Source organism: Crotalus tigris, unplaced genomic scaffold, assembly GCF_016545835.1.
Source record: "Crotalus tigris isolate CLP2741 ecotype Arizona unplaced genomic scaffold, ASM1654583v1 scf7180000017887.1893490, whole genome shotgun sequence".
Taxonomy (NCBI): Eukaryota; Metazoa; Chordata; class Lepidosauria; order Squamata; family Viperidae; genus Crotalus; species Crotalus tigris.
Window position 1 is genome coordinate 579,114 of NW_024096704.1, and position 144,179 is coordinate 723,292.

At 35.1% G+C, this 144,179-nt stretch overlaps 3 protein-coding genes across 7 annotated transcripts; 1 reads left to right on the plus strand and 2 right to left on the minus strand.

Moving 5' to 3' along the window:
• Window positions 1-1,149: 1,149 nt before the first annotated feature.
• On the minus strand, window positions 1,150-84,222 carry TBCK (TBC1 domain containing kinase). 3 transcript variants are annotated; one of them, XM_039344003.1, is made up of 26 exons: window positions 84,175-84,222; window positions 80,858-81,076; window positions 77,035-77,107; window positions 63,666-63,780; window positions 62,221-62,294; window positions 60,927-61,068; window positions 60,388-60,448; window positions 58,433-58,494; window positions 57,548-57,609; window positions 54,995-55,143; window positions 53,575-53,713; window positions 52,335-52,434; window positions 52,042-52,091; window positions 51,560-51,689; window positions 50,814-50,912; window positions 49,599-49,661; window positions 47,645-47,771; window positions 46,400-46,450; window positions 44,635-44,718; window positions 44,110-44,195; window positions 41,742-41,778; window positions 38,243-38,404; window positions 28,331-28,506; window positions 19,634-19,809; window positions 14,438-14,597; window positions 1,150-2,411 (listed from the first exon to the last, which is right to left on the minus strand). In XM_039344003.1, the coding sequence occupies exons 2-26, from the start codon at window positions 81,048-81,050 to the stop codon at window positions 2,301-2,303; spliced, it is 2,682 nt and encodes an 893-aa protein (XP_039199937.1). In that variant the 5' UTR covers window positions 81,051-81,076; window positions 84,175-84,222; the 3' UTR covers window positions 1,150-2,300. The 3 variants fall into 3 exon arrangements, with proteins under 3 accessions (XP_039199937.1, XP_039199939.1, XP_039199938.1); XM_039344005.1 differs by lacking the exon at window positions 84,175-84,222 and adding an exon at window positions 84,119-84,163; XM_039344004.1 differs by lacking the exon at window positions 84,175-84,222 and adding an exon at window positions 83,633-84,108.
• Window positions 84,223-84,247: 25 nt separating this feature from the next.
• On the plus strand, window positions 84,248-108,473 carry AIMP1 (aminoacyl tRNA synthetase complex interacting multifunctional protein 1). Of its 3 annotated transcripts, none has more exons than XM_039344006.1 (8): window positions 84,278-84,338; window positions 85,868-85,974; window positions 95,395-95,528; window positions 98,787-98,900; window positions 100,154-100,312; window positions 100,800-101,005; window positions 102,669-102,837; window positions 108,228-108,473. In XM_039344006.1, coding segments are annotated over exons 2-8 (951 nt in total). In that variant the 5' UTR covers window positions 84,278-84,338; window positions 85,868-85,972; the 3' UTR covers window positions 108,395-108,473. The 3 variants fall into 3 exon arrangements, with proteins under 3 accessions (XP_039199942.1, XP_039199940.1, XP_039199941.1); XM_039344007.1 differs by lacking the exon at window positions 84,278-84,338 and adding an exon at window positions 84,748-85,404; XM_039344008.1 differs by lacking the exon at window positions 85,868-85,974 and having other exon boundaries at window positions 84,248-84,338.
• A 106-nt stretch (window positions 108,474-108,579) lies between these two features.
• Window positions 108,580-115,526, minus strand: GIMD1 (GIMAP family P-loop NTPase domain containing 1). The gene is made up of 3 exons (XM_039344009.1): window positions 115,466-115,526; window positions 112,428-112,841; window positions 108,580-111,726 (listed from the first exon to the last, which is right to left on the minus strand). Exons 2-3 carry the CDS (start codon window positions 112,818-112,820, stop codon window positions 111,466-111,468), a joined length of 654 nt encoding a protein of 217 aa, XP_039199943.1. The 5' UTR covers window positions 112,821-112,841; window positions 115,466-115,526; the 3' UTR covers window positions 108,580-111,465.
• Window positions 115,527-144,179: the final 28,653 nt, after the last annotated feature.

Consider the following 144,179-nt stretch of genomic DNA (forward strand, 5'->3'; position numbering starts at 1 on the left):
TCAATAGCAGGCAGTAATAAAACATGCTGAAACTTTCCTCAAATAGCTTTGCATTTTCTAAGCATGTTTCTAAACCATTCCAAAGCTTTTTTTAAAAAATGAACTATTGAATGGGTATGAAATAGTTTTTCCTTGTCTTCATCCTATTATAGCTTCCACTGGGATGGGATGTTGGTTGATGAAAGGACTGGACGAATGAAATCTGGATAATTTTCTCCATTTTTCATACATAACTGACATAATGAAACATTCTGAAGTTCCTTGTAAAGCTTGTTTGCTATTTAATTTTTATGAACCAAGATGGCAGTTGAGGCAGTTTTATTTATTCATTTGTATGCCACCATTATTATACTGACAAATAACTCAATATAGTGAATATATCTAACACATCTTCCCCTCCCATTTTCCAGAAAACAACCCTGTGAGGTAGATTGAATTGACAGAGAGTGACTGGCCCAAAGTCTTTCATGGCTAAGGCAGGACTTGAACTCATGGTCTCCCTCTTTCTAGACTGGTATCTTAACCTTTAAACTAAACTGGCTCAAACCCCCAACACTCTGGAAGTGGAGACATCTGAGTCAAATCTATTTATGATGCAATAAGACAATTTATTACTTACGTGTCTTTTATATCAGGGGTCCCCAATCCCTGGGCTGTGGCTTGTTTGGAACTGGGCTGTACAAGTGGTGGGTTCTTGTGCATGAAGATCCACTTATGTGAACAGAGAGGACTTGCGATTGTGTGCAGAGCTCCATTTACGCTGGTGGAGGGTGCGTATACCTGCCACTCACACAGAACCATATATATATATATATGACGAATGGGACTTCGTCGAAACGTCGCCAAGACACTTCCAATTTTACGTGGGAGAAAACCCGAACAACCAAAGACCTACATACAAATACCCGCGAAAACCTCAGAAAACACACACACACATATATATATATATATATATATATATATATATATATATATATATATATATATATATATATAATATCTTCATCTCAAAATGTAGATTCAGAGCATGTTAATGCTGTGTGCAAAGTTAAAGAATGGATGATCTGAAAACTTCCACCATTCAACTTCTCTTTTGAAAGAGAATATTGATTATCAAAGTCTCTATGAAAAAAGTAAAATCAGACTCAATTTAGGGTAAATATTTGCCATTTTATTTTAATCTTATTTTTTGATGGTATTTAAACATAAGTAATTTGTTTGTGGGAAATAATGTTCACCATATCTAATGGTACTCTTACATAAGTGTCCCAAATTAATAAAATAAAAAATTACACCTGAAAAAAAACTCTTAATGATCTTGTGGGAGAAATGACCTTGCACAAACTCTATTTTTTACACTGCCATTTAGATTTTTCAAATCATACATTGTTCTGGATTGTAAAAGCATTCCAGTCTCTTAATGAGAAAATTATCCGGTCAATTTCAATTTTTTGCACTGATGAGGATTTAGGGAACACAAACAGAGAGATACAGTTCTTAATTAGCAAAGCTAATATTTACAGAAACAATATTTCAAATGTAAAAGTTTATTCTTTTACAAATAATTTTCAAAGCAGAATATATTTAAATTTAACAGACAATTAAGGCTATTTCATGACAACTGCTGCACTATCACAGCTTAACAAACAAGTGAGTGAAAAATGTTTGGACATATTTCTATAAAAACATTCTGTAAAAGATTTAACAAGCAGGTTATGAAAGCAATTTCTAGTTTTTTTCCCCTTACTTGATTTTAAATATTCCATGGTCCTGATAAACTATTAAGTCAAACAAATTAATTCTTGGACTGAAATAATTATATCTTAAATATATCAGTCACTCAAATGATATTATTCATTCATGTAATTTCAAACTCATAATTTGAGTTAATAAGGGCAGATTTTATATATATACAACTATGTTTTTCTCTCTTGGTGGATAGACAAAGCTCAAATAATTGAAGATTTCTTAGAATTACATCATTTTAATGCTTTATAGCAGGAGTGTCAAACTGGCGGCCCGCGGGCCAGAGGCGTCACACACAGGCCATGCCCATCCCCGCTCCACAAAGGCGAAAAACATCACGATACATCACATGATGTGATCGAGTTTGAGACCCGTGCTTTATAGCTTCTTCCAGCTAAGTTCTGTAAAAATGATAAATTAAAAAAAAACCCACTCAACTGAAAAACCACTGTAAACAGACACAATATTTGGGGCATGAGCAGAATTAAAATGTTGTTGTACTCTTAAGAGGTTTTTTTCCCCATAGAGCTAGGAGACACTTGAGGCTTTTCTGGTCATATTTGTGGAGAAGGAACTGTTAGAAGACCTGTTGGCTTGATTTTGTTTATACCACCATCCAAAATGCAAATTCTTGGATATTTTATTTTCACCAGATGAGCTGCGAACTGAAGTAGAAATATTTTACATTAGAATGATGTGTATATATATATATATATACATATAGATAGATAGATAGAGAGAGCGCTTCAATACAGGCTGTCCTCAACTTATGACAATTGAGCCCAACATTTTTGTTGCTAAGTGAAACAGTTAAGTGAATTTTGCCCCATTTTATAACCTTTTTTGCCATAGCTGTTAAGTGAATCATTGCAGTTATGAAGTTAGTAACACAGTTGTTAAGTGAATCTGGCTTCCCCATTGGCTTTGCTTGTTAAAGAAGATTGCAAAAGGTGATCACATGACCCCAGGACACTGCAACCATCATAAATACAAGTCAGTTGCCAAGTGTCTGAATTTTGATCATGTGACCGTGTGGATTCTGCAATGGTCATATGTAAGAAAAATGGTCATACGTCATTTTTTTCAGTGTTGTTGTAACTTCAAACAGTCATTAAATGAATGATTGTAAGTTGAGGACTACTTAGGTGTAGTTATGTAAGAAAGACTAGGGAGAAATCTACTAAAGCTTTTGCATTCTCCTATTATCAAAGAGCAATCTTTACTTACTATATCATTTTCAAGTAATTTTTATGTTTGTTTTTTTACAGGAAATACTACAGAAGCTTTACATACTTTTTCCAAGCTGAAGTGGTTCAGTTTTAGTGGTAATCCTCCTCCACCATTCTACTATTGCCCCCTTTATCCATACATAGCACTTGTAGAACAACAGTGTGTTGACTCACTTCTCACTTGAAAATTATCCTGAATGTTTAACGTTTGCATGCTTAGGTCTGAAGAACTGAATTTGAAGATCCATATTCATTTCTTTATTTGACTGATTTCTAGTTATTATATTAGAATATACTAATGCTTTAGTATATTTCTTTAATATTTATGTATGGATTTCATTTATTTATATCCCACCTTTATTTTATTTTTTTTAATAACTCAAGACAGTGAACATACTGTACTGTACATTCCTCCTATTTTCCTCACAACAGCTCTGTGAGGTGTTGTACTGAAAGAGATTGATCGAGCCAAAGTCATTCAGCTGCCTTCATGTCTAAGGTGGGACCTCTACACTCAGTTAAAAGCAGACCAACATATTTGTTTTCAGTGATGAATGTGTAAATGGAAAAACAACACAAATGTTTGCCAGAGCAATGGGAAATGTTTCTGACTTTCAGATTTCACTATGGGTCTTATAATTGCATTAAATATATGCTCACTTGGTAGACAAAATGTGTTATAGCTATTATGGTTTTTTAATATATAATTTTCATTATGTTTAGAAAGTTAAAAGATAAATACTAAGCAGTACAAAAAGAAAGAAATTAAAAAAAGTATTGAAAGCAATAGAAAGAAAAACAAGACAAAACAAAAAAAGTTAAGAGACTTCCAATATTCTTTAAAGCAGTTATAGACATACTTGATAGTTTTCCCTTTTCTAAATTACATAACATAGTTCTTTTTTTGCCATATTAACCCCTTACCTATTATAGTTTTTTAAAAAAATAGTCTTAATTTTTGCCTGAAAATAGTAATTAGGAAAATTCTTCATTTGCTTAATAAATGGATGCCACAGAATGTTACCCAAATTCATTATAATGCTATAATAGGCTCGTGCAAGAATAGGTATCCTTTAATATCTATTTAATTAAAACATTACACAATAAATGCTTTATACTTCCTCTGTAATTCAACTATATGAACAATCTTTTTAGAATTTGGTCAGATAATTCAGCTCTGATGTCAATTCATGTTAACTCATATTCTATAATATTTGTACTGCATATAATAAACAAAATCCCTATGCGGAGCAGACAAAAGTAATACATGCCTATTTAAACTAACAACAAAAATATTTTGATCTCAACAAAATTAACAAAAATATTTTGATAATTAAAGAGGAAAAATAGTACAAAACCTACTGTAAATCGACGGTTTCTTGATTTGAAAACTAGGGATTAGTTTGCTTTAAACAATAAATGGATAATTTCGTTATGTTTCATAACAAATATTTTTGTGTTGAACAAATACAAGATAATATCTATTGGTATGTGATGAAAGCTAAAAGAAACATCTTTTCAAAGGTTTTCATGTAGGTCTTTGGAGACTGGAGATAGAATACACGATCTATATCTAGCTGTTACTTGTATAGGCAAGTAATATAGCTGATAACAGTCAGAGTTAATTGTTCTTAAAAGCTTTAGTGAAGAAAAAAGCCAAGGAATCTTGGCGTCCCTCTTCCTATTCAAGTGGGGCCAAATCAGTACAGGATAAACATAGCAGGACTTTGTGGCCAATAGCAAGGACAGCTTCAGAAGTTCACATTTATAGAGTAGGGATACAATACTGACAGGACAAACTTAGAGATCTCTTTTCTTGTTCATTTGGTGAGAAGATCATTCCTGACGCCAAAACTATCAATGAAAGGTCTATTTGTGTACATTGGACATCAATATTTCAGGTCTATTTCATAGAAAATTAAAATAATGATATAGATGTTTAATTATGCAGTTTAGCAAGTCACATTAAGCAATAATTTGGTTTTGCAGAGGTAAGCAAGAAAGGCACCCAGTCATAACAAGGAATGAGGGATAAATCATAGTACATATTTAACTCAATAAATTTCTTATTGCTATAGGCAATACTGTTTGTTAATGGCTGAACCATATTCTAGCCCAGTGGTTCTCAACCTTTTTAATGCCGTGACCCCCAACCGGTCGTAAGTCGAGGACTACTCAACTGGTCGTAAGTCGAGGACTACTCAACTGGTGCAGCACCGTTTGCAGAATGGGACTTTTGGCGGGCTCAGCAGGGCAGAGACAGCCTGGACAATTCCTATTGGCTTTGGAAAGCCAATAGAATTAGACTCTATTCAAGAGAGTCTATTCTATTGGCTTTCAAAAGCCAATAGAATAAAAGGGAGTAGCACAGCTAAGGAAAAGGGGGAAAAAATGGCGGACTGCGTTGTTTGGCGACCCCCGTGAAATGGTCGTTCGACCCCAAATGGGGTCCTGACCCACAGGTTGAGAACCACTGTTCTAGCCTTTTGCTCTTTTTGCAAGTCATTCAGAGTTAGAATTTAGCTACAATCCCTTGTTTTGCATGTGTAATGCTGAAGTGAAACTGAATTTGGGACTGTTTTTCTTTTTCTTGGATGCTCATGAAAAAAAAGGAAAGGGAAGGCACTTAGATCGACATTTCCCTGATTTTTCCTATACCTCATGGTTTAGCACAGCATGACCAATCCAAGATCTATAGGCTCCATGAGGCCCTGAACAGCTAGTAAAGTGGCCCCACAAGTTCATAAACTGTCAAAAAATTGTCATTTTTTTACTGGTACACTGGTACACATTAAAAATGAGGTTCTGTTGCCTGTTCTCAAAAGTATACACATACATAACACAAACATAAATATGCTGTATACATACATATGTATATACCTACACCCTAACATATAAATACATATAAATATTAATCACTGTCCATCCTGAATACATAGCAGAACGAGGAAGCTTGAGAGTTCACAAGGTTAGCTTGAGAGTTCACAAGGTTAAACTTTTAACGTAATGTCATTTTTAGTGATAGTTACTTTTATATATGTTATATGCAGCCCAGTACAATTCCTCTTCACTCAGTGAGGCCCAGGCAAGCCAAAAGGTTTGGTATGCTTGGTTTAGCATATCCCACATATCCCCTAAGTTCTATTTATCCAAGAGGCAACAGCAATTGCTGAAGTCTCATAAAAGCTAATGAATCTTGTGCTGTGTTGTTGTTCTTTTGCAATGCCTAAGTAATTGACGGAGCTTTGACAAATGACTTCTTTAGAACTCCTGAAGAGATGATGAGCTATGACTGCCATCATGCTGGGAGACATAGCAATGAAACTGATGAGAATCTGTGACAACTGGTCAAATATGGTATTTGCTAGCTGGGTGGTCTGGAGCAGGGAGAAGAAATACTTAAAGGGTTGATTTTAAAGAAGGCACATAACTGAACATTTTGACAAAAGAGGACAGATCTTACAAATACAAATATGAACTTGGATGAATGCACATGAAAGAAACAGTTTGTATGCATGCAGCTTTTCATATATAAGTAGACATGGGAAAAAACTAGCGCTTGTATACATTAACAGAAATACTATTTCATAAAGTAGTAGACTTAATAAATCAGATCTATGCTTGATCTAAAATACTACCCAAAAAAGGAAAAAGGGAGGAATTGATTTTTTTGTGCCTATACAACGTTCCCTATTCCGATTTTGAGGATTGGGTGTTGGGTAGGAAATCACTTGCATTTTTATGTCACCTAGTTTGCACATGGATGAAGGAATATATACCTGAACATGTAAAACTATCATCACAGGATACATTTTTCACATTAGGGTATTTTTGAATTGGTATTTGCTATTATTGCTAATTTACAGTATTTTAATAGTCTTCATTCCAATGTATAATGATTTATAGAATACTGAGTTAAGCAATTTAGAACCTAAAATCTGACATAAGGAAAACAGCAGCAGTAAACAGGGTAAATATGTCTTTATTTCGATTCTATATTGAAAGGTAAATTAAAAACCAAAAAGTTAAATGAAAACTAGGGCCAAAGGTGAATGTTCTCTAATTATTGTTGCTAAAATAGTCTGTATATCTGACTGGCAGCCAAATTTTTGACAATTAAAGATCAACAGAACATGTGAATAATCAAAGAGACTAAAATCAGAATAGTGATAGGTCATTTTCCAGTACTGTTTGGTTTCTTATATCCAAAGTCAGAACACAATCCTTACAGTGATTCTTTAACAAAACAAAAAGTTAAAGGGTTATTTTTGGCATGTATTATCTCTGGCTGAAGGGGAAAAGAAAGAGAGAATCATTCCAAATATTTACATGGATTTCACTTTAAGTTTCATATATACCTCCTTTAGAGGGGAGGATCTTAGTTTTCCATTGCAAAATTATAGTAATAAAATAGGAGAACTTTCCATCATAGGTGTGTTTCAGAGCAGAGGAATTTGAGTTTTGCATAAATTTGAACCCATATTTAAATCATACCATCTTTGTAGACACAAAAAGATATAAAAAGTATATATTTCTCTAGATAAGCTAAACTACAGATAGAGAAGGGAGGGAGAATTTTACCACCAAGTGTTCTAACTTCTTACAGTTATTTTTTTTAATGAGCCCCTCCAATCATGTAGCTTTGGGGGAGAAATGTTGAAATAATATATTGCTTGCTAGGTTTTTTTTTCTTTAGGAGGGAGAAAATGTAAGTATCTTATGGCAGCCTTTGAGACTACAGGATGTAGTAAATGTATCTATTAACTCTGCATTCTTGATACCAGCAGAATTCAAATGCTTTAATGAATAGTAATTCATTAAATCCAGCACTTATTCCTTGTCTAGAGATTTATTTCCTAAGCCACCATGACATTCAAGCCTACCACCCTAAGTTATGCTGAACACAGAAAAATGAGTTGGTAGCTGCTGGGAAGGGAGGCAAGTATAGCTACAACTATAGCTTCCTAGTGCCAGAGATAGAATCAGAAAAAACATCAGGTGCCCTTTCTTACAATTCTGTCAAAAAGAAGGTGCTCCTTTTGACTTTTCTAAACTTCTGAATTATCTTTGGCACTGAATGTTACTAGCCTTTCAAGTGAGTTCTCTGAGCATAAGGGAACAGCACCAAAATGTGGCTTTTCTTTCTTTTATTTCATAGATAAAGTAGTAGCTTATTTATTTTAACGTTGCAGAGTTTACTAGCTTTTGTAAGCCATATTGAGCAGTACTCAATGAAGATGAATTCAATACTTTATTTGGCCAAGAGTGATTAGACACACATGGAATTTGTCTCCAGTGCAGAAGCTTCAGTGTACAAGCAAAGCAACAGAAAAATTCTCTATCATAGTAATACCAATAAGAGGGTGGAGTAAAGAAGATAATAGAGCCATATTATATGTGTAAAGTCACATAGACCAGGGATCCGCAACCTTGGCAACTTTAAGACTTGTGGACTTCAACTCCTCCTTCTTTTGGCTGAGAGAGAGTGATTAGCCCAAACTCACCCAGCTAGTTTTTGTGCCTAATGTGGGACTATGATTCAAGTTTCCTGATTTCTAGCCTGGAGCCTTAAACCCTACATCAAAGTCGCTCTTCCATCCAACAGGATTTATACTTTGACCCAAGTAGAAAAGCTCAGCAGAACAAGGCAATAAGAACAACATAATAGATGGACACTCTAATTGGACTAGAGCTATAAACTATAGCTGTGTTGCATTGATAATGTAAATGCCATTCAATCTTTCTTAGCCCTGTCCTGTCTTTTTTTTTTTTTTAAAGTGGCCATCATTATACTTACACAACAGTTTAGCTTTCCTACACCATACAGATGACTGGAAAACTGGTTTCACTGCTTTTCCCCATCTGGAGGTGGGGGTGGAGATAATGCAAGTTTTAAGGCTGAACACAAGACAACTATACGACTTCCAAATGCTTCCACAAGTTTTCAACTTTTGTTTTTGCAAGTGAACTTAGAGGGGGAAAAGAAGCAACAAAGGAAGTATTAATAGAGTTGACTATATGTTACGTATTTATTTTTTACATATTTTACATAGTCAACTTAGGATGCTTCCAAACTAGGCTTTCATTCTGCAATTATGCTGCCTCTGTCATGGATATTTTATAGAAGAGTCTCTTCTATTTTAACCCTTCTTATGTCTTCTAACACTTCTGCCTAATTCCACTCTCCCTCCTGCTCCCTCCCCCAAAAGGTAGGGTCAGGAAAACACATTTTGAATAGAAGCAACTGTAGCCCTCTGTTTAGAAACATCATACAACCCAATTAATAACTTCTGCAATTACAACTTTCCTCTACTTAAAATCCAATTAATTTAAACTTAAAATTCTGAAGTATGAAATTAATCTAAGCAAATCAGGAAAGCTTGCAAGAACACTGCTATATAAATTTATGATAAATTTCTCTTTCCTGAATATGCCAATATGTTTTTTCATATATAACTCAGTTCAAAATACTTATATAGGTGGTCTTACAACAGTTCATTTAGTGACTGTTTGAAATTACAATGGCACTGAAAAAAGTGACATGACTATATTTCACACTGTTGCAGCATCCTCATGGTCATGTGATCAAAATTCAGACACTTGACAACTAACTCACATTTATGATGGTTGCAGTGTCCCAGGGTCATGTGATCACTTTTTACGACCTTCTGACAAGCAAAGTCAATGGAGAAGCTAGATTCATTTAACAACTGCATTGCTAAATTAACAATTAAAGCGATTCACTTAACAACTGTGGCAAGAAAGTTGTAAAATGGGGCAAAGCTCATTTAACAACTGTCTCATTTAGCAACAGAAATTTTGGGCTCAATTGTGGTCATAAGTCGAGGACTACCTGTACATAGTCATGTATCAAAAGCTAATTGTTTTACGGCTTTTAATTTTGTATGGTAGTAGATGACTTTAGGAAAGAATAATTGAAGATTTAGAACAGGGTGATAGGAAAAGACCTGCATTTTTATACATCAATAAAGTTTATGTATTGTCTTGGCCTTGAGGCTTTCTGGGATCATGCTTTCAAAGCAGGTTATTCTTTATCTTTTTATAATAAATTCAAAATTAGATAAAATATTACAAATCAACAAGAATGCACTAAAGAAAGGGATAAATCCTGAATTATTTGATTTTACATTTACATTTTATAGAATATTAATACAGATAAGCATTTGAATTACTTCTTTATCTAAATGTTTCCACTCATCAAAATATATTCAAAAGCCAAAGTTTTGGAACCAATAGTAAACCAAATATTTTGATGAATCTTCTCCCAGCAGTATCATTAATATTTAAATCTGGAATCACTTGATTTGATATCTGGAATCACTTGATTTGGCAACATAACAATTCTACAACCCTGACCAATAACGATCTTTTGAACAATGAAGCAGAAAGCATTAAGAAAGTTTCTTAGATGTGGCTTGGAATTTAAAACAAGTGAAAGCAAACCAAAAGAGTACAACTCTACAAACATCAAGGTAATGAGTGAGATAAGTAGTAGGAACAAACTATGACAAAAATGCATTATTTGTTCACTCAAGATAAAAGGAACATTCCCTAAATTCTCAACTGGTAAGGAATGTACCCCTTCCACTCCATAATTTCAAGTAGAAATGGCAGGTATAAGAGTTCAGCTTATAAGCAGTTTAAAGTTCCTATTAATCTAGGTAGATGAAAAATATGATAAGAAATAAACCTACCATACAGTACAGTCAAATATATTATTTTAAATTTGAGATCTAATTTATGGATTTATCTCCTTTCTTTAAAAATAGACACATTTTCAAAATAATCACTCCACTCTTGCAAAGCACAAAAATCTTATTGAAGATAGTAGTAAGTGAATTTTGTAACATTCATTACATCATATGCTATTTAATTAAATAGAATGAAAAAGTCTATGAGTCTTAATAGGCTAAAAATATATCATCATTATTATCAGAAGACAGGGTCATCAAATACTATATCTCCTTGTTATCATTCAGCATTTCACTTACAATATACTTTTATGATGCTTGTATGACTGTAATTGCAATACATGTTAAATGATAGAAAAAATGAAGCACCTGCTGTTTATATACTGTTTCTCATCTTAGCCTTCCATGATTGATTTTAACTCATATAAACAATGAGACAAATATAATTTTCAAAAATCTCCAAACCTTTTTAAATCTTTCACCAGGTTTTTCCCAGTTTCTTATCTGAATAATAATGTTTGTTAACTGCATTAACTAACTGATCTGGCCAACTGACAAGATTCGTGACTTCATCTTGTCTATTTATGCTTCAACAGATAACCTATGTCTGAAACTTTACAAAGCTGTTCATCCCCTTGGGGACTTTTATAATTATATAAAAATTAATGTTCCCAAACAACTAAGTTATGGATAACTGAAAATAAGAAAACACAACACATTTGTAGAAGAACTGTGGCTTCAAAAAATCTGTAATTGTACAAAATTTGAAATATTTTAATTTCTTGTAGCATGTTCTTTTCCACTCTTTGGTGGATTTCACTTACTGGTAAAAAAACAACAAAAATAATTGTTTTGGTTTTCCCATGCTCAGCTATGAGACAATGTTGTTCTATTTTCTGATGCTAACTCTGGGTTATCTCCACAATAACTCCATGAGACTGGGTTGGTTCCAGAGTTGGATTAGCTGATTTGGCACACACTAATGAATGCTGCTATGTGTATCTACTGTGTACTATTGTTATTTTGGGCCACTGAGTCAATAATTTTCCACTGAAAATGCACCCTAAAGTTAATTTCCCAGTACTTGTGATGCTATGAAACAAATAATTTTCTTTAGTTATCAGCCAAGAAACAGTTCCCACATGGAAAGGTCACCAAACATATTTAAAAATCAATCAGTTTCATAGAAGCAAAGAGATATATGCTGAGGCCAGGAATGTGTCATCCTGCCTTATTTCATTGTCAGAATTAAAAAAGAACACATACAGTTTGGGGGAAATGAAATCCCATCAATTGTAATTCTAAAAATATAATACACTAACAAGCATTCTAATGCTATAGTAAAATAATATAACCAAACTATTTAAAAATGGTTCCAGCTAATGACTTAGAAACTTAAAGAAAAATAACATAATTTTTACAGGGCAAAATAAATGAATGGTGATAAAAAGTTCACACTCCCTAATCACTAAGAGTTATAAAAACAGGGAAAAGGTAAAGTTCATTTGTTTAATCTTCACTATATCTGGAATGAGCTTGAGCTCAAGAACCTGTTGTTTTTAGAATCACAGAACAAAATTTCTAAATATTACTGTCACCAGATTAATGAAGCTAAAAGTTGGCTATCTCTTTTAAAAGAACATTTCTTACTGAAAATCTTATCAGCTCAAACCAGAGTCCCCTTATTAGCTGATTTAGCCTTATAACTTAGAAAATAACTAATGTCCTAAATCACTTCACATAGAGCAAGTTAGTATATATCCAGTCAATCAGTTCCTGAAACTGCACTACAGATATTGCTATGGATGGACAGTCTCAAAGGCAAAACTCTATTGCGACACTGGGCAACTTACATTACTAGCTTTGTAATCTGTAGATAGGGGTCCCCAACCCCCAGTCTGTGGCCCAGTAATGGTCCATAGCCCATTGGGAACTGGGCTGCACAAGTAAAAGGTGAGTGCACAAACCTCCATTTGTGCAAGCGGCGGGTGCGTGTGTGAAATCATACCATCTCCCCCCCCCCCACCAGTCCATGGAGCCACAAAGATTGGGGACTGCTGCTGTACATGGTAGTTCTGAATTGTTTTTGATAACACTCAAAATTCTAATTTTTCAGGAAATATGGAGCTGTTACAAGAACACCTAAGGGAAAAAGAAATACTGTAGTAACAGTTTTAGAGAATCCCAAAATATGTATAAATCTGCTGTTCCTTTAATGAAATGTGCACAAGTTCCTTGATATATACATTAACTGAAAACAAGCAGCATTTCAACGCAAACTACCAAACAATGTAGGCCTCGGGCACACTGCTGGGAAATACTGCTGCTGAGTCAATAGAATATGCACATTTATTATATTTTCTTGGATCCACAACTTTATATTCTGTTTTTTATGGGCTATGTCTTGTTTTGTCTTTATGCTCTGATTGTGATTGTGGATGTTTTTTCTTGTTTTATATGCAGTTCATATGAAAATTGCCAAGTTGTTTGATTGCCCTGGGGCACATATTTGCTAAATAAATAAATCAATAAAAGAATTAAAGAATTTTAGTAAGGCAATTCCTTAATAACCCTCCTTTATTTAAAAAAAATATTTTTAATTTTTCTGTTACTTCTCAAACACTTCATTGTATTTTTACTGTATTTTACTATACTTATTATATATATTTAAAACATAAATATCTGAGACTTTTTTAAAATAAAGATTGTTTATACTGTAACTGAAAAAGCTAGGGAAAGTGAATGTTTCTTTTAGCATGATTTACTGTTATATATGGTATCAAGAAATCTCCCTCTGCTCTGTACTAAATGCCTTGAATCATTCTGAATATGTCCCTCCATCCCTTTAATTTATTCTTCCCTGCCAGACACTAATTGCTCCATTCATTTTAATAGCTGTAACCACAAAAGCATAGCCTTTAAATTCTAAAATATTCTGGTCCGCCAAGTTTGGGTGCAACTTGATCCAGAGATCCCCAAGATTCTTCTGGAATCAGACATCCAGGGAATCCTATTTTGAAAGATGTGATTTGAAATAAGGCAAATGTGTCAGGATCCAATTTGGCTGGTCACTGGGACCAGATGTTTAATCTTCTGAGCTTTAGGACTCGTGCTGGATTCCATCCTCAAGGAACTTCTTTCTCACCAGAGAGAGAAGATGTGATTGCTAGGTATTAGCAACCTGTTGAAACCTGTGATTGCTAGGTATTAGCAACCTGTTAAAAATGACAATTCTTTTACCCTGCCATTCCCTATGATTTCCTTACAATATTATCATTTCGGGCAAGCATCAACTATAATGGAATAAAATACTGTCTTTTTATTGTAACATGGGTTGGTCTCTTTAGCCTATCCTTGTTATGAAACATTGTATATATTTTAGAGTGTAAGACATCTTGGAATGGAATAATTAAGTTGCCTGTTAATCAAATTTGTTTACTGAACAAACAAATTTACCTATTAATAAATAAATTATTAAATTTCCACAACTTATTGTAGATGATCAAAGTTATAGTCCAAATAACCAGGCTAAAAGGATGACCTAGACATTTTATAAAAGCATTTGAAATCTCAATGTTTATGTAGGTATTACTTGAATTTTTAAGGTGTGCACATACGGTAGTTAATGGTGGATTTGGGGTACACATTTTTACATCTGTAAGTTGTCTGTAAAATTGCAGTCCAGGTACTGTATTATTTACCAATCATTGTTCTGAACAATATACATACTTTCTCCCCCATCCAACTTACCTGTGCTGCATTCTTTGGCACATGTCCTACTATCACCACAACTCTCCCTTTAAAGCTCTGAAGAGTGGAAGTAGCAGGGCACTGGATAAATTCTCCTTCAGCAGTGAATGCTGATCCAAATGGGATATTGATACTTCCTGGTATATGTCCACGGTTAAAACTAAATAAAACAATTTTTAGTTAAGGAAACTGAGAAGGAGGAGGAGCAACAAAAGCAAAACTAGAAACCTTACAAATGCTGCCATCATTTTATTTATTTATTCAATTTCTATAATTGCCCATTTCAGCAAGCAACTTTGGGCGGCTCACAATTCAAAAGCATATATTACAGTTAAAATCTTAAAACATTTTAAAACAATAAAAAACACTAAAAAACATACCCAGAATCAGATTGCAGTGTTCTCCTGACTACTAATGAAAACTCTGAAAGAATCCCCATCCCATTCTGATTCTCTCCTTAAAAGCAACATTTACATGTAGAATGGTCCATCAGGACAAAAGATGGGAAATGAAATTGTAAGCTATTCAGTGCCGGAATTAATCTGCAGCTATTGGTTATGGTTTTCGCAGAACACCAGATAAGGGAAGCGCCAACAAGACAAGTTCACCCAAAGTTTGCTTCAAGTAGAACCATTTTTCTACAAATGATAACTAGAACAAAGGAGATTGTTACTCTAAAATAGGAGTAAGGAACTCAGCTATAAACCTGGTGCTTGAGACTTCTTGTAGGACTATGTAACTTAGATATCCACCTCTCAAACTGAACCAAAGGCATTCAACCTCAGCATATCTAGTAATATGTGATTGTCCAAAGTTTTCTCTTTCCTCTTAATGACTCTGCAGAAACGCACTGATTTTTGCTGTCTTCAGCAGATTTGGTCTGCTCTATCTTGCATAGTTTTTTCTGCTTTTCAATTTGTAAGAATTCTGAAGCAGTTCTCTTTCTTTAAATTATGTAGCTTCTCTATAACCAAGTAAAATTATTACGGAGTTCAGGGTGACTTTTCAGAGCATAGGGAGATAAAATGAGATTCTTAGCAACTGAGACAATGTCGAAGCCCAGATGAGAACTCTGATCCATAACTTTCCAACTTCTGTGTTAGTATCTTTAAGATGTAATCCCAGAAATACTGACTGACAATAAATTCTGTGGGTAATAATGGAGGTTCCTTTTCAATATCCATGCATAATATTCACTATTAATACTGTTAGGCTCTTTTTCATTCTTATACTAAGTACAACATGCTCTCCTCTGTATTTGTGGAAGAAATATGTTTTTAATACATATTACTAAATCCAATGTGTTTTAAAGATTTTTTTAAAAAAATAGCTACAGTTCAGCTTGATACTGAATAGTTATTGATACAGGTTTTAATATTTAAATGAAGTTTGATTAATTGCATATCATTTTGCATTACTATTCCTATCTGACTATAAAATATTATAAACAAGAGTAAATTGATGATGTTTGATGGAGCTAAACAAGTTCCAATTTCATCTACTGGTACAAATGGTTGGTTTGCCTGCTAAAAATCAAGGTAATAACTTTCTATTTAAGTTATTGTAACATTTTTTTAATTTTTAAAATCTTTTAGGAAGGCTTACAGCTAATCTAGGATTAATACTAGTTTGAATACCTCTTAAAACAACTTGTATAAGCAGTTCCATTTGGATGACTGTCAAGATTATACCATGAGAAGCATAACAGCAACATTTGCTTGAGATCAACAAAAAGCTGACCCATCCCACTAATTAAAAGAATTCATTAATTTCACCTAGCTGGAGGGAATAATTACCTTTTACTTTGGACCACCACAACAAAACATATAAATAAATCTACACCTTTATCATTAGTAGTATAATAGTGATTAAAAATAGGATAGCCCTTTCTGACAACTGTACAAATACATGCTCAAAAAAAACATTTGTGTTGGGTTTCTGCAATTGTTTTAGCATGTCACTGTGCATGTGTTTGAAGTATTCACTCCAATCTTGAATGGAAACTTAACCATTCCAGTAGTGAGCTGACTATAAGTAGCAAAAATGTATGTAACAGGACTAAAGGACTGTAAAGAATTTCACAGAGATCCTCAATGAAAATAATGAAACACGATTGGCATTTTTGTAACATAATTAAACTTGTTTTTTTAAAATAACTGCTGAATATTGCAAAAACATACATCACTTAAATGTTACATTGTTATTTCACTTAAATGCTACCCTACACGGTGCCATCTTTTAACACAAAGATTTTCCTTATTTTAAGAAAAAAAATAATTCACTACAGCTTATACCTGTAATATAAATCAAATTATTTTTAGCCTAGATTCTATAGGAATTTATATGGGAACCACCACTAAGATAAGAAGAAATAGAAGCTCCAAGTTGCTAGATTTGGCCTAATTTTCCAATCAATTTGTTATTAATTATACTATTTTTAAACATGCTGAATCAAAATTTTTAGGCATGAATATTGGGTGTATCAAAGTACAAGATGATGAGCACAGCTAAACTCTAATTACAAAAGTCAATGACACTAGCTCAAGAATAATGACCAAATTATTTGACTGTGCAGTTTGGGTATAGGCACACCATATCTGGTTTCCAAGTCTTTATGTGAACATTAGATGTAATAGTATGTGGGAAAGATGTTGGGAGATAAGAGGAAGAGCTGTAGACTAGGCAACAATCAGATAAGAGCAGCTGAATCTGCAGAACAATGGGAAGTGGCAAACATCTCAGGGACCCTAGGGACTGTAAAGGCAACGGGGAAGGAGATATACTTTCAGACTTGCAAGAAGATACTGTTAATGAAAGCTTACAACAAAGATAGAACTAATACTCCTAGTTCTGGATCTTGTCTGGAATACCTCAAAGGGCTGAGACTAGATGAAAGAATAGACAAATATAGGACAATCAGACTTCCATCTAGTGGTTGATTAGATATGTGCAGTCTACATATGTTATCCTACAAAAACAAGTTTATGAGCTTTGGAAATTGAATCTCTTTCTTCCTTTCCATGCAATTGCCTAAAATTTCATAATGCTTCATCAGGCTGAATACTATTTAAATTGGCTAGAGTATGCCTTTAGCCTTCTATTATAGGCAAGCTTTTCATTTCAACTGAATTAAGAGGCTCCCAGATAAAGCTTTTATTGTGAAATGACCTGCTTTTTCTCAATGGAGTTTTATTTTAATTTCAACTGAATTAAGTGGCTTCCAGATGAAACTTTTATTGTGAAATGACCTAACTGTCTCACTAGAATTTTATTCCAAAATGTTTTCATATTGCTTCTTTCACCTCCCCCCATTCATTCTGGGCCTAAGAATCTGTAAGACAGGCCTATTTTTGAAAATAAAAAACCTTTTGCCTTAAGAGCACAAAAGTATTTTTTCCCCCACTACTGAAACCAGCACTTGGCCTTCAAAGGAACTCCAGGGAGTACATTCCAAAAAGTGGGAAGAGTTGAGAAAATTAATTAACATTTAATTTGGGTTAACTGAACACTGCTAGTTTGATTATTCGTCATATCTAATTAAGCATAATTCATCAGAATTATGAGGGTTCCCAAGGATTGCAAGTTGTAGATTCTTGTTTTAAGTAAAACCAAGATTCACAGTTTATGAGAAAAAAACAAAGTGATCTCTGTGAACTGAGAAATGCCTTCTGTGCTTGGGATATAGTTCTCCACTGACTATGGAACTAAACGCCTCTAAGTTATTGCTTCTTTTTGTAGTACTTCCTATTTTGGATATATTTCACTGATCTATTAAAAGCCAACCTCTGGGTTTAACAGCAAATCTTACAGATGAAATGTTATTAACTTTACACACCCACTGCCTTGGCAAGAAAAGCTGCCTGTTAATTTCAACAAAGAGTTATTAGTAGCAGAACTGCTCAGGTTTCTGTGAGATTTTCTTAACATGTCGTGCAGGCAAAATTAAAAGCTTTCCTTATAAATGAATCTGGCTTAAAAAGATTAAACGACTGCAGGAGAAAATCTTCAGAAAACTAAATAATGAAGCGCCAACAGATTAACACTGCGAAGCTTGGCCTTGCAAACCTGAACAAGCACATGAAATTAATAAATATCTATAAAGAATAGTTATACTTGATCACTGTTGTTTTAGTTAGATAGTACAACATACTGAGGGTTGGGTTTTGGCTTGTTTTCAAGCCATAGCAATTCTGTTTTCTAATAAAGGTGTGACTAAGAAAAGGGTGTTTAAATTTAAAAGTAATTCAGTTCTAAATGTTTCTAAGTCTCTGGCACTAAAAATAAAAATATCAGTTCTAATTAATGGTACCTGCAATAGGAAGAGACATAGGATTTCTCATTGGGTCTTACTGAAAAGCAGACTTGTAGGCACTGAAAAGATACGTTGAGTAATGGAAGCTATGTTGGATGGAGAAAAAATAAGTAACTGGGGGGTGTGTGTGTCCTGATAGAAAGATAACAGAAAATCCAGAATCTAGGAGGAAAATGATGGGAAAAAAATAGGACCATCATTTTTCACAATCCTTTTCAATAATATGAATTTCCCAAGAGTTTCAGTAACCACTGTTGCAGAGAGTGAGGGAAAGCAAACTTGTTAACTACCTATAATTGGAACAGAAGGGAGCATAAAATCTATTGGTAATGCTACAGTAAGTGGACCATGTTTTGAAACTTCCAATAGTTAGGGAAAGAGATTTTATTCTACATTCAGCCAAGGATTTCCACATTAATATTTGCACATCACTATTTATGTATTTATTTTTCTATCACATTTACATAGCCACCCAACTCATACACAGTGATTCTGGGCTATTTCTCATCCCCATCTATCACACAAGGTTAATAGTGCAACTCTCTAGCACTGCTGATATTAAGATGGTTAATTCTGTGTCAGGCTGATTTGTTTGCTTTGATTTTTTGTTCTTGTTAAAAATGAACATAGAAAAAAGATGTAACTAAGAAAATAAAGGTAGATTGTTTTCTTATTGATGTCTGATTTTCTAAGTGCTGAGGTTCTCCCCCTCCCACATAATGGATTAAAGATAGTTCAGTCCTATGATTTCAATCACTAATCTCCCTCCAATTAGTGTGAAGCTTTTCTCCCATTTCTCATAAAATACTTTTCAACCCAAAACTGTGACGATGACAAAAACTATGAGAAATTATTAAGCCATGACTTTCAGCATAGAAGGATACTCCTCACTGTTCCGAATGTCAACAATAAGCAACTTTGGTTTGCTAGACTTTGTCTTCTTTGGTGGCGTTTTAGAATGGCCAGGTCCTGTCAGGTCACAGAGGTCAATCAAATCTTCAGCTGAGATCCGTGGTGACACTTCAGATTTCAGATCGTTTAATTTGATAGAATCCCTAGACTTTGCAACAAAGAAAAGAAGTGCAACAAAAGTTATTATTTGCATTGACCATTTCTAAGAGTTTGTGAACATTCTGTAAGGAAATATATTTCTCCAACTATCTTGCAAGCTATGTGTCATGGCTGCCATTCTTCTCTAAGAGCCTTTTTCTGGAGGGGCAGCATGTCATGGCTGACATTCTGCTTCTTGCTTTGTATTGCATCTTGGCTGACATTCTGCTTCTTGCTTTGTATTGCATCTTGCTAGCCTGACATTTGCAATGGAGGAGAGGAGAAGTTGGAATGTGGGTGATTCAGGCGGGGCTGGGATTTAAGACATGCTGGCTCTGACTGTGCGTCGCACCAATCCAGTACTAAGTCAGCAAACACATCAGAGTATGACCTGAACCAAATTAAAATGCAACTTGAAAGTATTTAACAAAATAAAAATACAATAAAACATGGATATTACTAAATAATAATAGATTTAGTTACCAATCATCATAAAACTTGTGAGTAATCTTGAACATGTTTGCTGCCTTGGTTTAACTCAGCGGTCTCCAAACTTGGCAACTTTAAGACTTGAAGACGTTAATTCCCAGAATTCCCTAGCCTTCAGGCTGGGGAAATCTGGGAGTTGAAGTGCACAAGTCATAAAGTTGCTAAATAGTGAGGATTGCTTGGCCTTGTGGTGGAGCAGGCTAAAGACATGTCAGAAATTATAGGGAACATTTCAGGAAAGCGGTAAGCCAAAGTAAGAAGTGAGACACCGCTTTGTGCATTAATTTGATGGTAGGCCAGGTGGAAGCTCAGAGCAGGATGGTGGACACACACACGCGCGCACACACACACACACACACACACGTATATACACAAACCAATTCATCACCCTCACATAAATACCCACACCCATACAGTCATACATAAATACTGAAAAGAAACAGACCAATTCATGACAATGTTTTTTATGTATTGGTTATATCTAGTTCCTGTTTAATTTTAACATGCTGATGCATTAATAAAAAAGTGTGGTTTTCTAAATCAATATGCACTATGGTTTAGTGGTCCCCATTTCTATTTGAGTTTGACACCACTGCTGGTTGTCTATATTTTGGGAGAGGACTATAGTTTAGAAGGAGACACCATTGAATACTAAAATTCTCAGGCTAAATTCTTGACATTTCCAAGTGAAAAAGTAACAGATCTTAAGTTCATTGGTGATCCTAAAAAATAGCAGGAAGACAATAAAAACAACAATGAGTTAGTTGGCCAAATATATTAGAACAAATGGTATCTAAAACACTATGTAGAAGATTCCTAGTGTGTCTTTATTTTGTATTCTTTAATGCAATTGTAGAGGTAGATACACAGAAGAACTTTGAATAACTCGTTCAGAAAAAGTATTCATAAACTGTGAAAAAACTCACTTATTTAATCGCTATAAGCAAATTTTGCAATAGTTACCTGAAAAATTGCAGCTATTTTAAGTGTACTAAGCCCTAATTATTTCCCACTTAATAAGCAAGGAAGCTACTTCAAGCATTTCTCATGAAGTATGGTATATGTTAGGGTGGAGAAATACCACCTAAAGAAACAAATAGAAGAGATTCCGCTGCTGTAGCAGTATTTGCTTTTTTCTGTGTTGGTGGAATTCACGAGTTTACTTTAGGAAGTGATTAGAACATCAAGGGAAATTCTGCTCATGGCATGAATAAATAATAAATCTAATGCCAAGCTGGTAAAATTCAGAGTTAGTTTTGATGTAAAAAGAATTGTGGAGGATCACCGAACATATTATGCTGATAGGAGGACTATTATGTGCAAAACTCTCATTGCCTGTTAACTTTGTTTATTAATTCTGAGCATTTTGCTGGACTTGGAACTGTGTGACTAGCAAAACTGTACTTGCTCATAAGAAGAAGGCAAAATGCAATTAAACCGGTTCAGATTTTTTCCTAGTAGTAAAGTATATCTACTATTATCTCCTTTTATAAATGGGACTATTGTATTACTCAGATGACAACCTCAAAAGAGATGAGGCAGATTTTTACGAGGAAATAAGGGGCTGGATATATATTATGGAATATATTTTGAATGATCGCACTATTCGCTGTGTAATTTCCATCATAAAGTATGTTCCTCAGGCAAATCGATGATTTTACACAGTCATTAAATGTTAATTAAAATCTCTTGATACTGAACAAATAGAATAGGTAGCAAATCAGCTCTAAGTTGAAAAAAATGCACTACTTGGCACAATTTCCTTATTTAAGCTTAATTAAATTAGATTAGATTAGACTACATTAGAAGAAACTTAAACTAAACTTAAACTAAACTATTGAATCAAGGTGGAAGAAGATGTAATGTTTAAGTCTTATTAACAGAATCAAAACAAGACAAAGAAAAATTAGCATATTTCTAAATGGACAGAGACAAAATAGTTTCTATCAGATGCTCAGGTTATTCCCATAACAATATTTTTCCAAAAGTGTTATTTCCATTGGTCAATGAAAGTGATAAATACAGCATACCACTTCCAATAAGCCTATTGGAATGACAAATAAAATAAAATATAGCCTTTTTAGAATCATTTTTCAAATTCTTCAGGAGAGGGGAATTAGCTCTTTGGGAGACAAAAAGCTTATTCAGAAGCTCTATGATGAGGCCTATATAATCTTGAACCACAAAAGCAGTAGGAAAACAGGGCTGGGGAGAAAAGCTGGCACTAGATGAAATACTAATGCTGGCACATTCTTCAGAGAACATTTAGGATCGAAATGATAGTGAAATATAAATTAAGGTCACATGACTAATTCAAAAACAGCTCAACAATTCAAAATGCTTAGTGAATCAGGGAAAGCAAAGTACCACTTTCTAAAGCTATAGCTTATTAAAATAGTTTGATCATGTAAAACAGAGCTTTCCTTCAATTTGTAAACAAAAGCTAACATGAATAATGCAGGTATGTGAAAAAAGTAAATGTATGTTAAAAACATGCCCAGCTATTGAGTTTAATTCAAGCAATTCCCTATTTCTCATTACTATTTTATTTCAGGGAAATGGAACATGCACTTTATAGTCATGGGTCATGCTTGTCCTAAGTAGGCTGCTAGAAATCAATGTGACAAAACCATGGAGGCAGGGGAAAATCACTAAAATTGCTTTAATTAAAAGCAATTAGTTTTACTATTCCCATGTATCTAACATTTTGTCTTATACTTCATTGAAACCACAATTTGGTAACAATTTTAGAGTTTCTCTGAAAGTTGGACTCAAGACTCTGGATGGCTGCATGAGACCTTAAATTCTCAAACTATCCACTCCTGGTTTAAACTGATTCTCCTCATCACAAGAGTTAATGAATTAACCAGACTGTGGGAATTAATTAACCAGATTGTGCTATATTTATTAGAATGTAGAACCTTCGCTACTATGTACTTCGTATAAAGCAAGACAAGTGATGGGATATTGCATGCACACAAACAATATGAACTGTCTAAGCTCTTTTAATTGTCATTTTTTTGAACTATGAATTCATACTTAAACAATCTGGACTATATAATAACTCAGGTCAGAATGTTCCAGAATTTAAGACTTTTGGTCAAGAGTCTTGCTCATGCTGTGACATGGCATATGAAAAGAGTGAGATATTTCCACATGCCATAGCAGATCAAAATTGAGGTACTATCCTTAAATTCAAGCAGGCAAAATGAATAGTGGAGGACTGCATTCAGAGATCATTCATCAATCCACGGCAATAACCAGCTGTTCTTTAATGTAATTTCCATGGTTCGTGTATATGGGTGATTAACCATATGGTATCTGTTACCTAAAGGCAGGTAGCCTTGGATAATATGAGAATGCACTGCATGCCAGAGACAACATTCTGTCAATCAAAATCTTGGCAGTATCATGCCAATAATACCTAATGTTTGCAACCAGGGTGATGGCTTAGTAAATCTTAGGAAGAAGCATATACTTAAAAATGCTACTGATACAATTACTGCTTGAATGGAATGTTCTGAAAGCTGAACGTGTTTTACCAAATCATAGACACTGTTATCTAATTGAATAAACACCACAATTAAATTGGAAAGTCCTGCTTCAGTCTAGCATATAAAATGAAGAAGTGTGGATATGAGAAGAAAGACACAGAAAACAATCACATTTTGATGCCAAGAGCATTTAGAGAGTCTTTCTTTCTGAAAGAAAATGAAAAGGACCAGTTCCTGGTACACATAGAACAGGGGTAGGCAACCTTGGCTCTTTTATGACTCGTGGACTTCAACTCCCAGAATTCCTGAGCCAGCTTGGTTCTTGGCTGGCTCAGGAATTCTGGGAGTTGAAGTCCACGAGTCATAAAAGAGCCAAGGTTGCCTACCCGACATACAGCATTCTGGAGATAAATAAAACTACTTTCCCCTCAAAAACAGTACTGAGCAAAAGGATTGAAAATTCACTTACCAACATTGATTGTTACCAATAATGCTATTGTCTTCCAAAGGAGAAGATGGTTTGCATAGTTGCCCAATAGTTTATAAAGTGCTACAAGCAGCAGAGAGACAACATGTTTTCAAGTTCCAACTTGAAACAGTGTGGTGGACACATTCGAAAACAACTGTTAAGACTTTTCAAAAACTGGTAATAGTTGGGTGAAAAGACAGAAAGGAAGGGGGGGGGGTTGACAGAACTGTGAAAAAAGCAGTTGCTGAAAGATAATACTTTGAAGACAAAAAGAAAAGATCTTTCTCCCTTGTCAACAAGAACCTGGGAAGTTCAGCAAAGAAAAAGGATATTGTAAGCAAAGTAGAGAATATAAAATGTTGCTGCCTAGGCTTTCTGTGCTGGGGATTGTACTTACTAAAGAGGAAAAGGTCAGTTATAAATATTACATGATAAATCTAAGAATGAGTAAATGTGGATGTAAAAATAAAATAGGAAGTTCCACCTGGTCAAAGACAAAAGAAAAATGTATTTGCAGCACAGGAACACTGCCAGGATCATCAAACAATCAATGCAAATTTTATCATGGCAATTAATTTTGGAAATGACCCTGGTAGTCAGCAGCTGTAGGGGTCAAAGGTACATAAATATGTACTTTTGCACAATTGGAAAGTATCTCCCAGTGAGTTGGCACCAAGACCATTTTTGGTTTAATATTGGAAACGTGAAGTGTTTTACTGAAGATATTTAATTTTTGAATGGAATAGTATACAAATTATTTTATAAATGAACAAATAAAGTCCCACGATTAACAGTTGAGGTAAGTATGTTACCTCTTCACCGAGTAAAAATGAAGAATGGTAAAATACTGTTTTTATCACCAAATGAACACACATCGGTAAGTACACCAATCCCACAGTTCAGTAAGGAGGTTGAATAGTGATACTAATTGTGTGCTATTTGGTTCTGAATTATGATGTCACTGTTAAATCAGTGTTTCTCAACCTTGACCATTTTAAGGCATGTGGACTTCAACTCCCAGAATTCCACAGCCAGCAATGCTGGCTGTGGAATTCTGGGAGTTGAAGTCCACATGCCTTAAAATGGTCAAGGTTGAGAAACACTGCTGTTAAATTAATGTGGATCCTGACCTGCTATGCAGTAACTGGGTGAAGGCACACAGTATCTTGAACGCTGCTGAGAATTCTAGCTGGTTGATATGAAGTTTGTGAACCATGGAATAATGTAGTTTCTATAGTTACTTGCCTTAACAATGTGCTCCTCACCTATATGGCATGCTTTTGCCATGAGTGAAATAGATGGTATGGGGGCAGAGAGAAAAAAGAAAGAAGAAAAGGAACAAGAAAAGGTAAGATAGCAGCAGAATAATTAGGCCTTGAGGGACTTCACATGAAGCCTTGAAAAGAGGCTAATGCCCAATTGATAAGAACATGTACAATAAGCGTTGCATTAGTAGATAAGTGATATGACATGAACATGTTCCAGAGTATCTAAAAGACAAAACTACTGACCAGTTATCTAAATACAAGTATACTGTAATTTACCGCAAATACAAATAAATATTCATGACTTCTATAAAGTTTGTAAAGATTCTGGTGTCATAGCAAGGCTTATTGGGATAATACAGACTTACCCAATCAGAAACAAAGGTACTGTCTATAATCAAGCAGAGTGAAAAAAAAGACAGGAGAATTTGATAAATCCCATCAATGAAACCAGCATTCTTCAATTAAACAGAAATTCTAAGTGAGATAAACTAAATTTTAGAAAATGACATATCTCAGAGATCCAGAATAACTTGAAAGTCTCTTTGGTTTTTGGAGATAATGGTCTCCATGATATAATACAAGCAGTTTTGACAGGGGGATGTGTTTGATAGTCCCTTAGATAGGAGGGTTCTTAGTCTCCCAAGAGAGGCAGAAACTGACTCTGATAACAAAATAATACCGAAAAGAGGGAAATGAATGCTATATGGTAACAAAAAATTATTATTCCAAGAACCTTAACGCCTACTGTAAATGTGTTCTACATATTAAGATAGAAACTCAATCACTCTTGGAGCTGAATCTACTGGAACAAAATTGTCATTTAGATTCTTGGGATAACTGTTAATGGGATGGTATGCACCATGCAACTGATGAAAAGGACAATTTAATGGGATGCAATGGAAAAGATGGAATATAATTTCTTCCTGCTGTAGGAAACAGTTGCTAGATTTGCCAACAATTCTATTTCTGACTGTTGCTACTACACAATGCCAATATGTTTGGCTATGAATGTAACTTTTACAAATTAATCTTCAGTATCATTGGTTTTAGAGCTTACTAAGTAATAAATCTTCCGGAACTTGTATGCCATCTTTAAGATGGCTCAAGGTTGACTCAGCCTTCCATCCTTCCGGGGTAGGTAAAATGAGGACCCAGATTGTTGTGGGCAATGTAAATATATATATACATTGCTTACTGGTGTACACCGCTTAGAGAGTGCTTGCAATTAAAGCGGTATATAAGTCTCATAAATAAAGATGTTGAATTTATTTATCAGAAGTACAGGCTCCTGCCAAATAGTCTGTATACAGAATCTATATAAACTCTATTTTCCATTTGAAATGCAGAAGGAAAATAAAAAGGGCTAGGCCTTTTCCCTTAATCAAGCAAGCCTGATATAATGGGATTTGGAGATGGGTGAAGAATCAAACTCCTTCCTATACATAGTAAAGAATCTCTGTGTGATCCAAGGAATAGCATGGACAATAGCTTTGACCATAATTTTCTAAGAAACTCTGGGATGTGAACTGAATTGCTGCCAAACCTTGTACCATCTTGATCTTCAGAAAGGAAGAAGGGACTGTTTTGGTTTCTCCGCCCTGTAAAGACCAAAGATCCTCCAAAGGTAGAAGTCAGCTTGATCCAAACTCTTATTTCCTCAACAGTCAGTACAAAAATGGGCTTGTAAACTTATTCAGAATGTTTGCTTTTGAAATCTTTCTTGTCAGTTTTTTTCTGATAGTATATCTATTCATAATTTTACAAGCAAATGTTGTCTAACAAAAAATCCAGAGAGCTAACATTTCTTCCTTCATTTGTATATAAATCAATTAAGAATGGAATACTCAGTGTTTAAATCAATAATGTATCGTAAGTGTTACACATATTTGTCACAGTGTAGTTATACATAATATGAATCATTATGACACTGCTAGCACATTAAGTTTTAGAAGCATACAAATCATTTCAAATTTGAAATATTTTGAGTTTGAAGCAAACAGTTCCAGTGCAAATGTTTTGATGCTATTCCGACATTCCAGAATGTTCCAATCTTGATATGGACCAGCTGTTTCAAACTCAAAGCAGGTGTGTTGGACATGAATCCTTTCACATTTCAAAGGTTCCTCACACCACTATTTAGTTCATTTTATTACACCCACTCACTACAGTTAAGTGCATCAAACCAAATCAAATCACTTTGTATTTTTGTTTTATATAGTTTTTTTTTAATTTTTCAAAATGTTTTTTTTAACTTTGTGTATTTTATATTTTTAGTTTTTAAAATTAATTGCATTTTTTTCCTTCTTATGCTGATCTATGACTGAAGGAAAATTTCATTTCATTGTGTTAGAATTTTATTATACTGCTTACCCATTCAGAGTTCTCCAAGGTTTTTTGATGCATGAGACAAAGTACAAGTGTAATTCCAACATTCTTGAAAAGATGACATAAATAGATAGCTCCATATAGCAACCTGCCAACACTTTGTACACTTATTGGTTGATACTCTTAACTTATTTTGTCTAATGTTAGCCACACCCACTCATTTTTCTTCTGTAGGATGATATCAAAAGTGTATAAGAATTAGTTGTTAAGCTGTTAGACTAGAACACAATGTAACTAAGGTTCAAGTCCATCTTTAGCAATGAAAATTTCATGGACAACATAAGCCATCACAATTTTTCAGGCTTGTGATTTAGCAGAAAGGGAGGATTTAAACGCAATGAATGAATAAATAAATCCAATTCTAAAAAGTCCTAAAGTATTTAAACCTTCTATTCTTTTCTAATGAAAGACAACTAAATAACTCACCAGGTCACTCCTGGATGCATCCTGATAGTCTGATGAGAAACAAGATATTAGACTTCTTGTAGAGTTGCCTTCACTGGTTTGTTTGGGATGTTGTGCATATTGTCTATATGTAGCACTCTTGGGAGTCCAGCAGAAAAGGTTAATTGATTCATGGACACACCGTTCAATATCTATTTCTGAAAAGGAGACACCAATGAAAAAATGAAAAAAATGAGTAATAAGAACAAAAACTGCAGTTGACAAGCATTTTTTAAAAGAACACGTTATTCTAAAATAAATTCATTTTGTTTTTTAATATACCTATGTAAATATGATAAAAGAAACAAGAAACATTTGTCCTCTACTGGCATGTAACCAAGAGAAAAGAACAAGGTTTAAGACACAAATTCAGATGAAGTATAGGCTTTAAACTACGACAAGTACAGTAATTACAGTTTGTGGGCATTCTGCAATGTAATTATGGTAAAATGTGGAAAAAAAGGTTTAGGGGAACTAAGAAACTGACAAAGAAATTAAAACACACTGCAAAGCAAAGTCTCTGAATTTTTAAGTCACCTAGAGTCACCTCCAGGAAGCATATAAACTGAATAAAGAAATAAAATTTGCAGTCAAGTTGGCTGGCTTTCACCATTTGACAAAACTGTGGTAATAAAATTGGAAAATAAAAATTGGAAAATTGGAAATAATATGATACAATTAGTAATAAACAATGTTTTTATAATCTTAGTAGGCCAACCCGTAAAATGGGTTAATTGTTGAGTATGAATGGTTAGAATAATCTCTTACTAAAGTTTCAAAAATATTTATATATACTGTAAAACTGTCTTTATGTCTGTTAATGTTTACTTTTTTCTTTTACTTATGGCAATTTATTTCTTCTATTTTAGAGTAATGTCCTGTCGTTTCTACAAAAAACCCACTGTATTCTAATAATCTGCTTCAGGATTATCTGAAATCAGGATAAAGACATATAGGAAGGATAAAAGTTTCAGGAAAAGATGCTTAATAAACATTAATAATAAACTTTCAATAAAATTCAAATTCTTCTTTCTCAAATTCATAATTCATAGCAATCTAGCTTGAAACCATCTACAGGTTATTCATAAAAATTAAGGAAGTCTGGCTAATCAATTTGCTTGCTGAAGATTTAATGATCTGCACTAACAAAAAAAATCCTATTGAGTTTTCAAAATGTAGAACTTGTACTTAATATTTCTCATTTGATACACTTCTCATACACTAGTACAAAGTTATCAGAGATAGGAGAAACCTGAATTGCACCTAGCAATCCATAGTAATATATTAATGTGTAGAGACTTTTCAAAGTTAGTTGATAACACAAGACAAACACAGATAGATAGCGAAAGATACTTTTTTGAGGAAAAACAATCTTTCTGCAAACACTAATCATAGGAAAAAATAAAAATAACAAAATGTTATATGAATAACAGTAGAAAAAAATGAACCATGAAGTCTCACATAAGCTTGCAATTCTTTTAATCCACTTTAAAGCCTTCTCCTTTGAAATGAATTGCCATGCAAAGGGAAATTTAGGAACGATCAATGTTTTTTCCATCTCAAAATTGGCTTTAAGAACTGGACTGACCTCTCAGCCTCAAACAGTCTATTTCCTAGGTTAGGTCACTCTATACAGAACAGAAATAGTCCAGTGCTCCATAATAATAATAAAAAAGGAACATATATACCTGCAGAAATTCTTCCCCTATGTAGCCTTGCATATACATCCCATTGTTTTGGGATATATAATTCATAATGTATCTGATTTTAAGCTGTGATCTATCTGAAGAGATCTTATCATATGCTCTATTGTAAGTCCAAAATGCTTTTCCAATTTTGCAATTACTGTAAATACCTGTTTCTTTGGATATACTTGTTTCTTTAGATGTGTTGCAAAGAAAAACAAGTTTGTAACACACTCTTCCCTTTGAAAATGATTATGATCTCCTCTCATGCCCTCAGAAGCTGCACACCAGACAGTTTGAGGAGCCAACGGGCGAACAGCCACTGGAGCAGAACTGGAAGGCAATGAGGCTGAGCAGGAGGGGCTAAGATAATGAGGGACCAGAGTCTGGCAGGGTACTTACCAGAGGAACACAGAGAGCAAAACAAAGATGAGCAGCATCTTTTGTTGGGAGCAGACGAAATAACACCTCTAATCCAGCCTATTGGACTGGGTTTATAAAATAAGAGAGTTTAGGTAATTCAGAGTTGGCCACTACTAAGATGATCTATCTGAAATACAGTTCAGGGCATGACTCAGTGTGAGGGGTTGAAGGGGAAATGATAATCTCTCTCTCCCTCTCTCTCTCCCTCCCCCTCCCTCCCCCCCTTCCTCCCTCTCTCTCTGTGTGTATGCAGTTTTCTTCACAAATTTTCTTGGAGGTAGTTTTTTATTGTCTCCTTCTGAGTAGGCATGACTGGCCCAAGGCCACCCAGCTAGTTTTCTGCATAAGACAGGACTAGATCTCATAGTCTTCCAGTTTGCAAAGAGAAAGCATTTAAGAAATTCACTAGAAATTGAGGTATAAAAAGCAATAGAATTGCTGCCAAAAAATTCTTAATCAGGCACAGATGAAGAACCTATCAAACTGCTTAAAGAAGTAGTTTAAACCCAGTTTCACCTATAAAACAAAACTGTGACTTAGAGATTGGGAAAGGTCCTTATTCCTGTTCAAAAAAAAGAGAAATATTTGCAAGATGATATGCAAACTATCGAACTATTGTAATAATTAAATTTTGCTTCAGATCTTAGAAAGAATAGATACATAATCACAGAAATGACAGATGAATAACCCAGTTTCAGAGAAAATAAAGTGTATAATAATAATAATCAAATTATATTATTTAACTAATATACCGTATATGCCGGCGTACAAGGCGACCCGGCGTATAAGACGACCCCTGTCTTTGTCGCCGAGCCACATTCCTAGAACGTCATCTTATATGCCGGAAACTACCAGTATTTCTGGCGTATAAGACGACTCGGCGTATAAGACGACCCCCGTCTTTGGCGCCGATTTTAGCGCTTGCAGAAGTCGTCTTATACGCCGGCATATACAGTCAGATGAATAATTGAGAGCAAGAGAGCATAAGAAGGATTTTTATCTATGCATTATTGATTACAAGATGTTTGGATGGCAAGATCATACCACAATGTGCAATATATTAAGGCATATATGTATTTGATTATTCTTCTTAGGAATCATTATAATAGACAGAAAGCTAATGTAAGAATTGGATCTGAAGAAACAGATTGGTTCAAACTAAGAAAGGGAATGAGAAACAATGTGTTGTTACCTCCCATATCTGCTTGGCTTGTAAAGATTTTATAAGAATGGCAGTACTGAAAGAGATGGCAGCTGCAATCAAAACTGAAGGTCAAAACAACACACAAAGAAAAGACAACTTGGAAGAATTCCTTGTGAAAAACTTGCTAAATATTAGGAAGATAGAGGTAATACAACTCAGTATGCTCAATGGAGTCACAATTAACTTTGAAAGAGCAAAATCATAGTTTTGTTTTCTTAGGCTGAAGAACAGTAAAGATGGAAGACATTCTGATTATATGCCATCAAGTCAGGGTCAAGTCTTAGCAACTACACAGATAATATTCTGGAGTACTAAAAGGATGATTAATTCTAGGGAGGAAGGAAATGACAAGACAAATTTAGAAAGATAAAGGTTGTTGCAAGATCGAAAGGTTGTTGTACAATAGTCACAATCAGAGTAGAAGAACAGACATTCTAGCAGTAATGTATGGCTGTGTAAGCTGGACAATATGCTTGAAAAAGTTGGTAGATGCTTTCTAATTATGAACTTGATGATAGTTACTAAGACTACTCTGAACTGCAAGAAACCCAATAATCATGGACCAAATAAAATCAACTACTCCCTTGAGGTGATGACTGGCAAAAAGAAACTCACCAATTTGAGAAGGTGATGTAAGAAGATGATGAACAAGAAAAGAGACTGCTTAAGTAAGACTGAAATAAGTTCAAAAAAGGAAGACAATGAATAAGAAGAAAAGTCAGAATCAAGGAAATCATTGGAATGTGTATTATTACTGGGATTGGTCAGGATTGCAACCCTTTGAATGTACGATCCTGGGCTAATTCTCAATTCAGTGGCATCTGTATTTTAAAACAAATGAAATATTTGCATACCCAAGTACAAATCCTTACCAGTTCTATCATAACAAATATTTAGTAACAAAGTCTGACCACTATATCAAATTTTCAATTACTAGATGTTAAAACTGTACCCCAACTGTTTCATACAGGAGTTTTCTCCATTGATAGAAGGCTCTTTAAGTGACATGGATTCGATCCTTAATTCTTAAATTAAATCTTTAATCCATTCGTTCTAGAACAGTGGTTCTCAACCTTTTTAATGCCGCGACCCCCAACTGGTCGTAAGTCGAGGACTACTCAACCGGTCGTAAGTTGAGGACTACTCAACTGGTGCAGCACCGTTTGCAGAATGGGACTTTTGGCAGGCTCAGCAGGGCAGAGACAGCCTGGACAATTCCTACTGGCTTTTCAAAGCCAATAGAATTAGACTCTATTCAAGAGAGTCTATTCTATTGGCTTTCAAAAGCCAATAGAATAAAAGGGAGTAGCACAGCTAAGGAAAAGGGGGGGAAAATGGCGGACTGCGTTGTTTGGCGACCCCCGTGAAATGGTCGTTCGACCCCAAATGGGGCCCCGACCCACAGGTTGAGAACCACTGTTCTAGAAGATCCCTCCCCACCTGGAGCAAATTTGTGAGAAGCAAATTAAACATTAAAAAATCTGTCCAGAGGACAAAATGAACTTTTATTAGAGAAAGGGCATTTAATAACATTCATTTAAATAATTTATAAGGCTGTTCATCTAGGGTGGCACACAAAGATTTAAAACCCAAAACTTACAAACAATAATCCAAGATGCCCAAAATAAATCATACACTCCCATCGTAAAATCATATCAGCAGTAAAGTATGCCTACTCCCCTAGCCTGAATCTTGGGGAAAAAAGACTATCTAATACAGACATGTCAAACTCGCGACATCCTGTGACATCGTAAGATGTATCGGAACTTTTTCCCCATTGCTGTCAATGGGGTAGGCGCGGTTTCCTCGTGATGTGACTGGCTCGCAGGCCAGCATTTGACACCCCTGATCTAATAGTTATCTATTTACCATTGACCAATCAGTAAGTGCAAATGCACGAATAATTATGGCTTGATACTGTATGTGTTTAGCAAAATGTTAAGATAATTCTTGAAAAAGTAATCAGCATGGATTTATAAACATCATGCAGATCAGGTGGAAAACATGAATAATTACAAGAATTATCAGCCTTAGGTTAAATGGCATCTATTTTGCAGTTCATGGCATTACAGAATGTCTTTGATAAACAGGTATGTGGAAACAAATCACTTTCTTTTTCTACCACAGCCAGATTCTCTACTTCATACTTGGCTGCAAGCTATTCAATATTGGCAACTATGAATAGCTTTTGTTTCATAATACCATTATACACCTTTGATGAAGTTTTGAGACCTGTTGTATAAATACATCTGCTTCTTGTTCCTGGTCAAAGCCATCAGACATACTTAATTCAAAAATTCATAAGGATAAAGAAAACTCTTCTACAAACATTCCGTTCTTGTGTCTATCTGTGGAACAGAAATAATAAAAAAAATCCTAATGTTCTGTGACTATTTCCTCCATGAAGCAATAAGCTTGCTACTTGATATGTGCTGAGAAAAAACATTAGCTCCATTCCCACTTGCTAATAAAATTGTTTACGTATTTGAGCTATTTTTAGTATCTGTATATTTCTTGATGCTTCATGATCCAGTTGTTGCAATCAAAAGATGTTTTGGAACACATGGAGGCCAACTTGTATCATCTCTCTGTCATTCCATAAAGCAGCCGTATCTTTTCATGGAAGCATGCTACAGCCATGGAAGAGAGCTGCAAGTTTCTGGGAAAATATGAGCCACCCAGAGTTGGTTATAAAATGGGCATGAAGTATAAATATTTAATCAATCAGTGTTTTAAGGACTTCTAAACATAAATTACTCTTCTGAGTCTTTAAATTCTAAGTGCTCCATAGTCCTAATCTACGGTAGATCATTTAGATTCAAGAAACAAATAGTGTTAATCAAAAAGATTAGAAAGAAATACTTAATATTCAAAGGAAGTTTCTTATTCCCTCTCTCTGAATTGAATGATTCATGGCAGGACTGTAGTATTAGAATTGAGATTTGTTAAAATGTCTCTCTTTTCTGACAAATATCTACAACACAAACAAAAGTATGAAAAGAGAATTTTAAACTGGCAGTGTCATTATTGGGAAGATCAGGTAACACGCTATTTGGGAAGTATGGTTACATACTTCACATTTAAATTATGCATGCTGTAAGTACATATTTGCTGTTTTGGATAAAAAATTCCAGGGGAAATAGTAGATTCAGAAAAAGTTCTTATGTAACACCGATTTGAAAAATATAAGCTATATTTTATTAAGTTCTGGACTTTCTGTGGAAGTAACAGCATGAAACCTAAAGCTTCATTTCATATTTATGTGTGTACAGGTGAGTACATGCATGTACATGTCAATGCAACCATACAAGATGGATACCCTTTTGCAATCCCAGGATTACATCAAATGCTGATGCAGGCTTTCAAGGGCCCACACTATTCATGAGAATACATCTCTTCCATGAAGCTTGCCTTTTCCTCAGATCAAAGGAGAATCAGACTGAATGGCAATGAAACAATTTTGACTACAGAAAGTGTGCAACTGAATTTACCCTAGCTGCTGAATTTTAGGACCTGCACAAAGGCCTTCCTGGGGCCTTTTGCAGACCACAGAATTCATATGGTCAGTGCTGGTTCAAATTGTCCTCTCACATTTGGCCTAGCCAATGTCTACATTAAGTAGGAATTCTGAGAATTATATTTCTACATACCTGGTGAGCACCAGTTTGGGAGCAGTTACTCTAAATTGTGATCTGAAGTATATGCCACATCACCTTTGAAGAGAAACTCTATGTAATCTCTTAGGTTTTGAATGACAAAGAGAAATGACTACAGCATACCAATGACTGCAACGTCTATTTGGTTACACATAAATTCACATAATGAAGTAGTTCAGAACTCTACTTCAACTCTAAAATTTTAGCTAGGAGCCAGTCCCAACCATTTAACAAAGATCCTTAGTTCTTAGATGGTTTTAAGAGCTTTAGTTGAGATGCCAAGATTATTTCACTGAGATGTTAAAAAGTAAACCAGGACTCACTGGTATTCTGGTTCTTTACCAAAAATAGTATTATTGCTAAAAGAGGCCCCTTAATGCCTGATTTTTTTTTCTTGTGTTATCTAAGGCATACTTCTTACCCAGTAATTTTCTCATGTAGTAATTTCAACTTGCTTTGCATGTTTCTTAGAAAAAAAATCCCAGAGCTTTCAAATTTTGAGATTATAGTCTATGTTCAGAAATTCCATAAGAAATTTGCAATCTAGTATGAGTCATGGTTAACAAAATTATCCTAAATCATTACACAAACAATTCAGTTTGATGCTGAGTTAGATTTCCATTGGCCTGAGTGGCCTTCATTCTTATATATATCTGGGAAGGACCATGGGAGATAGGAGGGAGAACTACAGACTGGACAATCAACAGGTAAAAGATGTTTCAGCCACAGAAGGGAAGATGGCATGGGAAACGTTTCAGAAAAGACCCTTCCTATATTTCCTGAGAGTAAAAAGAAAGGAGGAGAGAAATACTTTCAATCTTACAAGATTTTTAATCTTACAATAAAGCTAGAGTTAGTACTCCTGGTTGTGCTTCTTGTCTGGACTACTTTGCAGGGCTACCAATTTTCATATCAATTATAGCCCCAGGATTATAGGTATCCCCAAACTCCTTTCATGCATCTGTTGGTGAGCTGTATTGGGAAAAAATTAGCATTCTGTTTCCCTGCCATTTGAAGATAAGAATAAACATGAAAAGCATTGTGTCAGCCTGAAAATAGGCTTCATGTATCTTTATAAAGAAAGAACACTTACTTAATGAGGGAAAAAAAGAGAAAATAATCATTCTGTTTAAGTATACAATACTATTTTGCATCAGCATTACACTCAATGTAGCATGGCTTCCATTTATCAAAGGTTGCCTTTCCCTGCTACATAGAGTCAGATTTTATTGATATGACTAGCATTCAAGGTAGTATATAATTGGTTAAAAAATACACACTGCTAAAGTTTTAGCAGTACACAAGCACTAAAAGTTGTAGAATTTATAATTGCCGATAACAAACGTATGATTGCTAAAGTCTTTCCTCAAGAAATAGGATCTTGACCTTGCAGTATTCAGAGGTCAAAATGTATTGCAGATGTGGTGTGCTTCTAAGATGGTAAGTGTCTCTCTTGGAAGTACAGGGTGAAATGGAACTCATAGCTATGGAAGGGAAAGCAGATAATCCCTACATTATGCTGCTCTCTTAAGCTGCTTGGGAAGGCCTGGGCCCAGCCTGATACAGATCAGCTGCTTCCCACACTTGAGGCTGGGTGGTGGAAGCTGTATTCTGAGGTTCTGCAATCTTCTCCAAAGCAGAAAACCAATTTTCTGGGAAGATTTATATTTTTCAATTCCAAGTTCAAGAGAAAGCTCTGATTGTCCTTTTATCGCTGCATTTAATGGCAGAGCTTAAAATATCAACTGTGCTAATCAACCCAAACTCTGACTAAGTCACAATCTGCAAAAAGGCTGGCCCCATTCTGCCCATTCTATAAAGACTAAGGCAGGCAGAACTGTAAAACCCAAATGACTCTAAAGTGAATTAGAACAGGGCTTTTCAACCTTTTCACCCATTGTACCACTTTTAGGATGTGGCAACATCTGAGTACCACCAGTCGCCTAGCAAGGTATCAAAAACTTGATGACCCCCCCCAAAAGGAAAAAAAGTGATGAAGTACAGGTAGTCCTCAACTTACAACAGTTCGCTTAGTGACTATTCGAAGTTACAATGGCACTGAAAAAAGTGCAACCCAAGCCACAGCCAAGCAAGACAGCGCCTGGCGGCGCTCTTCCACCTGTCCGAGGTTTTCATTGTTGTGAGCATTTCTGTTGAGGATTGACAGCGGGGGGGGGGGTGTTTGGTTTTTATTGCCCCCGTCTACTGGGTGGTTGCAGCAGGTTTGGTCACTTCACATGACCGTGGGACACTGTGACCATCATAAATATGAATCAGTTGCCAAGCATCTGAATGTAACTCACAAGACCCTGGAGATGCTGCAACATTCTAGCTGATTGGCGCTTCTTCTGGGCTCAGCAGAAGCGTCAGGATCAGTGCCGACAGTCCCGAAGAAGTGCCAATCAGCTAGAAAGTGGCACTGATCCTGGCGCTTCCGCTGAGCCCTGACAGCCCTGCAGCTCCAGCCATCTCTTGCTCAGGCTTGTGCGGTGCTGCCACCGGTTCAGCTCATTCCCCTCCCCCACTACCACTTTTCTAGGATGGTCGTGTACCACCTGCCAGGTGCCAATGTACCACAGGTGGTACCCGTACCACTGGTTGAAAAGCCTGAATTAGAAGATGATACATGGTCTTATATTTTAGCATGCTCACAATTAACTCAGGTGCCCCATATTATTAACATACATACCCCCCTCCCACAAAACTGCATAAAAAAAGAACTGAAGTATACTTACATAACTTATCTAGTAAATTTATCTCTTTCAGTTTAACAAAGGCTGCCTACAGGCAAATAAAAATGTATTCAGTACAACATAATTACCAATTCACACTAATTCTTTCCTATTCAAATTCTAATAAATTAGGAATATATATCAATCAGAACAAAGGATATCCAACAAAGATATACGACTGATAAAAATAATACCTGGTAAATCAGAAAACAGCAAAATGCACTCATTGAATCCATTGGAGAGAAGACGATCCCTCAGTTGCTGTAGAATGGCTACTCCAATACAGAATGGGAAGGAAGAGTTTCCCAGTAGTAATGTATCCCACAGATGAAAGATTTTGTGCAAAGGAAAGACATCTGCAAGGCAGCCAACAAAGAAATATCAACTGGGGAGAATAGTTTTCAGGTTTGTTTGTTTTTGAAATGCCAAATAGGTAATCAGGCAACAGGCACAAGAGAGTACAAAAGACTTAGAGAGATTTTTTTTTTTCCTAGAATGCAGTTGGCAAGAGGAGATGGACAATTCCACAATAAGTATAAATGAGGAGAGCCTCTAAAGCAGTTTCTATTGTGTCTCTTATTTTAGATAGCAATGTAGGGTATTATGAAAAAGAAGGGCCAAAGTATAAGTGTTTTAACAGGGATATTCATGAAACCCAGGGCCTGATTTTATTTGGACTACAAAATATACTAAGGGAACAGTGTCTTGAAACCAATTAATATATTTTACCAGGTAGCAATAAAAATAGGGCAGAAGAAATAAAATTTGGGTAAAAATAAAAAAACAAGCAAAAGATAAAACAGAAAACAACATACTTTACGAATGAAAGCAAATGTACATGTCCCAGGAAAATGTTGCAGGATCCAAGTGTCACCGGGACCAGAGATTTTGTCTTCTGAGCTTTTGGATTCATGCTGGAGACATCCTCAGGGACCTTTTCTCCACTGGAATGTGTCACAGAGAAGTTCCCAAGAATGGGCTCTAGCACGAGACCAAAAGCTCCGAAGACTAAACCTCTGATCCTGGTGACCGACCCAGATTAGATCCTGCAACATACATTTCATCTATTCACCAAGTCTGAGTTTCACTACAGTTCCCTCAATGCCCCCCCCCAAAAGTACATCTAAATATTTGTGATGTAGGCAAAAGCACATTCGTCCAATCTTCTCCTAGTAATTCTTAATGTGAAATAGTGCAATACCAACGAGTAGGGTTGGGCAACTCTTTAGCAATAATTTGGAAAAGCTCCTTTTGGAATGGTCACAAGAATGTGAAAATAGTATCCATCCAGGACCATTTAGAGCAGTGTTTCTCAACCTTGACAATTTTAACGCATGTGGACTTCAACTCCCAGAATTCCACAGCCAGAAATTTTGAGAGTTGAAGTCCACATGCCTTAAAATTGGCAAGGTTGAGAAACACTGATTTAGAGCTTCTCATGGAATCATCAATGCCTTCTAAGGCTATCACGTTATCTTAGGAGAAGTCCTAGCTCAGATATGTCAAACTCGCGACGTCATATGACGTCATGCAACATATCGGGATGGTTTTGCCATTGCCGGCAATGGGGTGGGCGTGGCTTCCGGATGACGTGTCCGGCCCACGGGCCGGCAGTTTGACACCCCTGTCCTAGCTGCTTTAAAGAGCTGCTTTGTTCAATGTATTCAAGCTTCAGAACATCCTTATGCAATCTGGATTAAGAAACACTGCACAATCCATGTCACAATTGATTTCAGGCATGAGTATCAGTATCAGAGAATACCTGAATCACTAATTTTGGAATACTGAAGATTGTTAGATGATCCTGCTGCCTTCTTCCAATACCTTGTTTAAATTCAGTGCTGCATTCAGGTAATGTTACTGTATGTTTATTATTCTTTTTAATTTAAACTGATGCAAGGATCAACCATTTCCTTATCTGGGCAATGTAATCATAATAATCAATAGGAGACAGAAATCACTTGGAGGAAGTGTTTCATTAGTTCACTCATTACATAAATCAGAATTTAGTGTAAAAGACTTCCTTCTTAGTCCTCTGATATAGCTGGAATGAATTGTAAACCATATCTTCCCATTTTATCTAAACCAAGGACTTGTGATTTAACAGTAATTAATATCAGTTTTAAAACTAGCCAATCTTGATACTCTTAGTATTAACCCTTTGCCTATTTCAGATAAAACCACAGCATTAATGAAGAAAAGAGGCAGGAATACCAGCTTCTAAAATTCTTCTTTGGACAAAATAAAGGGGAAAGTAAGAATCATGGTCCAAAGTCTTGTAGCAGCATGTAGATGCTAAAATCAAGGAGAGACTTAAACCTGGTATCCTTGGAATACAATGGCATGGCCATTACTGTCTGTTAATTCTGTATGTTTTAGCACAACCTTTCTTGATAACAGGTTTTAGGGAAGTTGCATATATCGCAGTTTATCTTCAAATGCTGTTATGTCCATTGGTAAAATGTAATTTCAAAATATTGGATTAGATTACACACATGCACATACACACGTATGTGCATATACTGTATATATAACACCACAATATCACTCCAACTCCTTTATAAATTAAGAACAGTATGTAGCCTGAACTGCTGGAGAGATTTTTTTTGTCACATGTTGATTTATAACTCTTGAAGGCAACTAGATAATCACCTTAATATTACTATTGAAATGTATACTGCAGCATTCATTATGATTTGATGCCACATGCAGGCAGAAAACTGTGGTATTATAATCTCTCCCCATGTTATTGGTTGACATTAACATAACAAGGAAATAGGGCCAAATAATTTTGTATTTATTTAAAAGATGATATTCTATAATTTGAACCTCATTTCCTACTGGAAGCCAAGATTCAGAGATTAATGTAGAACTTTTCCTCTACAGCTGGTATTTTCTGAATTTAACTACACCACATTAGGCTAACCGTGATCAAGCCTCTGGATAACAATTACTATTTTAAATTTGAAATTATATCAGAATTCACAGTACTGTACCTGTGGTAAAATCCACTTTTTCTTTAGAAATATTGCTTACTGTTAATTTGTAGACATACTGCATCTTATGTTAAATATGAGCCTTATTCCACACACTGGATATTTGTAGGATAATTTCTTATGAATTATGCACAACTCATTATGTACAATGAGCACAACACATTGTCACAATCTTTCAATATATGGAGGATATTTTTTTTGTAAAATTAAAATAGAGCTCATTTTTAAAATATGATGTTATACAAATTGTTATCTATTTATACAAATATGAGTTTACATAAATAAAATTGTAAAATTCAGTGACCATAATAATGAAATATACTAATATATTTCTGAAGAACAAACTGAAAATTTAACTGAATGAATAAAAGTAAGAATTTTGTGAAAAACATAAGTGACAGGTGGAGCAGCAAGGAGGAAATATTCATGATGAAAATATATCATCCTGAAATGTATATGACCAAAATAATTCTGGTTTTCACTAATATTGCTTTAAATGCAAACTTACACTAATATTGCTTTAAATGCACAATTGTATTTATTCACGGGATGGATATAAGCATCTTCAATGAGTGTTTAGTGTTTAATAATGATTAATGCTCTAAATTAGAAACTGCCAAATAAAAATATTAAAATGTGCATGTGATAAATAAACATACAGTATATCTGTAAATGAAAAATGAGAAAAGATACTTACGTGTGAACATTGTAAGAAACCAAGGAATAGCATATAGCTATAACAACAACATGGGAGAAAAAAGAATATGTTGTTAGAGTAGATCATTGTAAATTTTCAATCACATTAGTGTTGGAATTCTGCAAGCCTAACTTATAACATATATGAGTAGTTTAAATCAGGATTGTGGTTTCAAATCTCTATTATGATATCCTACCCAAACTAGAATTCAAAATTTCCGAAGTAGAGTCTGATTATATTTTAGTGCTGCTTATAAGATGGCCCTCACATAACGATCACTCATTCTGCAACTGTTTAAACTTATTGATGGTGTTGAATTGATAATAAAGTATTATTATTATACTTTTCCACAAATATTGTAATTATGATTTTAAAACCTATTTGCTTGAATTCAGGGACTTTTAAATATGCTTAAGCTTATTTGGTGAGGTGAGGACTTCCTGTACTTTTCTTAGTACACACTGCCCCCTACCCGTCTCACCAGGTATAAGCAAGTTAAGAGCAAGCTACCTATCTCAGTGTTTCTCAACCTTGACAATTTTAAGGCATGTGGACTTCAACTCCCAGAATTCCACAGCCAGCATTGCCTTAAAATTGTCAAGGTTGAGAAACACTGACTATCTTGTCACAGTATTTGTTTAGAGAAGATTCCTCTATTGTTCTCCACAACACAATGGGCAGTAATAAAGTGTAATCCATAGTTAATAGAATAGTTTTATGCTTCTGCATTAGGATGTTTCATCCACAACAATGCTGTGAAAATCCCCCCTTTCTAAGGAATTTTTCAAATTGCTCAACAGAGAACAATTTGGGAACGCAGAATAAATTTCAGTCAAGTTTCATTTTATATCACTGTTTTTCTTCTGTATTTTTAATGGTTATATTTGATTTTTTATTTTCAGGTGCAATGAGATCTCATAAAGGTCAAAAAGTAAGTGTCTGCCTGATCCTTAGATTAGGACTTCTTTCTTATAATTTCCAGTTCATTTCTTTAAGAAAAGATTGGATAATCGTTTATCTCAAATGGTATAGGGCAGGCATGTCAAACTGCCAGCTCACAGGCCAGATGCGTCACTCCGAAACTGCACCAACCCCATTGCCGGCAATGGGGAAAAAGTCGCGATATGTCATGCGATGTCATGTGACATTGCGAGTTTGACATGTCTGGCATAGGGTTTCCTGCCTGATCAGGGGGGTTGGACTACAAGACCTCCAAGGTCCCTTCCAACTTTGTTATTCTGTTATTTATAGACAAGATTAAGGAGCATACAGGGAACATCCTCTTCATGCAGGAAAAACCCACAAGATTAATCAGTTTGATCTGACAGAATTAGTTTTCAAGCATGAAAATAGTATTGCTAAGTGTATATACTTCATTTTCATGGATTCTGGAAAGTGCCAAGTACTGAAATAAAGTACAGATTTTATTTTCTAGTGAATGATAGAGCAATACAGAAAACATTTCTAAGAATTCTGTCAAATATGTCTACATTATACAAGTTAAAATGTGAAATTGCACAAATTAAACTGTACAAGACTGCATATTAAATCTCTCTATATATGAAATCAATGCCGGAAGTAAACTTCTATTCAGAAATTTAAGTCCACATTCAATTCTAATGATAGGACATTAAAAACTTACTGATGTGACTTAAACTTCTCAATGAAAGATGAGTATTACTTATTTAATATATGGGTAGGCATAGGCAGGACAATGATCTCTCCTCCCAAGCCATTGAATTACAACAGGAATATATGCAGAAAAGCAGGAAACTATATGCTGTAAATGCAGAAATAAGTTTAAGTAGCCCTTGATTTATGACTGTAATTGGTGCAGAAATCCAGCCGCAAACTGAGGCACCCATGTAACAAGAGTACTTTTTTTTAATATTGTTACGTGAACATTGTGGTTATTAAGTGAATCTATTTATTTGAATGATCTTTTTTTTAGTGGAAACTGTCAAAAAGCACCTTGAATCATGATAAATGACCATGGAACATCCTGCAGTCCATGGGGAGCAGACAAGAGCTGAAAGTGCTTTTTTGGCCATGTAAAGCACCTGTACCACGGGTGTTGTAACTTCAAGCATCATAAAATGATTGGTAATAACTTGAGGACTACCTGCATTGGCAATTTAGATGCCATTAAGACTGTGAGAAGAAATGAAGAAAATGATAATTATAATATTTCTTTGAAAATCATTTTAAATGGCACATCTTGCAGATTTTGACTGCTCAATAGCTGCTATCAGAGTTTGATTGATTCTGGTATTGAATTTGTTTTTGGACCATGATATGTGAATATAGATGATTAAACTTTCTGCTGTTTCTGCCTGTATTAAAATATATAAAAAGCATTTCCACTTACATCTGGGATGAAACCTATTTCATTGAGGTGGTTACTCAGTTCAGGATCATGGAATGCAATCATTTGGGAGAATACTGTAAGATATTCTGGAAGAAAGATAAACAGGTAAGACTATTTGGAAATGATTTCAGCAAGAATTCAGCCTCAAGAATTTTGCTTTACGAAATCACCATTGCAACAGAATTCCAGGAAAGAATTAACAAAATATTTACTATTAAAATAATTTAAAAAATCACAACAATACAAGAAACAATATATAATCTATGAATAATAATACTATCAAAATAATAGATCAGTGCATAGCTTTATTAGGGAAATTCAAAATAAACTGCATGCTGCAATTCAGCAACTGCAGCTGTTTCAAGTTAGTAGTAGCTGCACTTTTGGTGGTTTTTTTAAAAATTTTTTGTGGTATGGTATTTTCCACTAGATCTCAAAGCTGATTATAAATTGAAAACTACAAAAGATAAAACATGTATATAGGCATTTAAAGGCTTTAAATCAGATTTATAGCAGAAAACCTACCTTGAATAACATGAGAATTATCCTTTAGAAAGAAATTATAGAGATATTTTGGAATAAAAGCAGACATGCAGGAATAGGCCAAAGCTAAAAAAGAACCAGAAAGAGAGATAGCTTTTTATCCAACCATTACAATTGTTAGAACAAATTGAAAACAATGTTAAACTGTTCCCATTTAATTCTGTAAAACTTAAAAATACAGATAGTCCTTGACTTATAACCATTCATTTAGTGACTGTTCGAAATTACAACAGCACTGAAAAATGTGACCTATGACCGTCTTTCATACTTACAACTGTTGCAGCATCCCCATGGTCACGTGATCAAAATTCAGATTCTTGGCAACTTATGACAGTTGCGGTGTGCTGGGGTCATGTGATCATCTTTTGCGATCTTCTGACATGCAACGTCAATGGGGAATTCCTTAACAACTGTGTTACTATCAATCAATCAATCAATCAATCAATCAATCAATCAATCAGAATAGAGCTGGAAAGGATCTTGGAGGTCTTCTAGGCCGAGACCCTTATACCATTTCAGACAAGTAACTTTCTAGTCTCTTCTTAAAAACCTCCAGTGATGAAATACCCACAGCTTCTGCTCTGTGCAAGCTGTTCCACTGGTTAATTGTCCTCACTGTTAGGACGTTTCTCCTTAATTCCAGGTTCTTAACGTTGTAAGGTTTGTAATTTAACAAATGCAGTGATTTCACTTAATAATTATGGCAAGAAAGATTCTAAAATGGGGCAAAAATTCACTTAACAACTGTCTTGCTTGGCAATGGAAATTTTGGACTCAATTGTGTTCATAAGTCGAGGTCCATCTGTACTTTCAAAGATTAAGCAAACTTATAGATACACTACAGTTGGATCCAGATTTAAATATATACAATATAACAGAACATTTATACTTTTATCAGTGGAATTTAATTAATTTGATTTAGTCTAGATCCAAGTCCCTGAAATCATATTGGAAATGCAACAAACAGAATTCTTCATTAACATTTATATTCCACAAAAAGGTGAAAAATTACATAAACCCCCATGCATAGACCAAGTATGAGAAAACAACTATTAGTTGAAGTTATAATTTATCTGATTTCACTATCCTCCCTCCCTCCTTTCTTTCTTTCTTTCTTTCTTTCTTTCTTTCTTTCTTTCTTTCTTTCTTTCTTTCTTTCTTTCTTTCTTTCTTTCTTTCTTTCCCTTCCTTCTTTCCTTCCTTCCTTCCTTCCTTCCTTCCTTCCTTCCTTCCTTCCTTCCTTCCTTCCTTCATTATGGTCACCTATTTACTGATTCACCCATTCTGGGTAGTTAACTCAGAGTTAAAAACACTTGACTAAATTAAAGCTATTAAAAACATGACATGCTAGAGGCAAATCACACCTCACATGGTAAAAGGGGGTTGGATAATACCTGGTCCAATACTGGGAGAAGAACCAGGGTCTTTCTAAAGATAAGCTGGACTGGGGCAATCTGAATTTCAAGGGATATTGTCTCACAAGGTAGGCATGGTGACAGAAATGGCATATTTCCCGACTGCCATAAGATGACACTAGTTAACTAACTAACCCAGAACATGCCAATCCTGTTTGATCTAGTTAGGTGGGCAAGATAGTTGGAGACAGATAGTCTTGAAAGTATCCCAGCCTATGTATTGTGGCAAACTCACGAATTGTTATATAATATGCATGAGACAGAGACATAGAGCTAATCAGGATTTAATGCACTGCATGCATAAATTCAATATTCATAAAGACAATGTTTACCTTCATTGTTGAAATTTAGATACAGGAAAGGTGCACAAAGGGAATCAAGACCTACAAGGAGATATAATTATATAAAAATATTGAACAGTCAACAGAGGTTGAGAATATCCAGAAGATAAAAATTATTATACAGTTTTTATCATTATTATATAGTTAAATATTGTGCAGAAGTTATTTACAGATATACAGTAGGCCACTTTCAAAGCTATCATATGTGATGCAGTCACCAAGTAAATTGATAAATAAATTCATAGGTTTGGAGGGGTAGCCATTTATGACCATCTTCTGAAAAGCTTCATATCTCAAATAAATCTAAAATCAGAAATTTAGAGCTCAGTTCTACCATACTTCTAAGCAGGGCTTTTTTTCTCATAGAACGCCCAGAACGGAATTCCGGCACCTTTTTTGGATGGAACCTTGTAGGGTAGGCAAGGCGGATGTATGATGTGCGTGAGTTCCAGCACCTTTTTTTTTTTTAACAAAAAAGCACCGCTTCTAAGAAGATTCAGTGGTTTCAGTCATAAATACTAGAGCAGTTTCTCTGAAAAAATATGCTTCATCCCAATAATCTGGATCATTCTTAGCCCTAAGCCACAATGTGAGATATAGGGCCCTAGCCATAGAATTATATTCAGATATGTGGATATTCTGTTTAGCTATTAAAATAACACTACAGTTCTACACTAACAAAGAATATCTGCCAAAGGTCCCCACCTGAGGTGTGAAACTCAGCATTCTCTGGGGGAAGGAGGAGGAAGGGATTCCCCTTCCATAAGGGCTCCTCAACTTTCCCTGGGGCAAGGATAGCTTCCACTCTGCCAAGCTCGTGAAACCTCAGCTCTTCTTCAAGGCCTTTGGGATTTGATTGATGTGGAGCTTCTACCCCCAGGAATGATCTTATTATTCCTTAGCTTGATTGTATTCTTAACTGCGGTTATATTCTATAATAGTTTTATTATACATTACTGTTTTACTTTGAATGTTGTAGTGACTTTGGCTGTTCCTCTTGTACACTGCTTAGAGTCAATTGACCAAAGTGGTCTATAAATCTATAAACCAATTAATAAACTTATTCACTGGAAGCAATGCAAGAACCAACTGTTTACATTGCAAATATACATACCTTTTTAAAAAGAGCCGGTAGAATGTAGAATGAACTGAGAGTAATTACTGCATCATTTGTATGTTTTAGTTTATTAACTCTGCAAAACGTAACTGCTAACCAAAGGAGCCAACTGAACTAACCTTGCCAGTATACAAGATCAGGATGAGAAACTACCCAGGCTTTCAAAACCCGCCTAAATTTTGCATGGCCTTCTGGTGATGACAGCAGTTCATCGTACTGATGACAGCGAGGGATGTCAACTTCAATCTACAATGTAGGCAACAAGAAGAAGCACAGAACAAGCCATAAAAGGAGACTAGGTGCCAAATCCCTCCAAATTTCTACAGTTCAAATTGGGAGAAAAAAGGTTTATTCTAGGTTCCAAATATCTGGACAGGGAACATTTGGAAATGCATTTTCTTATGAGTATAAATCCTTTGAATAGAAAGACAAAATAGGAAAATATAAAGAGAGACAACATAAAGACTCACTAAGTGTTCCTTAGATACTAACTGAATGCCATAGTTTCATAGTTTACCTTGCAAAAGTGTTCAACTCTTATTTTCCCATCAATATCAATTTGCATTTTCTAATCCTTATAGTAATGGACTTACAAAGGACCTAAAAATGCTATTCCCAAGCTCTCCATAAACTTGAAATATAATTACTAGGACTTCTCCCTTGCCCCCAATTATAGATTGAACTGAAACCAGAGCATCTGAAGTAGTAAAATCCTATTATATGCACTTGGGAGAAGATCAAAGGGCAGAGTTCTATCATAGGAGAAATATGAGAGATTATTTGTCCTTCATGCATAATATTCAATTTCAAGAAGATTAAAGTCATTACTACGGGAAAAGAAAGGCAGAATGAGTTTTTTCTCTTTATGATCTTGCATATGGGAATAAACTGGAAATAGGTATAATTTCACAGCTATCACCACCATTAGTCTTATTATAGTTTTTCAACTAAAAAGCTCGAGAATAAAACTTTGTAAATATATAATATATTGCAGGCATAAAGAAGTATAAGTTCTCCATAACTTTAACAAAAATCTGCTATAGCAGATCTTCCATAGCTAAATATTTAAAAAGTTACTGCATAAATGGATACAACTCCAATAATTTTGACTACATTTGATATGGTATTATAGAATTGACTCTTACATAAAACATGACCATTCTATAAGATATGTCAGTTTTCTGTTGATTAACAGGCAGTTATAGGTGCTTCTCATTTGATTCATTTTACACTTTGCTATGTAAGCTTCATGGATTACCAGTATGCCTCTAGGTTCAGTTCAAGGTGCTGGTAGTTATCTACAAAGTTGTTCATGGCTTGGGACCAGGTTATTTATATCCAAGTCCTGCAAGATTTGACAGGACAAGCATTCTCCAGGGAGTATCATATGGCAGGACTCAGGAAGGGTTTCTTTTAAATTGTGGCACCCACCTCTGGAACAATATTCCCCCTAGAGATTAGACTTGCTGACTTTTCATAAATCCTTGAAAATCTGGAGTTGTTATGGAGTCTCAGGTGGATGGTTGAAACTGTATAATGGTTAATTGTTGTGCTACTTGTTTTTTTTTTCCATTTTGGCTGCTGCATAAATTATTTGTTAGTTATGGATGGTTATATTAATTTGAAAATAAAAGAAGGATAGAAAGAGGGAGGGAGGACTGGTTAAAGTACAAATTTATGGGTCACACAATGTATTCCTAACTGTACAGAAATTTTAATTCCAAATATATTAAACAGAGTAATAATAGTTCCACTGTAATGGAATTTCTATAGTAGCAATGTTATTTTATTAATAAGTACTATTAACTAGTATTTGGAAAGACTTCAATGTGTAGGCACAAGAAATCAGAAAGCAAGGTGGTTCAAATAACATTCTCTGAACTACTAATGGTCAAACACATTGGCAGTAGATAAAGAGTCAATGAAATTCAAGGTGGGCTGGAGTTAGATCTCTTGTGGGCACGAAGGAACTCAACACTGTTGGATGTTTGGCCCCTTCGTTGGGCTCAGCCTGGTCAGCTCCTACATTATGATTCCAAAAGCTTATGACACTTAAAAGAACAAAAAACCTACCTGTCTATCTGTAGGAATAGGAGTGTCCTTATCAATAGCATCATATTTTGCTTGAATATCTCCCTAAAATGAAGACACTGTAAATTTTAGTTTAACACTGCCAAAGAAAAATCTCAGAAACAACCAACAGACTATTAAAACTACATGGCATCGTAGCACACAAACCTACCAAAGTTCCCTAGAAAATCTCAATTAAACAACAAAAAACTTGCAGTAGTTCAAGAAGAAAAATCAGGAATCATCTACAACATGCAGTGTGAAGACTACTATACAGCCACTATATAGGACAGACAGGGAGAAGGCTAGTAGTGTGTATCCACCAGCACAACTAGCATTCAGAAAACAGGATGAAAACCTCCTTAATTTCAAAATACATGGACCAAGTTAGCATAGTTTCAACTGGGAAACTTTGGGTAGCCTAGATCAAGATAAATTTAAAAATGCTATGGAATTCCTAGGAGCTTGGCAATTAAGACAAATCAGCCATTCACAGGTATATAGAGATGAACAACACTTTCAGCATTCAAAAGAATTATTTAAAATGCTAAAAAAAAAACCCAACAACTACTGTCTAGCAATTAAGGACAGATTAACACCAAGATAAATCTCAGAAAAATACAGTACCAATAGCGTAATCAAAAAATTATCTATTGAGACAAACAATCAAGAAGTAAACAACCACCTAATCAAAGAAATACCAAAGAGATAACAATTTCCCACCAATAGGTCAAGAGTGAGCAAACATTTCTTCCACTAAAGATGTTACCTAGTCAGCTAATGAAATTCCTGCAAGCAAACACCAAGCTCAGGGAGCATCAAGAACTTCACTGTAAGTATTAGGATTCTTCTAAGAATTTATTCAGCCAGAGCTCAAATAGTATATCTCAAAGAAGAGGTGATAATTAGGAGTGCCAAATTGCAAATGTAGTTTAGATAAGAATTCAAAATTATCTGTCTACTTCCCAGACTCAACCTTTAAATTCTACTTTGATGCTGCACTTCCATATACTGGGTGCAAAAGAATTGTGCCATTGCATCATTGCTATAGTTTCGGGCCAAAACTGCAGATTCTGTTTTTTCATTAATATTTTGTAGTCAGTTGTGATTTTATTTGCAGAGGCTAATTTCCAATGTTTTGTGGAAGTTAAAAGGTAGGGTTGGAATATATTGCATAGACAAGACAAAACAATTCTTGTGTCTCTCTCTTAATCTTACCTCTACTCCAAGTAATGCTGCCCAAGTTAAACCTCTCATAAGAGGGGGAATGTCAACTCTGGCTTCTTTCCAAATTTGATTTTTTTTATATGGATAGGCCTAGAAATAACATCAATTTGGTATTAGTAATATTTTCATACTTTTAATAGCATATTTTTAACATTTAACATAAACTGGTTTATATCTCTCCCGGAGATCAAAGATTGTGTTATTGAATGAATGAATGAATATGTATGTATGTATGTATGTATGTATGTATGTATGTATGTATGTATGTAGGTCTTCGGTTGTTTGGGTTTTCTCCCACGTAAAATTGGAAGTGTCTTGGCGACGTTTCGACGAAGTCCCATTCGTCATCTTCAGGCTGGTGTCTTCAGCTTTGTGCTTCGAGGAGCACGAAGCTGAAGACACCAGCCTGAAGACGACGAATGGGACTTCGTCGAAACGTCGCCAAGACACTTCCAATTTTACACTGGAGAAAACCCGAACAACCAAAGACCTACATACAAACACCCGCGAAAACCTCAGAAAACAAGTATGTATGTATGTATATATATATGTATATGTGTATATATACATATACATATACATATGTATAAATACACTGAAAGATACTATAGATCAAATGCATTAATCTGATATCAAATAGGACTAAGGCCAATATCATAGTTAATGGCAAAACTAATCAAATTAAATGGATAAAGCCAAAATTAGGACAGCATTTGATGCCTTTCTAAACCACACACCTTCAGTAGTCTGTCAAATAGGACAATCCTATTTAGTTGATATTCAGTATCCCGTTCTCGAATAATAAGAGGAAGTTTGGCAGCAGCAGATAATTCATTGTTACTATTTGAATGAGGTATATTTGATTGGCTGAAAAAACAACAGAAGAAATAGTTCTTAAAGTATTATGTCTTAAACAGAAGAAATCATAAAAATAAACTACGGAATGAAATAATTGAAATATTCACCTTGGGTGTATAGTGAAAAACAAATTCAATTTCCTTTTTATAAACTGAAGCCTGATTGATTTAATTTCCTAATTTATTATAAAATAACTTTATATAATATATTACAAATACTTTGTTCTATGTAATATTAAGAAACACAATACAACTACTATTAATCACTATTAATGGCTGACCTACGGGAATCAACAATCAGTTTCTTGGGAATCTAAGTGATTCCTCTCCTCTCAAACAGAAAATTTATTTTATATACTTACTCATCTTCAAGCAATGGATAAAATGCTTCTCCATCAACATCTTTCAATCTCTATAAAAATTATATAAATTTCCAGTTAGAAAAATATCCATTTAACATAGTCAACAATTGACAAAAACAATGTTTTATTATTTACTTATTAAATTTATTTGCTGCCTAACTTGTTTTCAAACTACTTTTTTCTTAGTTTGTACAAGGTAATAATACTGATAATACTGACTACAGAACTTTGTCTAACACAGATAAAATATATAAATGATCCATATTTTATTTTAAGGAATCACAATATCTTACATTCCTGAGCTGACACAGTGATAGCGTCACAGTTGTATCATCCAAAAGGAAACTTCTATCACGCCCTTGTCCAAAGCTCTCCCCATCTTCAAACAAAAAACTAGGAATAAAAAAGAAAAAGGAAAACAAATTTCAACGTAACAACAATGAGCCGAGGTGGCACAGCAGTTAGAGTGCAGTACTGCAGGCCACTTTAGCTGACTATGTTCAGCAGGTCAGCGGTTCAAATCTCACCGGCTCAAGGTTGACTCAGCCTTCCATCCTTCCGAGGTAGGTAAAATGAGGACCCAAATTGTTGGGGGCAATGTAAATATATATATACATTGCTTACTGGTGTACACCGCTTAGAGAGTGCTTGCACTTAAAACGGAATATAAGTCTCATTCATAAATAAATAAATAAATAAATAAATAAATAAATAAATAAATAAATAAATAAATAAATAAGCATTAGCTCATGTAGGCTTTTCTCCCCCCCATATTCAATAGAACTGCTTTCATTGTATTTATACTGACACTTGATCAGTCTGCAGTTTCATACATTTAGGGACATAATCTTACTCTGCTTCTGCTTGTTAATTAACATAATTTACACATAAAAAAGTACCGTATTTTCCGGCGTATAAGACAACTGGGCGTATAAGACGACCCCCAACTTTTGAGAAGATTTTCATGGTTTAGAAAGTCATCTTATACGCCAGAAAATACAGTATATTTGAGAAGTTGAGGATGCTAATCAAAATAAGTATAGTTAATTTTGCAAATGCAAACAGCTTTTGCTGTTACCTGTCTTCAAATGGATAGGTGGGTATTTCTATTTCAAGTGATTACCCACCTATAGGCACCTATATCTTAATTTTAAATTGTTTAGCTGCATGATATTAATCATGCAACTAAGTCATTGACTGCAATGAGCAGCTATAGAAATGGAAATAAATAAAATCAATACAATTAAATGTTTAGCTGAGAAATATTTTAACTGAATCTGTATGTCTGCAGAGAGTACCTCTGAAGATCTTTCTACAAATTCCCATACTTTTTCAAGGAAACAGAAAGTGCAAATAGTGAATAATGCAACTAGTTCAGGGGTAGGCAACTTCAACTTTCAGAACTAGACTTTCAGACTGTTGGCCCTGTTCCTTTTTAAAAGCCAGTTTCATTTTATCATTTATATATTTCTTTCTTGATTTTATTCCCCAAAACAGAGTGCTCTCCTTTCCCCTTCCGCCTGTATATCTTACATAGGAAGTGTGCAGATGGGAGGCTTGGAATGAATGATATCCTTGTTGACAAGCTCTTTCTCCAAGTCACCTCCAGCCAAGCACCAAAGATAATAAACTTCTTCAATTGTCCTTTCTGCTAGATAATCAGAACTTTCCTCTATTAATAGAATTAAACAAGGACAACTATTAAAGACAATTATTATATCCATTTTCATGCACCTTTCTTTTCTCTAGGTTCAAAAACATGTATTTTTTTCCCCTGAAAACTGAATAAAAGGTTTGCAGATAAAATCTTCCTGTGTTAGCAAACAGAAACAATATTTTCTCTCTAAGCAGGAGGGAAAATTGTAAGAAAAGGAAACCAGCTGGACAATCTATTGGCTGCCCTGTAGGAAGAATGCCAATGTTTCCATAACAATTTGTTAGCAATTCAATACTTCATTCATTCACCAAACTGGGTTTATCTTCAATCTCATGTCATACAACAGCAATAACATAATAGAATGCAAGATGAGTACTAAATTAATCCAAAATGTGTATGTCTGTTCCATAAACTATAGTAAGAATAGTATCACCCATTTTCCCAAATCAGTGTCTTCAGAAAAACTGAACCTAAATCATCATCTTAAATCTAATGACTAATGCCCATGATAGATGGGGACGATAAGAACTATAGATTCATGTGGAAGATACCAGCCCAAATGCAAATGTTTTAAACATGTATGCACAATAAAGTTTTCTTTTGAATGAATCTGAAAATCTTTTTTTTTTTTAAAAAAAACCTTACCAAACAGAATAAAAGGTGTAATTAACCCACTAAATTCATCCAAAGTAGCACTGTTTAAAAAGTCACAACTCTTTCAGGTCTCATTCTCTTACCTAGAATTTATTTAATTGAAAAGGCTGGGGACTGAACATATCACTGTGGATCTTATGGTTTTTCTTGTATGCTATCATATGATCATTTTCCTTACTGTTGGCTGTAATCTAACTGCCCAGCAAACATTTCATTAAAATCTACAGCCTGGGATTTCAGTTCACATAACTAGGCATGAAACATTCATGTGAGCATCTGAAATCTACAATTATCAGGATACAAAAGAGTTATTAGTTGTAGAGTTATAAATAGTTACATATCAAAGAACTTTAGAATTAAAATGGCACAGGTATATGCTATCCTTATGTTTTAGGAGAAAGAGGACAATACTAATAAACATGGATTGTACCCGGACTTTATTATTTTTACAAGGCAGCGATCATAACCAACACTCTTTCCTCATACTTTCCCTACAACAGCAACCCTTGTCAGGTGAGTTGGGTTGAAAGGGAGTGACCAGCCTAAGGTCACCCAGCTGGATTTCATGGCAAGAAAGGCCTCATTATCTCCTGCTTGCTAGTCTGGTAACACTAAGGAAATAGCTGGAACCTGTTGCCTTACCTTGAAATAACTCATTAATATCCTCAGGAAGAGATAAATGAGCACATCTTAGATTAGATGAGAAAAAACTGACAGGTGTATGGAAGGTTGGATATAAAGATGAAATTTCACTGAACACTGAATCATTCAATAGTTTTCCAGGAGTAGGTCTGATATAATAGAAAAAGGAAATGAAGGCAAAAATATAATAAAAATCCAAACAATGCATATTATATATACATTCATTCATACAGCCCTATGCACTTTTCCCCAGATGTATTATATATAAACTTATTTTTCATAAACTGCTCTCTGTTTTCACTGCATCTATTTTAATTAGCAATGAAAGCAAATCACCCAGCATTATATTTTGCAAACTCTTTAACTCATAGTCAATCCTCAAGGCCAAATTATTTATGTATTCAACTGCTCACAAAAATAATCTATTTGTGCATGCAGCATGGATCACATGAGCACTGACTCAATGTGTCATTAAATTAAAACTGATGATACAATTTTACAATCTACCCCAACTCCCAAGTCCTGCTTTGCTGCCTCATCATGGTTTGGTATATATGTGTGCATTGCTGCTGAGAGTAATGAGTAAAAAATGCCAGGAGCACATTCCAGTATATATAATCCCAAAAGGGTCAGCCATAATGTGAAGGTCAGCCAGACTGGTCAGCTATTTATCCTGGTCAGTAGTGATACAGGAAGAATTTGGAGGAAGAAGATTATTTTATGAGAACAGAAAGGAATTCCATACTATTTAAGAGAAGACAATGGTAAACTATTCCTGTATACTAAGAAAGTCACATAGGAATAAAATATAAAATGACTGACAATCTAGTGGCAGATGTTGAGCTATCAGTTTGGATGCAGTACTTCACATACTACTGAGAAAAGCTGAGGATTTTTTGGAATACTAATATGTTTATGATAGATTAAAGGCTTCACGATACAATATGTAGTAGAGGCAGGCAGACAACCTTGCCATTTTTTACTGTGGGCACAATGGCACACATCAAAAATGAAATTTAGTTGCTTCTCTCAAAAGTGTACACATACATAACACACATTTAAACATAAAATATACAACATATGTATAGACCTATACTCTTACATGTAAATAACATATAAATATTAATCACTGTCCATCTTGAATATATAACAGAAGGAGAAAGCTTTTGAGAATTCACAAGGTTAATACTATATGGAACAAAACTGTGACTGAAACTGGATGTTCTGCTTCAGATACCACGGAGCCTCCTCCCAGAGGGTAACAAGGAAAACAGGTCGTGAAGAGAATGTGTAATGTCCCAGACAATCTTACAGACCCTGCTCAAGCAACGCTTCTCTGCTATGTCCTGGATGGAAGGGAGGGAACTGCCAAAAATCTTTTCAGCCATCCTCACCACTCTCTGCACTGCCTTCCTGTCTGAAGCAGTGATGCTTCCAAACCAGACTGTGATGCTGTATGACAGGATGCTCTCAATGGTCCCTCTGTAGAAAGTGGTAAGGATGAGAGAAGGAAGATGTGCTTTTCTCATGCAATGCAGAAAATTCAGGGGCTGCTGTGCCTGCTTCACCAGTGTCTCACTGTTGAGCGACCAAGCCAGCCTACTTGTTAACTGCACACCCAGGAATTTGATGCTGGTAACCATCTCCACAGATGAATCATTGATGCACAGAGAAGTGTGGCTGTGCCTGCTTTTTCTGAACTCGACAATGATCTTTTTGGTTTTTCCCGTATTTAAATCTAGGCTGTTTTCCTTACATCAGTTCACCAAACCTTCAATCACCTTTCAGTAAGCACCCTCATTGATGATGTTGATGATGTTACCCATGCAGAAAAAGAAAATCCAAATTTGCAAAGACAGAATAAGAATTCTGCATGAACATAGGAAAAGTGAAGACAGTGAAAGATGAAATGAATTGACTACAGACTGACATTTCAGGCATCATCAATTTGAGATGGACTAGGCCTGGACATTTTCAGTCAGTGATCTCACTGTTTATTACTGTAGTCATGAAACACAAAGAAGGGTGGCAGTGCTTGCATAATTAGGAGAGGTATCGTAAGAACACTTCTTGAATATAATACAGTCAAAGATCAAACAATATCAATTAGCAATAAAGGAACCTATTTGTAGCTCAGGGCTGAAATGGGGGTCCTTGCTGCTCTCTGAGCTTGGTTCTTCTCCTTTCTTGGTTGTTTATTGCTTATGTTGGCAACACAACTTGTTGAATCTATAATTTATTTCTAGATGTTAACTAGAACTGTAAAATGTGACTGAAGTTTTTTGTTTTAAAAAAATTCACAAGTCGTGGTTATTTGATATCTATGATTTCCTTTTGGTCCACGCTTAAAGAACTGCAAGTCTAAATATGCTTGATCATAGTTTAGGTATGGTCAAAAAGCTTGTTAAACTTAATGGACATACAGTTTTCAAAGTAGACTGATATATCCATGGTTTTCATTTTATAAAATACAAAGGAACAAACTATATGTAACTTTTGTAGTTCTGCTTATTTCAAGTCTAATTATCTAATGTATTTGTAAGGTACACTTACCGTTTGGAAGGATGGAATGTAAGACATTTCTTAAGTAGAGCTAAAATATTTTCAGGAACTTCCTAGTGTGTAAAATATAAATTTCAATTTAGTTAACTCATTTATTCATATCAAATCAATATAGATGGTTTATATGATTTAATCAAAAGAATGGACAGCTACAATAGCCATAAACATCCACATATATAAATAAATTAAAACCAATAACTAATCAAAGTTGCAAAACAAGGAGCAATTGTAATTGCCATGATGAAAAATATATAAATGATTAAAAATCTAGTAAAATAAGATCAACAAATGAACCTATATGACTAATTAAAAGTTAAATAAATTAAGGATAGCAAATACTCTTTCAAAAGGTTCCACTTTCAGTGACACCCAGATGGACTTGGAGCAAATCTTAATTCTAAAGTGACAGTTTCAACAAGGCTGGAGCAACATCTGAGAAATGTGCCTACATTCAAGTAGGCTATGTCTGCATGTTATATACAAAGACTAAGCAAAATGTGCCAAAAAAATTAGGCAGTTTCTTTCAAAATGAATTAAAGATAAATATTCTTCTGATTTACAATCAAGAACAGGTATATAAACTATATCTGCTATACTGAAAAAAATCAACTAAATATACTGCAACAGATTTTCAATCAATCTTTATTATGGTCATGGACTATTACCCAGCAGATTTTTTTTTATTATATGCCAATTCTGAAAAAACAAAAACAGTTTTAATGTAGCAGATAAGAATGAATATCCAGTAACTGTGGACATTCATAGAGTAATCAAGCTGAGCATCCAGGAGTTTCTTTAAAGACATTGTTACTAAATATTTTGGTTTATGCTTCAAGAAAAAATTATAATTATAATTTATAATTAAGAAATTCGGACCTTCAGAATCTCCAAGCATCCATGTTCCTCAGCTAGCACTGTTATGATGTCATCAACACACCCTGCAGGTGAGAATGAGTTGTTAGTAATTCTTTACTTACATTTCTAGAAAAAGTTTTTTCCTCTTTTATGCACACATAAAATATGGTCTCTCAAAAGCAAAACACCCATCCAGAAGTGTGTGGAACTAAGATGTACAAAGTGGATAATCTAGCAAATAGAAGGACAAGTAGGCATTTTTGCTATATCTTCTGCAGGGGCATAACTCTATGTGGGCATACTTATCAGCACACCAAACTGGCTCTCATGTATACAAAGAAATAACATTATTCTATAGTAATAAAAAAGATATAACCCAATAATTTTAAAAGTGTCCTCATATCTTGAGATGAATTTCAAAATATTGTCTCTTAGAAAATGTGGAAAATGCCCATCTCTATGGAGAAAGCTCATATTTTGGGTACCCACTATTCACATAATAAATTTCATTCTAATATCTGAGATCAAAATTATTTGAGCACTTTAAGCACAACAATGAAAATCAACTTGTGTTTTGTTTGTGAAATACACCAGGAATAAACAACTTTTTCAACTTGTCGGCAAATTTAGAACTTTGAGAGAATGTCATGGGTGTTCAAATATGACTGTTTTATGAGGTCTTCCATACTTGTAAAATGACTGCTGTTCAGGCATAGCCAAAAGCCAATCTTAGTAAACAGAAGGCAAACTGGTAATATTACTTTCTACTGTTTCCTCTTTGCCCATGGTATACTGTCTGCCATGTTTGTTTTTATATTTTTTCAGGGTAAGCAGGCACACTTTCAAACAAAGCATTGGGCTGCTGCTACTCAATATTTTTATTTTCTGCCTAGAGGTCTATTTTCATTCTTGAAAATAAAGATGCTAGATGTTGATATTTTGCGCTGAAGCACAACAGCTTTGCACATTTTTTTCAAAAATTAATATTAAAATTACATGGGCAACAGAAATCTGGGTAAAGTTGCTTATTCCAGTATTAAATATACAATATATAAATATGTTTCATAATATGGAAGGGCTGATAAGCCTAAAAAATGTAGGGTAGCTCCTCTTTGATCAAAACAATACAAAAATAGATCAGTTGTAGCAAATTCAAGAGAAGATTAATTAGTATAACAACTAGTAAGGTCACACCAATTTCACCCCACCTATATGTTCTGGTGTGGCACGGTGGCTCAGCAGTTAAGATGCTGGACTTGTTGGCTGGAAAACTGGCAGCTCAGGTTCGTGACCTACGTGCCACACGATGGGGTGAGCTCTGATTCTCACCCCAGCTCCTGCCAACCTAGCAATTCAAAAGCAGGCAAATAGGTAAATAGATACCACTATGGTAGAAAAGTAACAGTGCTTCACGATGTTGTGCGGGCCACATGACTGCGGAAATATTTTTGGACAATGCTGGTTCAATGGCCTTGAAACGGAAATGAGCACTGCCCCCTATAGCTGGCAATGACTAGCGGAGTAAAATCCACAGAGGCTGCTTTAATTGGTGTGCTATATCTTCTGTGGATGTTGTTTTTCAGATACAAAATGTAGCCATTATATACAGGTCCAGTGTTTGTAAAAGGGATGACATGGTATCAACCAAGTCAAGAAATAAGGTTAAAATACATAAAAGAATAATGAAGGGATAGGTTGGTATATTCTTTGAAACTACTTTGTAGGCAGTCAAGATTTATTCCATTCCAGAACCATCCTTGTATCACTGCCCTGATAATCTTCAGTTATTTTATTCTTTAGCATTATCAAAGCAACAGTGCTATGCTGCTATTACGGGGTAGAGTTGACTGAATATATATCCAATTTTCAGACACACTGAAAAAAAAAAAGGCAATCCAGAGCCTATATAATGACTAGGTAGTCATTTGGGATTTTAGAGGCCTTCAATGATCTGCAGTTATTTGTACATTACTCACCAAGATTAAGTATCAGTTTTAGTCTTTCAGCTACATCCAAACTCTGGAACAGCTTTCTGCCCTAAAGGCAACAATAAAGGGGGGGGGGGTGATTAATGAAGCATTATTATGAATTGCGTAGTGTGTACTTAAATCATGTATTAACTGATACATCCATGAGGATAAGTAATTGTTGTTTTTAAACAGACCTCAGTAAAAATGTGCAGTCATAAAAGATTTGTATGCCTATCTCAAGACTGCATTTCCTCTGGACCATACCACTAGCAGAAGGGGGAAAAGGGCAGTGCAACAATTGCAATATTTTCTGGACATTTATTTTTGTCTTAAGTGAAATGATTCAAAGAAAGTTCATTGCTAGAATGAAAATATACCAAGCATGGTTCTCAAATATCTTTTAAAAAAAAGAGCACTCCTGAAGCTGGGGCTGCTCAGATGTATTATCATCACTAATACTTAATGACTTTGAAAGTTCTGATGAAGTTGAAAGTTGTGGTCCAACTACAGTTCCCCTTAATGATATAAAAAAACATGTTACATACCATACAAAGTTCAAATAATATAATACCAAGAGACCACACATCTGATTTAGGACCAGAACGTAGGGCCTTTTCAATCTGCATGTGATCATTGCATTTTATAATTCCCTGTGCAATTACTTCAGGGGCCAGGTATGATGGGTACCTAAAAAATGAAAGTCATCTTATTAAAATAAAATTTTGCTAAAACAAAGCAACAAGATCATGCTGAGACAAATTATTCCTGCTATCACATGGTCACACACAGATATTACCTTGAAAAAAAACATTTATGTATCATATGGGGATTGATTTTTATAATTTCTTAGTTTCACAACACGTTTTACTGTTTATTCCACCAGACAATGGGATAAGTTAATCAGTGGTCAAATTGTGCTTCAAGCTTTGTTAAACTTTGTTTTAAAAAAATATTATTCAGGAGCAGGTGATGACAAACAAACTTCACACAACCCATTTGTCAATGCCTATCTTTTTCTTTATTGAACGGTCACAATGGCAGAAGAACTTTTTAAAAAACGTATTCTGTCATTAAAGTCAGTTTGTAGGTATAGGAAGGCCATGGAAATTGAGAACAATTTGGTGTCTAAAGTCAAAGCATGCTTTTAAAGGTCTAAAATGCACTCCTGAGTCGACTGTAAAGACAACAAATATACCTTTTTTCCAAATTACTCACAGTTTTCAGAGTGTTCCTTCTATTACACAATTTCCTAAGCACATTTTCTCCTTTTTTATCCCATTATTATTGGTATTATTTCATCATTTCAGTTAATGTGATTTCATTAATGCAATAGTCTGTGTGTGTCAGGGTCTGTCTGTCTGTCTGCCTCCTCCTCCCCCCCCCTCGGTGATGGCCCCATTGGAAGCTGGTTTGGAGGAGGAAGATGAGCCAGAACTGGGGCCATCAGACAGGGGTGGCATGAATCCCCAGGAGTGTCCAGGGAGTTCAGGAGCTGAGGAAGACACAGTCATGGGTCTGTCTGGCATCAAGAGGACTGGTCAACTGCATGTTCAGCCATCTGCACTAGCAGAAGCAGGGGAGAATTGGCTGCTGATGTTTAGCATCAATGAGTGGCAACAGATCACTTCCAATGAGGAACAGCTGCCATAAAAATCATAGAAAGTGACATTTCTATGATTCTAATGAGAAATGCCTTTACTAGGTGATTTTATTATATGCGTACACAATATTTCTTGAATATTGGAGGAACAGAAAACATTAATCTTAGTCAAATGTACTATAAAATTACTCTTATAATGTTCATATATGATTATGGTTATTTCAAGACAACTAACTTACCCTATAGGAAAATCAACATCTACACCATAAGCAGTCATATGATAAAGGCCAAATTTTGACAATTTAATATGCCCCTGTTAAAAGAAACTCGACAAAGTTAATTATTTGGCAAAGTTTTCTGCCTTGTATATTAGAAATAAGAATCAATAAAAATCTTTTAAGTTCTAATTCATATGGACAAATTTTGAAAAAACTTCCCAGTGGTGTAAAAAGAAACACTTTCTTTTTTTAAAAAAAACTCTTCTTTTGCATGCCTGTTCTTAAATGTTAATTTTTTTTTAAACAATCCACTCTATCAAAATGCACCCAAACATATTATGTTTAGCCTGGTGACTTATTTATATACTCTGGCTTGTTTCAAATATACCATATTTAGCCAGAGTTTGTGACCTTAACTAAGTAAGAAATGGTGATTAATCAAAACTGAAGATAACATTTCTGAGGACAGAAAAGTGTTATTTATGACAATTCCCAAACATAACTGTTATAGCTTGAGTGAATGAACAATTATTTGTTTCACTGGTATATTCTACCATGGAGCACACATACATTTTTTACATTCATGATAAATGAGAAGTTAAATTATTTTAAGGAAGGCTTTATTATATAGATCAGGAGTGGACCATCTTTATGGAAATACAACTTCAGGAGAAATTGAAGATAGTTCAGTTGGAGCTAGGCAGGTTTATTGGAAAGGAAAGAAAATGGGGAGTCCTTTTAATCTGCCTATTTCCCATGCACATTTTCACTCTAATAGTCAAAAACTCCTTTTGTCTTCCTCTCTTTCTCTTCCAAATCCATCTACAAACATACCATACATGCTCAAACACATGCATCCAGCCACTTAATTTCACTTTCACAAGATTCAGCTTTCCTTCCATGCTGAATGGCTGGGAATAGGCATCATTTTCTTCCAGTTCTGAAAATACAGGTAATCCTCGGCTTACAACAGTTCATTTAGTGACCGTTCAAAGTTACAATGGCACTGAAAAAAGTGACTTATGACTGTTTTTCAGTTACAACCTTTGCAGCATCTCCATGGTCATGTGATCAAAGTTCAAATACTTGGCAACTGGTTCATATTTATGACTGTTGCTGTATCCCAAGGTCACCTTTTGCGATCTTCTCACAAGCAAAATCAATGGGGAAGCCAAGTTCATTTAACAATTTGGTTATTAACTTATCAACTGCAGTGATTCACTTAACAACTATGGCAAGAAAAGCCGTAAAATGGGACAAAACTCACTTAACAAATGTGTCATTTAACAACAGAAAATTTGGGCTCAATTGTGGTCGTAAATTGAGGACTACCTGTAAAGGAGTAAATGTGGCGGGGGGGGGGGAAGGTGAAATTAGAATTGCTCATATAATTGCTTCAGGCTTTTCCTCAGGCCTCTGACCTCCATATATAATACATAATAGAAGACTAATAGCCAAAGACTCACTTCTCCATCCATGAGGATATTATGAGGTGAGAGCGCTCGGTGGACTAGTCCATGCTCATTGAGATACTGTAAGCCTTGTAGCACTTCAAAGGCGATGCATAATGTTCTAAAAGGACTGCAATGAAAGATTGCCAGGTTAGAATTCTTCTGAGGCAACACAATAATGTTGGCTGATGTTTTCATACCACATTCTCATACCATATAGACTGGGAGAGTAAAAGAGTTGGTAGATTGCTGTAAATTGCTTTCATCGTGCTCTGGCCTTCGTTATTGTAATCTTTTATTGCTATATTTAATACATTGTGAGTTAATTTGAGGAGCTCTCTGACAACCAGAAGTTTTTTTTTATTAAGGAAGCAGATAAAAGAAAGGATGAAATTGGCATTATGATGGGGGACTAAACTGGATTTACAAATCTTAGATTTCTTTCTGGCTTGAAGACCTCATTGTCTCTGTAACTCAGAGTGACATCAATAGTACAATTTTATTTCTGCAAGCTGAAATTCAAGCTAAGTTCAATGATTTACTCTGAAGTAAGTATTGCCAAAAACTTATATAATACAAGCAACTACATTTCACACAAACTGTGATAGCTACCTTCTTAAAATAAGTGGTTAATGGTCCCATAGGGTATGGAGCATGTTTCTCTAAACCCATTTAATTCATATTGAAGAAAAAAAGAGTCATTTATATGTTAGTTTTAGCTGTCAGGGGAACAAGGCAATACATAAAGTATTTAATCCTCTCACTTGCTTCCATAACAATCACCCTATGATCCAAAGCATGATACGAGCTGATCAAACGTTGATACAGACATTTTATATGCTAGGGCTGGATTTGCTCATTTGTCAGTGATACTGTAGTAGTACTATATTCCCTATGTTGGCAGGTGAACTACACCTGAGGTCCTTTCTAATTCTGTAGAGAGAGTATTATTATACACGTGGGCTGTTTTATTTGATCTCCAGATTTATGAAACGTGTAAATGGAAAACTGTACATCACTGAGACACTAGAGGGCCTCCTCTGCATATGTATTGTCCACAAAAGATACTCTGAAAGACCTAAACCAAGGCATTTCAGGAGTCAATATAGTTTTAATTCCATACTTCCCACAGTTTAAATTACAAACATGACATTAATTGTTTAAGTAAAAGTTATAATGGATCTGTTAACTGAGGATTTCATTATGAGCCAATAAAGGCATTATTAATGTTCCCCTAGATCTGCCAAATCTTCTATGAGCATCTAGATCAGTGTTTCTCAACCTTGACAATTTTAAGGCATGTGGACTTCAACTCCCAGAATTCCACAGCCAGCATGCCTTAAAATTGTCAAGGTTGAGAAACACTGATCTAGATCAACCTACCTTATGCTAGAACATGTGCAGGTTGTGGGAAGAAATCACCATTTTTCATACTGTTCTGCACATGAGTCAAGGACTCTATCAATAATTACTGAGAGGAAAATAGGAAATGACATAAGCAGACAAGACGACTCTAAAGTTTCTTTTTTAAAAAGTGCATCTGTTTGTTTGCATACGATCCAAAGCTTAAAAAACTCTAATTAGATACAGCGATGCTGCAGAATTTACAAGTAAGCTTAAAATCATACTATTTGAGTAATGAATTGTCTCACATACATCAATGGGCAAATGCTGAATATAAAGACTCAAAAATGGATCTTTTTAATTATCAGTCCTAAATCTTATTTTACATGAATACACTGAAGGTTTTCTCTTATTTGTCCCTCAAAAATATAGATTTAATTGTATGTAAAGTCAGTTATAAATATAATATTGTTAGTGGATATCAAACAAAACATGAAAAGACAGAACTCTTCTCCAAATCTTTAACAGAAAGTTAATTTATTTTCCTTTTCTTCAGTAAGAAATTTCAATAATGTGGAAAAATAGTAGGCCGCCTGATTAAAAAAAATAAGATTAATATGCTAATTAAATTCTTACTGCTTCTAGCCAGTTAAAATTCATGTACATTTCTGGGCCTCACATCCTAATTATCTGTAGCAAGAACACAAGATAATAAAAAAGTGAAAATTATATTATATGCAGTTACATTATTTATCCATTAAACTCAATACTTTTAGTATTTCATGTCAAAGGCTTTTTTTCAGATTGAATTATAAAGCTTATATTTATTATATGTACCTTTCAACTGACTTCCTTTGAGAGTAAGAATTTGCAAAGAACAGAAAATAAAAGAAATTAAAGGCACAAGGTAAGAAAACACAACTAAAATAAAGCTAAGCTTGATTGATCACATATGGAATTGACAAACACTCAGGTTGCCATTTAATATTCAAGCTTTAATTCCCCAAGCCCACCCTGTGGTGGAAGTATGTAAAAAGATCTCTTTTGAGGCCCCCCCCCCCCAAAAAAAACTTTGGACACTGAATTAGCAGAGACATTTCTCTACATTTAGGAATAATGACTCTAGTTTGACATGCCCTTCTTTTTTAGTATGTTACACCCTGTTGCCCAAATATGGGAGGGAGAAAAATCTTTTGCCTTGTATCAGCTCAAACTAGAGCCATACACAGGCAGCAGTCACAACTGTGACATCATATATATGTAATTAAACAAAATACACTTTGATGAGATGGGAATATATTCTGTGCCCATCTAAAACTAACAGCCAATGCATAGAAGCAGAACACTCTGTTCCCACAGGGAGAATAATTCAAGCTTTCAAAACATGACCTCAAATGTGGGAGGTGGGAGGAGAGGTGAATAATACCTCTTTCACTGGTAGTAAAGAAAAACACAATTGGCTGTGAAGAAAAGCAAAATTTTCTAATGTTGAAGATTCAGTGGTGAATATTTCACCAGCATTTCACAAATGTTGTGTGCAATGGGTGTTAACTTCTTGAATCCCTATGGTAATTCACAGTGAGCCTATGTTGGATTATTAATACAAAATTGTGATAGTGAGAACGTCTTAAAGATATCCATACCCGCTTCTTACTAACTTTAAACTTTCTTTATAGACTATAGATGCATTTAATTCCTACAATCCAAAATCGATCAGGAATCTAGAATATGCAAAAGTATTCTAAAAATGGACATTTTGTACCGATCAACTATTTCTTGTAATAGCAAAATTTAGATTCGAATCTGCCTGTTAATTCAGAACATAAAGAGGCTTTTCTATAAAGCATTCAGATTTTTAATTTATTTTGTCCTGTGTTCTCTTTGTGCATTACAGGGTTTTGTAATTATATGTTGCTGTACTAGCAATTACTTGAAGTAAACAAGCAATTATATTAATCAATAATAACTTATCCATCTCATTTCTGTTGTACTTATTTGCCACAATTTTAAACAGATGTTTCTCCAGTACTTCTTGAAGAAAAGGATTGTTGACATTTCATAGACCATTGACATTTCATAGACCAGGAACACACTTTTTTATTTGTTTTTCTTTCTGATTACAACCCTTTGAATTCCAAGAATCCTTTAAAAACCTTTTCCAAGCAGAAATGAAAATTTTCCTGACAATAAAAATTACTCTCTAGAAAGTACTTCCAGATATTTAAAATACTTGGAATTGAATAATTTTGAGTATGGAATTGAGTACCTTTGTGCTTTTTCAGCTGCAATTATGTTTAAAATAGCAATCCATTCATACTATCAGCTTTGTTTCAATGCATTTTCACCCTAAAGAATTCCTAACAGGAAATTTCTAATTCATCATCATTTTTTTCTTTCCTTAGAACTATATTTAATGTTGCATAAAACAACTCTGCGTACTATGCTCTAGCTTAAAATTGCACAAAACACAAAATTTATCTGAGAGTGTCTTGGACTGCTTCTCATACTTCATCCTTTAAAGTGAGGCCAAATGTATTACATCAATTTAATAACATCTAAAGCCATGGATTGATGAAAAAGTACTGATACAGCAGACTCTCAGTTACACTCTCAGTTTCAAAACAACACCATTATAACAGAAGAAAAAAAGTGAGTATAAAGCCTGCCTAGTTTTTTGGGCAACAAACACAACATGATTTGATCAAGAAAAATAGTTGTTGCGGAGGAAGATCTAAGGTAGGACAGTGGTTAAATACTTTATTTTTCATTGCTAGTTAACCTAGTTTAAGTTAAACATTAACAGCCACATAAGCTGCCTAGTTTTCTAACAGTGCTGGACTACAGCACCCATCACATTAAGCAAGAAGAGCATAAGACATAAGAAGAGCATGAGAGTAAAAGGCTAAGCAACATCAATACCCTCTTTTTTGTCTTTTGCAATGTTGTAATTACACATTGTCTCAGTAGTCCTCTTGTTTTGGTCCAAATTTTGGTCAAGACTAAATGGGCAGAATGTGAAGGGAGTGTATAGTGCCCATAAGGACCAGACGACAGTCCTTTGACAGAGACAGTGAATACATACCATTAAAAACTAAGAACCCTGAGTTGAATAGTGTTTTATAGCAGCTGAAAAATTCTTCCAAACAAGCCAATAAATCCAACTAAAAGGAAGCCCACCTCAAATTTAAGATAACTCCCCGCCTCTAGGAAAGAGTAACATTAAAAAAAAATCATATACTATTCATAGGCAAAATCAGTGAGATACGCTAGTGAGAGGGATTGAGTGTAATTAGAGAGAGCCTGATACAAGGCAACCTCAAGAGCAGGGGTTCTCAACCTTGGCAACTTTAAGACTTGTGGACTTCAACTCCCAGAATTTCTCAGCCAGCTTTGCTGGCTGAGGAATTCTGGGAGTTGAAGTCCACAAGACTTAAAGTTGCCAAGGTTGAGAACCCCTGCTCAAGAATACTTCAGCCATAGCATTTTATAGAATAATTTTGGAACAGCCACACGCCAAATGCAATCTACTTCATTATGGTGATAAGTGGTGATGGACAGTATGTTGCAGCTGCAACAAAGTCAATGCAGTCCTAGGCTGCATCAATAGAGAGATAATATCAAGATCATGGGAAGTGATAGTACCACACTATACCGCATTAATAAGCCACACTTGGAATACTGTATGAGATTCTGGTTACCATGATACAAAAGGCACCAGAAAGAGTCCAGAGAAGAGCAATAAAAATGATAAAGGGTCTGGAAGCTAAACTAGTAGCTAAGGCTACTAGATATGTTTAGCTTAATAAAGAGAAGGCTTAGGAGTGACATGATAGCCATCTTCCAATACTTGAAGGGCTGTAATAGAGTAGAGGGAGTTGATTTATTAACTCCAAAGCACTTGAAGACAGGATAAGAAGTAATGGGTAGAGAAGATTCAATCTGAAACTAAGGAGACATTTCCTGACAGTGAGAGCAATTAATCAGTGGAAAAGCTTGCTTTCCGGAGTTGTGGGAGTTTCATTGTTGGAGATTTTAAAGAGAAGGTTGGACAACTATTTGTCTAGGGTGGAATTAAGGACTCCTCCTTGGGTAGGAGGTTGGATTAGAACAGAGGACCTCAACCCCATGGACCAGCACAGGTCCGTGGCATGCCAGAAGCTGGGCTACACAAACAAGCAAAGCCCCATCTGTGGCATGCAGGCAGCACATGAAACCACGGCCCCTCCGGTCCACAGAAAAATGTCTCTCCATGGAACCATTTCCCGATGGATTGGGGGCCGCTGGACTAGAAGACCTCCAAGATTCCTTCCAGCCCTATGATTCTATGATTCACTGGTTTGCAGTAACTAATTTATTAATTAAATTTTATATACTATGCATGACAAGTTACACTAAAAATAAACAGTTAAAACCAGAAACAATTATGTAAAAATATAGTAACAGAGATGGCAGTTATCTTCTCCCAAATGTTCTCTACTCAATATCTATTTTTACCAGTTTTTTGAAGAGCAGTAATGAGGAGACTAACCCGATACCAAGAACTATTTGATAAAGTTAACTAATCCACATTCCTAGATCAACTATTCTCTCTCATACTATCTATTATTCTTGTCTCCAACAACAATAACCGAATCATGTAAACAGAGGGAGAGGGAGGAGAAGGAGGAGGAGGAGGAAGAAGAGTTGGTATCTATAGCTAGATAAAACCAGCTCAGACAGTTTGAGCTGGTTGGCACATTGAACAGGTACATTTTACTCTTCAACATTTTATTACTAGGCAATGCAATGCTTATAAAGATGCAACACATGAAGCCACAGTTAAAATATACTATTCAAATCAGCATCAAACAGTGAATTCAGATCTTTCTCAAGGTTAAAGAAATCATAGCTTCTGACACTAAACCAATCCTAGCTTAACTATGATCTTGTTTTTCTATATATTTAGATAAAGTAAGGTAAGGTAAGGTAAGGTAAGGTAAAGATTTATTGTCATTATTTACTGTGGGCACAAAAGCATATATCAAAAATGGAATTCAGTTGCCCGCTCTCAAAGTGAACACATACATGACACACCTAAACATACTATATGCAACTTTATGTATAGACCCACACCCCTACATATACATAACAAATAAATATTAAACACTGTCCATTTTGAATATATAACGGAAGGAGAAAGGTTGAGAGTCCACAAGGTTAATGCTATATGGAATGAAACTATGGCTGAATCTGGATGTTCTGCTTCGGATACCACAAAGTCTCCTCCCAGATGGTAACAAGGAAAACAGGTCGTGAAGAGGATGTATAGTGTCCCAGATAATCTTACGGACTCTGCTCAAGCAACGCTTCTGTGCTATGTCCTGGATGGGAGGGAGGGAACTGCCAATAATCTTTTTGAGCATCCTCACCACTCTCTGCACTGCCTTCCTGTCTGAAGCAGTGATACTTCCAAACCAGACTGTGATGCTATATGACAAGATACTCTCAATTGTCTCCCCCTGTAGAAAGCGGTCAGGACAGGGGAAGGAAGATGTGCTTTTCTCATGCGATGCAGAAAATGCAGGCGCTGCTGTGCCCGCTTCACCACTGTCTCGCTATTTGTTAACTGCACACCTAGGAATTTGATGCTGGTAACCATCTCCATAGGTGAATGCACAAAGAAGTGTGGCTATGCCTGCCTTTTCCGAAATCAACAATGATCTCTTTGGTTTTTCCAGTATTTAAAACTAGGCTGTTTTCCTTACACCAGTTCACCAACCCTTCAACCTCCTTGCAATAAGCACTCTCATTGTCATCATGAATAAGGCCCACTACTGTTGTATCATCTGTGAAGATCATAGATCAGCTCAGTGCACGTTGTAACACAATGGATCTGCTTTCCCAATACAACAATACCTTATGCTTTTGTTTTGAGTTTTTTGTAACTCTATTTCAGTTCCGATTTTGTATTTATTAAAAAAAAATCAAAGAATAATTAAGAAAAGGAGGGTTGGATTCTACATAAACAAATCATGACTAATGGGTTGGATTTTTTCCCTTTCCTTTTCTATATTATGACCTCACTACAACAAATACTGTTTTGGAAATGAATTTCTGGAAAAGGAATAAAAAGAAATACTTTCTAAAAAGATTACATATCCCAAAACATTATTTGTCATACTTGGTGAGATTAAATGGTTTACTTTCTTCCTGCATGTAGGCAGGTAACTTGTTATTCTTTTTCATTACATCATGTTGTCTTGAACTTTAATTCATTTTCTCAGACTTTGATCATATTTCTCCATGTCCATGAATTCAACACTTAACTGCAGATTTTATTAGTACAAATAACATGGATCCATGATTGAGAATGAAAACAAAAACAACACATTTGTTTCATAAAGAGAGACTAGACATTTTTTGATCTATATGTTGACCAACAAAGTTCTCCCTGACAAGATTAATTCCTCTCCTTCAATTAAAAACAACAAAATCTTCCTTCCTCTTTCATTGAAAAACATACACAGACTTTTTAACCAATTAAAATGAGCAATTTTTCTGATTGTTCCCCTCCTGTGCGTGTTCATTTTCTGTACACACAAGTTAATGTATCAGTCTCAAGTGTGAAAATTAGTTAGGAGTTCAATGCTGTAAATGAGATCACCATAAAGACAAGCCTTGAATCCAGTACATACGTGTATACAAAGTATTTATAAAACTTCCTTTATATAAATTCTATCTCTCATTTGATTTTGCAAGATAGTACAACAGTAATGTTTTTACTATAGAACAGAACAAAAATATCTAATTCAGAAAGTAGACAGTACTTCAATAAAAGCAAATAAAATCTACTCATCCAAATCAGATCATGTTTTCCACCAAGCTAGTAAAAGAGCTGCAGACATGGTCTGCTTCCGATCAAGGACTCTATGTATATTATATCTTCGTATTTCTCTGATGGTTCACTGGTAATTTTTCAAAACCATAACCTCTGAAACATATGACAACTTTGTTTGAGTGAACTTTGTTTGATATTATGTTGACTTAGATCACAAATTGAAAACTGTCAACAAAGTACTACAGGTGCCAAAAGTCTGTATACTCTTTTCCTAGGTTTTAATTTCAAAGTTTCAAAAGGCAATATAAAGTACCACATGAATGATGAAGAATAAAATAAATAATGGCCCTCTTTAAACCCTTGAAAAAAACTTCTCAATAAATGTTTGTGAAAATATAGGTAGTCTTTGGGTTAAAAAATGTCCAGCTTCAGACAACCCATAGTTACAAATGGGCTGTTGACTCAGAGGTGTATGATATTCTCCCTCCATATCCCAGACAACAAACTATCAAAGCCACACAATGTCTCCATAAGCATCGCAAAGTAGTGGATGCATTTTTAATATACCATAAGCCAGTTTTCAATGGTTCATGAAAAAATTGCACCAATGAACTGCTGACTTGAGTAAAGAGAACACCAGCCGTGATTTTACTTTGCAAATGGCCCTTCTGTTATACTATCCTGCAAAATCAAATGAGAGTAAAATTTATATAAAGGAAGATTTTTCAATGGTTTATGTATACATATGAATGAAAGAAAAGACGGAGGAAGAGTACTGTAAATGTTAATCATGATCTTTTTCTCCCTTATCTAAATCTTTTAACAGCCATACACATTGACACACAGATTCTCTCCCCCTTTCTTCAGATTGATACTAAATACTTGTTCCAACTTACATAAATTCTAGTTAAAAGTAGATTTAGGAAAGGAACTTGTTCTTAGCACTTGTTCTTAGCAAAGGGACTGCCTGTATCATACCAATGGACAATACAAGTGATAATAAAAATATATTCATTAATTTTGAAATGTGTAATAATTCTACACACACTTCATAAAGCATTCTCTCTCTCTCTCTCTCTCTCTCTCTCTCTCTCTCTCTCTCTCTCTCTCTCTCTCTCTCTCTCTCTCTATATATATATATATATATATATATATATATATATATATGTAAAAATGCGACTCCCGGGCATAATTATGAATAAAAGAATAAAATACGATCACCGGGAGGGTTGAAGTAAGAATACTTTACTAAAAATATACTTATACTAAAAAGTTGCCAAGCTTTCGCTGGGGGAACTCCCCAGCATCGTCAGGGCTAAAAGGCCATTACAATAAAGGTGGTTTAAGTAGGTTCAAGTAACGTTTGCGCACGGCTCCTAGACCATGTTACTGGACCTGATTGGCCAGCTGATAACCAAGATGTGTCTATAACGTTATGTTCTTTTCTTCGGATGCCCCTCCCTATCCCTCCACTATTGGCCTTTGGAGGCGTTAGTAACCTTGCATCCCCTCCTCTTCCGATAATACCAACGCCTGCCGTATCGGGGGGAGGATTCAATCTGATGTTTTCTTGTGTCTTAGGATGGGGATAGGGTTCCACTAACTGTGGATTAATATCCCTTCCCAATTGTATACCTCTCTCCTCCTTTGTCGTGTCAACAGCTCTTATCTGAGTATGGTATGCCTCAGCAATCATGTCTTTATTCACCACCCCAGTCCTCCTTACATCCGTTCCCTCCCATTGTTTGGCACTCAAACTGCTCTCATTATTCCTCCCCTTACTGATCGAGCGGGTTGTCATTCTATGCTTTCTCTACCCTCTCCATGTGGGACGCTCCTCCTCGTTGCTATGGGCAACGGCACACTCTGAGATTTTAACGTTAAGTCTTTTAGGTGTTCCGGCTCCACTGGTATCGCTTCCTCCCTCCTGGGGGTGTGTGAGCCTCACATGGAGTTGTTGGGCGGTGCGTAGATCGTCCATATCGGGTGCCCCCTCCCTTTCTTTCTCCCCACGCATGGAGAAATTATTGTTGTTTCCTCCAATCAAAGGGGGTGTGGGTTCCCCTTTGACATTGGAGCGCTTAAGAAATTTGAGGATAGAACCACTAAATTTAGCACTACCCGTAATAATAATAAAGGTGAATATCCCATACAGAGAGGGGAGAAAAAACATGTGATGACGACCCGTTCGCTTGATAAAAGGGAAAGTAACATGAGCGGGGAATCTGCCCAAATACCATCAGACTTTTGCTCACAGAAATGGGGGGGATTTAACTTGAATATTGACCTACGAGGGAAGATGAGCATGGAGGACACCACGACGGAGGAGGATGATTCAAACATTGAAAAATACCACATCCAGTTGATGCTTGTACATGCGAGTGAAGATAAATACGGGAGCACGCAGCAGAGGAAAGATGTTAAATTGCAGCCGATGAAGCCCCGCCTCCATGGTAGGATACACAATGACATCGAACTAAATCCCCCCGCTGCAACGAGAGCCAGTGCTGCCGGGAGAGGGCGGAACATAGCTTTAACAATACCCTCTGAGATCGACGGAGATGTGAACAAAAGTGCTCGAGAGAACGACGGAAGAAATCTTTACTCCGATTCCCCCTCCCACCTATCAGCTGTTCAGCGGGAAACGCTAGCATGGTCTAGGAGCCACGCGCAGATGTCTATGGAACCCGTTTAAACCACCTTATTAGAAACGATCTCTCAGCCCTGAAGATGTTGGGGAGTTTTCCCAACGAAAGCTTGGCAACCTTTTAATATAGTAAAATACTTTAATTAAAGTATTTTAACTTTAAACTCTCCTGGTGAACGCGCTTTATTCATTCCATTTATATATATACATATACACACACATATTTATTCACATACATGCACATAGGCATACATATACAATATATGTGCACATATTTAAATATCTACAGTATGTCTATTTACACATACACACACAGCAGAATGCTAAATTAGTATTATCCACTACATATCAGGTTCAGATTAATGAGTACTTAAACTTTTGATACATTTAAACTCAATACAAGCTTTTAATTCAAAGAACCAATACTATTTTGCTTAAACTATTTTTTCTTTTTTGCTGAACAAACACAATTTAGGAAGGAAATAAGATGAGAGTTCTAATGCCATGGTACAAACATACAATTTAAGATGCTTTTTGAAATTATATACTACAACAATACACACACCCCAAACTATCACCTAAAACTTGAACAAGATAGACAGAACAATCCAATGGGCTTTATGAAAAAAATCCTAGTCTGTTCAAAGGAGTAAACTTTGCTAACTAGGCATGCACAAAATCCCAATTTTTCAGTCGGATAGTACTACAATCTTTAATTATTTAATCATCAAATGTTCTAAAAGAATGATTTTAGACTATTTTGACATCTAATTCTCTTTTAAAACTCTCATCTGCTCTTATAATTGTATCTCAGTAAAATATTGGATATATCCTCTAAGAAATGAACTGAAAATTAAAACATACACAGGGACAGGGAGAACAAACAAAATAGAAAAGAAGAATAATCTTGCAATCTTATAACCAAAGAAGAAATATACAGAAACATACAAATACCTAGCTCATATGTAATATATACAATGATCAATGACTTCATAAGTTTAGTTGTGAAAAAAGGATCAGACAGCTGGAAAGCCTGCTATTTTCCACTTTGCAAGGAAATATGGACTGTCTACTCTGGTATATCTTCAATTTCAACACAGCCTAACAAATTTCCTGCTGACTTGACATCAGCTTATATTATAGGTACAAAGGACATTTTTTCTGACAAGTGTAATGAATTAATCTATAAACCATAAGGACAGCTTCTCTCATTCCTTAAGAGTTTCAGAAATTAATTACAAAAGCATTCACATCAACTTTTGGGTATTCTATCATGAATTAATACAAACCAAACATATATGAAGAGTTGGAAAATCTGTTGTAAAACTAATTCACCAAAATGGATTAAGCAACATAATGGAGTATTTCCCTTTCTTAAATTATTTCTGGCTATTGAAAACTCTTACAAAAGAAAACAATGTTCACTTTAATTAAATGCAATACATTTTTTTCCCTGGGCACACTGGAATTCTCCTTGAGGTAAAATAGCCTTTTTGTTATACTGAAGCTATGCCACTCTACTGGCTTGAGCATGGCACAGAAAAGATATTCCATATGTATATACTGCTTAATGTGAATCTTAGTCACTGGTATATCTGTGTATGTGTGCGTGCATGTGCGTGTGCAAATAGTGTAAATAGTGCTTTCATATAAATTCCTTTGATAGGGGTTTTTAAAAACAATTTTGAAAAAACTTTCCGGGATTTAAGCTTTTTGAGGAACGATGGAAATAAAATATTGAAAATAAAAATTATGTTGTTTATGTATATATGCATATATTAGCAAGAATATTCAAACAAGCCTTTGTGTGCATAGAATACTTTGAAACAAAGTGTACATTGGAAACACTGCAACTTTGCTTTTACATAAAATAAGTACAATATTTTGATGCCATAAATATAAGAGCCAATTCAAACTGGGGGGGGAGCTCATTGTAATCAAAAGAGTTGGAACATTCAGTTCTGTTCACATTGTTTTAAAGGGTTTCAGGCTCTATCTATAGTTAAGAGAAAAGATTATAACTCTCCTAATATAAGATTGTATTTAGGATTTTTTCCCCCGTAAATACAATAACCCAAACACAATAAACTAAAAGCAATTTATCACAGAAATATTCTAAATAAATATATGTAAAGAAATATTTTTTTTCCTTTTTCACCACTACTCATAATTTTAAAATGTAAAACTCTTTATAATCAATGCACAATGACGCACACAGTTTTACTGTAATTTCCAAGAAACTATGTTTATGTTTATATTTTTTTAAAAGTACAAACTTTAAGCAAACACAAACAAAATATACTGGGATAAATGTCTGGCAGCTTCCAGCATTTTCATTAAGAAATACAACTTTTATCCTTTTTCTGCAGAAGTAAATATCTTTTTTATTCTAAGCATGTGTTAATCTGGCTGCCAGAAGGATAAAGCAGAGCTGGAAGATGTCAGGTCTGAATCTATATAGACCTGTAAAGATAGTTAAGGTTTTAAAAGAAAAAGTGTATCTGGACTTTTTCACTTAAAGTAGATAAACTTTCAGTTAGCGTGTTTCCTTGCCATGTTTTTTCTTGATATCATACCTCACTGGTTTCCTGTCTCGAAGCAAATCTTCCAGGCTGTTTCTACAATGTTCAGCAACAACCACCAGCCTCTCTGATGGAAAATATAGGCATGAACAAAGACAGTTTTAGTATAATAATATGCATATAGAAACCAAACACTTTTACTTTAACATCTTGTCAAAATTAAAACCATATTATGACACACCGCATCATATAATATAAAGAAGATGCCTACTTAGTTTAATGAGATATAACAGAACGGGGAATCCATAATGCCGGAACTCTCAATAGGATCTTTGTAGCTGCCAAGATACCACCTATGACACCTATGAGGCCCAACCTTAATTATTTTTTTAGTTTGTTTAACTGTAAACAAAATTAAACAAGAACCTGGAATTCCACAAAGTAAAAATCTCCAAATTTAACTTTGCTTCCAGAGCTCTTGGATTCTAAGCTCCATAGGGATTATTAGGAAATAAAAAATGGTGAGTTGTAGGTCAGCGCTTACATTAAAATGTGTCTGTCTGCCTGGCAAAGCTAAACTGGTTGCTGAGGTGTATTCTGAATGACTACAGAAGGTGGCATGGAGTGACCTTATTAGGCTGCCTTGAGATATAAACTGGTATTTTATGACTAGCTGCCTTTATTGTGACAGCTACTTTGTGAATAGGTAAGTCTCCCTCCCCATAATTGTCAACATGTTCAAATACAGGTAGTCCTCAACTTACAATAGCTCACTTAGTGACCGTTCAAAGTTATAACGGCATTGAAAAATGTGACTTATGACAGTTTTTCACATTTACGACCATTGCAGTATCCTCATGGTCATATCATCAAAATTCAACTGATTCAATAGTTATAGTGTCCCAGGATTATTGTGATCACCTGTTGCAATCTTCTGAAAAGCAAAGTCAATGGGGAAGAGTCATTTAACGACTATGTTACTAACTTAACAGCAATTCACTTAACCACTCTGGCAAGAAAGGTAAAATGGGGCAAAACTTGCTTAACAACTGTCTCACTTAGTAACAGAAATTTTGGGCTCAATTGTGGTTGTAAGTCAAAGGTTACTTTGTTGGGAACTCTTACATGGTGAATACTGAAGTTAACATATAGCTAGCAGTTATTATTAATAACCACTAAATCCAGATGAAGTTTCACAAGTCAGATTTCATGTACTTTTTTATCCATTTATTACTTTTGAAATATATATAGCTACTTTTTATCCCAAAGGAGGATTTAAAGCCAATGCTTCATTAGCAGGGAAAAATCTACCAGCTTAGCAGAAAATGTTCCATGTATTACATTTTCTATGTTTAAAGGAAATGAAGTATGTCAGTTCCAAAGTTTGACATATTTTTTCCCTATTCCATATGTGTGCATCTTCCACCTAGTCCTGAAATACCACTTTGTGACCTTCTTCTTAAAATTGTGGAATCCCGAAGATGAATACACAGCTTTCTCCTTTGGCAGCCATATTGATTGTTTGGTTTTGCTAATTAATTTTATTCTAGGAATTTTAATTGGTTTGGGAACTGTTGGGTGTTTTTACTGCACATTATATATTTATCTTGTGTATAAATTGCCAAGAGTGTTTTAAGAAGGCAACAGTATATAAATGGGATAAATAAGTAGCCACTGACTTTTACTATTACAATGATGTAATTGTTTTATCACTAAAATATAACACTTAAAATGAGGAACGGTGGAATCTGTGATGTTCCCTTTCACCTCTATTTTTTCCTTTCACAGAAATATTTGAAGAATTCAGCAACAAGTAACTGTCAAGCACTTCTTGAAACATAAAAAACATTCAAAGTATAGCATAATAGTGAGGTTAGTCAAAACTCTTGGCTGATATGTCTATTGGCTTTTTTTAGGGCTATGCCCATCTTAACAATATTCTCCATTGTAACTACACCTTTTCTTTCCTTGTTCATATCTCAAAATGAAGTAAAGATCAAATCAGAGCAAACCTATCCTTATTTTCTTCTCAGCAACGTTAACTAATATTGACTTTTAAGTTACACTTTAAAAATTTACTGTGCACAAATTAACTCAAAATTTTAAAAAAGAAATTAAATAGGATATCATTCAGAGAATTAATAAAAGTGTGAATTGTTTTAAAACTAAATTGTTAGTACTGTAGAAGGGCTAATGCAGACTTAAGCCCTAGCACAGAAAACTTTAGTCCTTTGTATGTCATACAAAGGACATATTCCTCAAGATTTTCTAGCAAAATGGAAAGAAAAACTTCTCTTTACATGAATAATAGGCAAGATTCCCAGGTGGGATTTCAGCCAATGGCAAAGGATGAAAATCATGCAATTCCAGATGCCAATATCAAGTATACCTTTTACATAAATATTAATTGCATCAATGGCATACATAACATTAATCAACAGTTAATGTTTCTTGCTTGATCTTATTCAGTATGCTTAAATCAACTAGAAAAAAGGGGCAGGAAGTTAATAACTAACTTAACATCATGCATTTAAACACAATAAATGCACTAAATACTTCAAAATGTAGGCTATTCAAAATACCTTTGCTTCTGGTCTACCATAAAATACCCCTAATTTTCATTAAAATCGTGTTAAGCTATAATGTAGTTTGTTTCATGTTATGTGCACTCAACCACTATGGTTTGTAAGCCATGATTTATGGCATAGCATGATTTGTGCATCCATCTAGAGCTTTCTATGAAAATAACAGCCAATTTGCTATATACACAGACAGGCATATTAAAATAAACCAAGGCTAGTACAAAGCAGAAACTCAGCCAGTCTAACGTATATATCACAACCTTCACTACAGTCAAAAGATAAGCCATAAGGATTATTAGCTTATACCAACATTCCTTGACCTGATGTCTTCCAGATATGCTGAATCACAGCTATCAATATCCAGACTACACGGGATTAATGGGAATTATAGTTAAATTGTGGAGAGCCAGCAGCAACCATAACGTGTCATATTATGACATCATTATGAAAATGGTGCAATTATTATAATGACATTATAACATCTGGTGGAAATACATAGTCACCTAATCCTAATGCAATTTGAACCTATGTATCCTGAAGAAAGCAATGTATCTTAAAACACAAATTTTAAACTATAAGAAATTAATATGTTTCACTTCATTTTCATATGATGTGAAAAAAATGCAATTTAAACTGTGTCATTCAAAGATTTGCAAGATTCAGAAGTTTATAAGCAACGTAGAGGTGTGAATTACAGTTGCCCCATCAATTTTACTGTTATATGTGCCAGCAATAAATTCTGTATTAAGAATTGGGAGTAGGAAGTGGGAAAGGATTGTTGAGAGTGCCTTCTGTGAAGCACATTTCTTTTCAACTTCCTACATCAAAAGAGAGATTTAAGGAATTAAAGTGAAAGCAAGACCCACTGATGAAATACAGGACCTAGGAAATAAACACAGTGAATGTTCATACATTTAAAACCAAACAGAACCCAGCAAAAAAAAGAAGCTTGAAAAAGACAAAGGGGATGGTAAGAAAAATATATAGACAGAGTGTGAAAAAGAAAAGGAAATAACTCAAAATTATCAGTGTAATCTAAACTATAGGATAACAAAGCCTGTAAGGAAACAGCAGCTACATACATCTGTGACTGTTATGTGTAACAATAGAGATAAGACTGAAATATGCTACAACGGAGTCAGTCCAGAGAAAAGCAAACAAATGCCTTTAGGAAAAATAAATGTAGAAGTCTTTGAAGTTTCTAGAACTCTGAACTACATATACAAAATAATTAATGTAACAGTCTTCGAATCACACCCAAAAGTCATGGGGCTGAAAAGAACAATACAACTTACCGTGTTTTCCACGAGAAATATCCACATACTGGCAAAGCCGGGGATGTGTAAGTGTCTTAAGAATCTGAAAGCGGCCCAGGATCTTTATGGAGTTTGGAGTCAAAGGTAGACCATTGCTGCCACAAACATCATTTGGGAGAGCTGAAGCAAAAAAGGTGAAAGCTCCTAATTCTGAATCCTTTAAGGAAAACATGTCAGAAGTCTAGAACATGTGTGCCCCTGAAAGAGAAATGAAGAGGAATTGATAGAAATAGGTTGTATTCTTAGTTTTACAGTTAACAGCAGTGAAGTAAAATAAAAACTGCTAAATACTGATTAGAACTAACTAATCTAACTAACTAGCTACTGTATGTCATTATTTATAAATTATGAGGTTACTTTAATCAATATTTCTTTTATAGTATTCAGACCACTCCAAATAGAAAAGCCTCAATCTGAGATTATTCAGGTAGTCTTTAGAAAAAAATTATATGGACTAGAGAGAAATAAAGTGGATTTTTTTCCTCATTAGTGGTTTAAAAAGAAATAAAAGATAAAAGTATTTCACTTATAATGAAACCAAAAATATACAATGAATTTCCAGAAGGAATAAGTGTAAAAACAAGTAGGAAAGTATTCAAAACAATCTCAGATAAATTTAACATTAAAAAGGTAAAGACAATATATTAGCATTAACTAAGATCTATCAAAAATATATATTTGAGTTTTCATTTAAACATTTTATTTATAAATAAAAAAAGCTGCTTTGATAGTATTGACTGTTTTTTAATTGGGGGATTAAAGTTGTATAGTTAGGGCATTGATGCTTTAAACAGGAATATAAAGAACAGCTTTCTCTGTACTGTGAAATAGAAACACCCAGCTCACACAGCAACTGGCAATGGGTCCCCTGGATTTCAGGCAATAGAAGTTTCGATACCCCAAAATGCTGACAACTACACCAAAACATTTCAGCCTGCAAATTAGTCTACTACTGTAATATTGTCTAGTACTATGTTACAGGTATGTTCAGGTTCTGGGTGAAGACAATTAAGTAAGTATTAGTAAAATATTAAACATTAGGGTTAATTTAGCTGATGTGCATGGTGAGGTAAAGTGGGTGTAATCCATTTCCTCATTCACCACTCCACAGATATCCACATCTCCATCCTGTCCTTGAAGAGGATGAGTATCCCATAGAGCAGGGGTGTCAAACTGCCGGCCCGCGGACCAGATGCATCATAGCAAAACCACATTGCCGGCAATGACAAAAAAGTCGTGATACGTTGCGACACATCACGTGACTTGCGAGTTTGCCACCCCTGCCATATAGAAAGGAACATATTGCTCTTTAGCTAATAGAAAGCTATGGCAGTGCTTCCCCATTATATCCTCTAAACAAGCTCAAAGGGATTTAATTTCTGAGATCCTTTGTGCACATGCACCACGGGAAGATATTGGGGGAGGGTAGTTTCAGATACTGTTCAGTGATCAATCTCTCCATGGATTGAAGCTTTTAGCTTCAAGACCTAAAGCAGACATTTATGGAAGTATTTTTCACTATCTTTAGCTAATATTGGATATACACATAAATTTCACTATATCAAACAAAGACTCCATTCAATATAATCCATGTTATTTTTCAGCAAACATGATTTATAATTTAAGTATTGGAGAATATATGATGGTGACAATGAAGCATCTGGCATGTATTAGTTTTCTTAGAACGTTCAACAATATTTGTAATGCAAAGCAAATGAAAAAGGTTGAGAGACAATATGTAACATAAACGTCAGCATAACTTGGACTAAAATCCTTCCCATGGATAGGAATTACAGTACCTTTGTGGGCAAAATAAGTAGGCTTTATAAAAACTAGCCTTGAGAGAAAGAAAACATTGAAAATCAAAGTATTTAAAAGCAGGATTAAAAAAAAGAAACAAAAATGAAGCAGGACAGTTGAAATTCCTAAAACAGAAATGAAAAGGGCAGTGGAGAATAAATAAAAATGGCATCGCAACTGAAGATGTGAAGGCCCAATGGAGAAAAGCAGGAAATGTTCAATTCCTGTTGCTTAATGAACAAAGAACTATCTCTTAATGCAGTATTTTCTTAACGAAAAGATGGAAAAACTTGTTTTCACTCTCTGGGAATAACAAAATAATAAAAACAAAGGATCAGAAGAACTGAAAACTGCTAATGGTGAAATTACTTTAAAGTCAAAAATAGAGACAGACCAGGCATTTAATGTAATGTGTTATGATTTCTAACTTTTAGTTCATTCCTCATCAAACAAATCACCAAGCCACTGTAACTTTATTTTAAAATCAAATATGTGCATGTGTTTTAAAACAGAATGCAACAATTTATAATAAGTTATACCCTTCAAAAATGTAACTTTTCAGTTAACCAAGTTATATATGTAACTTATTCTATAAAATAGCTGTTTGTAAGAGTGATTTAAAAATTGCATATTATACTAATTTTGTACCCTTTATAACATTCATAAGTCTTCCAATCTGATTTTAGACATGCTTAATTTAGAAGTGTATTCAAGGTGGATTACTCCTCAGGCATATTTTTCTACAGCCTTTTACTTTCTTGCGCATCTAATGCTGCATTTCTCTTTCCTTTCTGCTTTACTACGCTTTTATTTCCCAAATCGATTAGGATTGGATTATTCTTTTAAACAGAATAATGAACGATATAATCAAGATTCACAATTAAGTGCACTTTTTCCTATCCACTGCTTTGCTTTATGTTGGTCTGCACTTATCCATCACCTCAAACAACATACCATGGAAAAAAGGTAATCCAATATAGCAAATACTTGATTGGAGAATAATCAGGCATATCAGACAACGCTGTATTGCTCATAAGCAGCTCACAAATATCACTAGTTATCTGTCAACAAGGACAATTTATATTTCTGCATTAAAAAAGACTCAGCCAAAAATTCTGTTTTTACGGAATAACCGAAATCCGCAAATACAGTGGTTTCGTTTCTCGAATTGAACAGTTTACACGTGAATCATAGTTAAAAAAAAAAAAAATGGCCTGGGCTTGAACTGCATGTTTACCCACGATTAACTTAACCACAGTTTTCTGAATTTCCCGGGACAGAAAGGCATTCTGAACCATGAAGCCACTCGATATACGACTTGGGTTCGCACATCCAATGGTTTGCATGTGTCTTGTAGCTCAAGTAACCGTACGAACAAAACCATATTCTCACACCAGAAGATCCACGTAAAGAGATGGCTTGGCTCACACTCACACTCACATAAATTGAAAACACCCAGTGCGCTCCCCACAAATTCTCCCGTCCAGCCTACTAACCTGCTCCAGCTGGTCCTTCCTCCTCTGACTCCGCCCCCTCCTTGGCTCGTCCACCCGACTGGCCAAAGCCAAGAATGAGTGCGCACGCGCCGCGCATGGCATTTTTGTCTCCCGTGGTTGACGCGTGCGCGTAGCCATCTACCCGAGGTTCTGCTGCAAGTAGGGTAAGCGAGTAAGGGGGGGGATGAACTCGGTGGCCGCGTGACCTTTACCGTTAATGAGGTCGTGGATGAATAAGGAAGGGGGCTCGTGTCTGAATTTCTGTTTTTGCTGAGGGGGTGTCCCTGCGGGCAGCTCTTCGGGCCCGTCAATTGCTTTTGAGTACAGAGTCAGGCTTGCCGAGTTGGGTTGCGGAGGTGGGGTGGGGGGTTCTTCTTGATAATAGGTTGAGAGACAATATGTAACATAAAAGTCAGCATAACTTGGACTAAAATCTTTCCCATGGATAGGAATTACAGCACCTTTGTGAGCAAAATAAGTAGGCTTCATAAAAGCTAGCCTTGAGAGAAACGAGCGGGTGGCTGGGAGTACCCGTAATAGGGATGAGTGGGGGGCGGGTGTTGAAATATCGATATGCAGTAATTCAAGCTCGCTTTTCCCCCCAGCGCCTTCTTTTTTTTATTGTGTTGCTATTTATTTGTATCTGGGGATAGATAGGTATTCAGGGAATGTCTAAAAAAAAGTCTGCAGTAAGAAGAAGGGAGGAGGCGGCGGCAAAGGGGGGACGTCGAGGCTCTCGAGCATCCCTTGAATGCCTTGACAGAATAATAAATATTAGGTTGTGAGTTTGGGGGAGGGAGGAGTTTATGAGTAGCGATATTCCTGAACTGATGCTTTCTTTTTTCTTCCTTGCAATTTGCCTCTCTTGTTGCAGTTTTATCTCCGGTTTTTCCTCTCACTGGTCAAGCCAACCCACACAGATAAGATATAAAAGAAAGTTTAATGCTACAAAGCACAGGGCATTTAGATGGCCTTCTGTACACTACATTGGTGTTTGAAAAAAATCTCTTGCCTCTCTAGGAGCTGCTTCTAGTTACTGGCCTACCATAGGTGAAGTCTCTTCAGGCAGCTGCAATGAACATACTACACACAAGGATTCAGTCATAAAAGCTTATGTTAAAGAGTGTTTAAAATGTTAGAATATTTGGCTTTTTAATGCAGCAACTCTGTTTCAACAAGTTTGGGATCATATTTGAAGATTTATTTTAGTTAATAAAATAACTTTGAGAGGTAGAACTTCTTTTGCTTTGGAAGTGTTTATTCTTAACTTTTTGCATGTGGCTATTGATGTTACATGGGATATCTGGTTTTCTGATACCTGATTTTCAGGTTAGATGACTGTAAACTTACTAAAACGAATGGAAGGATGAATGAATGAATGTGTCTGTATATCTATATTCTATATTTACTTTATCCTCGTTATATTAATCCATTTACTCTCGATCTTGCCTAATTCTATTCTGTCTATACTAAATTCAAGATGTGTGCCTTTAAGATCTTTTTGTGTGCTTTTTCTTTTGTCTGCAGATGTCTCAATTGTACTGGCTTAACATTCTTGGTCTGTAATGCAGTCTAATTTATTCTTAAAGGGAAAAAAATTTGTTCAATGTGATAGTGCAGGTGCATTTTCAAGGTTTGTTTTAATGGTGTCCAGGCATATTTACACGATTAACTCTGCCTCTCCTGATATCAGGTGCTCACAAAAGACAAATTTGGTGGGGAAGAGGAAGTAGAGTTGAGGGTCGTATCTTCCACTGAACTTTGCAATGTGAATCTCTTCTCTGGCAGTACCTGTTAAATGTGAGTGAAACTAACATTTGGTAGTCTAATACATTCCTTTGCACAAATGGAAGGATGTTTGTGTTGTGAATGAAGTAAGATATGAACATGCAAAATAAGGATCTAAGTCCAATATGTCATAATATGAACAGAGCTTTAATAAAAGAAAAACAGTGGATGGAAGAGGGTGATGAAACCAGTGCTTGTTTATTTTTTTCATATTAGTTCCTTCATCACCACCTACTAAACTGTTTCTCCAGGTCAGGAAAGTATTTTTCTCTGAGTAAGACATCTTTAAGCTAAGCTTCATATTGAAGGGAACAAGCCAAAGACATTTTATGGTAAATGGCTGAAATCAGATCTAATTATAATGACAGAGTGATCTATATTTTATTTATCAAATGTATCAGATTTCTATACTTCTCATTTCTATACTTTTATGGAATATAGAAATGTTAATTAAAAGCTAATAATTCTCCCTGTGAAGGGTTTACTTGTAAGTCAATCTAAGGTTATTAAAGCTTTTCTCCTTTTATTTCTAAATCTTCCACTATGTGGCTGTAAAGAAAGTTTTAATAGAATACTTTGATGTACAACTGCCTTATCTTCAGTAAATTAGATCCTTGACAAATCAATTACTTAGAGTTCTGTGACAGCTCCGTTGTATTTCTTTTTTTTTTTTTTCATTTAGTGTAAGTGCTTTGCTAATATTTGGAAGGACATGAAAATAGGGTATTTTTAGAATTTTGTGACAAAATTGCAAAGAATGGATATTTTGGAAAAAATGTAATACTTAATTTATAATGTTCCTTGTAATATAAAATAATTTGCAAAATGTATTATATATAATTTGCTTATATAGATACATTTTGCTGTATAAAATTTAAAGATGTTCATTATGCTATAAATATCTTGTTGAAGTTACTTTTTCATTTTTAATAGTAATGTTATATTTATTATAATTAAAAATTATAAAAGAGAAAAGGTACATAAAAGGAAAAAATAGAAACATAATAGAAAAATAATATAATAAAGAAAATGAAAATATATATGTAAAGAAATTACTTCCCCATTCGTTATAATGAATATAAACAATTTTGGTAACTTATCTTGTCATAAAAGACAATAATGATCTTTTCTTCCCATATCTAAGCTCTTACCTATAAACAAATCCTTAAAACATGTACTAGAAATAACATATCTATTTTAACTTTGATCAGATGAACCACCCTGCTTCCTTTTACTTGTAACAATTTTGAACTTTAATCCCTTCAAATAATGTCATAGAACTTGATTTCTTTTTATTTTTTCTTTGTCTTATCCAGGTCACTCTCATGACTTATTTCTACATCCCTTTTAATTATTAAGACATGAGCCTCTTTCTTTTGTATGTCAAATATAGCATCTACAATTCTAATAGCTTGTCATTTTAAATCCACTTTCAAATCAGTCTCATTCTTGTATAGTAAAACTTGTTCCTCTTCCATAATATCTTGTAAATATAGTCTTATCTATAAAAGTAGATGCTGTTAAAATTAATGTCTAGGTCCATTGTTAAAAATTATCCTTCAATATGTCAAATGTTAAAATATTTTTCTCCATTCTGTATTAGTAAGTAAAATTTAAATCTTCTTTAATTGTAATCTTTAGTTCTTTCTATATAGTGTCCAATCTTCAAAGTCCCATCTTATCATGTTTTTAAGTATTTATGAATTCAAAACAAAACTATATTCCCATAAGGATTCTTGTAATTAATTCCAATGTCTCATTTCAAATCCATCTGGAGCCTTATTCTATTTGTAACATTCCCAAATCAAAGTTCTAATCATCCTTTTGATGTTTATGCTTCTCCCTCCTAATATTTTTTTTAAATCCTTAAATTTATGTTTAGAACTTCTTTTGCTAAGGTTTGAAGACAATTTACTTGGTGTTTTCAGACTTGTCTGTTTAATGGTTCCTAAAATTGCTGAAAAGCAATTAACAAGCAACTTCTGGAAGTAGAAAGAAGGAAGCTTGAGCAAGATGTTGGCTGGTTTAACCATTTAGTCATGTCTGATTCTTGGCGACTTTATAGGCAAGTTCTCTCCATGCTACCCTGGAGCACAGCTTCTTTCAATTGTTGGATGTTCAACTTTGTATCAGATTTGATGTTATTAAGCCAGTGTATTTACTGCTTGCCCCTTCTTTTTGTTCCATTAACCATTCCCAACATTCATTAGTTTGAGCAAGATTCCCTTGTTTTCCAGAATTGTAAACTTGATGGTCACTGCTGCCTTGGTGTCTTCATGAGGAGCAACTCTCTGGAGCGCTTGGGATGATGTGAAATCCTCTCCCTCGTCCAGAGAAGAATTACAAAGGATATTTCATTTAATCATGGCTGTTTGCTCCACCTTAGTTCAGTGCACCATATCCCAGAAGCCATATTGTCAAAGTTACTTTATACAAATTATAATTTTTGTTATAGACCTATAAAAAAAATCTTAATTTTAATGAATACAGTATAGCCTGCCTAAGGAGTTGCCTCCTCTTCAACTACCCTCACCCACTATCACTTTTTCATCTCTTCTCTGTCTTCTCTGTTGGCCGCCAAGTATCCTGTCTTGCAGTGTGGCAATCATCCCCCAAATTGCATGGCCCTAGGGCCATTTGGCACACTGCGGCTCAAGGTTCTTGGCACGCCATCACTCTGCAAGAAGTCCTGAGCTGCAGTTCAGTGCAAAGCTTCCACCCCAAGGAAGTTCTAGCAGTGTGCAAGACTCTCACTCAGTAATTTGGCATAAAGCTGCCATCCCAGGAAGCCTCAGTCGCCCCAGCTCATCCTCTTGCTACCCTGCACTGGAAAACATCTTCCACCCTGCACAGCTTTGCTCAGTTGATTCTTGCTCCTGCTGACAAGGTATACATTCCCTGACCCTTCACAAGGCAGCTGCTGGCTACATGAGGCCATGAAACCACAGTGTGTGACATGAGGAAAACTCATTAGAAGTGGGAACAAGAATATAGTGTAGGGTAGCAGGGGTTGCAGAATGCAGGGGGTAAAAAGGTATAGATGGGAGATAGGGGGAGTTGAAGTACTCCTGGAGTGGTAAGTGGGCTGCCAAGCACCCAATTTTTGATCACATGACTGGAACTGTGCAATAACTTCAGAGAAAAGTTGTATGTCCATTCAGCTCTGACCTAACTTCAAACATACTACTGCAAAGAGAATGAGTTTTTTCTGCCTAAGAATGTGGTTGTTAGATGTGGTTATCATTTTTTTTAATTGCTCTCTAAATACAGAAAGCTGTGAGGGCATTCTTTTTTCACATATTTTACATAATTAAAACTATCAGGATATATTTCATCATCCTTGATTTTTCCCATCCCGATGTTTGTGAGAAGGCAATCCTATAAAAAGCAAAACTTTTCTCCCTGAATTTTATTGAGTTCATATTCTTTAGGTAAGCATGTTTTCGGGTGAGAGTATTTAGTAAAACAATTTAGTAAGATCTTTGCTAGTAAAGCATTTTTTCCACTTAAAAATTGAAATGCTTTTTTAAATAAGTTTTCACAGGTATGTTAAATCTACAAGGGCTAACATCTTTATCCTTTTGTTTTTTATTGTTTCTCTTCAAAAATTAAAATTATAAAGGAGTCATACTATTTTTTTTCCCTGCTGCATTGATTCCTGGAAAAGGTGTAAGTTACAATGAATATCTCTGATGATTACTGAGGTTGTTTTCTACTAATATTAAAGGCAGAACATTTCTAATATTAGTAATATTATTATCTTCCCTCATTAAATTAAGAAGTTTTGTTTGTTTTGTTTGAAAATTAAGCAACAAAGTTCCTTTTGTTTTACCTAGACTGTTTTATTTTAAACTAGTCATTAAACCAGGGAATAATCTACAAAAAGTCTGTTGTGTGTCAGAAAATATTTAACCATACTTTCTTTCAACAAACAGAAAAAAAATAGAACATACTTTTGCTGCATATTCAGTATCACTAAACTTTGTTTCTGTAAACTGAGGGTTTCTATGGGATTTTTTTTTTCATTTACTGAAAAAATATTTTCTCATTATTTTCCCTGATTTATTGGTTTATTGAAGTTTTATTTTGTAAGATTGTCCTTTGATTTTAGAGTGTGATTTTTCAACATAATTTCCTCTTTTACATTTAGAAATAATGTGTACCTGTTTATTTATTTATTTAATTTCTTTGGATTTAGGGATGAAAGGGATATTTCTGTTCTAAATTGCAGTAAATCTTTGGAATCTTATTCACATTAATCATATTGTAATATTAATGAAATTCTAAAACAGTGGTTCTCAACCTTTTTAATGCCGCGACCCCCAACCGGTCGTAAGTCGAGGACTACTCAACCGGTCGTAAGTCGAGGACTACTCAACTGGTGCAGCACCGTTTGCAGAATGGGACTTTTGGCGGGCTCAGCAGGGCAGAGACAGCCTGGACAATTCCTATTGGCTTTTGAAAGCCAATAGAATTAGACTCTATTCAAGAGAGTCTATTCTATTGGCTTTCAAAAGCCAATAGAATAAAAGGGAGTAGCACAGCTAAGGAAAAGGGGGGGAAAATGGCAGACTGCATTGTTTGGCGACCCCCGTGAAATGGTCGTTCGACCCCAAATGGGGTCCCGACCCACAGGTTGAGAACCACTGTTCTAAAACATCATTTAGCTCCAGTGTAATAATAATTTAACTGTAACTTTAGGTCTTTCTTAATATGTTTATAAAATTAAGTATAAGTATATTTTTACAACTTTTGTAAGAATCCATATTATAGAAGCTAATCAGTTTACTTCTGTAGATATTTTAATTTTATAGGTTTATTCTTTGCTACAGGACAAAACTAAAATGAATTGTCTTAAAGCAGATTTGATTAAAAAGCACTAAAATATTATTCCAAAGATTTAAAGATTTAAATCTAGGCCATCTTACACTAAATTAATTAATCTTAATATGCATATTGGCTCTCCTATTTGGTGCTTTATTTTACTTTTATTCTTATATAGTTTTCTTAGACTTGCAGAAGAAGTGGATATAAGTTCATAAATGATCTAAAATAACCATTTTATTTAATTTAAAATAAACACAGTTAAGTGTATATTTTAATACATTTTATATATTACTGTTGAAGCCCTCACAGCTTCTATGATACATGTTATGCATTTATTCAATTGTAAATCATAGGTTAATGATTCAATTTAAAACTCTTTAAAATGTAATAGAAGAGTAGCATAAAAATATTTCAGATGTAGTACAGTACAATAATGGAAGTTTCCCTATAATTTTTTTTAAATGTTTTCCTTATGTACACATAAGACAGCATATTTTGACTTCAGAAACCTGCTAAAGTTTCTTCCCAACTATTTGTTTCAAATTGAAAATAACTGTTAAATTGAAATTTGATCTTCTAAATCAGTAATGGCGAACCTTTTAGACACCGAGTGCCCAAAAACTGGCCCCGCCCCGCTCTACCCCCGTTCCCGCCCCTGCTCTGCCCCCCATCCCCCGTCCACCTGCCCACAGGACCACTCACCGCCTCCAGGGCCCACCGCAGATTGCCCAGGCAGCCCAGCAGCGCTATGGTGGCCACACCGTCTGCCCACACCCTGCAGCATCAACTGCATGATGGGGCGTGAGGGCAGAGTCTTGACTACGCTACCTGGCTGCCATGTCCTTGGCTGCGCTGTTCCGTGTGGGCCACGCTCGAGGGCGAGTCTCCTTCAGGGGGGCTGCTGGAGAGGAGAGGGTCGCTGGGGGAGGCAAGGCTGGGGCAACGGCATGTGTGCCCACAGAGAGGGCTCCGAGTGCCGCCTCTGCCACCCGTGCCATAGGTTCGCCACCACTGTTCTAAATCAATGTGATAATTTTGTCAGGTGTAAGATTTTTCAGTGAATCTTGGTTGAATAAGATTTTTTTTTCTGGTTCCCTCACACACCAACTTCCATCTGGTCAACAGTTGATAATTTGCAACTTGTTTGAAATATAGAAGGCCAGAAGCAAAGTCCAGGCAATGGTTAAGAAATTTGAATTTGTGCCAGAGCCATAGAGAGTGCCAGAGCTATTAAATGTTTAGTGAAATATTTTTGTGGAACACTATATGTCTTCCTTTTGCATAGACAATCTGCAGAGGGATAGTAACTACCTTTAGTTTTGTAATAAGATTAAAAAGTTTTAGATGTGAATGTTTGGATTTAGAGAGGTAGTAAAGAGAATTCTATTTACAGAAAGCTCATTCTGCTGAATGGATCTTTGCCAGTGTTTTATGCTTTCTATAGCCTGCAGCTCCCCAAAGACCCTGGAGCTAACATGCAGCTGTAGGTCACTTTATGAAAATTCTTTCTATTGAACCTTTGTCTAAGTCCAATCCTGATGTTGAAAACATTTTTTATCTGTATAGTTACCAGTTGCTAGACAGTTTAAGTGTGTTAAATGTATATATGGATAAGAATTGCTGTTTGCTTATTTCTTGCGTATGGGTTATCCATAGTTACCTGATTTATTTCAAAGGGAACAGAGGGTTGTCTCAAATAATAGGAATATCCCAAAAATGCTTTCCTATAGCGAATTAGAACACCTGTGTTGAGGAGAAAATAAAAGAAAACAGGAATCTGTCCACAGAATCTTGGATGTTGCACAGAATACTGGATTTGTTATGCCTTGCGTCTAATCCAAATTGATGTTTATCAAAAGAAACTTAGAAAGAAAGAAAGAAAGATACATTTCTGTTGATTGAACGAAAAAGTAAAATGTCTTTCAGATTAAACTTGATCCCCAGTGAACTCCCAGGACATTTTCATGTTGTTTTCTTGGCAATCATATGAAAATAGTTTGCCATTGTTATCTTGATGTTTTATTGACTTCTCATGGTTCCAGGATTTCCTGGTGATTTCCCACCCACGTCCTAGCCAAATCCAGCTCTGGTTGAGATCAGAATTAACCAGGGGCTTGCCATCTGCTATAGCAGGGGTAGTCAACCTTGACTCTTTTATGACTTGTGGACTTCAACTCCCAGAATTCCTGAGCAAGCTAAGCTGGCTCAGGAATTCTGGGAATTGAAGTCCACGAGTCATAAAAGAGCCAAGGTTGACTACCCCTGTGCTATAGGATTCCTATGATATATATGTGTGTAACATCTATACTTAGAGTCATTCATCTAAAGTAAATTGAAAATCTAATTCTGTGAATTTTATTGTCCCTGATTCCTAGGAACTTTGCCAAAAATATTGAAATGAAGTGCATCTTTAAATTCAGTCTGGCAGCCATTTTCAGATATTTCTGCAGTTTTCATTAACCTAGTAAAGTCACCTAGGTATTGGGCACTTTCAAGGAGATTTGCTTCTTAAGTATGCTTGATATCAAGCTGTGTGTTAATAAAAGTTGTATTTATGCAGGGTGAAAGTGTAAATTCAATTTTGTATTCTAATAACTTAGGATGGACCTGTAGATAATAAAAATATGCTATCTTCAGCCTATGTTAGACTAAGAGTTCGGTATTAGTTGATCAAAGAAGCTTTCCTAATGATTAAAAATGCAGTCCCTATTGTTTATTCTGATACAAGTTCTTGTAATTACTCATAGGTTAATTGATTGATTTATATTTATTGAAAATTATCTGGCATCCATTCAAAGGATCTCAGAACAAATTGATAAATTAGTTAAATTAATCCTAATTAAACTGATAGAGACAGTATTAAGAAATAATGTATATTTTTAATACCTTGGAGTGGATTAATCAAGTGTTTTGTAGCAGAAATGTAATGGCTACATAAGCATTCCATATTTTTTTCATGATTGCCCATATAAACAATTAGGTAAATGATTAAATTTCCTTGCTAGTTTTATTTATTTATTTATAAAACTTATTGGCCACCCATCTTACCACAGGGTAACTGGATGCTTACAATCTTAAAAAGATGGAAATTATACAAAACCTAAAAGACATAAATAAAATACTGTATAGATCCAAATATAGCACCCCAGTTAAAAGATGGAAACGGAGAGAGGAGGGAGAGAGAGAAGGAGTATGATATGGGGGAGGAGGGCAAAGGTGGATCTGTTGTTAATCTATCAACCACTCCCTAGTTTTAGCGAGGTCTAATTAAATAGTAATATTAGCTGACGTTATATATTGCTGGATGTTCTCTATTCCTGGATATTTTCCAATCATATTCATGGACAAGTATAATGGCATACAGGTGGATATTGGAATGGCAGAGCTCATAGTGAATGTAGTAATATGTCCTACAGATTTTTGCAGTCAAATATAGAACTCTTAATTCTTTAGTGAGGAATCAGATCAGATAGCCATGTGAATTCAAATATTTCATGGGTATTGTAAAAAAAAATCTGATTAAATTGAAGCAGCATATAACCTAATAAATAAAAAGATAACAGTTTATAGACATATTTGCTACTCTGAGTTTGAATTTAGAGTTAAATTAATAAATTATAAAATTGTGGATTCTAAATATGTACTGCAATAGAGAAACTATGAAGATGGAAATAAAACACCTAACAGTAGTTGTATCTTTGGATCTGTGTCTTGATTGTTTTATGATGAGACTAACTGGAAAGATACATTATGGAAGGAAGAAAAGTTATAGTCCTATGTTAGATGAAAACCAACAGAAGCATAGTGGTCTTGGATCAGGCATAACATAAGAAGACATTGTATAATGGCCTTCCTTAACCTGAATGTTTTAGATGTTATGATTTGGAAATATATCCAGAAATAAACCATGGTGTAAAAGTCTGGAATAGAAGAAACTGTAGTAAAACAATTGTTAGAAAAGAAGCAATCCTTATTTATCTGTCTTTCTTGCTATTGTTTACTCCACCAGAAGTTTGTAGTCAGGTATTTACTCAGTATGATCAGTGAAAATTAGTAAAAAGGTAATATTTGATTTCAGAGGATGAATTTGATAGAATATTCCAAAAAGAACTGGTAAGAGAAATTGGCCTGTGGAAGTGTGCATATGTGTAGCTTTACTAATAGCTACTTTCTTTATTCTAAGATATAATGAATTATTAATTACGATTAATACTAGGATTCAGATCTCAAAGAGGTTTACAGTTTAGAAAATACTTGCCACAAAACACAAAGTTCACAAGGAAAATTATCCATCTTATAAGTGCTTGAGTTCAGTTGGTTCAGTTTTTCTTTTACGTCTTTAAAAGTGGAATGTATATTGTTATACATAGAAAAAGCAAGGTTATTACAGTTGATAGGCAAAGTGACCTTTTTATAACTAAAAAAGTAAATACAGTAAAAGTAAAGACTATATATGTAGCAAAGTCAGTGTGACAAGTTAATGTGAACTTTTGAGTTCTAGGGAATAAAGTGAATATGTTTTATTACTAGTTCAATCTATTCAAAACAATGTTGGAAATAATTGCATTGATAACATGTTCATATTATCTTGTTTCTTTTATCTAGGATTTTAATCCGATCCTTGATGAAAATGGCAGCCAACAATGCAGTTTTGAATAGACTGGAGCAGAAGGGTGCTGAAGCAGATCAAATTATTGAATACCTTAAGCAGCAAGTTGCTCTTCTGAAAGAAAAAGCTAGTAAGGCATAACATTAAAATAGATTGTTAATTATCCATTCTAAATCAGTGAGTAAAATCTAAACCATTTTTAAAAATTATTTCAGGTAAAACAGCTTTCCTATAAAAGACTAAAATAACACATAATTTCCCACCTCCCCAAGGGGTATATTTGGCAGTGGTCTTTTAAAGAAACTGAATGGTTTTATCTCAGTAGAATCATAGAGTTGAAAGGATGATTTATGTTATTCAGTCCCACTCATTCCTATTTAGTGCAGTAAACCAAATTATAGTATACTAAACAGATAGTTGCCACTTTACTATATCAAATGGTGAACTTGCAGTCTTTCTGTTGAACTGCCTTTGCTGCTATGAATTCTTTTCTAACATTCAATCACAATCTGCTTTCCTGTAGCCTATATCTATTCTTCCATGTCATGTATTCTGAAACAAGAGAGAAGAGGTCTTGACCTTCTATGTGACACACTTAGTGATCTTTAAATAATGCTATCATATTATACCTCACTTATTTTTAGCTCAATGCTAAACACACTTAACTTCTTCAATCTGTCTGTATAGACGTATAGTATCTTAGGCATCTTTGTTGCCTTTCTCTGTTATTCCAATTTCTGTAAATAATGCTTAAACCTGTTGTGGCAGGAATTAGATTAATGCAGAATTAAGTGGAATCATTACATTCTTTGAATCAGAAATTATCTTTCTCTTGATGCAGCCTTAAATTACATTTGACTTTTTGGCAGCCACATCACGTTCCTGGTTCCAACTTGGGTTGCACCCAACTGCTTTAACAAGGATTTTTTTTTAAAACCAACTACCATCACGAAATCAGATGTCCCCAGTAATGATGCATTTGATCTTATGTCCCTAAGAAAAGAACTGCCGTCCAATCCACAATTAGAATTAGTTTTCTAATCAGGATACTATTATTTTGTTAACTATATACAAACTATTATATATCTAAGGGAGGCCTAGAGCTCACAGGTTCCTGGTTTCTAGTCCAGCACCTTAATTATTACAGAAAGCATCTACAGTATTTGTACAATCTTAAGGAAATTACCTAGTCAAATGTGTGATAAGTTTAGTCTATTACTTGTTCTTGACAAATCTATATTAGCTTCCTTAATTATTACATTGTTTTCAATAACCTTATATGATCTAGACTGACTGATTTGTAGTTTGCTGATTTTCTTTTATTTATGATGGGACAACATTCACTCTCCTCCAATCTGACACTCATCAGTTTCCCAATTTTTCCTAAGGATTTGGTGAGATGCTCAGTTAGTTCCTTTAGTATCCTAGAATCTTCATCTGATCCTAAAGTGAAACACATTCAGACCAAATACATATTCTGTAATTATGTATCCATTGATTTAAAACTTCAATCCTGTCTCTTCAGATACATATTTTTGTTAAACCAGCCTGAACTGTTTGAAAAACTTTGCCTTGTCCAGGTTGCCTGTCAACATTTTGCTCTGTTCACTGAGTAGCTGGTATATATTCTTTTTCTTTACTTTTGAATGTATTTAGCTCATTTTCATATTCTTGATATGAATATTCTTCTTCACTAACCTCAACTTATTATGAGTTTTCATGTCACTATTTGTTCACTGTTCCTTTGTGACTTGGCCTCGTTTCTGTTTACTTTTTCTTTAACTTGATGGAATGTTGGAAATAAATTATATAAAGGTATTGTCAACAGATAACTCTCTGAATATTGAACATTTAGCTAGGCAAATGGAAGAGCCAACCAGAGACAGCTGAGAAAAATATTTTCCCCTTCCTTCAACCCCCCCCCCCACTGTTTTCCTGTGGGAGAGGCTATTGAGCAGGAGCTTGGAAAAATTGTGCTTTTCCACTCTGAGCTGCCTCTCTCCACTCCTCGATATATATAACCTCAGAATGGAGATTAGCAGCTCATTCTGTGCTTCCCAGTATATACACATGCATGCAACACGGGAAAGAACAGAAATACACTCAGAGACAGATACTGAAACTACAAAGTTGGTTACACAGAAGAAAATGCAGACAACTTTCTATGGCCATTGCTGGAAAAGCATTTGAAAAAAAATCTGCATCCTTTTCCTAACTTTTTTATTTGCAGGCCTCCACTTAGTTTTCTTGTGTATATTTTGAATTTTCTTTATCTGCTGTTCTCCATTTTTTCTTCATTGCAGTTTACGAGTTCCTAAAGAAGGGGATTAGCTTTTTCATCTTCCTCATTAGGATCTCCCATTTATTTGATTTTTTTAAAAAAGTTACATGTCTGACTACTCTGAACCTTTTGTAAAATAAAAACAAAATTGTATGTTCAACAATACATATATTATGATTGTAATAATGGAGAATTTTTTTATTCTATAATTCAGGATTTTAAGCTTTGTATTTAATGCATGTATACTAAAGCTTTGTCCTTTTTATGTTCTAAAGAGATTTTATGGCCTAGAGTCAATAAACAAGGTTTCTACTTACAATATGAAATGAAACTTTTCAACAGTTTCACATAGTTCTGAGATAATATCTCCAGAATCTGTCATCTTTTTTCCACTCCTGGTTTCTTGATATAGAACATTTAAACAATAAACTGTTTAGCTATGCATTCCATTGGAATAGGCATATAACATGGTTCCAGCTTGTATTCCCACCAGAACCAAAATTCATTTCTTAGAATATATGCCAAGGAAAAGAGGGAAGAAGTGTGAATTGAATAAAGTGTCCCTTTTGTATATGTTATGGATTTAATTGGAAAACACAGCGTTCAGGCGGTATTACTGCAGGTTTTTAATAACAATACCGGGCGGTAAAATATCTGTTTTAATATTTACAAAAGCTGAAGTGAGTGTTGATACAAGCATTCCATAGGATCTCTCTATAAGATACCTGCTCCTTGTTCCACAATATTAATGGAAATAACATGGAACTCTTTGATTGCTTGTTGATGCTTTTCCCATTATCATGACATTTGCTTAGGTCTGTTTGTTTTTATATCATGACACTTTTCAAATCAGATATTTGAGCACTCATAATAGTTTCATAAATGATTCAGGGAACTTTCATAACTGTAAATGTATTCAGTGTAATTCTGTATTTTAATATAAATGTTTAGTCAAAGTACACAAGGTATAAGTAATTATGAGATTTCTCCATTGTCTTGAAGTTTTCAAAACAAGTGTTCTGTTGCTCGTTTATAGCATCTAGCAATGAAACTTAACCATTTTTGACAATTGAACAGTGATTCTAATGAGAGTTCGGCCTCTTACAGTCTTGCAGGCATCTCTAAGGGAAGAGAAGAAACTGCGTGTTGAAAATGCTAAACTTAAGAAAGAAATTGAAGTGCTAAAACAGGAATTGATCCAAGCAGAAATTCGAAATGGAGGTGAGAAATGTGTTGTTTTATGCAAGCACACCACATTTATAGTAATGTTTATATTTTTTCTAGAGTCAATATTAAAAACATTAAAAGGGGCACTTAAGGGGCAGAATTGCATTTCTTTTGCTTAACGTGATATGAATGAGAAGGAAAAAACAAGAGAAGTGAGGAAAAGGAAAGATACTTGCTACCCCATTGTCTATGCTGCTTTTCCCAAGAATGTTGTAAAAGAGATTCTAGTGAAGGTTAAGAAATAGCTTTTATTAAAGTATCCCAGAAACAAGATATATGGAAAAACTTGAACTATTTGAATGTTTTGTTTGTTTTTAAAGACCAAGTGATACAACTTCACTTACAGAGAAGGATTGAAAATGTTGAAAAGTCTTATGAATTGGAGAGAACGTAGGGTTAATGTGTTTGATTTGTATTTGCAGTTGTCCTAATTTTAAAATTGTTTTTACACCTTAGGCACCTAATTTATTGACCTTGCTAAGTTATTGCTTTATTTTTGGTTTTTTTATCCATTGGAAGCCTGAAAGAGGAAGACTTACAAGTGAAAGGTGGAAATATACAAACCTTCACCCCTTTCAAGGAAGTCATTGATTAATAAAAGCGTTCAATAGTCACAAATAGAGATAGTTTAGATAGCATTAATTAAACATTAATTAAGCATTAATTTCCTCAATAAGATGAAAATTATTTTCATATCCACTATTTATTCTTTTAGTTTGAAAAATATTTAGTTAGATGAGGCTCAGGTTAATTCATTGAGCATTTTATGTTACATAATATTCTGTTTGTGCTTTTGATCAGGTCCAATATTTTTCCTACAATACATTAGATATCCATAAACATATGCAGTTTATAACTTCTATCCTTTGGTTCTATTTTATATATGGTTATGTATCAACTGTATTATTAACTCCTTGTAATCAATCCCACTAAAAAAATCAGGATTAAAATATCCAGATGAAAATCAATGACTTCACATTTTAGTTTGTCTTAGTTTTGATTATGATTAATAACAAGTAGCAAATAGGTTTGCTGCAATCTATTTTTCTTTACCATTAATTGTTATGATATAAAAAAATTCAGAAGGCTTAAAATGTAACGCATATAAATATAAGCATGTGCTTGGAAACGTGGAAGAAAACATTTTTCATTTAACAATACTTGTATTCCACTAGATTTCACAAAATACATTTAAATATCAGAATCAAGATGTTAATTAATTGGGAATCTTTTGTATTTAATTTTAGTGAAACAAATATCTATGCCACCTAGTGACATGGCTGCTGCAGTTTCATTTTCGAAGGATTTCTCTCAAACATCATCTGCCGAAGCTCTATCTGGTCCTAAGGAACAGATCAAAGGACCCAGTGAAGAAAAGAAGAAGAAAGACAAAACAGAAAAGAAAGGTAATTTTAGATTCAATATATTGTATGTTCATAGAAGGCTGCTATAAATTATATAGCTTAGGCAGGCTCATTTTATAACTCAACTTTACATATTAATACCCTTTGCTTTTCTTTCAACTGCTTTCAGGCTTGGAACTATCCTCATTCTGTAAATGGAAATTGGACTTTGTTTTGCCAGTTTTAAGATTTTTCATCCTTTTTGTTTACAACTATGCTTTGGAAATTGTAGGGATTACTGGATAAACAGGAACAATGATTTATTTTTGATGCCATGTTTATTGTTAGAGTAAATAATACTATGTTTTTACAACTATGCTTTTTGTTATATTTGTTGATATAATTGTAATATTTTTGGTCTTGATGTCATGAAAGTGTTCTTAATACTTTACATAAGGGAGTTTTTGTAAAGAGAAAAGAAAAAATAGGTAGTGTTGTGAACTGAATTGCATCAGTGGTTTTATTAATTTGGTTTCCTTCCTTTTTGTAGGAGAAAAGAAAGAAAAAAAGCAGTCAGCTGCAAATGATGATTCAAAGCCTTTAGATGTTTCGCGGCTTGATCTTCGTATTGGTTGTATTATGACGGCAAAAAAACACCCAGATGCTGATAGTCTTTATATTGAGGAAGTTGATGTTGGAGAAGCAAATTTAAGAACTGTTGTCAGTGGTCTGGTGAAACATGTTCCATTAGAAGAGGTATAAATGAAATATCTCTGATGTATTATTTGAAGCTTTAGCAACTTTTTAATTTATTGTTGTTCATCATTTATGTATATTGCTTATAGTGTGCTTAAATCTCAAAATCGTGAACTTAAGACTTAGTGGTTTACTTAAGAAAGCCATTAAAAAGATATCAAAAGTTTCACTATCTCAAAAAATCTACTAGTTTGAAGATTCAAGTAGTCCTCTGAGATCTACGCAGCATACTCAGAAAGGCTAATATTGATTTCCTATTCTTCTAGACATTTATAGGTGCAGAGATTGGTAAGGCTTGTAGGTAAGATTTTGCATTTCTTCCTCAGTAGCAAAAGTTGTCTTTAGTAGTCCACTTTGTATTTTCAGAAATGTTCCAAAACCCACATTGCTCAATTACAGTTAGAAAAGGTTTGTATTTCTATGCCAACAGTAAAGAAAATTAACCGTGATCTTGGCCTTTATTGTTCACATAACATCCATTGTATCTGAATTTATGTTATACAGTCAGAACCCCACCTTATAATATGCCGAGCAAATTATTCTTAATATCCATGGATCAAAAGAAAGTATTTTCCATAACATTCTACTGGTATTTGTTTTACTTATTGTTCTAATTTATCACAAGTTTCTGTTGTGATCGTTGTCTAATGTGAAACATGCTTTAATTAATATTAAGCACACCATCACTTTATGATGTACCATGCTTGGCTTTTCTTATATAATGAAGAATCTCCAACAACATAAATCCAATACGATCATTTCTGGAATATTGTTCCTTCTTTAAAAGGATGTGATCTAAACTGCTGTACATTTTTATTGGTTAAAATGTTCAAGGAAAAAAGAGACAAAAATAAAAGCCTACATATAAAGGAATTTGAGAAAAAGAGTTAAAAAGCAAAATTGGCCAAATAATACATACTTTTTCTCTAGAGGTTGTCTCAGCAGGTGGCAGTACCTTGCTTGGGCTGGAAATTTGTGTTGGGTCTCCATTTATGAATGGAGATCATCTAGAAATTAAGGACTGTAGGCTATGTTGGGAAATTGAAAACATGTTCTAAAAAAGTCAGTGGCAAACTGCTTCCATAGCAATTCCAAGAAACCTATATTACTAAATAGAGTTACCAGGTGTCATATCAAAAGAAACTTTACTTTTTTCCCCTTCATATTTGGGTCGGAACAGAAACTTTTAGAGCTTAAATAAATGTCTTGGAAGGGATATTATGTGTAACCATTTTAATTCAATTTGTTCCAAACATTTGTCCTATCCTGACATTTGGGATTTGTAAATATGCATTCCATATTATATACTGAGTGGTCAATCAACTGGACATATTTGTTATATTTTTTCTAATTAGTTTAAAATTCTTAATTTAACAGTTAAAAATTGACTTTTGATCACTATGAATGGAAAGCAAATAAAATACTGCTTCAACTATCATCCAGAACATCAAGACACAATGCTAATATTTTTATTGCTTCTTATTGTATGTTAGAGGACCATTAAACTTAATTAGATATTTCCTGATTGTATTGCTGGATTAGTGAAAGAAAATTTTATTTTTTTGCTCCCATTTTCCATGCATTAATATTTTCTTACCACTTCATTTGGTAGAAACCTGAAAAGACCTCAGTAAATGGACCTTTTTTCTTTTCACTTCTATAGATGCAAAACCGGATGGCTATATTTCTCTGCAACCTAAAACCAGTAAAAATGAGAGGAGTGGTGTCCCAAGCCATGCTGATGTGTGCTAGCACACCAGAAAAGGTGGAAATTATAATTCCTCCTAATAGAGTTGTTCCTGGAGAAAAAATTACATTTGAAGGTTTTTCAGGTAAGCAGAAGTGTCTTGAAGATTGAACAGAAATTGATGAGAATGTTTTTATATGAATTATGAAAAAATTTGTAATGTAGTTTTAAATGTGTGTATATCTGTGCCTGAAAAAAAAAACTCTAAACAAAAATGAAAATCAAATTTTAGGAATGAAAACTGTGTTCAGTAGGAGGCAGAGAAAGAGAGAAGTAATACAGAGTTCCTGTTGTGTACTATGTTATATGCATGTCTTATAGAAGAACGTTTTAAGGAGTACATTTTTGCCAGTTATCTATATCTAAAGTCACACACTACTTCATATCTTGTATTTTGTGAGGTTAGTATTGAATAATATTGTTCCTTTGCTCTTCTCTTTTATCTACTTACTAAAGGTGTGTGTTTAACTTTGGTGTTCTATACTTTCTGCAATCCAATATGTAAATTGTGGATCATATATAAAATCCCTCACTCTTCAAATAGGGAATAGAATATGTTTCTAAGGATGATAAAACTAGTAAAAATGATTTCAGTAATAAGTGGTTTCTCTCAAATAACTTTTCTTTTTAAAAATAATTGCTTCTCTATTGGATACAGATATTCATTTATTGACCATTTGAAGTTACAACGGCAGAGAAAAAAGTGACTTAAGACTGTTTTTTACTCTTATAAGCACTGCAGCATCCCCATGGTCACGTGATCAAAATTCGATTGCTTAGCAACTAGCCCAGATTTATAACGGTTGTGTCTTGAGGGTCATATGATCACCTTTTGTGACCTTCTGTCAAGCAACGTCAATGGGGGAAGTCAGATTCACTTAAGAACAATGTTACTAACTTAACAATTGCAGTGATTCACTTAACAACTCTGGGAAGAAGGTTCGTAAAATGGGTCAAACTCATTTAATAAATGACTTACTTAGCAACAAAAAGTTTGGGTTCAGTTGTGGTCCTACGTTGAAAACTACTTGTATAGGCAAACATGGGAAATTTTGATATTATCCTAGATTAAATAAAAATTCTTTAATGGAGAATCAAAAAGGAGAATACAGGTGGCAGAACCACTTTGGAATTATCAATGAGGTATTGTATGTGTTATTTTTCAGTATGATATGAAATGGAAAGTGAAAAAATAATATATTTCCTCTGATAAGATTAGATTATTGGTTTTTTTTAAGTTTTAAAATGAGACAAAGTTTGTAACATATTCTGGAATTAACTTTAGGGAAATCACATAAGTGGAATGGGGAAAACGCTAAAATGCAGGCTTAGTATTATAAAATTAGGTTTTCCTATTTTTTTGTGATAAAATATAGAAGTCTGCACATTGTATACTTTATAATTGGTACAATGCCATCAAAACCATTATATAACTTGGCTAATATAAAGGAAGAATGAAAATATACAGCTGGACAAGAGTGCTAATAGAATTTTATTAAGGCATAGTCTCTTGAGGCAGTTCTGCAAGTTTCTTAACAGAAAAGAAGTGGTAGCACTAACTTTGAATTTGAGCTTGAGATAAAAGTATAGGAAAGCAAGCCATGTTTGGTTATAATTAGTTGGGATTCCATAAAAATGAAAAATTATATTTTAAGACAGATTTAAAAGTCTGGTGTAGATAACATCAAAACCTGAACCAATAGATTTTATAGCCACAAAAGTTACTTTTACTATCATGTAGCATATGGAGTAGAGAGGAAAAAAGAGTTCCTTAGAGGTATCATTATGACCTGTATACAGTGTTTTCCTCTTTGCTTAAGTAGGAAATGTAAATATAAAAATAACATTATGATGATCCACTATGTTATTGTTTCTTTGACCTCAGTCTTTTGTACTGAGAACACTATTTTTTTCAGTTTGCAACTAAATTTTCATACTTACAGTATTTTCCGGTGTGTAAGGCGACCCGGCGTATAAGACCCCTGACTTCGGCGCGAGTCGCATGCCTAGAAAGTCATCTTATATGCCAGAAACTACCGTTATTTCCGGCATATAAGATGACTCGGCATATAAGACAGCCCCCGACTTTGGCGCTGATTTCAACGCTTTCGAAAGTCGTCTTATACGCCGGAAAGTATGGTATATTTATTTAATGTTAGCAATATCTGTAGGGGAATAGTTTCATACATCTTGTAGAATTGTATGTATCAAGTAAGGTAATACAGTTTGCTAGTATATAACTAGAATATTTATTATCCTAGACAATTAAATCACAATCTCCAAAAGGCATAGCAACAATCCTTAATTAAGTCACTGATAAATCCATTTGAAGAAGGCTTTTCATGGTATTTTGGGCCTTCCCACATTGTGCAGGACTGCACACCCAAACAAGTTTGTCATAATCACCATTGAAATCATGCTTGTTCAGATTCTAGAAACTTTCATCACATTTTCAGGAAGTTATAGAAAATGTCATAATACTTGCATAAGATTGTTCCTTTTTTCTGCTTTTCTTCAATAAAACATTCTCTTTAAATAAAACATTGCGAGCTGCTGCTGGTTAGTGAGTTTCCTTTTGCAGATGATTATGGTTCTATTGCAATTGGATATGTTTTTATAGTGGCTTTAGTGTGATGGATTGTTGCTTTCTTTTTTGTTAAATTTTATTGTCTTTTAAAAGTCCGGTTTGTAAGTCAGTTTTTCATAAACAGATAGGAGGCAGAGAGAAATGCTTTGTCCCTCCTTCCTTTGCCACAAACTTAGCAAACTATATTACATACATGATATAGGTTGCCATGACTAATTAATTGTGTCATGAGAGATACAGAATTTGTGAATGAGATTCCTATGTGATGGGAAACCTGAAACAACTGTGGATTTTTAATAGTTTCAAATGAAGGATTTATACCTTACCTCTAATAAGTTTCGTCTTTGGAGACTATATATCTTAGCTGTAGAATAAGACAGTGCTCTCTAAAGCACCAAAGAAAAATAAATGCTCACAAATCTGGTAGCTATGAAATAAAAGCACCAGCATTTTATAACAAACTTCAACATGTTGAAGATTGAAAAATAGCATATTTTTTATTTCTCCACCTTATTATTTATTATCTCTTGCAAAGGTGGCAATATTTGCTTAGCAATATAATAAACTTTTATATTTAAATAAAACCTATTGTTGCTGCATTTATATCACTGGAAATACTTTGTTTAGACTTGTCTTTCTAATAAGATGCTGAAGAAAGATTATTCCATATTGGGTGGAAAGTGCTCTTGCTAATGATTCTTTCATTGAAGCAGGCATCCCTCTTGCTTGTTCAGTGCTGATTTGCTTTCAGTGCTTAGTTTAGTCACAGCATGATTATAGATTGATGTTTGTTAATAGCAGTATTTTGAATGCTACATTTAAAAAATACCATTTATATTCCCAAGAATTTTCTTCAATTTTTCTTATAGATGTCTTTCAAGAGGCTTGTTTTCTCTTGAAAGAAAAGGATGAGAAGGGAGGGTTTTATGGAGCATACACCATGGTGTTCTGGTAATGTTTAAAAGTGGTGCCTGTGCTAATCTAATACAAGCTTGCCACAGATCCCAGGAGAGTTTGCTTGGGTATTCCAAAGCAAGTTTTAATGGAATCCAGAAGGTTGTTCTGTAATAAAAGCCAGATTTTAATTTATTCTTGAAAACTAAATACGGTTTTGTAAAGTTTGCATTTTAAAGACTTGCCTGCTCTTTTGGTTTGATTTATATTTTCTTTTGCATAGAGAGGCTTTTATTTTATTTGAAAGATTTTACTGTGAGGAGATGTCATTTTAATTGCCATTTAGTTACTTATTTTTTTTCTCTCTAAAAGATAAACTGCTGGTCTGAGAAAGTACTAATTATTTATGACTTATGCACTGAAATTTCTCTTTTGTCCCCAGGCCACAAAGAAACCTGAACAGTTGATTTCAAGCCACTAGATAGTATAGTAGAAACCATTTTAATCCAAATTTCATGACCATATGGCTATTTCTGAGACTAGCTTCTTTTCTGACCTTTAAAACATGCCATTTTTTAAAATTTCTAATGAAACTTCAGAGTAGATCAGTATAAAGATGCACTAATATCTAATATATAACCAAGATAAAATTGGTAGGGTTGCAGAAGAATATTAGGCTTGTTTTTTTTTTTTAAAAAAATCAAACAAATAATATTCCTCCCATATTGCAGCATATTTGTTCCTGCCTTCTAAATAGTTTCAATAACTATTATTACTAAATGAAATAATGGCTATAAAGATATTAGTACTTGCTAGTATTAATATTCATGTGTAGATATTTGTAGATCTTTGAGCTAGTTTTCCTTTGATATCCATCTGTTCTTGCAATCAGCAAGAGGAAGTACTATCATGATTTCTCTGTCTGTTAACCTATACAGTATATCATCTAGTACCTGACAGATGAGAGAATTGTCTCTTGTTCTAATGGGCTATGAATAAAATTCAAATGTGTAGAATGTTTGGATTTAGTTCCAATAACAAAGCTTTCAGATGGTAGATGAATTCCTTATTTTAGAAGTTATGCTCATAGTACGTTCACTAATTGCTGTGTGAGTCCTGTACTAAGGAAATAAGGAATAAAGCATTACTGCTACTCTGCATGGTTTCTCATATTCCTGATGGGAAGCAGAACACCTAGCTCATTTAAATGGTTTTCATAATCTTACTCTTGGGCATTGTATTATTCTACCGCTGTAACCTCAGGATCATTTGCAACATAAAATTGCATAACTCTTACTACCCCATAACTTTAGGTTACATGGGAAGGCTGTATTATTTTATTCTTAATCATGTTGAACATACTTGAGTGATTTTTAAAGATGAGATAAAACAAACCCAAAACAACGTACCTCATATTGTAGATACTCTTTGAATATGATTTTAAATTAGTTTGCCAGACCTAAGTGGGTTGATTATTAATTTTTACAGATACCATTCATTGCTGCTGGCTAGAATTTGAAATCAGCTTTAAACCATTATATATTGGCTAGAAGCCAAATCAGTTTTAACTGTGGTTAATCTTTCTTCAGGTATTTGTAATAATTAGTCATAAAGAGGAATGATGAGGAGGCAAAGTTCACAATGTTTTGTCTTTTCTTCAACTCATATTATTAATTTAAGTCCAACCTTTCTAAGGTTTTACAAGAAATCGTGATGGATGGATGAATAAACAAACAAATATCTTTTCTGAACTTTGTCCACTGCATAATCCTACTGGGCTGTGGCATATTCACAAGTGGGCCACACAAATGGCAGGTCACCATGCATGCAGCTCAATTTGTGCAAGTTGTGCTGTGTGCTCCTCCCTGCCTGGCTGCCAAGCCAAAAAGGTTGGGGACTGCTGATGTAAATAACTTCCATTATGTTATGAAAGACTATGATAATTCAAATTTCTAGTTTCACTTTCTTACCTTCCCTTTTTCTTTTTTAAAAAGGTGAACCTGAGAAAGAACTTAATCCCAAGAAGAAAATATGGGAGCAGATCCAACCTGATCTTCAGACCAACGAGCAGTGTATTGCTACATACAAAGGAGTGCCGTTTGAAGTGAAAGGGAAAGGTGTGTGCAGGGCTCCTTCCATGGCCAACAGTGGGATCAAATAAATAAAAGCAAATATGGAAATGTTTGAGATAATTTTGAAGGGAAAAAACATGAACATAATAAATATTGCCTTGCTGAAAACCATGTCTCATTCAATTTATTACAACCTTACAGATGACCTTGGCTGATCTTAAAATTTTTAATGATAGTCGACCTGGTTAGTATTTGAATATAGGACACAGGGATTACCAAAGATAGACACCAGATAAGGAAGTTGAAGAAAGTTTCTGAAAGAAGGGAATGACAAACAACTTCTGTACTGTGGTGAGAAAACTGAGCAAATCTATGAGTTATAGAGTCAGGCTTGAGGAAAACATATACCAAAAATACAAACTTTCATTCCTGTATAAAACTGAAAAAAAAAAAAATTAGGGCCACAGATAAATGGTAGAGAATGTATGCATGCCCATACCCATCAGTTCATTTTGTGGTATCTATAAGCGGGGTTGGAAACTAGTTTGGAACTAGGATCCCTCCCTCCCAAACTCAAATGTTGCTAATGGATGAAAATTAAGTAATTGTCAGGTTGTAGTGAAATTTATTACAGTAATATATTAATACTCTAGTTCAAATGATTGTAACAATACATAGCTCAGAAAAATGGTCCAGAGAAAAAACGGAAACTGTATAAATAATAGATGAATTTCATGATTGGGTGCCCTGTGAAAAGAATTATAGAGAAATAGATAGAATATGTTGTCTATCATTAAAATCCATTTAAACCACTGAAAGGGAAATGTACTAAAAAGTTACTGAACATTAAAATTGAAAACCACTTTAATAGCAGCTCTGTGAGATAGCACTTTAACTCCATATGCATGTAAAGAATATTTCATTTTTGGTGCCTTCTTAAAAACTAACAAAATAGGAACACTATTCAGTCATCTAAAGGTTGGTTATTCTGCCCACAAGCTTTATCTCCACTCTCAGTCCTTACCTATTGAGCAGGAGGGCTCTGAAGCATCTCCTTCCATACTGAAGACACAAGGCAAGTAGATACTATTTGTGAAAACAATCTCAACTTGATCTCAATAGAGGGTTTGTAGAAGAAAACCAGAACTTTGAATTGTATTCATAACACGCCTTATGAAGATTCAGAGTAGGAACTGATATTGAATCAGATGCTTACTGTGACTTAGTGACTCTTCTTTTTGGGTGTTCAAATTTCAGTCTATTTCATCTTTACTCCTCCCTCATAGTTTCCACATTCTGACTGAATGTCCAGTGTGTTTCCTGCTTGGCTTCCAAAGGTTAAATGTAGTTGGGTATAATGACAATACCTCTTCATGAACTAAGGATTATCTCTGCCGCCAGTTTCATACATATATGAAAATAGTGTGGTTCAACTAGCATAGTTGAATCTTGTGCCAGCCCACGTTTGATGGCGCATCTCACAGTGTTGCTGCATGGAACCACAACCCTCACAGGAACTCTAGGATACAGTGTTACTGAATGCAACTGACAGATCTGATATGACCAGAAGGACTATTTAGTCCAACCAAAGTTATCCATCAAGGTGAACAATTCAGTTTCAGTCCCACACCAGGCTTGGAAGTAGATTAAAAGCTATCAAAGTAATGCATTTCATTCCAAGGGCTCTCTGCAACTAACCTCCCACATTCTATAAAGTTTTCATTTAAAAGTAGAGATTGGAATCTGAACAGAAGTTGTACAATGTGGTTGGATCAAGAGATACAGTATTTTCAAGTGAGGTGCACCAATGCCTTCTTCAAAATAGAAGGAAACATTCCTTAAAGTTTCTAAAACGGCTGTAGGTTACAATTTATTTTCTCATGAATTCCCGAGCTCCTTACTGGATTCTATCTGAGTTACATAAAAGGCAGATATTGATTCCATCATATTTGCCAAATAAGCTACACAGGCTTGAAGTGAAACACCCTCTCTACTGTTCCCAAAAACATTCTTGTAGTAGTACTAAACAAACAAGGCAAGTTTCATTAATCAGCATCAGCACAAACTGGTAGTTCAGAAATAAAGGAGATCAAGGTGTATATTTTATATCTAGTGTGATGTTATCAATGCATCAGTATTAGCTAATATTAAAATATTTTTAATGTATTGAAAATATATTATTTTCTGGAAATATAGGCCTAGTACACAAAGTATAGGTATTTTAAAACCACCTTGAGAATTGAGTATATGAAATTTATACTTGATCCTGGATATACTTGGTGAAAATAAGCAAAATAAGTAGTTTTCAATAGTATACTGCAATCTGATACTGTGGAAATTGAATCTGAAAAAATAACTATGTATCCCAAATATGTTTGTTTCTAATCTCCTTTTCTTCTTAAATGCTTTGGTGAATTCGGTGATTGTTGTTGAGTGGATGGCATATTGGCATTATTATGCATGATTGTGAATTATTTTATGCAGCATTTAAAATTTAAAAGTTTAAATTAAATACCTTTTCTTACTGCTAAAATGTAATCATGATAAGATTGAGCAACAGAACTGGGAAAAAAAGCTGATAGCAGGAACCAAACTTTTTTTCAGTCTGCCATAATTTAATAATCAAAATATTAAACACTATCTCTTTAGCTAACTGTATTAACTCTTAAGGATAGTTTCAATTTTGTTCTTCATTCTAGTTATATTCAGTAATAGAAATGTAAAATGTCTGCCTAAAGAATTTTAAAAATACTTCAAAAGTAAAGGTTTTTCTATCCAGTCATGTCCAATTCTAAGGTGAGTGCTTATCTCCATTTCTTGGCAGAGAAAGCCAGTGTTGTCCGAAGATATTTCCGTGGTCATGTGTCCATCATGGCTATATGCCAAAGGTACACGGAACACTGTTATCTTCCCACTGAAATGGTACCTATTAAACTACTCACATGCTTTTGAACTGCTAGGTGAACAGGAACTGCAGCAGGAATCGGGAGCTCACTCCATTGTGCGACGCTTGGATCTCAAACCCTGGAGGTCAGCCTTCCAGCTGACAAACTCAGCATCTTTAACTGTTGAGCCATCATGCCCCCAAAAGAGTGAATTATAAAAGCAGCAAAGAATTCAGAATTTGGAAATTATAAGTTATTTAAATGTATAGCATTGTTTATTTCACATGAAGGGTCTGGAAATTGTTTTGTTTTAGAAACTCCATAATTTTTCTTAAAGCTTTTAGGTTTTCATGTTTTAGAAATCTGGCATGATTGTCAATAAAAATGCATTTTTGCTGAACTAATTGCATTACTTTATGTAGTGTGTCTGAGGCACTATGCAAATATTTGTCTATAGTAAATGATGACTTTTCAATCTGGTCTGCATGAGTAAATAAAATGACTGTGTAAGTCTTCCAATTAGGCCCAAGGAGTTCCTGTAAAGGTAAAAAATGGGACATTGGTTTAATTAATAATTAACAATTATTTTACATACATGATTTTATCTTTTTCAGGATATAAGCCAAACATTGGCTTTGATATGCAATGGAATTTTCCTACCTCCTGTCTCTTATGGTTGGAAAATCCCAACCTTTTTAAAGGGGATTTTGGGAGGTATCATAGCTGATAGGTATAAATGACAATCCAAGTAATTATATGTGATTCTATCTAAACCTTTTCATGAAAAGTCAGATTCAACTAAAGATCACTTAACAATTACCTAAACAAGACATATATATTGGACAAGCCATATATTGAACTTTATAGGAAAGAACATGCTGTCCTATGGTCAAATTGAAAATCATAGTAAGTGTATCAATACACCTTTCACATTTCTATCAGGCCATATTCTATGTTAGAATTTAGTCCTTAGAATCCAGTTGTAATCTGCTTGCCTTTATTAAAATCTGTATTAAAATCTCTACCCTAACCCTATCACCATATATAGGTAAGAACTGGATTTGGATGAATTCACACACACATATCTTATTTTTTAAAATTCATAACATTTTACTTTAATTCCCAGTCCAATATTCTAATGTGCAATTTCTATTGTAGTTTGATGTTATGTTATCTGAGCATTAAACCCTGGTGACGGGGCAATATATATAGCAGTGTTATTTATCATGGACATTACCTCAATCAGTTGTATGGTGGAAATTTCCTCTTCTTCACATAGTACAACATCAGCTCTCAGAATCAAAAGTGCCAAGTGCAGACCTTCCTCTCCAAAGTGCTGGGCTAGACCATCTTTTATGTCTTTCTGGATCTGCTCTTTGCTCAGGCTGCTGTGAGGATATCCAGGAGTGTCCAGGACACGGACTTGCACAGTTAGTGCTCTTCCTTGCTGACGGCCAAAACCTGAAATGTTACAGCTGCGACCTAGGTGACAGGCTGTAGTCACAGAGCATGGGGAAAGAAAACTGGCAAAGTCTGTGCTTCCCAGAAGAGTGTTTCCTGCTGCACTTTTCCCACTTTGTGTTCTTCCAAGCAGGAGGAGATTGATGCTCATCTTGCTATTGTCAGACATTGTATTTCCCACTTGAAATTCCTATGAGATGAAAAGTGAATAGTAACATTATTTAATAAAAGTAGTGGCACTATGCAGACATTACTACCATATATTGGAGCTAAGCTTAATTGGTTAGGACAGGGGTAGGTAACCTTGGCTCTTTTATGACTCGTGGATGAGTCATAAAAGAGCCAAGGTTGCCTACCCCTGGGTTAGGGAGACAACTTGAAGAAGGAAGCTATTGAATTGCCATCCCTAGGAATTAAAACAGTAGCACTGGATGTTGTCCCACAATCTTTGAGCAGATGTGTGGAACTCTTTTTTCAACATTACATTAGTTTTTTGATATTTAAATGTTTGCCCATAAAGTTTTTTCTCCCCAAGTTTTTTATTAATTTTACAATATTACATTTACATATTTGAAAAGTGGCATGGTGGCTGAGCATAGTAATTCCATTACATTTGAATATCATCAGTACAAATCTCAAAGTATTACAACAACTAATTCCCTCTCTTTCCCCCATAATATCTACTGTCATTTTTGAACCAATACAGTTCTTATTCTATCAATAAAACAAAAAGTACCTTTCTAATATTCATCAATAATCTTCAGTCTATTCGTATCTTAATTAATTTGACATTCCACCTTTTAGACAATAACCTAGTAAGTTTTTCTTAACTTTAATTTTCCATTGATATTTAAGTTTAACATTTAATCTTTATCATTTCCAGATTTTAAATGATCCCAATTTCTAAGTCTCGTATCTCAAGTTACTTACCTACATTAAAATATAATTCTAAAAAGTACCAAATGATTATTACAGGACTATATCACCTGGATCATAAACTCTATGTTTATATATATATATATATATCTACAACAAAGAAAATCTAATGTCTTTCCTTTCAAGTACATTTTTTGGGAGTCCTGCATACTCTTTATACATTTTTAATGAATCAATTTTCATCTCTAATCCATTGACACCATTTTATCATTTTAAGAACATCTTTAAAGTGGACTGGGATATTCCAAACATGAGCTAAAGAACTGCCTGCTTTAAAAATAAATATTGTCTACCTTTCATTAGAGATATGTTATGGGTTTTACATCTTTACTTGTGTCACGGATTTCATTAAATAAGGGAGCATCTCATAAATGAAAATATTGCCATTGCTGTGAACTAGAAAGACCAACTGAAGTTGGAAAAAATCCCAACTTTAATTGCTTTAAAGTGATAAACCTGTTTCTATAAGAGTTTCTAATAAAATATTTAATCATCTATTTTTAGAATAAAATTTTTCCAAATAGTTAAATATGCATGAATCTCATTATTTAAACTCAATGTTTGCCACAATATGACCCCAATATATTTTTCACTGCTCATGCTTCTAGAAATAAAATACTTTCTTACTATACATTGTTCCAAGAACTTGCCAAGACTGCAAGAGAAATAGACAATAACTTTCCAGCAGAGCCTTAAAGAATAATCTAGTATATTTTTATTCCACATACTAATAGCTCACAAAATATATGCCCAATGATATTTTGCAAATTAGATAAATTAAACCCACCTTCCTCAAATGGCAATCTTAAATAGCTAAAATTTTATGGTCCACTATTCCAAAGTCACCTATTGAACTGAAAGAGATAGTGTAGTTCCTTAGTATTAACGTAGGAATACCTCTAAGAACACACATTAAATTAGGAACAATATTCATTTTGATAGAAAAGGATTAACTCACTGAGTGCAACCATCCGTTTCCCTTACTTCCTCCAAAGCCTTTTTTACCCTTTACATACATCTGTATTTACATTATTCTAGGCAAAATACTAGATTGCCAAAGTCAATCTGAAGTATCTGTAGGTTTTTTTTTTTAAATATCCAGCATCATTGAGTAGCAGAAGGCAAAGTACCAAAATAAATGTGGCAGGCACATTAGATGTTCTAGACCATAGGGGATCATATAACACCAGAAAAATCCTCAGTAAAACCTGAGCTAGTATGGTCTTTTGTCCTTTACTCTTGAAGAACAATGAGGAATACATTGGAAGCTTCCGCTTTTCAATTTAAGCTACCTAGAATTCTTTTTTCCACTGAAAATAGAGCTTATTTAATTTAAATTAGGTCCTACAGCATGTGTATTGCTTACTCAGGGCTTACTGGACTGATGATTAAGAAAGTTACTGTACTTTCCAGCATATAAGATGACTTTTGAAAGCGTTGAAATCGGCGCCAAAGTCGGGGGTCGTCTCATACACCGAGTCATCTTATATGCCAGAAATAACGGTAGTTCCAGCGTATAAGATGACTTTCTAGGCATGCGACTCAGCGCCGAAGTCGGGGGTCGTCTTATACGCTGGGTCGCCTTTTACGCTGGAATATACGGTATTATAAATTATACACACACAGTAACATATTCACATATGTGAATTCACATATTCTAAACACACATACACACATACATACAAAAAAAAACTATATTCTGAAAGAAGATAGCCCTTAATTTATAACTACACAAGAAAACCTGCCTCTTGAACATATTCTCAGTAAATCTTAAACAAATCTCATGTTTAAAGCACTGCATTTCGGGGGTGGGGGTGGGAGAATCAATTCTCAGGTAAGAATAGGATTAAGCAGCAATCTGATCCAAAATGTACTTACTCTGTTGTGCCATAAAGTTCTGCTCTGCTTCTGTCTTGTCAACCTGTACTTTGAAGCAGATCTTGATAACGTACCATTGTGAGACAGACACCGAGTCTTTATCTAAGTTAATGATTTACAGAATGATCCTTATTTAGAAATAATATGTGCCCAATCATTTGTCACTTATAATTTCTTGTCCTGAAATTGTTAGCCTGAACTTACCTGAAAGTCATTTTTCAGCCAGTGTTTTCAATACTTCAATGGTTTGAAGAGCTGTTAACCCTAAACAAGGAAGCTTTTTTGTGCTTTACTTCTCCCTTCTACTATTCTTATACGTTTAATTTTTTAAATATATTTTATATGAGTAACAATGTGTATTGATTTTCCTCAAAATCAGAATAGTAGTTTACAATATTTAAAATGCTGCAAATATAAGAATTAAAGAACCAAAATGATTTGTTTTATAAACAATTAGAATTTAATAAAGATTAAGATGGTTCTTAAAAGAGAAATGCTTCAGTTGATTTAGTCTGCTTAGGAAACAAATGCCACAAAAAATATTAGAACTCTGCTTTTTTGATATACTCTGTAATAACAGAATCTTGAAAGCTTGCAGAATACCCTTCCCTCCATCTTGTACTGAAGAAAGTCAATCTTCAGTTTCATTCTCATGCTTTCCTGTTTTCCCAGGTAAGGTCGTATTTTACTGCTACTACTACATTCAATCTTCCATCTTGAAAGGATTAGCTGGTAACATCACTGTTGCCCAGGGACACCTGAGGAGGTGCTTTTCATGTCCCTGTTATTTTGCACCAAATGGTACCTATTTATCTACTTGCATTCTCATGCTTTCAAACTGTTAGGTTGGCAAGAGCTGGGACAAATTGACAGGAGCTCATTCTGTCATGTGGCTTGTGTTCTCGGCTTTGAATTGCTGAACTGTTGACCTCTCAATGTTCTTCTGTCTCAGTGTTCTAACCATGTGAGTCGCTACAGCCCTATATTTTAGCAATGATAACTATATCATTTCTCTAAGGTCTTCTCTATACTCCTCTACATCAGATACATTCACACAGCTCTTCCACTGGCACAGACACTGACCAAACCGTACTTCAGTGTTTGGGGTGATGTGAGGGGGAAATATAGATTGGTCTAGGAGCAAGAGTGGGAAAAACACTACCAACTGATTTGGATTGCCCATCCATGTTCTTGTCCTATAAACATATTGCTGAACTATATTGCTGTTCTCCCATTCCCATTACTACCCAACTATCCCACAGGTCTCCACACACCTCACTTCCTAGCTTCAACTCACAGAGATGTCCCAACTCTGTCTTCAGAAATGAAGCTGAGAAGAAGAGGCAGTAATGCAGGGGGGGAGAAGACCTCTCCAGATCTACTTATATGATCTTCCTTAGCCATACCAATCTTTGCACTGAAGTTTCCTTTGAACTCCTGGCTGCTACCAATGCACATATAGGCTGGGCTACCACTGTACTTCCATGTGAAGGAGCCTAAGTTTTGCTTGAATCTGTCTGCCTGCTGTGACATGTGAGCAGCAAATAGTGTGGTTATTTCTCTAAGCACAAAGTGATTAGTTTTCTAAGCAAGTACAAAGTGTGAACAAGTAAATAAGTGGGGCATGTAAAAATACCCCATTCCTGGATTTTTTTAAAGCTTCTTTTATTTAAATTTTTGGAACAAGTGTGATGTGTAGGGGAGAACAATCAATGAAAGGAATGAAGTGGCTCTGTCCCTTGGGATTTTTTTAGCAAGTGCCAGAAAGATCTTTCTGTGAAGATCTTTCATGCATATGTAATATTATTTTTTTAACTGTGTGTAGATGTAGTTCTGATAAATAAAATACAAAATTGTTTAAAAGCATTTTCAATCGTTTCTTAATTCATAGTCTCTTTTTGTTATGTTTTTATTTCAGTGAATAGATATTAAGAGGATAACACAAATATTTAAATAATTCTACAAATTATATAAGTTTATAAAAATAGTTGACATTACAGTCCCCAAATCTGAAAGTCTGGAAACCACTGTGCACAGGTATGCATTGTTCCATCCATTCTATCTGACATAAAAATGAGCATGCTAGTAAATTAACAAATAGTGAATGTTTGTTTGAATTTCTGTGCATTTATATTTATATATAGGCTGCTCATTTCTCAAGGGACTGAAGGTGGTTTGTGTAACATACAATACAAACAAGTCACAATCTGAAGCAACCCAGCACCATTAGCTCAGTGCCTGCCACCAAAAAACATTCTGAATAACCTGGAAGGAATAGCCAACACTTCAGAAGACAGGCTTAGGATACAGGAGGATCTGGACAGACTTGAACACTGGGCGCTATCTAACAAAATGAAATTCAATGGTGAAAAAAGTAAGGTTCTACATTTAGGCAAGAAAAACCAAATGTACAGGTATAGTATAGGGGGTACCTTGCTCAATAGTAGTAACTGTGGGAGGGATCTCAGAGTCCTAGTGGACAATCATTTAAATATGAGCCAGCAGTGTGCTGCAGCTGCCAAAAAAGCCAACACAGTGCTAGGCTGCATTAACAGGGGGATAGAATCAAGATCACGTGAAGTATTAATACCACTTTACAATGTCTTGTTAAGGCCACACTTGGAATACTGCATCCAGTTTTGTCATCACGATGTAAAAAAGATGTTGAGACTCTAGAAAGAGTAAGAGAAGAGCAACAAAGATGATTAGGGGACTGGAGGCTAAAACATATAAGGAACGGTTGCTGGAATTGGGTATGTCTAGTTTAACAAAGAGAAGGACGAGGGGGGAAATGATAGCAGTGTTCCAATATCTCAGGGGCTGCCACAAAGAAGAGGGAGTCAAGCTATTTTCCAAAGCACCTGAAGGCAGGACAAGGAGCAATGGGTGGAAACTAACCAAAGAGAGAAGCAACCTAGAACTAAGGAGAAACTTCCTGACAGTTAGAACAATTAACCAGCGGAACCACCTGCCTCCAGAAGTGGTGAATGCTCCAACACTGGAAGTTTTTAAGAAGAAACTGGACAGCCATTTGCCCGAAATGGTATAGGGTTTCCTGCCTGAGCAGGGGGTTGGACTAGATGCCTCCAAGGTCCCTTCCAACTTTATTATTATTATTATTATTATTATTATTATTATTATTATTATTGTTGTTGTTGTTGTTGTTGTTGTTGTTGTTGTTGTTGTTGTTGTTATTTCTTTAAAAACAAGAGATTGGAATTTTTCTTACCAATACTAGCTATATAAGAAAATTTCTCATTCCAGAGTCTACTGCCAAGGCCTAGCAAGATAGAACATATCTCTTAAATATTAATATTGAGTTGGCAATAACATCCAACTCAAACCAATTGCTTCCAACCTAGGCATTGGCAAAGAGGCCACTGATATCATGAAACCTGCTCAATACTCTCTCTGGACAAAGACTCATAGGAATCTGCTTCCTATAAAAAATGAATGTGGATTCAGTAAGCCAAAAATAGTGATTTTTTTATCAACTTAGTTTTTATGCACAGTCAGAATTTAATTGGTTTAATTGCTCATTCACAGTGTTGTGTGAACTCAGCCATTCTGTTGGGAAGATGGGTGTAACTTTTAGGACTATTCATTGTCCTAGTTTGCTATTCCAGGTTATATTAATTTAAGACAGGCATTGTGAAATTACATGTTAAGCTATGCTGCTCCAACTCAGAACAATGGCAATTCTCCACAATGAGTATCATAACATGAAAGATGCTCAGAGACATCTGGAAGATCTTATGACCGCATGAGTAGAAGGATTTAAGAAACTTTTCTTCCTGTGGGGATATGACAGGCCAAACATGAAGTTGATTTATACTATACTCAAGATGCCTCCTTCAGGAAAGGAGTCTTCCCCAAGGTGGCAGCATATGCCTGTATCACAGGTATCAGTACAACTAGATTGAAATTTCTTTTGTTCCATTTATAGTAAATTTTGCACTATTAGTATCTTAACACACAAAATGATTTCTAGAAAAAGAGACTCTTTTCAAAAGAACCTAGGCAGCATAGTACTGGGAAAACCCTTTAAATAAATATAAGTTGCACATTTTTATTTACACGTTAATTTTGAAAAATTAATACAGTTGAGAAATGTGGCTCTATGTATTCATGGAAAAGGATCACATCTATATAACTTAATCTGTTTCTTTCAGATTGACAGTTTTGATCGCTTGGTCAGGTTACCTTGTTGATTATTGCTTTCATCTCATGTATGATTTTAGTACCTATTTTGCAAAAGAAAAGACTTAAATATCCTGCACTTAAATATCCTGTTTCTTTCTTTAATAAATTTATTAAATTTCTTAGGTACAATTGCTCATCTCATTCAATAATAAAGTCCAACTAAAAAGCATTGTTTTATGGTAGTATATATTTCCTACTCTCCAGATATGTCAGATATAATTTCCATTATTCCAACCTAGATGTTGTAATCCAGGTCATCTAAAAGGCACCTGAAAACAAATGGCTGATCCAGAAAACCAGAATGTTTTCAATGTATATAATCCATCTTATTTATAACTCATGTCATTGCCACCCATAGTTTATTCTTTTGAATTCTTGGTTCCCATACATTCCAGCTCCTTCACTGCAGACAAGCAGCCTGATTTAGCCCAGTGATAATGCCACAGTAAACAATTTAAGATGTGCTCTTGCAAGCTTTACACTCTCTGATGGGAAATAATGAGACATGAATGGATGAACTAGCACTTGCAGATGGTGACTCCATTTTATTGTTGCAAAATACTGATAGCATTCTATATTGGAAACAGAATATAGTGTGTGTGTACTGTATTTACTCCTTTGAAATCCAAGTTTCAGTGTTGTTCTATGAAAGGAAATATATGTCTTCAGAGAAGAAATATAATGTATTGGTTTTGAAAAAAGCCTGCAAGTCCTCCTTTCACATAATACTTCACAGGAGTTCCCCCTTATGGGAAATCCAATGGCACTTTCTAAAGAAAGTCTGTGAGACAGCATGGTAGCCTGTCATTGAATGTTGGCAAGAACAGTAAAAAAAACATACCTAGGACTGTCTTGGATCCAAACTTTGAATATATAAGTAGGTTCAATTCAATTATTTTGATGTAAGACAGTGGTGCATGGTAATCATTCTTAATGTTTGTGTGGAACGAGGACAACAAAGTGCAAAACAATGGAGGGAAGTGAAGCCATGCCACTTTCTTCAGCACAGATGCAGTACCTGTTTTTCTTTATTGTTTTTAAAAAGGAAGTTACTTTAGGATCTTATAAACTGTTTCCCCCTCAGAACTGCAAGAAACTGCAGAATGTTTGGCAGCATGGTTGCAGAGGACTTGAGGGACCACAAATAAAAGCCAAGCTCCTGGTTTAAGATAAATAATACCAAAAGGAATTCTTTTAGAATTATCATACCAATAATAAGATAGGAAAACAGAACTCTCTTTTGCAAAGAAGGAAATTTTTTTGGGAAAAATTGGGTAACAGATTTTGGCACAGTCTAAAGGAATATATGACTCCAAAAGAGTTAGACAATGACTTCAAGCTCTAGTGACCTCTTTGGCCTTTCTCCAAATTACCATTTTCTATCTTTTAAAAAATGGCCTTATCCAGATTCTTTTGGCTGAACCTTTTGCCATTTTATTAAACCTCAGGGGCCTTTCCTTCTCACAGCCTTCAGCTTTCGATCATTCTTTATTTCCTGCTGTTTTTTCATTGACAACCTTGCTAAAATATACTATTATACTTTTCTTTACAATTTAGAAAAAGCATTGTTTGCTAATAATGATGATAGTTTGCATAATTTACTAAACAATTTGTTAAACTGTAATGCTGCCTTTCAGGTTTATATTAAATCGTTGTGTAAATTGTGCATGTGTCGCAGTATATTCAATGTACTCCCTAGTTGTGAGACCAGGCAAGAGAATTAAGAGTCTCTTGATCTAAGTTCCTAGCTGGCATGCAGTAAGGGTACTCTTTGACTTATGACACAATTGGGATCAAAATTTCCGTTGTAAGTTATTGTGATGCTAAAATGAGTCATCACCAGCCCAATTTTATGGCCATTTTTACTGCAGTCATTCAGTGAATCAAGCTTCCCCCAACTGACTTTTTGTCAGTAACTAGCTGGGAAGATTGTAAATCATGATCATGTGACTGCAGGTGGAATGGGACAACTCGTCATGGCCAATTCGCCATGGCCAATTCGCTACAGCAACTCACCACAGCCAACTTAGTGTGGCTAATTCGTGTGACCAACTCACCACAGCTGACTTGCCGTGGGACAATTCAACAAATACAAAAGTTAAATTAATTTCAACAGAATCATGGCCAGTAATAATAAAATAAAATAAGTCAATCCAGAAGTACAAGAGTTACAATAATTTCGATGCAAACATGGTCACCATTAATAAGAGTAACTGAGTGAAACGATTAATACAGAGTTAGATTGTCCCATAGTGAGTTGTCCTGTGGAGAGTTGTCTATGGTGGCCATAGCAAGTTGGTTGTGGGAAATTAGCTGCAGTGAGTTGGCTACAGTGAGTTCTCCTAGACCCAACTGCAGGATTCACAACCAGTTACAGTATAAGTACAAGCTGGTTGCCAAGTGTGCAAATTGCAATCATGTGATCACAAGGGTAGTACAGTGGTTTTAACTGTGACGACAGGTCATAATTCCCTTTTCCAAATGGTCATAAGTAGGGATTACCTGTAGTAAGAGCATGATTCAGTAGAACTGGGATTTGGTTACATATGTTGGGCAGATTAGGCAAAAAGTACCACAAAAGTTCAATATTGTTTCTACTATATGAGCAGGGAATGTTGCATATGGTATGGATATCATCTTTTTTATCTTATTAAAATATGTAAAAACTTTGACTGCTCAAAACTATGATGTATGACAGGGAAATGGTATATGAATGTAAGAAGAGTAAATGTTAAAAAGGGATAAATAAAACAAAGGATCTGTTGTCTGTAAAACTATGAGAAAGGGGAAGGAAGTAATACATCTCCTGGAACTGATAAATACATGCAGAGAAATGAAGGTGTAGGTTTAATTATAAATAAAAGACTACAGTGTATGTCAGAGAATATAAATTGGTGTCATAGATGACAATTAAATGTTATGCTCCAGTGAATGGTGATAATGGAAGAACCATATATGATTTTGAGGTATATTATGAAACACTCTAAATTAATGAAATCCCAGGGAAAATATTATTCTAATGGCAAGAGAATACAGAAAAACTGATTGGACCATTTGGAGAACTGAAAAATGAATTAGAATGGAAGTGTTTGGTAAGTATCTATAATAATATAAGAGTTGGAAGGTACCTTGGAGGTCTTCTAGTTCAACCCCCTGCCCAGGCAGAAAACCCTATACCATTTCAGACAAATGGTTGTCCAGTCTCTTCTTTAAAACTTCCAGTGTTGGAGCATTCGCAACTTCTGGAGGCAGGTTGTTCCATTGGTTAATTGTTCTAACTGTCAGGAAATTTATCCTTAGTTCTAGGTTGCTTCTCTCTTTGATTAGTTACCATCCATTGCTTCTTATGCTGTCATGTCACCCCTAGTTCTTCTCTTCATTAAACTAGATGTACCCAATTCTAGCAATCGTTCTTTATATGTTTTAGCCTCCAATCACCTAATCATCTTTGTTGCTTTTCTCTGTACTCTTTCTAGAGTCTCAACATTTTTTTTATATTGTGGTGACCAAAACTGTATGTAGTATTCCAAGTGTGGCCTTATCAAGGCATTATAAAGTGGCATTAACACTTGATCTTGATTCTATCCCTCTGTTAATGCAGCCTAGCACCGTGTTGGCAGTGCTGGCTGATGTTTAAGTGATTGTCCACTAGGACTGTGAGCTCCCTCTCACAGTTACTACTATTGAACCAGGTATCACCTATACTGTATCTGTGCATTTGTTTTTTCTTGCCTAAATGTAGAACCTTACTTTTTTCACAATTGAATTTCATTTTGTTAGTAGCACCCAATGTTCAAGTCTATCAAAATCCTTCTGTAGATTCTTCTGCTTTGAATATGATCTGTTTGGTTTGAGCATAAGTCTATTCGTATGTATACATGGCAAAGGAATGAGTATAATTTGATTATTATTATGATGCTCTTGATTAATGAAGGATCCAAGGGTGATAAAAGGTTCTGAATGTGGGATAGAATATTTTGGGGGTCAGTCTTAAAAGCGGATCTTGGAAAGAAATGGACATGAAAGAAAAGGAAAGAAGTTAAAGAAACAAGGTTGAAAACAGGATAATTACAAGTAGAGTCCTGTATGTAAATGTATTAGACCAGTGGTTCTCAACCTGTGGGTCGGGACCCCATTTGGGGTCGAATGACCATTTCATAGGGGTCGCCAAACCATGCTGTCCACCATTTTGTTCCCTTTTCCCTAGCTGTCCTACTCCCTCTTATTGGTGGCCACACCCACTTGGGGGTCACCACAACATGGGGAACTGTATTATGGGGTCACGGCATCAGAAAGGTTGAGAACCACTATATTAGACAATATTAATGTCCCGAAAGAATAAATGGGAAGTTGGTATAGAGCAAGAATACATGAAAGGAGCATTTAGAGATTTGTATCGCAATTATGTGATATGTTCAGTGGAACTGATATGTTGTAAATGTTGTAAATCATGTTGAAAATTGTAAGGCTGCAGGTACAGATGGTGTAACTGGAGAAATGTTAAAATATGAGTGTACTTGGAGTAGCTGTGTTTTGCATGAGTGTGAAGACTGTATCCATGCCAATAATTGGACAAATGACACTATTGTTCCTCTATGCAAAGTAAAAGATAGAAAAAGTGATTGCAAAAACTATAGGAGGATTATTTTTTTACCTGTACCTGGTAAAGTATCTGGCAGATGTTGACTGAAAGAATATAAAGGGCGACATTGAGCAAAATGTAGAAAGTAAAGAGTAACTTTATGCTAAATCACTGTGTGCAAACCAAATTTTTGTTCTTTAGCAGGACACTGAGTAATGAAACTGTAATGAAAATGATAAGAGAGTTTGCTGTATGTTGATTTATAGAAAATATATGATAAAGTGAGAAGGTTTGAAATATGGTATGTTTTACCATGGAATTAAAAGTTAATTGCCGAATTTAACAACAGTGGTTCAATAAATAAATAAGAAAGAATAAATAGAATGTTTAGCCAATAAGTTAATGCTGAGCAAGCAGTAAAGTATAAATATGTGATGTCCCTTGGTTATTTATAAAAAATTCATTTGATTACAACACAGTTTTATTGATATAGGACATGGGTGTTTATGTAAATTGATGAGCAGACAATGTTGTGTTATTGGCTGAGAGTCAAAGTGAATTCTATTTGTGCTGAATGTTAGATCATATGAAGCAATGAGGCGTATGATTTGAAATTACTACATTAAAGAACTAGGTAAAAGAAAAAAGCAGTAGAGTCAAAATGAAATGGTTATGAATGTCTGAGGACTGGTTGAGTGACAAATATAAAAAAGTACATGGAAGTAGTTTGAATGTATAAAGAAGATGAATGAGGATCAAATTTAAAAGCAAATATATAAAGGGAGTGTCAAAGGGTTCAGGAGAAGTCTCAGGAGAGGAAGTCTCAAGAGAAGGACACTGAGAAACTCATATTTGGATGGAATTTTTGAAATCTTCAAAAAGGAAAGCTGAGAATTTTAATGGATAAAAGGCAATGTGTTGATCTGTATATATCATGATGAAAGCATGGAGGGTTTTCAAGAAAAGTACAGCATAATGAATGGTCTTGCTGTAAACTATATCCAGCTATGTTTCTGCCATTTTCTTATGCTTTTAATTCATTGTGCTCACTACTTTTTACCATTTTTCCTTTGCATAGTGCTGCTTATCCCCAAAAGGAATAGTTTAATAGGTAGGTAGGTATTGAATTGTTTTATAACATGACAGGAAGGATATTTACTTATAGTAATTTAAATAGGAAAATAGAATAAATAAACAAATATTTATTATAAAGCTTGACTTTCCTATATTATAATACTTGTTAGAAATTTAGGACATAATACTTGACTTAGTTTAAATTTTTTTATATATTTAAAGCTTTCTAATGACCCCAGTACATTTTCCCTATACATCATACAGTTCCAAACCACTGCAAATATAATATATTAAAAAATGCAATATGGAAATTACTTTGCAAACCAATGTGGATTTCCTTGGCAATGTACTAGTTGAAGATCTGCTATAGCTGGAATGTAAAAAACTACAATTTATATAAATTGGAGAGAGTAGATTAGTGGTCCAAGTGCAAGTCTTGCCGTTCAAGACTCTTTAAGAGCATATGTCTAAATCCCAGCAAGTTCAACATACTTTTCTGTGTTTGGGAAAGCAGATAAATTGAGCAGCAAATTTTTTGTTCAGGTAACTATTTCCCAGAAGACCAAACAACTTTTATTCCTGGATTTAATTGAATGTAACTATGGACAAGTTTAAAATCCAAGACTGCACCCTTAGTTCTGCATGGTTAAAAGCAGATTCTGACTTGGTCTAGCCTAAATGACAGAGCATTGGCCAGGATTAATCCCTGTCTACTCATGAAGTTCAAGGGATCATTAGAGATAAAAAATATTCTGGAGGTAATTTTATTTTCTGTTTCTGGGATATATTTTTAAATATAGTTATGGTACTTAAAACTAAATCCCAGTATGTTAATATATGTTATTTTGGAGGTATTGTTCAAAGGTCCCAGGAGGACCAAAGTTTCAAGAATTCCAGGAAAATAAACATTTGTGTTAAGGAAATATTAAGGAACTGGCAACAACTTGGTGAGATCTGGTTGTATTCTGTTGCTATCTTATAAACAGTCCCTTAACTTGAACGCATATTTTCCTGTATTAGTATGGCTACTAAGTGACGCCTGAAAAAGATATGGATACTTTAAGGAGTCACTGAATATATGGATATGAATACAGTAAGCATATCCTTGCCAGATCCAAAGGCTTTTTTCCATTACAGATCCAGAGATGGCACATCTTTATGATATGTTGTTCAGTAGAGTGGTGGACAAGAAACTATGAGATCATGAGTTTTCTCTTAAGCACAAAAGCTGGCTGAGTGAATACGGGCCAGTCATCTTTCCTCAGCTCAACTCCTGTGTTGCTGCAAGAAAAATAGAAGGGTGGAACATCATGGCTTGTGATAACTTTAGACTTTCTGTCAAAAACCAAAAGACTTGGGCTGGCTTAGAGAAGATGAAAATCTTTTTAAACAAGTAAAGGATCAAAAACAAACTCACATTAAGAGGGTTTATGGGGTTCTAGTGGAATTGGATTCAGAATCTGAATTAATTAAAGACTGTATGATTAAATGGGCACAAAATTTTGGTGAGCCAATCCCACTGGATACCTGGGAAATTATCTGGGTGAGAAATGTTAAATTTACACAAGCCCAGAACTTAAGGGAGAATTTTTATAAGATGTTTTATAGATGGCACCTTGATCCACAAAAAATGTCTCTTATGTACCCTGACTTACAGCCTAAGTGTTGGAGATGTGGCTGTTTGGACGCCACTTATTATCATATCTGGTGGTCGTGTAAAAATATAAAAGCTTTTTGGATTAAGATATGGTGGAATATTCAAAGAATTTTTAGAAGGAGGGTAAAATTTACTCTGCAATTATTTTTGTTAGGTATTGTTACTGATTGTGATGCTAAGGAGGTTATATTAATGTTAAATTTGATTACAGCCGCAAGGCTGTTAGTAGGGCAATATTGGAAGAAGGAATCTTTGCCTACCTTGCAAGAATGTTTTTTTAAAGTTTCCTATCTGGCAGAAATGGCAAAGATTTCGGCTTTTTTAAAGGGGCAATCGCAAGAGAAATTTCTTGCTGTATGGGAAAAATGGATAAATTTTATACAACATAAATTGGATATAAAAAATATTATTTAGCCTTTTTGTAACTTGTATATAATTTTTGATATTTTATAGATTGTTTTCTCTTTTTTTTCTTTTTCCTATTTCTTTTTCTCTTTCTTTTTTCTTTTTTTCTCTTTTTAAGTTTTTTTTTCTTTAACGTTTATGTCATATATTTTATTATTAATTATTTTATAAGTTGTAAAAATTTGTTTAGGTTTCTTAAAATTTTAATTAAGCCTATATTCAGCTCTGGGAAGCTCGGGGGGGGGGATGGAGGGGGCAGTTTGGGAGGGGTTGGGTGAGGGTTGCTTTGTTTTGTTTTTCTTGTTTGTTGTTTTTTTGTAAAACTTTTTAAAAAATTTAATAAAAAAAAAAAACAAAAACCAAAAGACTGAAGTTATGCACCAGCCTGCTCCTCATGTATCATATGCAGAGTCCAAAATCACAATCAAATGGAAGAAACTATAGGCAATGAACCAGTTTCATCATTTTGACAGTATTCTCTCCTAAGCATTAACTAGTAATACAGAAGATAACTGCAGAATAACAAAGACAACTTCTGTTTTTCTGTTCCATTGTGTGGGAACATTGAGGAATCAGCTCATTAACAAGGTCTACAGAGCTGTGGAACTTACCATACTTCTGTATGTTTATGAAATGTGCAGTGGGTATCGAAGGCATGGAAGATAGTTCAACCATTTCTACATGATTTGTCTTTGCAGTGTGTTAGTATCCGATGGAGAATACCAGTTCCATATACTGACATTTTATCTAGCATGTCTACCATCAGTTCACACACTATTGATAGTCATGTTTCCAGATGAGCACATACTCAAACAGCTCCATTTGGGGGAATTCTCTGCTAGAAGATGCTTGCTTGGAAGGCAGAAGAAACATTTCAAATAAACATTAAAGGTCTTAGTGAAGTTGCATAATACAGACCTAACCACCTGGGAAAAGCTGGTGTCCTATCTGGTATGCCTCCATCCACAAGCACTATTAAGCTTATGAAGCAAAGCTGTACTGCTGAAGCATAACATAAGTGTGAACTGTGTAAGATCCAGAATATAGACATCTTAAATATAATTTATATGATGTTTCAGGCTGATATATTATCACATACACCAGAAATTATAGAAATCAAAATAAATAAATTTATGTTATGATCTGCATATTAGTGTGAGTCAGAGTTCACAAAAAATAAAATTCAAAAATATTTTTACTCCCTATCATATAATGCAGTGATGGCGAACCTTTTAGAGACCGACTGCAACCAAAACCCACTTATGCATCGTCGGGTGCCGAGTGGGTGTGGCCCATTGGGTGGGCATGCTGCAGTGGTAACGGCAGACTGGGTGGGACTAAAAAGTTTAATCAATCAATTCCAACTTTGCGAGATCTTTTTTTTCTCCGTGAGAAGTTGAAATTGATTGATTGAACCTTTTTTTTGCACACGGCGGCGGAGGCCTAAAGTGAAAAGGTTTTATAAAACCCAGCTGAAGGCCTAGGATTGGGGCGACAGTGCACGCGCCCACAGAGAGGGCTCTGCATGCCACCTGTGGCACGCGTGCCATAGGCTTGCCACCACGGATATAATGTGTTGCAGTATATCACTTTCCTTCTTTTCTTTTTTCCATAATTTTCTTACAAACATTAACTTTTAAGATGTCAAATCCTTTGGAAATGTTTAAATTTGTCTTAAATATTTGTACAAGACTTTTTCTCTTTCAATAATAATTTTTGGAAAGGAATGTTCAGCCTGTTCATTTGTCCCAAAACTGTTTTTATAATCTGGCTCCAACATAAGAAATTAAAATCAAATAAATTTGATAGGTTTTATAAATAACCAGGTAACAGATTCTGGGCATTTATTCAGAAAAAGAATGAGATAAGTTGATTTTTGACAATGTATTAGCCACAACTAACTAGATTTCCCTTCCCTTACAAAATTAAATTGATTGCTTCTATCCTTTTTGCTAGCCAGAATATTGGTCCATTTTTGGTGCAATCACTTCCCTAAAGAATGATAACAATACTTCATGCAAATTGAAAGAATCCTGTAAGACATTTAAATACATGCTTATTCTTAATGTAAATAGAATTTTTTTAAGGTATATTATTCATTGATTTACACAAATAATGAGAAACTCAGGGCTTGATTTCTACAGTAAATCTCATATTGATTGGTAAAGGTTTGTATCCAAACCAGGGGTGTCAAACCTGCGACGTCACGCAACCTATCGGGCCGGTTTTGCCATTGCACTGTATAGATGTCCCCACTGTATTTGATTTTCTTATGTTGTTGCTGATGGGGACCGATTTTAAATTTAATTTCCACTCCAGCATAACCTTTCCATTTCTGGAGCTTTGTTCTCAACCAGCCTTCAGCTGCATGGCTCTTACAACTGAAACAAGCAAACTATCTGTCTCATCTCTGCAAGATTTCCCTCCAGCAGTGTGTCTATTTCTGCTATCTGATATCACATGGAGATGCTGCTGAATAGGGACAGAAGAAGGCACTAAGCAGTTTTCAGTCACTGAGTTTTCCATTGAGGAGAGTAAAATCTTAGTAATATGCTCTTGTGTAAAGTAAATTATCTTTCACACACAAGTTCCTACCCTGGCAAGTGAGGTTATGGGTAGTATTGTCTTAAGCTTCAATGACTGAGCAATTGTTCGTGACTTATTAAACTTAAAGAAGCATACTTTGCCACATTTTGTTTTTAAAAGCCTAAGTGCCTTTTATTTTATATCCTCATTAATCCATGCCCCTCTTTTAAGTCCGCTGAGAGAAATGTACAGATTTTAAAAAAATATTTCCCGAGAGTCACGTTTTCATTCTCCCGTTCTCATCATAGGATTTTTACTTCAGATTCACCAAATAGAAAACATGTGCCCAGAGCTTAATAATCCTGCTGCTCCGAACAATGAATTCCAAAGATTTGGTGTAAAGGATTTGCTAACTGAAAGTGAAAAAAAATGTAGTTTGTCAATTGCCTGTTGCATTTAGTTTTATTTATGTTTTTGACAAGGCAGTTGAAACAAGGGAAAATATTTTTCTTTATTATTTATTTTCTTATCAAATTTATATAGCTTCCCATATCACAAAATGTGCAGTGTATAATAATCAATTAAAAAACAGATATAAAAAGACAAAAAAGAAATTGGGATCTGCCCAGAGTTGGTTGAAAGATGGACAGCTATATAATTTATTTAAATAAAACAAACAAACAAATATTATAACAATCAATATATGGATCCTAGACACAGAGGAGATAAAATGGCCACCTCAGCAGTGGAGCCATCCAAGCCTGTTTCTGGTTCCTTTGAAGCCCCAGGCCTGAAAATTTAACCAGATCTTAAGGGACTTTGGAATATTGAAAGGGATGAAACTGATCTAAGTTTGGAGGGGAGAATGGTTCATAAGGAAGGCACCTAGCAAAGAAGACATGTCTCTTGGGACATGTTTACATGGTGTATCCCTAGTTGATGATATTTGCATCATATCTTCTCTGCCAGATCTAATGGGTTATTTATTTACTAGGCTGATGTAATTAGGGAGAGGCTCAGTGCCTCTGATAGCCCAGTTTCAGTCCCTGAAGGGCTTTAAAGATTAAAACCAACACTTTGAATTGAACCTGAAACAAATTGGCAAACAATGCAGCTCATGGAGCAGAGGTGTAACATGTGCTGCTCTAGTAGCACATATAACAGCTCACACCACTGCATTCTGTAACAACCAAAGCTTCCATCAAGGACAATCCCCTCTAGAACATATTGTAGTAGTCCAACCTAGAGGTGACCAGGGCATGAGTGATTATGAACAGGCCCTGCAGGTATCAGCTTAACTGGTACAACAGACAAAGGTTCTACTAGCCATAACTGCCACCTGCTCATCAAGCAAGAGTCATGAGACTAGGAGGACCCCAGGTTGTGTACTGAGTCTGTCTGTGGTAGTATAACCCCATGTAGCACCAAAAATGGCATAGTCTTGGAGTCAGTGGGCCCCAAAATTCAGAGTCATTTAGTCTTGCCAGGGTTCAGTTGAAGCCTGTTGTTCCGCATCTAGATCCTCACAGCCACAGAAACAGTTATTGAAATAGTTAATAATGGAAATGGCTAATGGACTAGAACAAGACTACCTTACCCTATGTGTATCTTGCTTTTCACCATCTTTATCAATTTTAATGTTAATTTTAATGCTAACATTTATTATTTACTTTGTTGCTTTTAATTGTGGTAAGTCACTTAGAGTCATCTCTAGGCAAGATGGGGACATATAAATTTCATAATAAATATATAAACAAACAAACAAATAAATAACAAACCTAGTTTAATGGTGGTATCTTACAAAAGGACAAATGATGTATTCTAGTTAATTTAATAAAATGTAGTGGTTATTGATTTTTCTATGTGATGCAATGTTCAAATAGCTTTTACAAATATATACACAAGTAGTAAGAACATTACAGTAAATAGAAGTTTAGCACATAAACCAGCAATTATATGAACATTTGCCATGCACTTTAAGCTCTCTCCTTACATCAACATTTCCATACAACCCTGCTTGAAGAGTCAGCTTATTGAAGAAACAAGAAATATTCATCTGTGCAGAACTCTATGAATGCAGAATATATGAGAAATATTATAATCTATTGTATGCAACTCTAGTGTAATAAACTAAGAATATTTGTAGGATGAGCCATCTGTTGTTCTCTTCTACCCCCAGTACACAGAAATCATTACAAAGATTTATTTTATTATATTTCATTATTATGTTTCATTTTTGATTCTTCTTTAGGATCTTAAGGTTGTATATATGGTACTCCCACCACCAATTTTATTCCCCAAACAACAATACAACAGGGTAGATTAGGCTAAGAAACATAACTGCACTCATGTCTTCCAGAGAGTTTTCTTCAACCATTAGTTTACCAATCAGTCTAACACCATAACTATTGCATTTATGGCTGAATTTACATGCTAAGCTAAACCTGATTTATTTTCATTATGGTTACTGACTAAAGCCAGAATAAGCTATACACTATATTGTATATGCCTAACTGTACTTAGTCTTAGTTCTGCTGTAGTGAATACAATTTAAATTATTCTTTGGAAGCTGGATATGTTTTGTTGAAAATGTTAATGAACTGAATAGTTAATTGTTAATATACCCATGTACAGTTTTTCTCTAGGAGCCATACTTTAGTGTGGGAAGTTGAAGGCAGAAAGAATGCTCCTGGTTTGATTGCTCCCTCACAAAGCCATGTTGCTAAAATTATACTATGAGAAAAGACAAGATGTTAGAAATATGTAGAGGAAAATAAGATCAAATCAAATTGGATTATGGAGCAAACAGCATTAATTGCATGTTAGTGTGTTGCAGCCTCTTTGTTTTATTAGGGGAGCTAGGAAAGCATCACCAGGCTCCAGATTTAAATCCAGAGTAAAAGTTTCACACTGGTTATATAACCATCAATGTTTATTATCTGGGTGTTATTTTTCATGAAAGTGCTATATATAGTGAACTGCACTTTTGAAGAGGAGGTAATTTTTAATAGATTTGAAATGCATTTGAACTCTTCCTGAAGTGAGCCACAACAGACAGATATTTTTCCAATTGTCCTAGTTCACCTCTGTAGTATTCATGAATCAAGGTAACTGTTTACCACCTTCAGTACTGAAGGAGAACTGGATATGCTCCATAATACCGTATGTATCCTCTTTCTCAGGACTTTCTATGGATTAATATCCAGCAAAAGAAAGCAAACGTGCTATCCCGAGTGAGGTTCCTCATAATCAGAGATGATGAATATTGGCATTTTCCTGGTTACATATCAAGCAGTTGTCTGCTTGCAAAGTTTGTTATTATCACAATGCTTCTTTCTCTGACAGCAACTCTTCACACATACTCCACTCCCCATTAAAATTAACAGAACTGATGGATATTTCCAAAACAATTTGAGATTCTATATCCTTGGAGCCAAAGGGAATTACTTGTCTGCAGAACATGTTAGCATGGAGAAAGTGCTAGTGTATACTTGTGCATACATACATTCATACACATGTGTATGTATACCAACATACACACAGAGAGAGAATATTGAGTGATCAAAGAAATATTACTTTCTTAAAACTGCTTGGTAGGTCAACTCAGTTTTCATAATTTATAATATTGTGATAATTCAGAGGTTTCTGGAATAAAGAATAAATAATTTAAAAAACCCAAAATCTTTCCAAGAACCTAATACTTGCAGCATATAAATTTATTATGTGGAAGCTAAACACTAATGCTGAATTAAGCCTACAGGTTTATTTTTTAGAAATTGAATTCTTTAGTGATCCATTTTTATGGATAGGTTTGTGGATGTAGGGGGAAAATTGCTTTGGCTTTATATACAATAATGTAATTCCAAGATGCTGATACTTATTTATGTAATTTTATTTCCTGTCTTATTCCCAGGACTCAAACCAGCATGTTCATATAGTTTTCTCCTGACAACCCTGTGAGATCAGTTAGGTTTAGAGACAGTGACTAGCTCAAGGCATTCCAATAAATGTAATGGCTAGTCTGATCTGCTATGACAAAGGGGACTATTATGTTCATGAAATGACATTTCAGAGATATAAGTCACTTCCTCATAAAAGCTGATTCTGTTTAAATTAATAATTATGGATTCTAATATAAAAAGTTCATCTGGCTTTATAGCTATATTTTTTATTACGAGTACTATATGAGAAGTGAGAAATGGGTGGAATGGTAATGTAGTTTTATCTTTTCTTTTTAAAGGTGGCTTTATCTTAGTGATAGTTGTGCACTCTTGACGTTCAGCCAGATGTAGGACAAATAAAAAGAACTTTCTGCCTTTAACCCAGAAACACTGAATTTAAAAAATGTAAAAACAAGAGGGGAAACTGTACAACTTTTTGGACTTGAACTGAGGAAGTTTGCAGGATCTGGGTCGGTCATTGGGACCAGAGATTTAGTCTTCAAAGCTCTTGGACTCATGTATAGAGAGAAGTTCCTTGAGGATGGACTCAGCATGAAAGCTTGGAAGACTTAACTTCTGGTCCCAGTGACTATCCAGATTGGACCCTGCAATATATATTTGCCTTCATTTCTGAAGAAGGTTTTAATGGGAAATTCCCCTTTTAAACAATATAGCTATATCTCTAGATAGAGAAAGAAGCATATTTGTACTAATATGAATGAATAATACCATCTCTGATATAATAGGCTTAGAAAATTAGAAAATTACATAGTAGCCAAACATAACTTCTTTATGATCTATGGTTGAATGGTAGGTAGATTGATGACACTGCATAAAAAGATTGTATGGGAAACCAATTTTGGGAAACAAAGTATTATTTCTGGACCACTTGGGCTTCCCAGCATGAGGCCACTTACCAGATACTCCAGGGCAGTGTTTTTCAACCTTGGCAACTTTAAAATATGTAGACTTTAATTACCAGAATTCCCAAGCCAGCACTGAATTGAAGTCCACACATCTTAAAATGGCCAAGGCTGAAAAAACACTGCTCTAGGCAATACCGCTAAGCCTTATCAAAATACACAACTATATATAAAGGTAGCCTAGTTGTTGCTTAAAATTCAGAATATGTGTTTGTGTGTGTGTGTGCACACACACACAAATATTGTAAGTTGCTATTTTCAAGAAAGTTTGGTAATGCTGGATGATTCTGGATAGAGTCATCCTTTGATTTCTCTTTAATTTTTCTTGGTTCTCAAAGGGTCATTTAAATTATCTGAATAGCATTGATCTACAGCTGTTTGTTCTTACTTAGCATCACCTCAGGATAAATGCAGATATGTTGACTAAGCTGTTCACTAAGTTCATAGTAGTCAAAGTGAACTCAGCATGCCCCTTCTACATTCACAGAAGTCTTAACCAAAGAGAAGCGTATACAATCTTTATTCATGGCTCATGGCAGCCTTGCCCAGCCTTATATTCCCCGATGTTTTGAGTTTGACTCACAGAATCCTTATGTTTACAACCAATCTTGGGATCTGAAATCCAATATAATAAGTGCTATATAGAGCAGGGACAGTAGACTTTCCTCCCCCCCCCCAGAAAGTAATCTTACTGGATGTTTCAGATAACATAATGCTGCAGAAAGGAATGGTATTTTTGTTTTTTCCATTTGCTTTTTGTTTTTTACATTTTGCGGGGGGACTGTGGAGAAGCACAAACTTTGGGCATTTTCTAGACACCAGTTTGACTAAATCATCAACAATTTAATGTTCATGTTTAATAAATGACAGTTATTTTTCCAGTGGAATTAATTCATATTAGTGGCGATGATTTAGTGTGATTATTCCTCATAATTTTTCTCTGGTAAAAAGTATATGCAGAAATGGTTGGAGCTACTGTATCTCTGCTGTTCTGTCTAATGCATGCTGTGTTTCTCTAATTTATATAGAAATTCCCCCAATCATTTCTTCCCCCCCCCATTCATTGCACTGTAGCTTCCATGAGAAAGGGGATCCGTAATTTGAATTCCATTGCTTTGGATAGGGAGGGCAACTGAAATAAAATGGGAAGAAATAATTACTTCCTTCAGATTCTCTCTATCATCTTGTTCAGGATTCAAAGTGATTATAGTACAATTTCCAGTTTTTCATACACAAAGAGCTCATATGGAAACTATAGAGTTATTAGATCCTTATGTTGTTGTGGTTTAATTTCTTGTACATTGGGTTTTTACCTCAGCTGCCTGTATAGCTTTTCTAATGTCATTTTGATTTGTAGTTTGACAGTGTTTTTAAATATTTTAACCACCTAGAGTTTTTACAGCAGGATGAAACAATATATAAATAAATGAATAAGCATTGTTATGTGATGGTGGTATCGGTCTGAATATCATTTGAAACAATGGTGGCTTACAGCTGAACTATGCTGCTCTGGAAAAGCTCAGTTGTTATTAAGGCAGCTAGCTAAATATAGCGGGGAAGCCAGTGAAACAGAACTTTTCACTGTGACAGAGTCTTTTGAAAGAAGCCCAGCTTTTTCCTCTCACCATAAAAGAGGACACCTGTTTTTTTGCTCTGTCAACATTTCTTTGAAGGACAGCTCCCATGCCAAATCCCAAAGCTTTCCTAGGCTCCACCACCTTTCACTCCCACTGCAGTGTCCTTAACCTCCCATGGCTCCAACGAACTCTTAACAGCAGGAACATTCCTTTCTCAAGCCAACCAAAACAAATAGCCCCACACCTACTAAACAAAGCCACCTCTCCTGTTGAGCACACCACTGTCTCCCAGAGAATGAATGAATCATACATGACAGATGTTAGTCACATCACTCAAGGCCCTTTTGGAAGAAGACCTAAGGGACTGTGGACAGGAGAAAACAGAATGCATCCCAGATGGAGGAATGTGATTACTTTTGGTTTGTGAGCAATGCCATTGTTAACCATAAATTTCATTTACAATCTAATGCTTTCTTGTTAGCAAGTCTGCCTGCACACTCATTTATGTTCTCTGGCACATATCTTACCATTGCCTTACTGGATGTTATCTCTCTGAGTACCACATGAGCAAGGTTAACCTAAAGTGAAAGTCCTCCAGCCCCCAAATTCATCTGCAGATAATTTTTATTCATGTGTAATTTTATGACCGTGTATAAAACCATATCTTTTAAGAGCCTGATTCTAACTGTGGTATGTAAAAAACAATTTTATAATGCACATTCTGAGATGCTCTTAAAATGGAGGTTGAAGGACTGGATCAAAATATTGAACACCAGTATCATCTAAAAAGTTTCCAGGATAGCCTCTGGGCAGCTATAATTTCTCTAACTAGCCTTGTGAAGCAAAGAGAAGACTTAGGTAAGAGAATGTCTGTAGCTCAGGTTTGGTTCCCTCTGAGCTTGCTTGTTTTTTTTGCAGACATTTCATTACCAAACTAGATAACATCATCAGTGCTAGCACTGATCACTAGCACTGATCATTAGCACTAATGATTTTACCTAGTTTGGTAATGAAATGTCTGCCAGAAAACAGTTCATAGAGCATCAAGGATCCCACAAACAAAAAAACTTATATTAGAATATATGGCAACACAATAAATTCCTTAACTGCATATGACCTGAGCATAAATAGTCACTTTTTATAGGAAGAATTCAGTTCTGTAAATGTGGAATAGTTAACTGACTTGACATTCTTAAGTGGCTTTTCAGATTTAACATGCACTAGTTATGAATCCCCCCCCCATTCATGATATACTTGCCCAAACATTGGTTTTTTATTCATATAAATAAAAAGAAACATAAAAAATATAAAATAGAATGAAGAAAAAGAAAAAAGATGAGAAGAAAGAAAAAAGAAAAGAATAACAAAAAGATATTAGAAAAAAGATATGGCTTTCAATTTTTTATGGCAGTTACAGCCAAGCTTATTTTCTGTTCTTTCCCTTTAAAATTTCATACATATTCTCTTCTTCTCATATTCAACCCTTTTAACTAACGAAAGCAAAAATGATCCAGGTTGTTTTTAACCAGCACAAAGTTTTATTTAAAAGCTGTGCTTTTGGACTAACTTCTACTGTCCTTCCAGAGACTGGCAAATTTTATACAGCAAATCTACCAAATATGTATTGTATTGATTTCTTGTTCACCACTAATTCTTCTTACACCATTCATTTCAAGAAAGATTTTTTGACATGGGAATTCTAACATTAGAAAAACACTGGTTGTGAAATTTCCTTCTTGAAGAACAAAGTTGTTGATTTTTTTAAACCCAACTCTACAACTGAAACCTCCCTTGGAGGCTTATTTTTGTCTCTCCTCTTAGAGGAAAGGATTGGGAAAATCCCAGGATCTTTTGGATTTAATAGTGCAGAACTATTCCGAATTGGTAATGGCCCCATTGACATATACACCAGTACATAGTGGCAGTGGAAATTCCATTGTACAGTGGAAATACTTGCTCTAAGGAAAACATGAAGCAGAAGAACTAGCTCATCATCTTGAAATAAATAGAAATATGTGACATCTGTTGTCCAGACCTTTAAATTTAAGGAATTTAAGGAAAGAAGAGAAAAATAGGAAAAAAGGATAATACAGAGAAAGAAAAAAGAATGTAGTGGCAAAGATACTGGTCTAGAAACCAGGAAATCATGTCTTTTACTCCATGAAAGTGAATGGGTGACTTTGGGTCAGTCATTCTTTCTCAGCCCAACCTACTCACAGGGTTGTTTTTGTGAGGAAAATAGGAAGGAGTTATATATATATATATATATATATATATATATATATATATATATATATATATATATATGTAGGTCTTTGGTTGTTCGGGTTTTCTCCCACGTAAAATTGGAATGTCTTGGCGACGTTTCGACGAAGTCCCATTCGTCATCTTCAGGCTGGTGCTTTCAGCTTCGTGCCTCGAGCAGCAATGTGTGGTCTTAGCTGTTTCTTCCTTTTAACTGCCAGTGGGGGTATGAACTGATTGGGTGGGAGCTTGGCTGTGTTCTGATTGGGTGGAGGTGTGTTCTGATTGGTTAGGGGCGTGGCTGTGCTCTGATTGGCTGGGGGGTTGGCTGTGCTCTGATTGGCTGGGGGGTTGGCTGTGCTCTGATTGGCTGGGGGAGTGTTCTGTTTGGTTGTGCTCAGGTTAGTCTGAGTTGCAGAGGGATTCAAGATTTTGGGCTGCCCTGCCATTCCTTGGCTTCGCGTTCGTGGTCGTGCTTCCTCTTCATGGAGGGTGTCAGTTTGCTTCATGTATGGATTGGGGGGGTTTAAAGTGGCTAATGATGCAGCTGTGGTCTGGCTTCTGGTTTGTGGTCGTGCCTCATAGTCAGTGTGGCTTTGGGTTTGTTTTTTGCGTGGATGTTTGGTGGTGACATCCTGTGTGGTTTTTGTGAGTGTGGGTCTGGTATCATTTTTTGTGTTAGGGAGTCGTTTGTCAATGAGGGCGGTTTCCAAATGGCTGGTAGGCGGGAGGTATCATCTCGCTTGTTCATGCTGTGTGGGCGTTTTTCTATCTCGATGGCTTCTCTGATTATTCTGTTATTAAAATGTTCACTTTTGGCAATGGTTCTGGTATTTTTAAAGTCAATTTCATGTCCTGTAGCTTTAAGGTGTTGGACCATAGTCAGCTCCATAGGCTCACCTCTACAAAACCTAGCCAAATTTCTCGCCAAACAACTACAGCCCTATGCAGAATCCATTACCTCACACGTAAAAAAACTCATTCCAGTTTATAGAGATCATAAAGAAACAAAACTTACAGCCCAGCGACCTACTAGTGAGCTTCGATGTCATATCCCTCTTCACACAAGTGCCTATCAAAGAAGCCTTGACAGCTATCCAAAACAAATATAACCCCCCCAAACACATCTTAGATCTGACCAACCACTGCCTATCCAACACATACTTCATCTATAATGGACAAAAATACAAACAAACAGAAGGAGCACCCATGGGATCACCCCTCTCACCTGTCATTGCCAACCTCTACATGGAACACTTTGAAACCCAAGCTCTAGAAAAATCTGATCACAAACCCAAACTCTGGCTCAGATACGTAGACGACACCTTCATAATCTGGCCACATGGGAAAGAAAAACTGGACAACTTCCTCACACACCTCAACAGCCTACACCCCAAAATACAGTTCACCATGGAAACAGAAGCTAACAACCAACTTCCCTTCCTGGATGTCTTAGTCTACAAGAAATCCAATGGCTCCCTAGGACACACCATCTACCAGAAGAAAACACACACAAACCGCTATCTGCACGCTCTCTCACACCACCACCCAGCACAGATCAACTCTGTAGCCAAGACACTCATCTCCAGAACAAAACGCTTAGCTGACGAACAACACCTAAAACCCGAACTACACACTCTCACCAATGTACTAACATCCAATGGATTCCATAGAAATAAGATTACAAACCTAATCCAAAAAGAAACCCCCACTAAAATCCAAGACAAAGAACAAGAAAACGGCAAAGCCATCCTCCCATACATAAAAGGCATCACAGACAGAATCAGTAAGATCCTCCATAAACACAACATCAAAACAGCATTCTGCACAAACAGAAAAATATCCACCATCCTTAGAAACCCCAAAGATAAAATTGAATTAGAAAATCAAGGAGTATACGAAATCCCATGCACCACTTGTCCCACCACATACATCGGACAAACCAACAGAAGAATAAGTGCACGCATTGAAGAACATAAGAACTCAGTCAAAAAAGAGGAACCAACATCTTCCCTGGTCCAACACCTTAAAGCCACAGGACATGAAATTGACTTTAAAAATACCAGAACCATTGCCAAAAGTGAACATTTTAATAACAGAATAATCAGAGAAGCCATCGAGATAGAAAAACGCCCACACAGCATGAACAAGCGAGATGATACCTCCCGCCTACCAGCCATTTGGAAACCCGCCCTTATTGACAAACGACTCCCTAACACAAAAAATGATACCAGACCCACACTCACAAAAACCACACAGGATGTCACCACCACACATCCACGCAAAAAACAAACCCAAAGCCACACTGACTATGAGGCACGACCACAAACCAGAAGCCAGACCACAGCTGCATCATTAGCCACTTTAAACCCCCCAATCCATACATGAAGCAAACTGACACCCTCCATGAAGAGGAAGCACGACCACGAACGCGAAGCCAAGGAATGGCAGGGCAGCCCAAAATCTTGAATCCCTCTGCAACTCAGACTAACCTGAGCACAACCAAACAGAACACTCCCCCAGCCAATCAGAGCACAGCCAACCCCCCAGCCAATCAGAGCACAGCCAACCCCCCAGCCAATCAGAGCACAGCCACGCCCCTAACCAATCAGAACACACCTCCACCCAATCAGAACACAGCCAAGCTCCCACCCAATCAGTTCATACCCCCACTGGCAGTTAAAAGGAAGAAACAGCTAAGACCACACATTGCTGCTCGAAGCACGAAGCTGAAAACACCAGCCTGAAGATGACGAATGGGACTTCGTCGAAACGTCGCCAAGACACTTCCAATTTTACGTGGGAGAAAACCCGAACAACCAAAGACCTACATACAAATACCCGCGAAAACCTCAGAAAATATATATATTATATATATATACTATAATATATATATATATATATATATATATATATATATATTGCTTTGAGTTACTTATAAAACAGTAAAGATGGGATAAAAACCAAATAAAGTAAAGTAAAGTAAAGTAAAGTAAAGAGCAAATATTCTTTTGGTTCTAGCTCTATCTATAACAGCCATATAATTCTGATAAATTTCCCATGAAGAACTCTAGCTTTTAACAGGAGGCCTCCACTATGTAAGAGATTTGAATTTGTAAGTTATATAAATGAAGACAGCTATAAGACTCAGTTGAACACTCAACAGAAGTTCTCATTTGTCTGATATTCATGCCTGGGAGTGCAGGTCATAGACTGAAAAAAGGTTTTACTACTTCATATATATAAATAAGGTTAAGAAAAAACAAGTCAGCCAAGACTTGTTTTATTTATTTATTTGCCATATAGGTAGTCCTTGATTTATGACTATGATTGAGTCCAGAATTTTGGTCATAAGTCATTGTGGTTATTAAGCAAGACTCCTACTGACTACCTCACTCAGCAACAACAATCTGAGATCTTAATTTTTTAGTATTTATTTATATTCTTCATTTATTATTTTTACAAAAAACTCAAGGTGTCAAACATGTCCAACACATCTTTCTCCTATTTTCCCTGCAACAAAACTACTGAGTGTGAGTGACTGGCTCAAAGTCCCCCAGTTGGCTTTCTAGCCTGGTGCCTTAACCACTAGACCAGGTTGATCTAGACCAATCTGAGCTCTTCCCATTGTAGTTGTTGAGTGACCATGTGGGGATGCCTCAGAAGGGCATCCTGGGAAGCCAGCACTACCTGTATGTGGAAATTTGCAACAGGTTGGGAGGTGTTCACTGGTAGGCCCACCAGCACATGAACCCTCTCCACACCTCACTTACCTTCCCATTACCTCGCTCCATCTTGCACATAGGAGCTATTTGGAGAAAGGGCCTTCTGAACAATCATGAGAACAATGGTATTTGCTAGTGTTCTCTCTTTAGGAGATGAAAATGGTAGTGAAGCTAGCATTCTGAACCACAACTGAAACTCAGTTGAAACACATCCTAATGGCACATCTGAAATTCTCTGGGCATATCTCCCAAAGGGCCACCTTCTCTTCTGGGTCCAGAGAGATCTCAATAATACATGTCAGGTCAACTACCCTCTCATTTATGATTAAATCACAAATTGGAAAGACCTTATTATAGACAAACCTGGAATTTAGAGGCAGCAGTGGAAAATCAGGGCCTCTGAAGGTTATTGGCTTTCTAAACTTTGTTGTTTTCTAATGTTTGGCAAGTATATTGAAAGTTTTCTGAAGACTGAAATTTAATAGGATGGAAAATACCACAGTTACACATAGCACCTGTATCACCTACTAGAAAACAATGGAATTTTATTGGAATAACAAGATTGGGCAAAACCCCATTCAAATGAATTCTACTCCAACAAATTAATAATGACATGAAGGAATGGTTTTAGAATGAAAACAAATAGATGAATTAGATTAAAACAATCCATCCATGCATCCTTATGTGCAAGAACACCTCTGCTTCCTCCAATGGGATACCCCACAATTAATTATGCCACAACAATGGCCCCAGTGTGTCTAGTCAATTCAATCATATCCCAAACTGCAAGGAAATGCTCTTGGTAGGTCTTTTCCAGGGAAATACTTGGGATCATCTTGATTAAAGCACTCTGATATGGATTTGAAAAATGAATTGTGAGGTCTTTGAACCAGTGCGTCATATTAACTTTGGGAGGCAGAAAATCAGCTGGTAACAGTTAGTAGTCAAAATCTTAGCCTCCATCTGGCTTGTTGCCTGCCACACGCTTATAGGGTAACAAAAGACAGACAGGACTTGAGACATACGGCTGAACTCAGAAGTATGTTGGCAAGATTGGAAATGAAACAAAGAGTGGTGGGTTTGGTTTTCTTTTGTTGAGGTAAGTGTAAATTACAATGGTATTTTCTTTATGGTTCTGTCCAGGTTTCTTTTTAATAAATAAGCAATTCCAGGAATGGTAACTTAAGTAATATTACTTTAATCTATCTTGGAACTTTTCATTAATTTTTAGCAACAAAAAAACTTTATAAAAATGGTACTCCTGGCTAAAATTTCAATGCCATATCAACTTTAGAACTCTGTTTGACAACATCCTTTTCCATCTCTGAAATGCTAAGTAATTTTGATCAATTTTACCAGACAGCTTTTTAAAAAAGGTATTGTTTTGGGGAAAAAAATCTTCCCATGTTGTTGACAATTGACTAAGCCTTCCAAGAGCAGAATCCTTTCTTAAAAAGTAATTACTGTAATCCCTAAAGAATCTGTGTTTCTAGATCAAAGCAAAACAAGAAAGGACCTTTTCTTGCAGTTGATGAAACTTTTCCAAAATGATTCCACAGAACTTGTTAGATTGCCTGATAAAATAGAATTTACAAACAAGATTCATCACAAAGACCAAACTGTTCTTGTTATTTTTGAAAGTATTGCAATATGAAATGTCATGCTTTCAGTATATTCATAGAAATGTAATTGCAAAGATATCTATATAGGGCAATACTGTTTCACTATTTCAGTGTATGGTTATGGAATGTTTGAACTTGCTGTCTTAAATTGGCCACTTTACACAAATAATTGTGCTATTTTGAACATTTCGCCTATCATGGAAAGTCTTCTATAATTGCATTTCTATTTAATCTA

Excerpts from the sequence above, each read along its gene's own strand:
- TBCK (XM_039344003.1), bottom strand. The coding sequence starts at position 81,050 with ATGTTTTCCTTAAAGGATTCAGAATTAGGAGCTTTCACCTTTTTTGCT. Across the intron at positions 51,690-52,041 it reads TATCCATTGCTTGAAGATGA|CCAATCAAATATACCTCATT; the intron begins GTAAGTATATAA and ends TTGTTTTTTCAG. Across the intron at positions 19,810-28,330 it reads ATGCATCCAGGAGTGACCTG|TCTAGGGATTCTATCAAATT; the intron begins GTGAGTTATTTA and ends TTTGTTGCAAAG.
- AIMP1 (XM_039344006.1), top strand. Across the intron at positions 95,529-98,786 it reads TCTTCTGAAAGAAAAAGCTA|TCTTGCAGGCATCTCTAAGG; the intron begins GTAAGGCATAAC and ends GGCCTCTTACAG. Across the intron at positions 102,838-108,227 it reads TACATTTGAAGGTTTTTCAG|GTGAACCTGAGAAAGAACTT; the intron begins GTAAGCAGAAGT and ends TTTTTTAAAAAG.
- GIMD1 (XM_039344009.1), bottom strand. The coding sequence starts at position 112,820 with ATGTCTGACAATAGCAAGATGAGCATCAATCTCCTCCTGCTTGGAAGA. Across the intron at positions 111,727-112,427 it reads CCACCATACAACTGATTGAG|GAACTCCTTGGGCCTAATTG; the intron begins GTAATGTCCATG and ends TTACCTTTACAG.